This window comes from Elgaria multicarinata, chromosome 6, assembly GCF_023053635.1.
Source record: "Elgaria multicarinata webbii isolate HBS135686 ecotype San Diego chromosome 6, rElgMul1.1.pri, whole genome shotgun sequence".
NCBI classification, from domain to species: domain Eukaryota; kingdom Metazoa; phylum Chordata; class Lepidosauria; order Squamata; family Anguidae; genus Elgaria; species Elgaria multicarinata.
The window spans coordinates 85,844,483-85,966,378 of record NC_086176.1 but is presented as its reverse complement, the minus strand read 5'-3'; the positions used below and the strand labels follow the sequence as shown (position 1 = coordinate 85,966,378).

Below are 121,896 nucleotides of genomic sequence, written 5' to 3'. Positions count from 1 at the left end.
AGGGAGAGCAGGTGAGACGGCAGAGGAGGAGCAGCCTCCTCTAGCTCAGCTGCACGTTCACAGTAGACCCAGTGCTCACCAGTGACAGGACTAGTTGCAGCTGGTGCTTGAAACCATCACTCACTTCCCCGCTTTAGTGGGCCTGCAAGCAGCAGCTGTCCTGGGCCCTTTGGCTCTGAAGGAGGAGCTGTTGCTATGCTCAGCAAAGGACGGGCTGGGGGTGGCAGAGCAAGGCCGCCACCCCGCGCCCAAACCTCCCAGAGGCCGCTGCATGTTCGCAGCACTCGCGCCGAGACCCCACCACCTGGGTGCTATGCAGCCCACTCCAGTCCCTCAGAGCAGTGGTTTACTTCACGCGGGCTGGGTCGGCGGCCTTCTGGATCCTGCTTCCTTTCCCTTGCGGGTCGGAGCTGGAGGCGGCGCTCTTTGGCACTCCGGGGTGGGCGGCCCCTTCGCCTTTGGAGGCGGGGTTGCCCGGCTGCAGGGCGGTCCCTTCTCCTTCCTTCCCGGCAGGGCGGCCACTAGTTCCTGCCTGCGATAGACGTCTGGCGAGGGCAGCGATGCTCGAGCGCCCGGAGCTCGGGCAGTTGGCGGCGGCGCGGCTGCTGCTTCTACTGCTGTGTTGGCTGCGCGCGTGCCTGGGCGCTGTGCCTCCAGGGTCGCCGCACTTGGTGCTGGTGTTGGCCGACGACCTGGGCTGGAACGACGTGGGCTGGCATGGCTCGCAGATCCGCACCCCGAACCTGGACGCGCTGGGGGCGAGCGGCGTGCGCCTGGAGCGCTACTACACGCAGCCCTTGTGCACCCCGTCCCGTAGCCAGCTGCTCACCGGCCGGTACCAGGTAGGAGAGCGAGCGGATGCCTTGGCGAGCTGCGGAAGGGAGGCGCGTTGAACTTGTCGAAGGGAGGCGTATAGAGTATACTGGGGATGAAGCCCTTACCTCGGTCTGGGCTCGTCTTTCTCCCACTCCCTTCACTGCGGGCTGTGCCGTTGTGTCCGCCCGGAGGTTTTGCTTTTGAACAAACGGCAGCTAAGATTTGCGGAGTATCTGTTTTGATAAGGAGCTAAACTTGAGCGTGGGAGACGTTGAACTCCACCTCCTTGTGACCCATTTTAAACCTCAAAGCTGTTTTATGCCGGACGACTATCTTCTCACTTGCAAACTATGACAGTCTTTGCGTGGGTTCAATGATTCCCGTGTTTAGCCTGCATGACAACCTAAGATTCAAGCAATTTCTTAAACGAAGAATTGTTTTTCTTCTGAAGGGAGTTTTGGAACTGTATTTCTGGGCGAAGTATTTTCTAATTGTACGAACATCTCTGCCTATTGTTCTAAAAGTTATTCCTTCTTAACCCCTGGTCATCATATGCCCTGTCGATATGACCTGAGTGAATTAAAAATACCTTAAACCAAGTTATAAACATGTGTGAGGAATCGTACTCTCGTCCAATGTAAACTTGCAATCGGAATGGATAATTATCTGGTTTGGAGGGACCTCTAGCGGCCTTTAGAACTCTATTACAAAAGAATGGCAGGATTTTGTTATTTTTAAAACTTTTCTAATTTGCTGCTGAAAATAATGTGTTACTGGAAACACTGAGTATTGTTTATTTTTACAAGTTAGCAAGACCCTTAGTAAAGTTTAGTAATTCCACCTCTAGTCAAGATGGGGAAACAAAGCCATAAAACCCTTTACAGCTTGTATATCATGTTCTTGAATGAAATATTTTAACAGTAGAACCCAGGGAGGAATCAGCTAACAAGTGCTTTCAACTAATGTCTCTTATGTAACTGACTTTCTGTTGGTGGGTGCATATTCTGCACAAGATTGTGAACTAATTTTCCCAACTAATTTCCATTTCCCAGTGGAAATATAGCACTGGGCTAGGATTTGGGACAAGTGGTGGAGGAACCAAAATAAATCCTCCAGCTAGTGGTGTTTCTTTTAGCATTTAAGAAAGCTATTCTGGCAGGCCTATCCAGTGGGGTTTTAGGATGTTTTTAAGACGTTTTTAGGGTGTTTTAATAATGTATACTATGTTTTTAATTCAATTTTTATGTATTTTATACTTATTGTTGTTCCCCACCTCGATCCAAATGGAGAGTTGGGGAAGAATAATAATAATTATTATTATTATTATTATTATTATTATTATTATTATTATTATTTTGCAACAGGTGGTGTAGAGGAACCAAGGCTCACAGGGTCAAAGTGCTGGGACTTTTTGATTAGCAGGGGCAATGGTGTCATCTGCCAAACCACTCAGGCTTCCCTGTTCCCTCTGAGCTTAGTTGCAATTCTCACCGTAACTAAGGAGAGGGTGGGATGGATTTTCTCAGCAACAATATATTGTTGTGAGCTATCCCTATTGTAATACAAAGAATTCTGGGGTGGCTTGGGCTTGAACAGTAGCTGATTGGAAATAAGAGCTTTTCTCTTCTGAGTGCTGAGAAAGTTTTCAGTACACAGCACAGAAAAACTTTTATCAGCTGCTGATCACAGGTAAGGCCTTTACTCTGCCAGCAGTAGAGGCAGGGCCTGGGGAAGGTGCTGGTGGGCTGGATGAGGAGCGCACTCAGGCTGTACCTGGCCCCTGGGTCAGAGGTTCCCCATACCTCTTGTAGAGTAAGAAATTAATACGACATAAGCTTTTATGGACCCAATAGATTTCAATAGATGCATCTATGTACATTCATCAGATGAACATAGTTGCCACTATGTCATTTTTTTTTTACAGGGCCCATATTCATTCATTCATTTATTTATTTCATTTCTATACCGCCCAATAGCCAAAGCTGTTTGGGCGGTTCACAAAAATCAAGGTTTTTCAAGGTTATGTAAATGTTTTTTTGGCAGGGCCTATGCAGTTATTTTGCAATTGCAAAGCAGGTGTAGGTAGCAGGTACAGTAACAGGTAACCATTAATTTGGGAGGTGGTTAAAATAGTAGCCCTGCAACATGCATTGTTCATGGCTGCAGTTTCCACTGCAGATAACATTAATTACATGACACCAAACCATGGAATTAACTGTGGCCCACAGATAATGATATGTTTTTTAAATGTCATAGAATCATAGAATAGCAGAGTTGGAAGGGGCCTACAAGGCCATCGAGTCCAACCCCCTGCTCAATGCAGGAATCCACCCTAAAGCATCCCTGACAGATGATTGTCCAGCTGCCTCTTGAATGCCTCTAGTGTGGGAGAGCCCACAACCTCCCTAGGTAACTGACTCCATTGTCGTACTACTCTAACAGTCAGGAATTTTTTCCTGATGTCCAGCTGGAATCTGGCTTCCTTTAACTTGAGCCCGTTATTCTGTATCCTGCACTCTGGGAGGATCGAGAAGAGATCCTGGCCCTCCTCTGTGTGACAACCTTTTAAGTATTTGAAGAGTGCTCTCATGTCTCCCTTCAATCTTCTCTTCTCCAGGCTAAACATGCCCGGTTGTTTCAGTCTCTCTTCATAGGGCTTTGTTTCCAGACCCCTGATCATCCTCGTTGCCCTCCTCTGAACACGCTCCAGCTTGTCTGCGTCCTTCTTGAATTGTGGAGCCCAGAACTGGATGCAATACTCTAGCTGAGGCCTAACCAGGGCCGAATAGAGAGGAACCAGTACCTCATGTGATTTGGAAGCTATACTTCTATTAATGCAGCCAAAAATAGCATTTGCCTTTCTTGCAGCCATATCGCACTGCTGTTTCATATTCAGCTCGCGATCTACAACAATTCCAAGATCCTTCTCGTTTGTAGTATTGCTGAGCCAAGTATCACCCATCTTGTAACTGTGCATTTGGTTTCTATTTCCTAAATGTAGAACTTGGCATTTATCCCTATTAAATTTCATTCTGTTGTTTTCAGCCCAGCACTCCAGCCTATCAAGATCACTTTGAAGTTTGTTTCTGTCTTCCAGGGTATTAGCTATCCCACCCAATTTTGTGTCATTTGCAAATTTGATCAGCGTTCCCTGCACCTCCTCGTCCAAATCATTAATAAAAATGTTGAAGAGCACTGGGCCCAGGACTGAGCCCTGCGGTACCCCACTCGTTGCCTCTCCCCAGTTTGAGAAGGTTCCATTGATAAGTACTCTTTGAGTCCAATTCTGTAGCCAACTGTGAATCCACCTAATAGTTGTTCCATCTAGCCCACTTTTAGCTAGTTTGTTAATCAGAATATCATGGGGCACTTTGTCAAAAGCTTTTCTGAATTCAAGATATATGACGTCCACAGCATTCCCACAGTCCACAAGGGAGGTTACCCGATCAAAAAATGAGATCCAATTAGTCTGACAAGATTTGTTCCTGATAAATCCATGTTGGCTTCTAGTAATCACTGCATTGATTTCAAGGTGTTTACAGATTGATTTCTTTATAATCTGCTCCAGAATTTTCCCAGGGATGGATGTCAGACTGACTGGTCTGTAGTTCCCAGGTTCCTCCTTTTTGCCCTTTTTGAAGATAGGGACAACGTTAGGCGCCCTCCAGTCGTCCGGCACCTCACCCGTCTTCCATGATTTTGTAAAGATAATAGACAAAGGTTCTGAGAGTTCTTCCGCTAGCTCCTTCATTACTCTAGGATGCAGCTCATTGGGCCCTGGAGATTTGAACTCATTCAAGGAAATTAAGTGTTCTTTGACCATTTGTTTATCAATCTCAAACTGCAATCCTGCCCCCTCAACTTCTGCTTCACTTTTTCTAGGGGGGTCATAGACCCGCTTTTGGGAGAAGACTGAGGCAAAGTAGGAATTGAGCACTTCAGCCTTTTCTTTGTCATCTGTAATCAATTTGCCATCCTCATTAAGCAGATGAACCACCATTTCTTTCCTCTGTCTTTTACTACTCACATATCTGAAGAAAGCCTTTTTATTGCTTTTAGTATCCCTCGCTAATCTCAGTTCATTCACAGCTTTAGCCTTTCTGACGCCATTGTTGTCCTCCACAAGAACGCTTTCTTTCCAATTCTTAAATTTGGATTTTCCCATAAAGTCAATTTTGTGTGAGTGAATGGATCTAACTTTAATTGATGTGATACTATATGCCACAACTCTCTAGCAGCCAAAATTCTGAGAGGTTTTTTATTATTCTAATATGTCAAGAAATGAGTGCCATCCATTTGGGTAGAGGTTCTAACCATAAGGATTCCAGAACTGACCAGGGTGGCAAATCTAAGCAAACGGGGGGGGGGGGGAACAAAAGTTAATACAAGCCAATAGATCGGCCCGATGGTACAAAGCAAAGTCTGGAAAACCAAACCCACCTTCTTTAATTGGAAGTTTCATCCATTTCAAGGATATTCGAGGTGAGGAAGAACCCCAGACAAATTTACGAAACAAAACAATAAGTTGTTGAAACTATTTGCCAGGTATAAGCAAATGAATCCCATGCATAACTTAGAGAATTCGAGGTATAACATTAATCTTAAGTGTGTTGCCTTTACCCCACAAACTCTACTTTGTGGAGTATTGCAGACTTGTCTCAAAAAGCCCAACACCACTGTCCCATTTTAAATACACATGCCAGAGAGCCCCAGGGTAGTTTGTGCCTGCAGCATTTTTCTAACTTTTGGCAACCAAGCAGGAAGTCAGGTAATTATGGCCGCTTCCATTTTATTTCTTTTATTTTTCTGCTAAAGTAGGGGTATTGAATGTCTCATGCATGGGCCAAATCTGGCCCACTTGGGGTCCCAGTCCAGACCTCTGGGTTCCTTTCCCCCAAACGCCAATCATTTAGTGGTTTCTCAGTTTCCCACAGTTACTTTTACCATTCTAAAAGGTTGAAATGCCTCACATAAAGCTTAATTACTAGCAGTAAGAGCTTTAAGCTAAAATATGCTACTATTACAGGTATTTTTGGCCCCCTTTTTTATCCCCTTTTGCCTTCAGCCCGGCCCACTACAGGAATGAGGCATTTGTGAGCCTCTCTGAAATTGAATTCAACCCTTGGGTTGAAAAAGGTTCAACACCTCTGCCCCCCCCTTCTGCCCACCACCATTGTCATCATTACCTGTGCTTCCTTGATAGTATAGCCTTCCAGTCCCCTCCTCTGCCATTTTCATAGTATCACCTTTCCCTCCTTATTTGGCAAACACTAATTCCTCCGCTCTTCATCTCCTCTATTTTTGGTAGCTAGGCCTGTTAGAAGTAGTCTAGTTGTGCTAGGAGATGGATGTAATAATCAAGCCATTTTTCTCTTTTGTAATGAAAGTGCATGTGTGTGTTTTTGAGAACAGAAATCTGCAAAAATAAAGTCTGTGCTGTTGCTGTGCGTCTTCATTCACACAGACATGACTACTGGGTATACGTGTGTAACTACCAACGCAGGTCTTAGGAGAGGGCTTCAACCTGAGGTGTGGTGCACATACAGCAAACTTAAAATGCTATGATTTTATCAAATGGGGAAATTATATCAAGCACTAATTCTACGCCAAAAAATATTAACTTTATTTTTACAGCTTTTTATTCTCAAAAAAACCCTCATATGCCCTGAGGAAGATGAGAAGGGAGAGCAGGACTATTCTATCAGCCCTGCTGAAGATCTCCCTCATGAAGTCTCCTCCTCCCTCAACTGTGACTACGAGCAGCCATTCCAGCAGGCTTTGCTGAGGGAGTTGAGAGAGGAAAGCAGAGCTATTTCACCAGCTCCGTGGGGGAATGAATTGCCCAGTCTCTTTCCACCTCATTCCTTTTTCCTTGTGGGGCATAGGTCTTGATAGGTTGTAAGCCTGGTCGTGTTTTACTGATTTCATACAAGTCTCTTCAGAAGCCGTTTTGGCTGAGGCACAATATAAATAAATAATTTGTCCTGAATGAAAACTCTCCAGGCCCTTAGCAAAGTTGTGGGCGGTGGGAGGAAAGGGGAAGACTCAAAGGTACTGAGGTGTTGGCCTCCATCATAAGCCACCACAAAACGAGTGTGCTAATACTATTAAAATAAATGATGTATAATATACACAGAAAGCAAATTTGTTTTCCTTTGGTAGCATAAAGCTCTGTTGCTATTTGTAGCATCACTTCAAACTCCTGCTGATTCTCCGTTTTGTCTCCAGAGTGAGATCAACTCATATTGCCTCACGCTGGCAGAAAGGGCAATATATTTATCTCCTGTATTACAAGTCAGTGGGCTCATCTACATTTGCAACCCTGTGGGGAGGGATAATCATGGAGTTTTCCACTTCTAGGATCGTCCCTCAGGGGCCACACACCAGCGAGTTGTCCCTGAGACATTTGTGCAAGACACATTTGCCCAATTGCACGGGCACGATACTGCGTGGAGGTATGATTTTGTTTTTTTAAAAAAACAATCCCAACCAACTTGGTGCTGAAAGACACTGAGTGCCATCCCAAAGATGGTGAAAATGCTCTCCCCCTCCAACTCGATGCCTACAGACTCCCCCGTACAGCTCCTTGCTCGTTTCTTGAGCCCCACTACTCATGGGGAAGACGGAGGACCTTGGGAGGGAGAGCTACACTGCCCGCAGAGCTTGAGATGGTCCCGAGACGGCGGGAAAAAAGGGACAAAAGCAATCCCAGCTATCCTGGGAGAACTGAGTACTCATCTCTGGTTCACCCTGGGATAAGCTGTGCGTCATTTAGATGCACAGGGACAACCTTGTGACCACCCCGGGATAAATGGCAGGTGTAGAAAGCCCTATGGCTGTGCTTCAGCTTCTAGGATGCAGAAAGCTACTTTGAGCTGCTGCTTTTTAAGGCCATCAGTGGATCCCCATAAATTAAAAACTCAAAAGGATGAGCACAACCCATCACTCTGACCTTTACCTCTTCTTCACCCACTCTCCCCTTCTCTCCTTCCTCTTCCAGCATTTTAATTCTTCTTCAGTTCAACTCCGTTGTTTTTGGTTTTGTTAATTTGATGTGAATTCAAAATTCACATCAAATTAACAAAAGTATTTTATAATAAAAAAAGCCAAGAAGGTGGTATTAGCCATTTCCTTCTCTGTCTTTCTTAAATGTGTGTATCTATGTGAGCATGTGTGTACATGTGCGATCATTCCCACACACAGGGCTTTTTATTTCCTGAAATAAAACGCCTCCTATGTCAATTCAGCCTGGCCATCTGTTTTCCAATCAAAAATGGAAATTGATATTTTACTGCATTGGCTACTGATACTGACCACCCCTATCAGTTGTTCACAAAACCTTATGCCAGATGCTTGCACCCTCCCTCGCAAATGACACTCTATTTCAGTTGCTAGAAGGGGCTGGCTAGAGAATCTGAGGAAAACAATTGATGGTTTTGCAACATTTAAATATTTATTTTATATAAAAATAGCCCAATGGGATATCTCTTGTTTTCCTCTCCAATTTATAGCCAAATTCAAAAATCAGTGAGCAAATGAATACTCTAGCGATCCTTATTGATATCAATTCCCTGGTATTCCTGCCTTATGATTGATCATAAATCCAGTGTCAGAACACTATAAAGAGTTGTGTGTGACCGTTTTGAAGGTTTACCTGTTAACCTACTCAGAATTAAATTAAACCAGGAGACCAAAGCACCTCTATAGTAGCTTTTATACAAAGTAAATAGGTGCAATATATATCTGACAGTCATTCTTACTTGAATGAGACACACTAAGCAATGTAAATCAATGCTCTGTTTTCTTTAGAATTTTGAATAAGTTGGCTGTTCATAAAACACAGCTCGGCTATCACAAAATGCTTGGTGGATCATCTGTAAATGAAGGCAAATAATGTGCTCTGGCTTTTTGGCAATAACAGTGAATTCTCTCTTTTACTTTATATTTCCATTTTATGTTTATGTTTGGTTTCAGTAGCTCCCTTGTTTCTTTGCTTTCTGAAGCCAGCTAGAATCCACCATTCGCATAATCTTCAAGCTCCCTGGCGCTTCTGATTATTATGTTTGGCTGGCAAAACATCACTATTTTGCTAGATGATCTAATTTTGGCTAATTATGATACATTTGGTATTCCTCATTTGAAAGCTGCCTTCCAAAATAGGTTAATGGGACCATGACTGGAAAAATGAGATACAAGTATTTGTCACTTCTGTGGTTTGTTATCCGGAAGTTGGAAACAGCTTTGCATTTAATTAAAGCTTGCAGGTTTGGATAATGACTTTGAGAAATCCTTGCAACTACGTGAGGTTAGATGTAAATTGTTTGGGATGGGGGAAGCAAACTTGATCATAGGATTCCATTTTGGGTCTTTCAGCTTTTGGAAGGTTACAAAACTTCTTCACAGACTTCCTGAGGCTCGAATGCATAATAATGATGGCCCACAGTACTTAAGTGAATGGAGAGGAGCATTTGTTTGGGCCCCAAGCCATGCAGACACCCCTACGGTTTTGTGACACCTTGCTTTCCTAATTCCATTTTTTGAGGGGTAGATTTTGAAAAAAATTGCCACCTATAGGGCCTTACTTTAAATTGGGTTGCAGTTAAGCAGTGATTTTGTAATCACTTCTACATTAGCATCGTTAGGATTAATGGCACTTCACAACAGGTCACTTAGGGTTTGTTAATCAGAAGCAATTGGAGGTTGCCTAGGTCATTAGTAACAACATAAGAAGAGCTGTGCTGGACCAGACCAAAGACCTATTTAGTTCAGCATCCTGTTCCCACAGTGGCCAACCAGATGCCTGTGGGAAGCCCACAAACAGGACACCCTTCTCCTTGTGTTGCTTAGCAAGTGGTATTTGGAGACGTATTGCCTCAGATACTGGAGGTAATATATAACCAACATGACTAGTAGTCATTGATAGCCTTCTTCTGCATGAATTTTTCCAATCCCCTTTTAGAGGAGTCAAAGTTGGTGTAATCACTACATCTTGCGGTTGGAAATTCCACAGTTTGACCAAGTACTGTGTAAAGAAGTATTTCCAATTATCTATCCTGAACTTCTCACCATTCAGCTTCATGGGATGACCCCAGGTTTTTGTATTGAGAGAGAGGGATCAAAACTCTCTATCCACTTTCTCCACACCATGCATAATTTTGTATGCCTCTATCATGTCTTCCCTTGCTCGTGGTCTTTTTGAGCTAAGAAGCCCCAGACAATGTAACTTTTTCTCCCAGGGGAGTTGCTCCAGCCCCTTGAGCTGCCCTGAAGGTTGATCATTTTGTTTCCTGAGGGTTATTTTGGGTCCCATCTTCCATTTTCTTCTGAAATATCAGGAATGGCTGCACTAACGATGGGGACTGGTATGGAGTATGCAAAAAAATTATCTTGGGTGGTGCTATATAAATAAATAATTAAAAAAATAAATAATTTGCATTTCCTCCCCCCACCCACCCCGGCCAGATTGAATGGTGACTCAGATTTGAGATAGAAGCTTGGGGTGTGAAGAGCAGGGTTCACCTCAAATAATCTGAAAGACCTCTGCTTTGATACTCTTCCAGAGATCATCTTTCATACATGACAAACATCTCCAACATGTGCTAACTCTACCTCTTTCTGAGGCACAAGGAGGAATGAACAAGGTCCAACATGCCAGAAAAACAATATTTATATCTCAATCTTATATCCCACAACAGTTAAAGCTGCAGGAGCTATACTAGAGTAACCAGGTACAAAAGAGGGCAGGGCTCCTGCAGCTTTAACTGTGGTGATGAAGAGGGAATTTCACCAGGTGCTGTATGCATACAAATGACACCTGCTGAAATTCCCTTTTCAATACAACTGTTAAAGATACAGAAGCCCTGCCCTCCTTTCCATATGGTCACTCTATGGCACTGCCAAATAAGCGCTTATCTGTTCAGGATGTTTGGGGATGGAGAGTCTTGTCTCACTGGAATTGGTCTGGGCCCCTCCAGTTAATAACTCCTATCATCCTGGGCACTGGCTATGCTGGAAAGGACCATTGGGAGTTGTAATCCAAAACATCTGGAAGGACCCAGATCGGGAAAGGGTTTGGATGATGGTTGAGTAGAACTGCAATGTTTAGCCTATAATTTGGTTAGATTAATTAAAAAAAATTGTTTGGACAGATTTTTAAATAGTTTTAATTTATATTTTTAATAGAAAAACTTATTAAAAAAAAATTCAGAAGGCAGGCACCATCTTAGAAGAGGTGTGACTCTTTCTGTCTTCTAAGATGAGGCCTGCTGTGATATTGGCATGCATGCATCATCTTAAAAACAAAAGAATGATTTTAGTTATATGCAAATTTATACAGATATGAACGATTACTTCATCAGTTAACTAAGCCGTATATCACTGAACACAGCCTGCAATCCTATACACCCTTACCTGGGAGTAAACCACACTGAATGCTGTGGAACCTGCTTCTAAGTAAACATGAATAGGATTGCACTGTTTTCTTTGATTGAGTGACAGCCCTATTTTCAGGTCATTCCAGTAATCTCCCCACCCTGCCTCATTAATTCCTAGCCACCTGCCCCATTCCATGGATAGATATCTAGATCCAACCCAAAGTGACAGAAGCAGCAGTTCTGTGTTTGGCTTCCTTTGATTTGTATTCATAGCATGGATGCCCTGCAAATGTACACTAATTATTTTAAGTGATCTTCCCCTTCCCCCAGCACCACTCACTGCTGTTTATCTTCATATGTTTCTCAGATGCAATATATCTGAAAGTTGCATTGATTGATTTTTGAAATGTTCAGACTTGCTTTCTTCTAAAGATAAATATGTTGCTGTAGATTGTGCTGTTTAAGCATCACGGCATTATGCTGTAACCAATATGTGAGGTACACTTGTTTTCATTAGATCCATACAGGTTTACAGCATCAGATAATTTGGCCATGTCAACCCAGCTGTGTCCCACTGGATGAAAAACTCCTGCCTGAGCTACTTAAAGAAGCAGGATATGCTACCCACATGGTGGGGAAGTGGCATCTAGGAATCTATAGAAAAGAATGCCTGCCAACCCGCAGAGGTTTTGATACTTACTTTGGTAAGTGACACTTACTTTACTCCGTCTTCCTCTGTTTAGGATACTGCAGCCGCCTTCTAGAATTTCAACCCTTCAAGTAGGGTTGTCCAACCTTGAGCCCGTGGGCCAAATGTGGCCCACCTGGATTCTCAATCCGGCCCTCCAGGGTTCCCCAGATGGCCTTGTACCCTTCTCATGACCATGGATCGTTTGGTCCCCATTCTAAAAGTTTGAAATGGCTGTCCTAAGACATAATTGTTGGTCAAAATTGTTGCTCAAAATTAATGTATGCTGGTATTTTGGCCCCGCCCCCTTTGATTTTGGCCCTGCTCACCACTGGAATATGGCCCCTGAGAGCTTCTGCAAAATTGAATTTAGTCTCTGCTAAAAGAGGTGCATCACCTCTGCTCTAGAGTATGGGTGGGGAACCTGTGGCATTCCAGGTATTGTTGGACTCCAATTCCTGTCAACCCCCACCAGCACAGTCAATGATTAGGGAACAACAGCATCTGGAGGGCTGCAGGTTTCCTGTCCCCACATTAAAGGGTATGGGGAATGGTGGGAAATATTGATTGCAAATTGGTATTGGAGCTAGGTGTTGGAAATTACAAGAATTGGATTAGAATCTTGCAAAGGTAAGAGGATGGCACTGGAAGAAGTTGACTTGGGTATAACAGTCACGGTGGTCAACTTGGAGACTTCTTTCTCCATATATATTTTTGAATGGCTAAATGTTGCATTGGACATTTTTTGCTTCTCCTTAGAGATGTGTTGATGTTTTTAAAAGTGCACAAGTTCCTTCTGTATCTACAGTGCTGTTCCAACATTGGCAGAAAAACTAGTTTTGAGAAGCAAAGGAGTGGCAAAGACCATTCATAAAGGAGCAAGGATTTGATATATATAAAACAAGGATGGGGGACCTGCGGTCTACGGAAGTTTTCCATCTGGCATGTGGGGACTTGGGCTCCCTCTACAAGCAACAGAAGTGGTTGTAGGAGAACCACTGATCAGAGTCAACAGTGGGGATAACCCTTACTTAGCATAGCAATCAGCCTCTCAATCGGGAGGAGAAGTGGCATGCTAAGTGCCTTTCCTGCCCTCATCTTTCCAATGGGGGAAGGCGTGGGCCGGCAGAGTTACCCTGACAGAGGCACAGAGTGGAAGGACCACCTAGCATCTTGACCAGGGAGGCTGCAGTGCATGCACACTTGAAGCCAGGGAGGAGCAAAGCTGTGTCAGACCCTTTCACAAACCCGTTGGAAGGTGATGGTGGAGCAAAGGAGATTGAGCTTGCACGGCTTTGCTCTTTCCCCACATTCTACTATCTGGGGAAAGCCCGGGCAGAGCAAAGCAGGTTCCCTAGCTCCAGCTGGTGCTTCAGCTGGAGACCTAATGACTGTAAAGGAAGAGCGCCCAGCAACCTGCTGGCTCTTGACTGGATTTAGCATGGATCCCCAGGCTCAGACACTCATAGCTCACACAAGATGAGGTTTAAGACCATTTATTAGGAGAAGGGTAGGAATACATGGGATTAGCAGAATAAAACCATAAAAGCATGCATAAATGTATAAGAACCCAGAACAAGCAAGCTAAAAACTAAAACTACAAAGTCATACGTCACCCAGACTGCACTCAGCCGACACCCCCTGTTCTATTCACAGGGAAGTCTTTATACTATTCTTTTTGCTCCTTCCCACCTCCCTTCAGCTTTGATGCGTGGAATTTCTTCACACTTCCGCCCGGGATGGTTAATCACTCAAGGACACAAGATAGTTACAATCGGCTTGGCTTCAGTCTTCTCCACCTCATACAGCTGCCTGGTTCTTATCTCCCTTCCTATGGAACCATAAAATTCATAAATTAAAAGACATGCCAGTCCCAAGGTCCGGTTAACCCTCACCCTACCCTTACAATGACATCAGGGAGTGGGGCTTCACCGCCTGACATCATGGACCCCAAAGAGTTCCCTACGCCTGTCTCTTCCTAAAGGATGGATACCCTGGTTGAAATGCAGAGGAGTGCATAGGTTAGTGGGAAATAATTTGGGACTGTACCCTTTACCCCTTGGATGGTTTGAAGGTCACCTGTATGATGATTCAATTTACCTAAATCACAGTCAACTACTAGTAGAAGGGTTTTAGATGGAAAACCTTCTGCGTTTGAAAATAGTGATCCTTCATTCTGAAGAGACTGTTGCACTCACCAGGTGGTGTCAGCAGCAGATCAGAAATGTTCACATAGTTTGCATGAAAAATACTCTAGTCAGCATGATATCCTCTGAATATAAATAGCACAGCAGTTTTATCTTCATCTGTTGTTGCAAGCATTATTCAGTTTACCAAACAATGCTAATATTTTTTAATGAAACTTTATCTTGGCTGCTGCTGTTTTTGTTTCTGAAACTCTGTAATTTTAATTTTCAATATCTGTGATACATTTGCCAATATTGAAAACCTCTTTTAAATATTAACGAGTATACATATATTAATATTTTTTGGGTGTTGTTGTTGTTGTTTTTAGTGTTTGAGATTAAATATGTTGCCAAATTGGTATTTTTACTGGGTTTTATAAAAAAAATAATCCTGTCCAGGCAGGGTTTTTTCAACTGCAAACACCAGGCAATTTTCCACCTTACAAACGAATGTTGCTTTCATTTCTGCTTTTAAAGCTCTCCTTCTGAAATTGTAGAATGTTTGATCTCTTTCCCCTTTTTCTTGTTTTAGGCTACCTTCTTGGAAGTGAAGATTACTATTCTCATGTGCGCTGTGTGCCCATTGTGTCAAAGAACGTAACCCGATGTGCCCTTGATCTTCGAGATGGAGAAGAAATTGCAGATGGATTTAAATCCATGTACTCTACTAATATATTTACAGAAAGAGCTGTGGATCTTATAGCAAGCCATAAAACAGAAAAGGTACAAATTGTCTTTCTTTTTCTTATAAGATAAAGTTTTAATGCATTTCTGGTCAAGCAGGATCAAACACTGAGCTGCTGTCATGTGCTTGAGCTGAGAGGCCTGTGTATCCAGCCAATCCATAACTGTTCCTCTTCTTGTCTTGCCTGATGACACAAACCCCTTGCTTTTTCCTTCTCCATCCTCTTCCCAAGTTTGGAGCTCAGGATTTCAGATTTCCCACTCGGATTTCCCTCTCCAAACTTGTAGCTCTGTCTGTGGCAGGAGTGCTGGGTATCTTTCATCCCGAGAGCCAAACTCAATTTCAGAGAAGCTTTCAGGGCCCACATTTCAGTAATCGGCAGGGCTGAAGGCAAAAGAGGGTGTTGGGGCAAAAGTCCCAGCATATATTAGATTAGCGCTCTTACTGACAGTAACTAAGCTTTAGGAGAGGAATTTTGACCTTTCTGAATGGGAGAAAAATCTACACAAACACTGGGGAACCATAAAATGATTGGCGGTTGGAGGAACCTCAGGAGGGGCGGATTTGGCCTCCACGCCTAAGGTTCTGCATCCTTTGTCTATGGCCTCAGGATGCTGGGGGATCCCTCCCCACCCACCCCGCACAGACCCTCAAATGCCATCTAGGGGCCACAGGATTGCTCTCTTAAGAGTATTGTGCAGTTTTATAAAACCTTAAATGTCCAGGAGAAGTACAGGATGCCAGAAGAATCCTTTTTAATAAAGAGGATTTTTTTCTTACATGGTAAATACTTACTACTCTTCATGACGTCTTGTGTCCTTTGAGATCAGCTCACAAGGCCTTACTGTGGATTCTTATCATGATGTAGTGACTTGCTTACAGCTGGGCATTTGTTTGTTAACAGCATTTATATGCTGCCCAATAACTGGCGTTCTCTGGATGCGTAACGATAACATTTAAAACTAGTGAAAAATCAAAATGGAATAAAACAACCACACTATAATATAAAATAAATAAAACCACCAGCAGCAAAACAGTAATACAGCAAAACAAACGGCACTAAAAGTTGTTTTGAATGTCTTAGGGAATAAAAATTTCTTCACCTGTCACAGAAAAGTCTACAATGCAAGTGCCAAGTGAAACTCTCTGGGGTGCTATCACTGAACTGTGGTGCCACCACTGAAAGGCCACATCCCTAGTAGCCATCAGTTGCATTTGGTGGGAGTGCCTAGAAAAGAGTATCTGATAATGATCTTAAGGTCCATGAAAGTATATGGGATACTCTATTGCAGCCTTCCTGAACTGGGTTGATTAAGGGCTGAGTGTGGTTGTTGTTGAAATGTGAGTTATTGTGTTGTCTGAACCTAGCTGTGCTAATAAACCATGCTTTGTTAACCATGAACAACCCATGAAGAGAACCCATTGTTTGTTGTTGGGTTGTGAATTGTGGTTTGTTCATGATTGACAAATCATGGTTTGCTATCATTGCTGAGTTCGGACAACACTATGGTTCAATGACAATTGTGAGTGTGGGTTATCGTGTTGCATGAATCCAGTCTGTGTGATGTGGTGAATAGTGTCGAACTTGATTATGGGAGTATTGGTCTAACTCCTTGTTCTTCCATGGAGCTTTTTGGGAGACTATGCCCTGGTTTTCACATAACATCAGTTCCTAGGTTCTTTAAACTAGGAATTGTCAGGGCTGAGCAGCAGTGAGTGAGCATGTTGCCTCCCATGTTTCTGGTTTCAATAATCAAAACCCTAGGAATTTCCTGTTCCTGGGTGGTTGTTATTACATCCAAACACGGAACTCTGCATCATTTAGGGGTTAAACAACCCAAGTTTAACCCAGTAATTGCCCATTGTTTGCTGTTGGGTTAAGTCTAGGTTGTTTAACCCCTAAACAACCCAGCGTTTGGATGTCACAATAACAATGGGGCATTCCTGGGTTATTGATTGAAAGTAGAAGTGATGAGCAAGCTGGAGGCAGTGTGCTTGCTTGCTGCCACATGGCCACAACTAACTATAGGTTAAAAACAACCCATAGTTAGCCATTATGTTTGAACTGGATAAGTCTCAGCTTTTTCTCATACCAGGATGTTATGTGGATAAAATGGGAAGAACCTTAAGGAAGCATTGTAGTTCACTGGTAGAGCAGCTGTTTTGCATGCAAAAGCTCCCAAGTTCAATCCCCGGCATCCCCAGGTAGAACTGGAAAAACTCCTGTCTGAAATCCTGGAGAGCTCCATTTAGCCCAGTGTTGTCAGTACTTGGCTAAATGGACCAATGGTCTGATGCAGTACGAGGCACCTATATTCTTCATGTATGCTGCGGACTTCAGTTCCTTGGAAAATCATAAATATGTGCAACACCAATGTAGTATGTGTTAAGTTCTGCTTAGTCAACTGCTGGTGTGCCCCAGTTTTAAATATCTGCAGACTTTCCTAAGGTAAACAAAAATTGGATTCAAAGCTCTGTTTTAGGCTAGATCATGCTCATTATTAGAACCTCACAAAAATACCAATGGGGACGCCTTCTGTCAAATACTCTTTATCCTCGACAACTGAAGACAGAAGGAAAGCAGTAGTTGCAGATGAAAGTTTATCAGCCATCCTTTTGATTCTTGCATTTAATGTTGTGTTGTTGTTTTTTGGTCACGTATGTGTGTTATAGCCTCTCTTTCTCTACTTCGCACTGCAATCTGTCCATGAGCCTCTTCAAGTACCTGAGAAATACATAGAACGATATTCTTTTATCAAAGATGAAAAGAGGCGCAAATATGCAGGAATGGTATCCATTATGGATGAAGCTGTAGGAAATATAACTACTGCCCTGAAGAGATTTGGACTTTGGGACAACACTATTCTCATATTTTCTACAGGTAAGACTGAATGAATGTTAATGCTAGCATTTTTCTCTTCAATATTCAGCCAATTATCTGACTAGAATAATGGAAATTGGATATTGGGGAGAGGGAGGGGAGAGTGGGAAACATGCTTTGTATTTGTCCTTGGGAGGCTGATTAAGAAACAAAAAAGACTGGATTGTGAAATGGAACTGTTGCAGGGAAAGGGGAAAATATGAAGTGGATTTCTGTGGGGAGAAGGAAAAACGGTATCTCCTAGACTTTTCAACCCTGGTTTTGAAAACAGGTGCTTACTTTACTGTGGCTTGGTTAATATTTCGAAAGAGATCTGCAGGGGTCTTGGGCTGATAGGGAATAATGCCATCTACACTATTAGCCCTTCTCTTTAATTATGGGAGAGGGGCAAGTTGCCACTTACTGGGTGGAAAAGGAAAGGCATTCTGTATGTGTTCAAAGGTACTTTTACTTTGGCCATAGCTAGATGGGGCTTTATCCCGGGGCGATCCCTGGGATTGTCCCTGTGCATCCACATGACGCACATGGGATCAGGGAGGGATGATCCCTCCCTTGCCCTGGGATCTTGCCCTCCCCTTTAGTACCGTTTTTTCCATGGTCTCAGGCTAAGCACAAGACCACGGAACGTGTGGCCGGGCACTGCGGTTTGTACCGGCTCCTCGCGATTCCTCACGAAGAGCTGGGACCTGCGCACGGGGCGCAGCGCTCCTCAGGAGCACTGCGCTCATTGGGGGTGGGGGTGGGGGAGAGGGAAAAGTAATTATTTTTTAAAAAAATTACTTACCTTTTGTGCATGAGCGTTCATGCGCTGCTGTCCCCTTAAGAAAAAAGAAAGAAAATGGTGGGCGCGACACCTCTCCCTCTGAGGTCATCGCACGCCGCGTGTGTACTGATGGGGAGATCTCACGATAAAAATATTGCGGGATCTCCACCCCGCCAGACCTCTAGGTCTAGCTAAGGCCTATATTCTCTCCGGCTAGAAGAAATTGGTTTTGGCAGATGATGCCAGGTGTGCTATACTTTACAATGGCAGACGATGCCAGGTGTGCCCCACTCCATGTGGGGCTGCCTTTGAAGACAGTTCGGAAGCTGCAGCTTGTACAAAATGCAGCAGCCAGAGTGATAACAAGGACCAAAAGGTTCGAACATATAAGACCCACTCTGGCCCACTTGCATTGGCTGCCTATTTGTTTCTGAGCCCGATTCAAGGAGCTGGTTTTAACCTATAAAGCCCTACATGGCTTGGGACCACAATACTTGACAGAATGCCTCTCCTGACATGAACCTACCCGTACACTGCACTCAACATCCAAGGTCCTCCTCTGGGTGCCTACTCCAAGGGAAGCTCGGAGGATGGAAACAAGAGAGAGGGCCTTTTCTGTAGTGCCCCCGCAATTGTGGAACAATCACCCTGACGAGGACTGCCTGGCGCCGACATTGTTATCTTTTTGGCGCCAGGTCAAGACTTTTCTCTTCTCCCAGGCATTTAACAACATGTAATTAGCCTGGGTTGGTTTTTGTATGTTTTTGTGGTTTTAAATTTTATGATTTTGAGATTTAAAATTTTTGCATATTGTTTTTAAGTGTTTTTATCCTATGTAAACCGCCCAGAGAGCCCCAGCTATGGGATGGTATGCAAATGTAATAAATAAATAAATAATAACAATGTAACATAGCAGTTTAATAATTTAACCCTAATTTTTTGAATTGAATGAAGCAAACCTCATAAAATTAGGGATGAGCAGATTTCCTCCATTCTGTTCCATGGCATTGTTATTCAGTGTTCACCCTGCTCTGTGTTCTGTTCCTCTCGCCTTCTGGATTGACTTGGAACATTTCTAAAATTAACTTCAGAGTCGATGTGTATGATGGGACTTGGGGTCCAACAACATCTGATGACCACATAGTGTGCCCATCACATGGTTCATGCCAGGCACCATTTGCCTAATCACCCACCCGAGCATAGCTTGTCACATCATCTGAACCAGGGTGGCATGGCTTGTTGGAGAGGTAAACAACCCTCAAATAACCCATGGGCTGCTGTTGAGTTATTTGAGGGTTGTTTCCCCCCTCCAACAAGCGCATGCCACCCAGGTTTGCATGCCTGGGCCAGTGATTAAGCAAATGGCACTCAGCATGTACCACAGCTTAACCAAAGCACTGTGGCTTGTTTAACCCACGATGATCGTGTGAACCAAGTCAGTGCCTTGGATCTTTTCAGTATTTGAGAGAGTAAAGGATAGTAAAGAGTTAAGGCTATGCTATTGTGGCCCTGCAATCAAAGGACAAAAGTCTACCTTTTTCCCCAGCATGACATCTGCCAAAAGCAAACTTGTTTTGCTTTGATATAGTCCTGATATGATAGACCAATTTGCAGCATTCAATGTTCTTACATTGATAAATACTACTGCAATTAATTCTACTTTGTCGCTGAAATTGCTGTTTCTCAGGGCTGCTTCACACATGACATTTTATCTATATGAGTGTAATGAAACATATTTAAACTGTTTCCCCCAAACACTTGAAATGGTTAATATCATGTAGTAATGTACACAGTCATAGCACACAGACCGCAGTAGCCATTTCTGTTTGACTGCATGTATATGTGTTAAGAACCTGCTGTCTGTCCTGGCTTCTTAATGTGTGTACATGTGGTAAAATATGTCCACAATCTTCACATATAGTGTACGTTAATTTTTCCCTGTATCAGTGTATATCTGTGCAGCAAAAAAAAAATGTGTGTGTGATGAAATCTTGGAATACTTTCTTGGTATTCTCCTTTACAAATTGTCATAGTGAGGCTCTTTCTCAAATACAAGTTCTACCATCCAGTTCTCCATCACTGTATGGTTGAACAATAGGTTTTAAGTACCTGGAGTGACGGTGGATGCTATTATAATCATACTTGGTTTTTATTCCTTTGTTAATAATGGATCCTATTGTTATAGGAAAACTGGCCACTTGAGGTGGCAATCTTATTCCCACTTACCTGGAACCAAGCCCAATCGAACTCAGTAACGTGATTCTCATGTCATGACAGTTATTTAACCCAGGAATTGAAGGGATAACACAGGAACAACACCAAATTATGGGCAATTGTTGGGTTAACTCTGGTTTCTTTAACCTATAAACATTCCCAAGTTCTGAGTTTGCATATCACGAAACAACCCAGGAATTGAGTGTTCCAGGGTTATTAATTGAAAGTAGAAACGCCAAACAAGTGGTTTATGCACTCCACTCATCCGCACAATTGTTACCATGAAGTGTAAAATAGACCAGTGAGACTTACCCACTGAGTGGACATGTGTGAGATTGCATGGTCAGCTCACTTCCCAAGCTGGTAAAGAATAAATGGTGGCTTTCCTTTTCCACATAAGATGGTCTGGCCTAAATGTGTCCTGAGAATACACCATTTGGCAAGTAAATCTGGTGCACAGCTTTAAAGGTTTTTGTGAAATAGGCAGAGGGACACCAGGGCCTAATCTACACCAAGCAGGATATTGCACTATGAAAGCGGTATATAAAAGGCAGGAGCCCCACTACTGCTTTATAGCAGTATTGAAGTGCAGTGACAACTGTTGGGGGCCTATTGACACATACTATATATCACTTTCATACCGCTTTCATAGTCCTGCCTGTTATATACTGCTTTCGTACCACTTTCATAGTACAATATCCTGCTTGGTATAGATTAGGCCCAGACGCTCTTTAAAATACACTAGTAAAATCTCCAAGCAAGGTATTAATGTCTGACCATTAATATATTATTCCATCAGAAGATAAGATGTTTTTAAAAATGCACCATTCAGACAATTTTAAGAACCCCAATTTTATGTCATTTTTAACAATCTAATTATTATGCAAGCTCTGATCCAGCACCATTAGAAAAGCTGCAAGGGTGTGCCGTTTCAAGCATTACACCAATTTGTAACACTCTCTCTCTTTTGGGATTGTTTTCTTTACTTCCATTTTAGTGCTAAACCTAAGTTGGAATTAAGAGAATAAGTAAAATTATCACCTGACAAAAGCATTTGAGTTTTAAGCAGCTGCTTGATGGGCAGAAATCCAACTGATGTAGCTGTTCCAAGCACAAATATAAAATACAAAAGGGGAAGGTGGTCCCTGTTGTAACTGATAATTGCCAGAAGAGGGTGCCACAAGATATGAAGTAGGATTGCTCTTTTGAGAAATGAGTCCACTTCCAGGATGGATCATGTTACTTTGTTAATTTCCCTTTGATTTAAAGTGTAGCTGCTGCTTCTTTTCTTTTTCCTGGTTCTAGGAGTTCTCAGGCTTTGTCACCGTGTTCCAAGGGCAACAGAACAAAACAAACCTGTACATGTTCTAAACACGTGTTGGGCCTTTTTCTGGTGGTTGTAGTGCTGGAAAGTACTTGGTCCTGTTGACAACATGAAGGGCTGTTGTATAGTGGCTAGAAGGTCAGATTTGGACTGGAAGATCCAGATTCATATCTTCACTCAAGCTCAATGGATGACCTTGGGCAAGTCACTATCTCTTAACCTAGCCTACCTCACAAGCTTGTTGTGAGGATAAAACCAGTGGGGGGGCACGTACAAAACACTGAGCTCCTTGGAGGAAGGAAGGGATGTAATATGCATAATAGGCATTCCTGTGGGTTCTGCATGGATCTGAAGTCAATTTGTAGTCAACTTGGTGTAGAGCTTTCAGTGTATCAGCTCCTCCTCTATTGAACTCTCTGCCTGTTGATGTCAAGCAAGCAACTAATCATGTTTCATTTTGAAGACATTTTTTCTCTAAATAAGCTTTACCTAACCAGTTAACCACAGTTTATTAGCATAATTTGGTTTTAACATTTTAAACACCATATTCTGATTCTTTTTTCCTTATTATTTGCTGCTCAAGAATTTTATTGGCTGTAGAGCAGTATATAAATTTTGTAAATAAATAACATGTAGGGTTTCATTTATTTTTCCCCTTCATCGACATGTGACTTAATACTTGGCATTTATATTTATTTATTTATTTATTTATTACATTTTTATGTAATAAATAGCCGAATAGCCCAATAGCCGAAGCTCTCTGGGCGGTTCACAGAAATTAAAATCACAATAAAACAACCAACAGGTTAAAAGCACAATTACAAAATACAATATAAAAAGCACAACCAGCAAGTTTGTGCAAGTTTCAAGTGCTGAAAGAGTGTCACATACATTGGGCCCATTTGCACATAACTGTGGCAAATTTTGGGTAAATTGGCCCATGATTTGCCAGGTCACGTGCCACTGTTTCTTTAAATATGCAGACTTTTATCGGCTCCATCATAGGCTGCTCTGTAACATGTGAAGCTAGGCACTATGGGTTATTTGTAGGTTAAACAACCCAGAATTAATCTATGGTTAGTTCTTAGGTTAACTTTGTGTTTTTAACCCCTAAATAACCCATAGTGTCTGGATTCATACATCAGTCAGAGGCTGCATATTTAGAGAGAGCAGCACGTGAACCAGCAAATCGTCGATTAATTAACCCACGATCTGCCGCCATCACATGCAAACTGGGTTAATATCTCAGTTTTCACAATAACCTTCTACAGCAGGCCGGTATTATTGGGTTGTATCCAATTTTAATCTAACTTAAGTCCCATTCATTTCAATGGTTCTTCTCTAAGTAAAGACTAACATTGTCTATAACTCATTATACCCTATTACAGGTGGGGGGTGGGGTGGGACTGTGGCTGAGAGACTGTGCATATCCTGTGGTCACCTCATGGCTGTGTTAAGATACAAACTGGGTTCCACTTCCTCCAATGTGCTTCACTACAATAGCTGAGATCCACTGAGGGCACCTCTTAACAATACTAGCTGTGGGCCACTTTGCAGGTAATGGCAGCCCATGGCCTAAACAACCGATGGGCTGTTTGGGATGAATGGGAGAGAACAGGTGTGTTCCTTGCAGCACATCAGCTACTTCTGCTTTTAATCAATAACCTACGATCAGCCCGTTCATAGGTTGCTGAGTGTGACGTGTGAACCAGGAGCACTGGGTTGTTTAGTGACCAAACACCTCAGTGGTCAACCCAACAAAAAACTATGGAAGAAGAATTTTAATAAATTAATTAACTTTTCTTTTGTTCTACCAATCATTTTTGTTTTTGTTGCATGTTCCCAAACACTCAGGGTTAGGTGGGCTATTAGTGTAAATAAATAAATAAATAAATAAATATTTCAGATGAATAAAGCCAAGAGAAATGCTTGGTATAATTTTTAAAAAGGTATTTTAAAAACAACCAAAAAACCTATAACACAACATAGTTTCATTTACAAATTTCAATGGAGAACAGATACATTTATGAATTTCCTAAGTCTGTTATATAATTATTAATAAACAGAAGTTCCAAATTCTGTTTTGTTTGTTTGTTTTTGCTGTTTCAGTATAAAGGCACTAAAACGTTACAGTGCATTTTTTTATTTTTTTATTTTATTTATTACATTTCTATACCTTCCAATAGCCGAAGCTCTCTGGGCGGTTAACAAAAATTAAAATCATAGTAAGACAATCAACAGGTTAAAAGCACAAATACACAATACAATATAAAAAGCACAACCAGAATAAAAACCACGCAGCAAAATTGATATAAAATTAAAATACAGAGTTAAAACAGTAAAATTTAAATTTAAGTTAAAATTAAGTGTTAAAATACTGGGAGAATAAAAAGGTCTTCAGCTGGCGACGAAATGAGTACAGTGTAGGCGCCAGGCGGACCTCTCTGGGGAGCTCATTCCACAACCGGGGTGCCACAGCGGAGAAAGCCCTCCTCCTAGTAGCCACCTGCCTCACTTCCTTCGGCAGGGGCTCATGGAGAAGGGCCCCTGAAGATGATCTTACGGTCCGGGCAGGTACTTATGGGAGGAGGCATTCCTTCAGATAACATGGCCCCAAACCATTTAGGGCTTTAAATGTCAATACCAGCACTTTGAATCGGGCCCGGACCTGGACTGGCAGCCAATGAAGTTGTAAAAGGACTGGCGTAATATGATCTCGCCGGCCAATCCCCGTTAGTAAACGGGATGCCCTGTTTTGTACCAGTTGAAGCTTCCGGACCGTTTTCAAAGGCAGCCCCACGTATAACGCATTGCAGTAATCCAAACGAGAGGTTATCAGAGCATGGATAACTGTAGCTAGGCTATCTCTGTCCAGGTAAGGGCGTAGTTGGTATATCAACCTAAGCATAAATATAACAGGAGGACAGAATTGTTTTACAAAACACAGAAATGCAGCTGGGCTTCTACTCATTCATTGCTAGCCAGAAATTAGCTGATATATGCCTGGAACTGTACAAATAGCCATTTTTTGTCCCTAGAGAGGGCCATGTTGTTCTACAGATTCTATGCAACCAGATTAAGTTTTGACATGATAAAGTAAGTTTAAATAGATAATATAGGAAAGAGGGTTTGGAGTTCAAGTTGAGGGCAGAATTATTTGCAGATATATACCTTGAGTTGCTTTTACATAGTATAAATCTTTAATGCCTTTTTAAATGACCAATATCAGTGGGAGTGTAAAGAAGCCAACCTGCAATTATTCCATGTAAACCCTAGATTTGATTCTTTATAGACCGCAGTGGAAGTAAGTGTGTTGTGTGTATACACACACACACAACAAAGAGAGAGAGAGAGAGAGACTCAAATTCTCCAGTGTAGAAGTTCAAGAATCGAGTTCAGTGGGAATGCCAGAGGTCAGAAATTAACTGGCTTCATTGAGCTATGAATTGAAGCTTTCATAGAGGCTGCATAGCTGTAGTAAATACTGTTAATCCTTCCCTTTCATAAGCTCTGGAAGGATTCACCCACACAATTTAAAAACTAATAATGAAAAATAAATGACATGCTTTTATTGCTATCTTTGGCAGTTGGCTCTAAATGCTTCATCCAAAGTGGAAGAGCAGCTTGAATTGTTTGTAGGCTTGGCCCCTGCTTAAAATCAGTCCACAACCTCATGCCTTTTCTTAATAAGTAAACGTTTCAGACATTCCATATTGGCACCACCCTGTATAATTCTTGACATATTTAGTCTCCTTTTGATTGTTCCTAATATAGATAGCTAAACTTCAGACTTCTCAGAGGGTCTCAGCTCCTCTTGCCATAAAGGGATTCCAGATGCAGTATGCCTCTTGCTGCTGTTTATTGACTTATTGACATATTATGGTGGATTAAAAAATACATTTTCTTGTATTTTGGGACTAACTGAGGCTGAAGCGGAGTGGGAAGATGTGTTGGTTACAAGAGCAAGGCAACAGATGAATGTGCCAAGTGGGGACTGGTAACTAAAAAAAGGGGGCTTGCAATATAGAGAGGGAACATGCATAGGGAGCTTCCTTAGACTGAATCAGTCCATCTAGCTCAGTATTGTTGTCAACACTGACTGGCAGCAGTGCTCCAGAGTTTCAGGCAGGAGTCTTTCCTAGTCTTGACTGCAGCTGCCAGGACCTGAACATGGGACCTTTTGCATGCACAGCTCAATGACCAATGAGCTGCTGGCCTTCCTCAGTGTCAGCCTCTGCAGCCAGGAGAAGAGTAAGAAAACGCTTGAGTGGAGGCCACAAGCCACACACAGAACAGCCAGTATCATAATCTCTTCATATATAATCTATGATGTGGCCATGTGAGGGATATTGTGTACAATTCTGGGTGCCCCATGTCAAAAAGGATACTGTGGAGCTTGAAAAGGTGGGAAGAAAGGAATTTGGGGCTTTTTAGCTGAGAAAAAAGTGTTTGGGGTTTTTTAGTTGAGGGAAAAAAGGTGACTAAAGGGAAGATGATACAGGTTTTCTGTGAAGAAAACATAGAGAGAAATTTTTTCTTCCTCTCCCATAATACTAGAACTTGGGTCACCAATAAAATTGATTGGCAGTAGAGTCCTATTAAGCAAAACAAAAGTACCCCACACAACACATAATTCTTAATAAATTCAGTATCACAACATGTTTTCAGAAGGTTTTAAAATGAGCTAAACCAATTCATGGAGAATAGAGAGCCAATGCGGTGTAGTAGTTACAATGTTGGATTGGGACTTGGGAGATCCGGGTTCCAGTCCCTTCATGGCCATGACGTTCACTGGGTGATTTTGGGTCGTCAGTGACTCTCAGCTCAACTTACCTCACAGGATTGTTGTGAGGATAAAACGGAGAGGAGGATTGTACATGCCGTCTTGGGTTCCGTGGAGGAAAACGTAACAACAACAAAAAAGCTCTGCAAATGGCTATTTGCTGTGGTAGTCCATTAATCCTCCATGTTCAGAAGCAGTATAACTCTGCATACCAGATCCCAAGAGCGAGCAATGAGACAGGGTCATTGCTATAGTGTTCTGCTTATGGGCTTTTCAAAGGTATCTATCTGGGCTACCTTTGGAAACTGGATGCTAAGCTGCAGGACTGGCCCTGCCATTAGGTAAAGTGAAATGGCTGACTCAGGGGGCAGATGCAGCAGAGCAGGAGTGAGGTGTTGGAGGACAGAGCAGTGGGAGATGTGCAGCCTGCTTTGCATCCCCTAAGCTATCTTAGTGTCTTCAAGTGTGGTACTTCAAGCTGTACCATCGACACTGTTGAAACAAAATTCTGGCAAACTTCTGAATGTGGGATGGAGGGAACCCATTTTATCCTTTGCCTCGGTCAGCAAAATAATTTGGGCCAGTCCTGCTAAGCTAGATGGAACCTTGGTCTGATCTCTTGTTATCTTCTGAAAAGAATAAACATTGTTTTGTTACTAAAGCAAAGGTGCTCAGTCATTAATCTCGCCAGCAGCTCTTATCCATCTTCACTTGGAACAAATTTGTAGGTCTAATGTAACAGTAAATTGTATACTCACAAATGTTTTAAATTATTTAGTGGTAAACCTTCTTAAAATCAAGAACAATTAAGTACTCATCGTAAAATGACTCAATAGTATACTCTTCCCTTTTTAAGGTCCTAGCTACATGCAAACAAAAAGAAAAGAAGGCATCAGTTACAGATAAAAGCAATCAACAAATGCTAAAGAACACACAACTGCCATAATGAAACCACTGAATTCTAATATGCATGCAGCCGTCTTATATACATTTTATTTAAATTGGTCACACTGGGCAGCCCATTTGATCCCATTATGGGCAATTTAAATAAAATGTAAGACATTTGTTTCTAGTTGCATTTAAACACATGGAACCAACCCCCAATATATCCTTTCTGCTCCTTTAAGAAAAAGCCACAGGGCCAAATAGCAAGTGCCATTACATATGATGAGCCATCCTGAAGGGCAGGGTTTGTTTGTTTGTTTTTCTTTGATAAACAGCCAGACTGGTGGCCCCCTGAGCTAACCTCTTGGATTTAATCCAGAATTTGCCTCCCATGAACTGAAGTGCTCCTTCTATCACTGGAAGGTTTCTGATCCAGTAGAGGAATATCCCTGGCAGAAGGTGGGAGAAAGTGATTTTCATTGATTCTCCCTTCGCCTTGTATCCCTCTATGCCCCACCTACCTGCTAGATTTGCTACATGAGGTTAGGGGCCCTTTGAAACATTGTGGGGAGGTGGTTGCAGGGGGAGAAGTAAGTAAGTGAAAATTGCCTCCCCCTTATATTTCTGCCAGCGGGGGTATTCTGAGTGCAACTCTGTTCAGGAGGTGTTGCTGCTGATGAAAGCACAATCTTGAGACCAATACACTGTGTTTAGGATAAATGTTTAGTAAATATATTGTACGCTGTCTTCATATAGATTTCTGGCCATCATCTCTACAATTGTATTAATAAATATTAAATTTGGCATATCCTTCTACCAGGATGTATTTTTACCATGTTAATTTTTATGTGATTTAATAATTCCCTGAAAAGTTAGTTTGTTTTTCTCATTTATTAAGCACTTCAGCTTCAGGTGTTCTGTGTTATTTCTCAGATTTTGTAAATGGCGTGGAGTGAGACAGTGAAATGTTGGGACTTGCTACAAGCCTGCTGAGATTTTAAACGTGACAAATGATTTTCTAGTTAATTAATAGCCTGTCTTTTTCTTGACATGGAACAAGCCAGTCTGTCACCACTACTCAAAAGCTGATTGTGTTTTTGTTTGATTAATCAGGTCTCATGGCTTAAGCCAAACTTCATTGGTGTGTACTTCTCTGCACTTGATGTCACAAGCCACTTATGATAAACAAGCAAAAGGTTTGCTCCCTGCCCTGTTCTCCCCAATCCGTCTCTTGCTTTGCTTTTTTTCTTTTTCTTTAATCAAGACAATTTATCCTTGCAAACTAGGAGGGCATTTAGAATAACATTAGGATGTGCTTCTCCCATTATACTTTTTCCAAGGTGGATTTAAAGAAAAACATTGGTAGGATGGCCAATTATCAATCATTGAAAAAGAGGGTGCAACAGTTTGCATTGAATTTGCATACGCTAATTTATACCTGTAGGTGCACATTTAGGAATTATTATTATAGTGTAAATAGAAATACAGTACATCTCACCATTATATGGAAGACTGTGACCAGGTGATCTGTGAACCTGCCTTTTCAGTCTGCTGTCCAGATGCTAACTGTTGAGAGGCAACAGTCGTTAAGGCTCTTTATCTTTTACACTGGAATTGGACAGAACAGCCCTTCAGATAGAGGACACATATGAGTAAGTTGCATAAGTGTTGATGTTAGCACATGTTTATGTATTTGGAAGCAGAAATGCATGATGTATAAGCTGGCCGCCACAGTGTGGTACTAGTACTAACCTGCACATTGATAGCCAACAGGAACAATGGATAGACATAGAGTTTCTAAGGCTCCTAGGCAGCTCCTTGCTGGTAGACTCATAAACCTACCTGCCAGCAAGACTATCAAGTGTATCGGAAGACTAAAGAATTGGGGTGCTGAGATATCTGGATTTTTTCCTATGTCCAAAACCTGCATGTTCACTGTTGTAAATAAGTATTCTGTAGAGGCAGCAGGCTTAAGATGGATTGTCATTAGATCCATGAAAAACAAAAGCCACAATTACGTGGAAGCTGTTACACAGTTTAGCCAGTTGCACATCTCATGAGTATTAGTGGCTGCGTTTGGACGTGGCTCTGAGCCGTGCTGGGTTAAGCTACTCACAGTTTAATTTCTTAGTAAGCTACTGTTAACTATCTTCCCTACACAGCTCTAACAACCTGCAAAGATTTGGCAGGCTACAAAGGTTACTTAAAATCCTTTTAAAGGTATGCCTTCCTTAATCCACTTGAGAATTGAACAATACTAATCCAGTCTATCCCCTGCTGTGCAAGGTATCTGCCAGTGCTTCAAGCATGTTCTAGTGTTTGGTATGAACTTAAATGTTCCCAAGGTTAGCTTTCATTTGAGATTCAGAAGGATTATTTCCCCTAATTTCTGCATATTCATGAGCTCTGCTTATACTACCCTGGCAAAGCTCTCAGTAATTCTCCCTTTCCTAAAAATAGCTGCAAACTGTTCGCACATTTGAAAAGACTATAACGAGTTGACTAAATAAGGAAGGAACGTTATCTCCCAAGCCTATACTTTACTTTCATGGATGATTCATATAAGCTACACACTGTTCTGTGGTGGACCAGCCAGAATAGACATCTGTTAAAAAAAATATTGATATGATCCGTAGAAATGCAAAACAGAACACCTTTATGAATATTTATTTGTTGCATAGGAAGCTAACTATAAATGCCTAGATAACAAGTTTGATTCATTAATTTATGTATTGGTTGCTGTTATTTATCACTTTTCTACCAAGATGCTCAAGGAAATTTATGATTTTATAATGCCTTGTAATCTAAGCTACATGTTACAAAAGGGGGGGGGAGAGTATGAAGGGAAGAGGAAAATAAGCAAATTTAGGTATCAACACTTTCATCCTTTAGTGTAATGGTTACAATATGATCAGATGGAACAGTTACTGATGAAGGCATTTCTAGGAGGATAGAGGAACAAAATAGCATTTGGTCCCAGCCAAGCCCAAAGGAAAGGTCTCACCTCCCAAAGCAGCCCCTTTTAATGCAATAGCTTGATTTACAGGAATGAATGGCAAGAAATGCCTCTGCAGAAGCACTTTAACATTTCTCACTAATATTCAAGAAAATCATTGATCTGTATTGAATAAAAATATGGAATACTTAGAAGCATTGTCCCCGGTATCTCACTGCCATACTTATTGTTGACTAATTCCATTGCTGTTCACAATGCGACAGGGAGAGCCTTCATTGTGAACCGATCCCTTATGAGAACAAATGCGTAGCCCATGCTCATGTATTATATCAGACTTCCCTGATCTGGTGCCCTCTAGCTGTATTGGTCTACAACTTATATTACACCCAACCAGTAGGGCAAATGGCCACAGTGCCTGGGGATGATGGGATTTTTAGTCCAACACATCAGGAGGGTGCTTGCTAGGGTGACATAGAATGTTGTGCAGCAGTTCTCCATTTTGGGATAGGCTGTATTATGCCCTCCCCTCTTTTTGCAGTGTTTTTTGTGTTGGTGAGCAAATTCCTTTTATGGTGTGAGGCACAAGCTCATTCTATGACCCACTGGATGTAAAGCCTATGTAGCAGGCAGAAACAAATCCATTCCTTTATGTATGACTTAACAACGAAAACTGGGATAATTCCTGAAATGCTGGAAGTTCTGCAGTTTCCATTGTATTCAAAGTTTAGCAATAAGACTTTTCAAAACTCTTAACTTCATGTTCTTCCATAAAGGAGAGTCAATTTCAGAGAACACATTTTTGCTCAAGGGAGAACCCCATTTATGCTGACCTGTGCTGTTTGGATATGATAAATAATATTCTAAACAATAAATTTAGCGTGTTCAAATCTTTTTACCCACTGAATCTTTCAATCTTGGAGCACTCAGTCTATCTAAAGCCCTGCAGGCAAGAGCCAGACAGGGCAGGAGGAACAACAGAGCTGTTTTCATCTCCTGTCCCTTCAATAGAGTACTTTGAGCTAGACAGGCCTCTGAATCCATCTCACTCACCTATTTGGCAGGCGGGTGGGGGTCTTCTCTCCCATCCCTTGCCTAGGGAAGTTTCTCTTTCCCCCTCCGTATTGGCCTTCTGCTGTAGCATTAAAACCTTCTTTTTGGCTTTTACAGATGGATTGTTTTGCTTGGCCTTACCATAATTGGTATAAAAGCCTTTTAGGGCACAATCTTATGCATGGTTAGACGGAAAAAAGCCCTACAACTCTCAGCATGACTATTCAGAAATTGCATTGAGTTCATGGGACCTTCTCCGAGGCAAGTGTGTATAAGCTTAGGGAAATGAACGAGAAGCTTGAACACTACAGTGTTCCATATTACAACACGCTGATAGTTTGCTTACTTCCCCCACCCCAGCAAAAATCTTCTCTCTTAAAGTGTGGTCTTATGCATGTTTAGACAACTCCCAGCATTCCTCAGCCAGCCATGATGGTAGGGGAACGCTGGGAATCGTAAGGCCTTTTTCTGTCTAAATGTGCATAGGATTGTACCCTAAAATTGTTTTCATTTATTAATTTTCTGTTTTGTGTGTGTGTGTGGTGGGGGTATTATATTGTGTGATTTTGGTTGTTGGCTGCCTTGAACTGCACAATTATTTATTTATTTATTTATTTATTTATATAGCACCATCAATGTACATGGTGCTGTACAGAGTAAAACAGTAAATAGCAAGACCCTGCCGCATAGGCTTACATTCTAATAAAATCATAATAAAACAATAAGGAGGGGAAGAGAATGCAAACAGTCACAGGGTAGGGTAAAACTAACAGTATAAAGTCAGAACAAAATCAAGTTTTAAAAGCTTTAGGAAAAAGAAAAGTTTTTAGCTGAGCTTTAAAAACTGCGATTGAACTTGTAGTTCTCAAATGTTCTGGAAGAGCGTTCCAGGCATAAGGGGCAACGGAAGAAAATGGACGAAGCCAAGCAAGGGAAGTAGAGACCCTTGGGCAGGTGAGAAACATGGCATCAGAGGAGCGAAGAGCACGAGTGGGGCAATAGTGTGAGATGAGAGATAGGAAGGAGCTAGACAGTGAAAAGCTTTGTAGATCAACAGGAGAAGTTTATATTGGATTCTGAAGTGAATTGGAAGCCAATGAAGAGATTTCAGAAGTGGAGTTACATGGTCAGAGCGGCGAGCCAAGAAGATGATCTTAGCAGCAGAGTGGTGAACAGAAACCAACGGACTGATGTGAGAAGAAGGAAGGCCAGTGAGAAGAAGGTTGCAGTAGTCCAGCCGAGAAATAACCAATGCATGAACAAGAGTCTTGGCAGAAGAGACAGACAATTGGCAGAAGAGACAATCAAAGGCAGGATCTAAGTATTTTAAATAAATGAAATAAATGTTTAAGGATTGCCTTTATGAAAGCAGATCTATAACCCATTGCAAATTACCTAAGTGTCCTTTTTGACACTTAAATGTCCCACCTGATCCTCCTGTGAAATCCCCTCCTTCCCCCTCCGCTACCTCCCTCTTTTCTTTAATCCTTCGCTGTAGTCCATCCCTGGATTTAGTGTGTATAAATAGAGAAGGCAGTAGTTGATACAAACAGGATACAGCCAAAGTAGTGCACAAGGCACACAACTACTATAGTATAAATATTAAAGTCAAAGACAGGGTGAACAGTTATAACAAACTGAAGCTTTTATAGCAAGAACAAAAATTCAACATTATGGTAACAAAAACAATATTTAGCAGATAACATAAAAGTTATAGACAATTTCAATGTTGTACAAATGTCGTAATAGTGTTGTACAATTGTAATAATAATCAGTAGTGAGACACGGATATGTCTCTTCAATATTTCAAAACCTAATGAACAATACAATATAATGTAGTTATAATAGGAATCTACAGTGTAAAGTCACAAATTAGTCTCTTCAGTGTTTATGGACCTTTTTAACAGGCTACCGGTTTAAAAACCCTGTTTTTGCGAGTTGCTTTGTCAGAGACACACCATCCCGAAACTGCAGGAAGAATCGGGTTTTCCCAGGGATTATTTATCCCTAGGAAAACTCATGCTCATCCCCCACTGCCCCCGGGAGTCCCTGTGCGTCATTTGGACGCACAGGGACTCACCCAGATTTTCAGGCTGGTGTAGAAACAGCCCAAGAGGGCATGCTGATACTGGCAACTTTATTTTTAAAGAAAAACAGCCATGTTTGCCCTGTGTTGGCAGTCAGCATGGACAGGCAGCTGCAAGGGCCCAGAGTCTCAGAAAGGTCCATCTGCCCCTGAGCTTTCCACAGCTGCCTCCATCCTCATCGCTCTCACCCCCCAGACCAGCTCTGTGGCACCCCATTTTAAAATATATTTTTACTTACATGTTGATAGTAAGCAACAATCTGAATCAATCAAATTCTATCTTTGGGAGGGGGGATGGCCACTGAGGGTAGAGGCTGGTCTTTATGTTACTGCTGTGCCCTCATTGGCCGAGTCCTCCCCAAAGGCATCTTCTGTTTGTTTCAGATTGCTGCTACTGAAAATGTAAGGTTTTTTTTTTTAATTGCACATGGGGTCTGCAGGCTCAGCTGCTTGCCTCACCAGTCAGATGAGGAAAAGGAAGATGACCAACTGGGTGAGGTGCTGCTGCCACCCACCCCAGTCACCTCACCAGGTTAAAAACAATCACTGGAAGGAGGGTGGCTTCATTGTCCGAAAACTGGCTTTAGCAGCTGGTGGGGGAGGTTTGGCTGCTAGTGGAGGGATTCAGCACCAGCAGGAACCCTTTGGCAGCACTATGCTGAGGGCCCACTAGACTCTGGCATCAACCCACTATCCAATCCAGATTATGCTTCTGATCTAGGTTGAACCTCTCTGCTGATTTCCTGACAAAATCTGCCCCGTGGCTGCCATACCTGCTCCCAAGTTCTTTTTACTTCAAACAATGCCATTTGTGGCAAATAGCAGCTGGGGAAGATTTTCGGCAGCCAACCAATGTGGGGCCTCAGTTTGGATTGCTTTTTCCTTCAAGCTTATTAAATATATGCTGTTGTGCACTCAGGTTGGGTTACATGAAAGCTTTCTATACTCAGTGTTGGTCTTTGATCTTGTAACAGAAAGGTGTTTTATCACACCAAGACATACTTTTTGGTGTTTGTAGTAAAAGGGACATGAATATTGTTATAACTAATCCTGGTATTAAAATCCATTTTCTACATGGCATAAATGTAAAAACAAATTAAGACCAAGATTTACTCCCTTGACTACAATTTTATTGTATGGGAGACCTTGAGAATAGGAAGTTACTGAGAGACAGACAATCCTGGGAAGAAAATAGTCCGTTAAAGTATGAAGATTTTTAAATGGGTGAGAAATGAAAGCGTATACAGAGTTGCCTGATCCAATAGGCCTGTTTTGATTCTCATGTTCCAATATATACACCAGCCTTCCCCAATCTAATGCCCTCCAGATGGTGTCATCAATGGCCATTCTGGCTGGGTACTTGGAGATGAGGGTGGAAGTATATGCCCCTGATAACTATTTGTATGAATTTTAAAGAGAGTTTCGATCAGACTTTATTGAGGTGATATCTGAGCCAACTTAGCCAAGTCATATTCAAACAGGTGTTAATAATGGCTGTTAGGGGTGTGATAATGCCAGGGCAGATATATATCATAATTGTTGGATACATTCTAAGATTATACAATTTTCCAATTCAGTTCTTTATGAAATCAAAAATATGACAGGTTAAACGTTACACTGGATCCATTGACTGTATTGTTCTGTGAGATCTGTAGTTCTTCCTGAAGATATGGAAATGATTATCCATTGGTTAACAGCAACACGGATGGCCATAAACTACAAATGGAAAAATTAAGCCCAGCCTTCATCACAGACTGGTTGTTAAGAGGCTGCGATGTGACATATTTTACGAAGTTAACCAATATAATTAGAGTAAAAGAAGACAGGCGGATAATTGTTTTATTGAGAAATGGTGCTGTTCCATAATGTTTTGGAACAATAAAGTACAATATGCTACCTAACCTGATACTTAACTTGAAGTCATATAAGAAAATAATTAATGTAAAACAATAATAATTCACTTTTTCCTTTTCTGATCTGTTGTAAAAAATTGGATAAGTGAATTTTGTTTATTTGTTTTGTTTCATATTGCTGTTGTTTTATTTGTTTGTTTTAAATGGTTGAAATGTTTGTCAATCTAGGCATCCGAGAAGAGGAACTGATTTGGAAAACAGATGTAAATAGGTCTGAATGCCTGACTCAAGTTATAGTGCACACAAAACAAAGCCAGTTCATTGGGCTTGGCCTATATTTTGCAGATATGAGACTTTAATTACAGCTGCTTTTTATTTGTGAATCATTGTGGGGTGGGCGGCAGTGGGGGTGGCAGGGAAAGCCACGTGCAGTTAAAATATCCCTGACACTGAATTACCAGCGTGACACTCATGCCACTAATGCTGAAACGTTTAATCCTTTGTTTTTATTGTTGGTGTTCCTGGGTTGGTTTGGGAGCTTAGATGCTGGCCAGTTTTCATTGGCTGCAGGAATTGTTATTGGAATGGCTGACAGCTGTCTGCCAGGCTGTCTGCAGAGCCTTCCTGTGCTCGCTGCTGTTCAGCTTCACAGAGCCATTGTTCACATTGAGCCTTCCCCTCCCCTCTCCCTCCCCATCCCCCTTAAAGTCTTTCCCAGCCATATCCTGATATGGTAAACCGCTTAAATTAGCTCCAGATTGTTCTGTTTATTTTGTGTAAGATAAGCGACAAAGTACAGCCACAAGCCTTCCACCTCAAGTAAACTGAGGAGAAAAGAGAGGAGAGCGAGGTAATCTGTAGAACCAAAGGCAACTGTTCCCAAAAACAAAAAAATACGACGAAGCATTAATATGCATAGATTATCTCTTCTTTCTCCCTCGTAGTGAAGCTTGGCCAGACTGTATACTTGGAAGCAAGTACAAACTAAGGCAATGTTTTATTTATTTATTTTCAACAAACCTGCTTTTGTATGGTTGGCAGCCTTGCTAGGAATCCCTGCTTATTTCCTGAAGCACTTGTTTTTTTCTGAAATTGGGGGAAACCTTCTGTTGTACATAATAATACTTAAATATAGCCGTTGGTCATATGTGTTAGCCTTAGTTGTAATCTTCTTTACCTCTCCAGTAGAACTTGGATTTGTGTTTGTAAATAGAGCCCCCATGTAATCAGGAGTGTAGGATTGTGAGATTTGGCTCTTTGAAGTTCCTACGCAACATCTGTGAAAGTGCAGTAATAGTGGCCTCATTTTCTCCATGGCCCTTTTGAAGACATTATAAATATACATCATTATTGGGTCCCAAATTTAAAAAAAAGTCAGATGAGCAGATTCTGTTCTAAAAGAACACACCGTTTTAAAAGCATTAGAGGATTATCCAAACAGGGCATTCTAAACAAACTTCCTTCAGATATATATATATATATATACACACACACACACACACACACACACACACACACACACACAAGTTCCAACCACATTTTAGCAGGATTTGACCCTTGGAATTAAGTATCCCATTCAGGTGACACAAGGTTTTGGTTACATTCCTAAGTAAACTTACATGGAAGTAGGTTCCATTAACATCAGTGGGCCTTCCTTCTAAGAAGCTGGTTGCTTCATATACAGATGTGTAGTTGCTTCACTCCAGCAACTCGCACAAGAAAATTTAAGCTGTATTCAGAAAATATCTCTTGCCCACCTGAAGAAGCCTGTTTTCACAGAACTAGCTGTGCATAACTTATGTGAAGGTTTGTGTATTTTCATGTGGGATTGCATAAGCAGCATTTTTTAAATTTTTTTTATTGCTTTTCCACATAATTAAACATACACCATTACAATAAAGAAACAACAACAACAACATACTACATACTTGTTGAGTAAATGTTGAATAGATATATATTGATTAGATATTAACTATAACATAACATATCATAACATAATCATAATCATTCTTAACATATAAGTGCACCCACCACCCCGGGATCTATTCCTGCTTGCAAAATCTCATACTGTCTTCTAAGCAGCATTTTTGAGTGTGCCTGCTGGATCGTAGCCAGTGTATTTAAGACTGAGGCAGATGTATCATTTGTTAATTCTGAGGATCCCTCACGTTCAAACTCATTACTTTAAATCACAGGAGAACATTAAGGATTTATTTTATTTTAAGGAAGAGACTTTCTGCTCAAAGTTTATAAATGATTTTCCAGTTTCAATTTTTGAAAGGGTAGTATTCTTACCGCAGCCTTTTATCGTATCTGAGAAAGTCAGCTCTCTGAGTTAGCATGATTATTATTCACCATATTTTCCCCTGAACATTGTGTGCACATCGTTCGTACTGAATTACACTCGGCTGACAGAACTAATGCGTCAGCAACTCTTATTCTTGAAATAGCCAAACAGAAGGATTTTTTATAACTTCTGTTATTGTATTTATTAATATAAAAATACTTCTTAGTTTCATATTAAAACAGAAACTCTTGAAATCACTAAGAAAACACCTTGGCATGCTCATTCAATACAACACTGTAGAGGTGCATGGATTTGAAAGCCATTCTTCAGAACATGTGAGGGCTCAAATTGGGGACAGGCCACGCATTCCACCCCTTCATTCCCCAATCGTGCTGATCCACAGGTGAGGGCGGGGAATGAGAAGGCAGGGCCCAGTGCCTAGGGATGTTGGCAGTAGGGCCAGCATATCCAGCCCTTTCTGTCCAGACTTTGAGTACTCACATTTTCCAAAGAACCCTTGAATAGGCTGTTGTCGGGAGCTGCCCCTTTTCAGCATGTAACTCCTTTGCTGAGGGAACTGCACCGGGCCATTTGCTACCAGGCCAGGTTTAAGGTTCTAGTATACAAAGCCCTAAATAACTTGGGACCAGGATACCTGAGAGTGCCTTCTTCATTATCAACCTGTCCAGTCACTGAGGTCATCTGAGGGCATTTTCCTGGAGGTTCCACATGGACCTAAGGTCCGATTGGAGTCCACCAGGAGAAGATCTTTCAATGTGGTGCCCCCTTCCTATGGAATTCCCTGCCTTTGGAGGTTAGGCAGGTGCCAAAGTTGTATTGCTTCCAGCACTTCCTGAAAACATTGCTGTTTCAGGAAGCTTTCCGTGAATGACCGGCTGTGTTTTTACCTGTAATGGGGTTTTATCAGAACTTTGTTCTTTTAAAAATTGTATGTTTAATATGGTGTTTTTTATTCTTTTATTCAATTTGTTGTTCACTGCTTTTTTTGAATGGCGAGAGGTACATAAATATTGACTCGCGTAGAGCATCAGTGCACTAGTACTTTATCGCTCAGTATCATATTTTTCCAGCTTTTCTGCAGGTGTCCGGAAAAGCCAAGTGTGAAGCTTACTGGGAATCCATTGGACTCCCTCCACTTCCCACTCAGCCCCTCCCAGCCACACTGACCCACAGGACTTACCCGAGGCCTCTGCGCATGCCACCAAGCCTCCTGGTCTCCTCTTGGGCTCCTCCCCCAACCACTCCCTCCCGCTCGTCTGCTTGCCGACCCGTGAGATTTACCTGAGGCCTCAACACATGCCGGTGAGCCACACAGCCTCCTCTCTGGGCTCCCCTGCTCCCAGCCCCTTCCCCCTGCTTCCCTGTGCTGCTCCCCCAGCCCCTCCCCCTCTGTATTTATATATCCTGTTGCTTAGCAACACAGAGTTCTTAGCTAGAAACCTCCAGCATGCCATGCATTTATATATATAGATAAGTAAAAATAATAAATAAATAGGGTTCTACTTACACTTGAAAGGCAGCTTCAATCCAAAGTAAAACCAACAGAAATGCAGTAAATTTATGGGTTTCATTACCTAGGGTGACCATATGAAAAGGAGGACAGGGCTCCTGTATCTTTAACAGTTGTATTGAAAAGGGTATTTCAGCAGGTGTCATTTGTATATATGGAGAACCTGGTGAAATTCCCTCTTCATCACAACAGTTAAAGCTGCAGGTGCCCTGTCCTCTTTTATATCTGGTCACTCTAGCATAGCACCTGCACTTTAATGGTTGTGATGAAGAGGGAATTTCACCAGGTTCTCGATATATACAAATGACACCTGCTGAAATTCCCTTTTCTATGCAACTGTTAAAGATACAGGAGCCCTGTCCTACTTTTCATATGGTCACCCTACATTACCACAGAAGGTGATGATGGCCAGTTGGTTAGATGTCTAGACAGACCCAGGGAGAATCTGCCATTGACTATTAGCCCTGATAGTCGGAGCTGATGTGTTCGGTGACAGCACAGATCCTGTTTTACCACATGCTGGGGCAAACTGCAATAGTACTATCATGCCAATCTTGTTGTAAGCTTGGAGATCTATCTCTTTTTGACCACTTGAGGGGTGTGCGTGCGGCAATAAGATTGACTTGGGTCTGATCCAGCAACGCAATTCTTACATTTAGAATAGCAATGGGCAGAATCAATTAAATAAGCAGTTAAGCGAATTGGTTTCAATTCCATAATTCAGGCACCCAAATTCAATGATCTTGGCACAGAATTTGGATTTACTTGATAGGTTAATTAACTTTTTTATTTATATATATAAGCACAGTGTATACATCTCTGCTTACGTTCCACTGCTGCTGTGAAGGGAAGCTTAGAATTGTAAGCTGTTTGTATTTCAAATAACAGGGCATAGGATCAAATTACTTCAGAGGCCCACGATGAGGAATTCATGGGGATTATGTCAATACACACAACAGTGACATAGCTAACCATGGCTTGCTTTCCTAATGAAAGAAGACATACTTCAAGTTCTATAGAGAGACTTTGAAGAGTTCTTACCTGCTATCATTGACATTTTATTATGGCCTGTCATTTTGAATCTAGTGTAGAATATCAAGGCTATTATGCCGTGAATGGTATCTTGACCACCAGCCGTTCTTTGTGTAAAACTTTTCTTCAGGTATATTGTTTTATGTTGTGGTGAGAAAGAAAGAAGAAGAATCTACAATCCAGTTTAGAAACCCATTTAAAATGTCAGTTTGTGGTTTTTAAGGTATCTAGTTTTAAATATTTTTGTGAACTGCCCAGGGAGCTTTGGCTATTGGGTGGTATAAAAATTCAATAAATAAATAAATAAATATGCACATCTGGGCATTCTTATTTAGGTTAATGTCTATATTTATCTATATATGTGTGTGACATTAGCTCATTTGCTTGTCAAATTCTTGTTGAGTTAGCCAGTTGATTTATTCCAGGTCAAAAGCATTAATGATTTTACCACCTTGTGTTTCTTAATAGACATCTACAGTGATAAAGTTGTTTCATTGTTTCCCCTGATTTTTTAAAAATTTGTTATATTAAACCCAACTTTGCCTCCAAGGCAGCGTACGTGATCGTCTTCCTCTCCATTTTACCCTCACAACAATCCTATGAGTAAGGTTAAGCTGAGAGACTAGTCCAAAGCCACCCCAGTGAGCCTCATGGCTGAGTGGGGGCGAGAGACTGCGTCTCCAAAGTCCCAGTCCAACACTCTATCCATTGCACCGCACTGTCTCTCAATTCTATGCACTCTGCCCTCCCCATCCTTTTTCTCCTTGTGTTGTGTCTTTTTAAGATTGTAAGCCTGTGGGGCAGGGACCAACTTGTTTGCTGATTGATTGTAAGCTGCTTCAGAAGCCTTTGGTGGTGGGGGGGGCTATGGAGTGGGATAGCATATTTTAAATAAATACATACATAAATAAATAAAATGCACTCACTGTACCAGGAGGACTTTGGGTACTTGGCAAATCTTCAGAATGGAGCCAAACAGAAACAGGCCTGCCTGTCTTCTTTATTGATTCATATAAGAGCTTTGGCAAGACATCATGACCTAGTTACAAATTATGGGTTAGATCCAGGATCTGCCTTCCTTAAGAGGAAGCAGCATAGAGGAGGTTAATTCAGCAGGGTTCCCTGATCTTCTATCCGGTATTTTCAGTGGCCCAGAGGAGCTGCTATGAGAAGGAGGAGTTGGGAAAATCCACTTCCACAAGACCAGGTGATCCAGTTTTAATCTGGATCCAACCCTATATATATATATATATATATATATATATATATATATATATACTTTGATTAGAGCCAATCACTGATGAAATGAAACATATGAAAGAGCGTTAAAGGTACAAATGTTATCCTGGGATTGTGGGAAGAGATATGGCAGTACTTAATGGGGCAGTCAATAATAATAATAATAATAATAATAATAATAATAATAATAATAATAATAAATTTATTTGTTACCTGCCTCTCCTTTTGGATCGAAGCGGGGTACAACACAATTAAAAACAACATAAAATACATAAAACTAATTCAAACATTTTAAACCAGTGCATCATTAAAAGCAGCACACCATTAAAAAAGGTATCTTAAAATTCAGCTGTGTAGGCCTGCCGGAAGAGATCAGTCTTTATGGCTTTCTTAAATTCTGGAAGACTGTTAAGTTGATGAATCTCTCCTGGCAAGCCATTCCACAAACTGGGAGCGGCAGAAGGAAAGGTCCTCTGGGTAATAGTTGTCAGCTTTGTTTTTGTTGGCTGGAGTAAATTCTTCCCAGAGGACCTGAGTGTGCGGAGCGGATTGCACGGGAGAAGGCGATCCCGCAGGTAGCCTGGACCCAAACCATGTAGGGCTTTAAAGGTGATAACCAACACTTTATACTTTGCCCAGAAACTAATTGGCAGCCAGTGAAGAGATTTTAAGACTGGTGTGATGTGGTCACCCCTAGGTGTACCGGTGACCAAAGTTCATGGGCCTACAAATAAATAACATTATAATCGGCACTAAAATTCAACATGATGTACTAATCAAGCAATCCTGAAGCAGTTCTATGAGCATGAGGCGCACCCATCTAAAGAAAATGATTGATGGTTTTCAGCCAGAATTCCAAGCAAACTTGTCTGATTTCCCACCTCCAGTGCCTTTTTGTAGAGGAAATGAAACGAAAGGGATTGCTCTAAGGTGAACGTTGGAGGGAATTAAGGGTGTTCCCACTAGCAAGGCAGATAATTTAATAATGTGGAATGGACCGTTTCCCTAGATTTGGAGGAAACCAAAGGAATGAGAAAAAGGGACTGAAGTGGGAGAAAGTTGATTGCTTTATTATTTTAGTAATTCAGCCTCTGGTTGTATTTTCAGCATGCAGACTCATGTATTTTTCTTCTAAGCTTCAAAAAAGCCTATTGACTAAATATTAATTCTACTTCAGAAGAGTGGAACTTCATTGCGGAAATGTTCACTCTGCCTTTATTTACTCATGTGTGCATTTAGTAATTGCATGCAAAGAAACCGCTTGACACTTAGGATTTCTTTCCTTAAAAAGATGGAAATGTGAAAATCTGTCTGTCTTAGCACTGTGGACTTGCATTTTTATACCTTTAGCAGGATATACTTTCCTTGCAAGTATCAAACTTGTGAATTGGTTTGAAAATATCCAGGAGGAGGGGATTGGCGCAAATGCTTGAAGCACAAATTGGTTAATCTCCCATAGATATAAAGAGCCAGATCAAAAGGAATTATGTCAGTCTGGTTGACAATGCGAAATGGAATTATTTATATTTATCTGCCCTGTTAATGTACTTAGCTCTTGAGCTACACTTGCACTTCCAGCAAGCCCTGAGATACACTTGCACTGCTAACGTTAAGCATGATAAGCACTGGGGCCATAATACTGAACTGTTTTCAATGAAACGGAAATGCTCCATGTGCTCATTGACATTTCCAAAGGCATAAAGCCATAGGAAGCTGCCTTATACCAAATCAGACCATTAATCCATCTATCTTAGTGTTGTCCATACTGTCTAAGAGCTGGTCTCCAAGGTTTCAGATATGCTTCCTCTTCCTCAGAGTGAGGGCATGTCTAGACCTCCCGGCGTTCCGGGAGGGAGGCGGTAGGTTCTCGCAGTATTTTGCTTGTGAGATCCTCCACCACAGTCCACACGCGTCCCAGGAGGAAGGAGGACATTGCACCTGCCATTTTAGATTTTTTTTTTATTGAAGATGAGCGCACAAGTGCTCCATCGAAAAGGTAATTAAAAAAAAAAGATCCCGCTCCCCCCTCCCACCCCTGATGGGCACGGGCTCCTGAAGAGCTCTGTGCCCCATGCCCAGTTCCCGACTCCTCACGTATACTTGCGAGGAGCCAGGACGAAGCTGGGACGGCTGCCCACACGTCAGGATTAAAGCTGTCCCAGTTATCCTGGGAAAAGGGAGGGATCGTCTCTCCTTGCCCCTGGGATCCCCTGTGTGTCATGTGGACACACAGGGATAATCCTGGGGCGATCCCCGGGATAAACACTGGTGTAGACATGTCCTGAGTGAAGCATGCAGCAGGCACTCTGGAGAGCTCCATGGTAGTCCCACTGCCACTTTTTTGGTAATGGCATATGTTGCAGTAGCGAAAGCAGCAGTGGTAAGAACATAAAAAGAGACATATTGGATCAGGCCAAAGGCCTATCTAATCTACCATTCTGCTTGCAGAGTGACCAACCTGATGCTTATGGGAAGTCCACAGTAGGATATGAATACAAAAGCACCTTCCTGCTCATATCCCCCTGCATATGGTATACAGAGGCATACTGCCTCTGATAGTGGAGATAACATAACATATGAGTGAGAAGGTGCTTTTGCATTCATGTCCTACTGTGGGCCTCCCATAAGCATCAGGTTGGTCACTCTGGGAAAGAGGCTTTTTTCTCAGAGCATTGTGGGTGATGTGGCCCTGGGAAGACTTGCACCACTATTGGCCTTAGAAATCCTGAGGTAGCAACAAAAACAATCACAAAAGCCAAGCCAGGGTGGGTAGAGGTGGAGGAGGCAGTGAGTTCTGCCTGCCTCAGGAAGCTCAGTGTCTCTAATAACTCTGCTCTGGATCCCTTTCAATCTGGCTTCCGTCCTTTGCATTCCACTGAAACAGCCCTTACCAAGATCACCAATGATCTTCTTACTGCCAAGTCTAAAGGCCATTATTCCGTTCTTATTCTCCTTGATCTAACCGCAGCCTTTGACACGGTTGATCACGATCTTCTCTTAGATTCCCTCCATGACCTTGGACTCTGTGGCTCTGTCTATAACTGGTTCGCCTCCTATCTAGAGGGTCGCTCTTTCAGCGTGTCGGCTAACGGCAGCTCGTCCTCCTCTTTTCCCCTTTCAGTTGGGGTTCCTCAAGGCTCGGTGCTTGGCCCGTTGTTGTTCTCTCTATACATGCTGCCCTTGGGTAAGCTTATCCAATCTCACGGCCTCCAATATCACCTGTATGCCGACGATACACAATTATATCTCTCATCTCCGGAACTTTCTCCTGATGTTCACGATCGTATCTCAGCATGTCTCTCAGATATCTCAGCCTGGCTGCTTCATCGTCGTTTGAAACTTAACATGGCAAAGACTGAATTGCTTGTTTTTCCTCCTAAACCTTCTCCTCACCTCTCATTCTCTCTTACTGTCAACGATGTCACGCTTACTCCGGTCACGGAAGCTCGTAGTCTTGGCTTTATATTTGACTCCTCGCTCTCCTTTACTCCTCACATCGAGGCAGTAGCTAAATCCTGTCATTTCTTCCTGTATAATATTGCCAGGATTTGACCATTTTTGTCTGTCTCTTCTGCCAAGACTCTCGTTCACGCACTGGTTATCTCTCGGTTGGACTACTGCAACCTTCTTCTCTCTGGCCTTCCTTCGTCTCACATCAGTCCGCTGGTCTCTGTCCACCACTCTGCCGCTAAGATCATCTTCTTGGCCCGCCGCTCTGACCATGTCACTCCACTTCTGAAATCTCTTCATTGGCTTCCAACTCACTCCAGAATCCAATATAAACTTCTCCTGCTGACCTTCAAAGCTCTTCACGGTCTAGCTCCTGCCTATCTCTCCTCTCTCATCTCACACTATCGCCCCGCTCGTGCTCGCCGCTCCTCTGATGCCATGCTTCTCGCCTGCCCAAGGACCTCCACTTCCCTTACTCGGCTTCGTCCTTTTTCTTCTGCTGCCCCTTACGCCTGGAACGCTCTTCCAGAACACTTGAGAACTACCAACTCAATCACTGCTTTTAAAACTCAGCTAAAAACTTTTCTTTTCCCTATAGCCTTCAAATATTGAGTTTGTTCTGACTCTATACTGTTAGCTTCACCCTACCCGGTGCCTGTTTACACTTCCCTGTGCCTGTTCGCATTCTCCTTCCCTCTTTATTGTTTACTACAACTTATTAGATTGTAAGCCTACGCGGCAGGGTCCTGCTATTTATTGTGTTATCTGTACAGCACCATGTACATTGATGGTGCTATATAAATAAATAATAATAATAATAATAATAATAATAATAATAATAATAATAGTATAAAAGCATTAATTGGAAGCATCTTTTTAGTCAATTAAAATTATAATTATAATCAATTAAAATTATAATTTTAGCCAATTAAAATTATAACTGTTGTTTTTATACTGTTTTTATGTTTTTAAAATTTTGTATACTTTTAAGGTTTACTATTTTTAATTGTTGTAAACTGCCCAGAGAGCTTCAGCTGTGGGGCGGTATATAAATGTAATTAAATAAATAAATAAATCACTATTTTAATGATTACTATTGTACCCCTACCAGCACCTCACCCACATCAGGGCAAAATAATATTAGTATTACTTTATTTAATGGACATTAAATTGTAGGTGGGAAACAGTAATTACAGTATGGGATTTTTTTAGTTAACAAAAGGAAACAGCATTTACTGCTGCTGCTATAACTTGAAAACAAAGCAGCAGAGGGTGATGCATAGGTAGAATACTTTCCCAGAAGGAGGCTAGTCACAAGTAAAGGCAAAATGCTCTTAATAGGATATCTTACGTAAAGATGGGAACTTGTATCTTGGTGTGAGAAATTAATTGTCCATTGCTTTGCTTTAAGATTTAAAGACATGTTCATGTTTGTTCTTATTTTTTCTTATTCATCCTCACAGTGAATTAGGATGTTGGTGGGGCCATGTTAGGAAGAATGATATATTGTTGTATTTTATGAATCTAAATTATTGGAATTAATTTATCTTGCATAATACACATGAAGCTGCCTTTTACTGAGTCAGACTATTGGTCCATCTAACCCAATATTGGACCAGTTCACACTATATCCCATTGAGGGTTGATCACAACAGCCCATCGAGGCAGCTCGATTCACACCTTTAATCTTGCATAAATGGGGCCTTTGTGGCCGCCATTTATGCAACATAGGAAATACGCAATTTCTGGAGATTCCATTCTGTGCAACAATGGAGGGCTTCTGACAAGGGTGGACGACCTCGCAGCTTCATTGAGTGCTCGCTGAGCTGCAAAGAAGCTTCCGCGGCACTATGAGCAGGGGCAGGCAGCAGCTTAGCAGGCGTCCACAGGAGCTGGATACAAGCAAGTCTGTCCATCCCTGCTCAAGGGTAGATTAACCCTTAATGAGTTGTCATGCATGTGAAGCAGGTCAGCATCTATTCCAAATGGCATCATTTTCTGAGGTCTTGGGCAGGGATTTTTCCCATTGCCTGATTCTTTAACTGGAGGTGCTGGACATTGAACCTCAGATCTTCTCCATGAAAGGATATACTCAAACCCTGGCCTGATCCATACATAACATTAATCCATGGTGTTGTTTGTTGAAATCTGGTTTGTCATTTTTCCTGAACCCATCCCAGCAAACAATCAGCTACAAACCCAAAATAGACGCCATCGTTTGTGGTTGACTGTGAAGTCTGGCTTGTTTAAAACATGGTTTGTTGTGTTGTCTGAAGCCAAAACTGTGGCTTTCCTGATTTGTTTGTGCTGCTATCCACCCTAAAACAGTGGTTTCCAGTAAGAGCATGCTAAAAACAAAAGCGTGCTGAAGGCTCGCAAAATGGATGTAAGAGAAACAGACCAGAAATAGGTTTGTTTGCAAGACAATCCATGGCTCAGACAGCAAAACATGGTTAACATAAACCATGGCTTAGCACTTATTTGAATGCAGTTACTGAGTTATGGGCTCTCCCTATTAAGAGGCAATCCTCTACTCCCTGCTTGCAAGGGCTTCTCTGATATATGTATATATAAAAATATATCTAAAGAATGACATATGTATATACCCTGAATATATTACTAGCGTCTCTTTGTATTTATTAAATATGTTTCAGATAACGGAGGCCAAACTATGGGAGGTGGAAATAACTGGCCATTAAGAGGAAGAAAGTGGACGTTGTGGGAAGGCGGAGTGAGAGGCGTTGGATTTGTCACAAGCCCATTACTGAAACAGAAGGGAGTGGAAAGTCATGCCCTTATCCACATTTCCGACTGGCTGCCGACTCTGGTGAAGCTTGCTGGAGGAAGTACAAATAGTACCAAGCCTTTAGATGGCTTTGATGTATGGGAAACTCTCAGGTAATTTCTGCAATAAAACATTTGAAACAGAATTCTGCTTTAATAAGGCATTATCCTCTGTAATGAATTTTGTGAAGCCAAAACCCATATTTATCAGATTTTTTTTCAGTGTATGTCTTAAATATGTTTTAAAATGTGATGATAGATAGATAGATAAAATGAATGTATTAAAAGCAGGCAAAATAGTCTTTGTTTGACACTTGAAATTTAGCATGACATTAAAGCAAAAGCAGTGGTTTGTGAAAAGATGGCAAATAGCAGAAAGTTGGATGGGAAACATGAAGCAAAGCAGAGGCAGTAAGCCCATGTACACCAGTTGCTGGGGAACCTGAGTGGGAAGGTGCTATTGTACTCGAGTCCTGCTTGTGGGTTCGTGGTCAACAGCTGGTTGGCCACTCTGTGAACAGAATGCTGGACTAGATGGACCCTTGGTCTGAACCAGCATGGCTTCTCTTACTTTTAAACAGAGAAAGCTGTGGGAAATGGTTTGTGTCTTAAAAAATAAATGTGTGAAAGCCAAAAATTATATTTGCCCAATTACAATTATATATATGAAAACACTCTTTGTAAAATATCTGAATGGGGTGAGAACATCATTGGCAACTATAACTAAACTATCATATACCTGACATTTAATTGCCTCGGTTTCAGTGGGTAGTATTTAACATTAGCTATCCAACAGTGCAGCCCCCCCCCCCGGCATACACCCCAAATCTGCTGCAGAGGATTGGTGATCCTCTGGTGCAGATTTGGGGGGCACATAGCGAGCTGTGTAAATGGGAAAGTCCAGGTGTGCAAGTGGCAGTCTGTTCACGCGACATAGGATTTAACCAAATGTAAGGAATTTACAAACTACACAGACACTCTAGTTTAGAGACCTAAGACCTCGATCCAGAGGGAGAGGAGGGTAACAAATAAATATATTATTATTATTATTATTATTATTATTATTATTATTATTATTATTAGCAAAGTAGCACTTTCAGAGCCTTCCGAATGGACGAGCGGTAGGCAAGGGAAGAGGGTGATAGAGCAGAGTTAGGAACATAGGAAGATGCCATAATCCAGGTCACACTACTTCTCCATCTGGCCCCATGTTGTCTTCAATGCTTTTGGCAAAGAAATATTTCCCCAAATCTGCTACCTAAGATCCTTTCAGTGGAGGTGTCTGGGATTGAACCTGGGACCTTTTGCATGCCAGACAGGTTCTCTGATGGTGAGTTGCAGTCCCTGAGGACTCTACCCAAGAAGAGAGGGAGAAAGGTTCAAGAGTTATGGCAGGTTTTTCAGGGGTACCTGAAAATGAGATAGGCAGCCGAGCTAGAGAATGGGCCTTGCTAGACCATGCCAGATAAGCCGGCAGGGAGGCGGGGCGACGGCGCGCTAACTTTAGCGTGCGCTGCCCCGCCTCCTAGACGCATGACGCGCAGGGACTACGGAAGCCCTGCAGCGTCGGCCATTTTTGTTTGTTTGTTTGTTTGTTAAAGGGGCCACGTGCGCCCCAAAGCCGCCGGACAAGGTAAGTGCCTTTTTTAAAAAATTAAGCCCCCTCTGCTCCTGACCCCCCTGCCATCCCCGATGCCTCCCTGGCCACTCTTTCCCCGCCCGCCCTCTCCCCGATACCATGCCCGTGCCCGTTCTCCCTCTCCCCAATACCATGCCCGTGCCGCTTTCCCCGATACAGTGCCCTCCCTCCCTCTCCCCGATACCATGCCCGTGCCGCTCTCCCCGATGCCATGCCCGTGCCGCCCTCCCTCTCCCTGATACCATGCCCGTGCCGCTCTCCCTGTCCCCAATGCCATGCCCGTGCCGCCCTCCCTCTCCCCGATACCATGCCCGTGCCGCTCTCCCCGATGGCATTCCTGTGCCCGCCCTCCCTCTCCCCGATACCATGCCCGTGCCGCTCTCCCTGTCCCCGATACCATGCCCATGCCGCCCTCCCTCTCCCCGATACCATGCCCGTACCGCTCTCCCCGATGCCATTCCCGTGCCCGCCCGCCCTCTCCCCGATACCATGCCCATGCTGCTCTCCCTGTCCCCGATGCCATGCCCATGCCGCTCTCCCCGATGCCATGCCCATGCCGCTCTCCCCGATGCCATGCCCTTACCTGCTCTCCCTGTCCCCGATGCCATCCCGGTGCCCGGCCTTCTACCCCCCCTCTTCTGCCGGGTCCGGCCTTCCCCCCTCCCCGGCCTGATGGGCACAGCGCTCGTATGAGCACTGTGCCCAGTCCGTGGCTTTTCCTGGCTATTCGCGAGTAAGCGAGTAGCTGCAAAAAGCCACGGACCTTGCTAGACGTTCTGCAGCCCCGGCCTCAGGCCGGGGCTGCGGAAAAGGCATGCCATAAGCGACTTCGCTTATGGCGCATTAGGGGAGGCTTCAGCGCAGCCTGACCCCGGATTCCCCTGTGTGTCATCTGGACACACAGCAGGGAAACCGGGCCTCAAAGCGCGCTAAGGCCTCATCTAGCAAGGCCCTAAGTTTAATCAAGCAGCAAATGTTGTGTATGGTACCTTGTTTATTTTCTTATATTCAAAAATCCATATACATCATGGAAAGGTCTTGAGAAATAATGTACCACTTTGATGTTTGCTGCTCTGAGTGGTTTTGCTTAGCAGAGTGATAAGCCAACTACTAAAAATGGATGTATTCATACAACCGCAATGCATGTCCATTGTGTTATCCTTCAAAACCATTCCTTCAATAGTCTGATTAATTCTAATCATGTATGACAAAGGTTTTGCCTTCTAAATTTCCCTTATTGCACTTCCTATTTCTTTGCCATGTCACCTGAATTCCCCAGACTGCTGGTTATTTTGTTTGAACAATGTAACCAGATACATTCTGACCTGGTTGAAAATTAGCTGGTTTTCAATATCACAAAGTAAACAAGCTCAAGAGAGGTGATAATTGCATAATTAAGCTTATCAGCAACACCAAAAATGATATGCAGCCTTAGTTTCAATTGGGGTATTTAATTGAAATGATAATAGCTAGGTTTTTAATAGATTGGATTAAGCAGCCTGGCTTTTAAAAGTGTGATATATTTATTGTGCATATAGAATTATTGGTAGACCCCCGAGGAAGGGAAACATCTGCAACTATTATAGTTTTGCAACAAACAGAGCACACGAAATTGACCACAGTCTCTTCCTATCTTGATTCTGTCATGCATCAGTTACTTACAACAGCTTTCTATTAGAGCTATTTAAACTATTTTTGCCTGCCTGGGGTGATGTTTTTATTATTTTATCTGGTTGGACAGGCATCTCTAGAGATGCTCTTGGTATTGAATATCTTCCTAGGTTAGAACAAAGGATTGTACTTCATGAACCATTGGTATTGTCCAGCAAACTGATCCTGTGAACTTTCCTAAGTCCTGCAGACCAACCAGAGTTCTGATAAAATTGCAGCCACAGCACTCTTGTTTCCTCAAAACTGAATAAAATTAAAATCACACAGATACTTGACCAAAATCTTACAGAGCTGCGCTTCTCTGCTCTCACTGTGTCTGCACAATGTCGTCTGGCGGAACTTTTTGAGGTGGTGAAGAGCTTTCTTGGCGTAGGCTCTGGTGTGCAATAGCTAGAAGGCCTGAAGACTTGCTGTGATGAAATTGCTGTCCGTTTTGCAAATAAAGTCTCTCACATCTGTGCTGACTTAGATGCCATAGCTTGGGCAGAATCAGATATGGATAGTGTTGTTTTTTTAATCATGATTTTATTGCGTTTTGTGGTTTAAAATTTTAAATCCTTTGGAGGATTTTCCATAAAAGGCAGCTTATAAATCTTTTAAACAATCAAGCAAATAAATATAATGTTCAGAAGCTTCAACTAATGTAAAATGCTGCTGTTCACCTCTTAATGGAGGAAGATCCTGCAGGAATTTAAGACTTGTCTTCTATTAATTGTACTGCCTGCCTGTTAGCTTATGTGCGCTAAGTCAAGATACAAATGATAAACTTATACAAGCCCTAAATATCTAAGGTGCCAGATACTTTTTGGAGTATTTTCCACTTCAGTCCCTCTATTTAAGTAAGATATATAAGAGAGGTCCTGATTCATTCCTCCTAAGCTCCTCTCTTCAGTCATTCAGAAAACAAGTGAAAATATTTTTAGTTAGGCAGGATTTTAAGATTAACTTGATTGGGGGGTTTAATGTTGGTTTGACTTGTAGTATTGTTGTATTTTTAAATAACTTCTAAATATCTTGTAGTGAATTGCTCTATTTTATAGATATTGGTGTAAATCCCTTTGAGGGTTTACTTTGTGTAAGGGGGGAGGGAAGTACACATCCTAAAATAAAGAAATATAAAAAAGGAGGGATTCATTTCCCAAGTGCAAATTAAGGGCACCCAATATTCTGCACCCAGTTTGAGTGGCATGTTAACAAACTTCCATCATTTCCTGAAAGGATCACAATAGTAAGCTTTGAAAAAGTAGGCACAGGGTTCTTTTCAACTGTAGAAGGAAATTTAATTTTTTCCTCCCCTGCTAATCTTTGTTCTAGTGAAGGAAAACCATCACCCAGAAACGAGCTGCTTCATAACATAGACCCAATTTTCGTTGATCCATCACCATGTGAGTATATCATTCATTGCTGGAACTTTTAAAGATTTAAGTAATCCCCTTTGAGGCCAAGGGAAAAGTTCTCCCAGCCAGGTAAGTTTTATTTAGCTGTAGGTGGAGAATTGAAATCAGGCTGGACACCTGCCATTCTGCCACTTTGCCATAAGGTGTTCCAGTGATCTCATCTACAACGCACAGTTAACTATGCTGTAAATCACTCCCAGCGTCTGTTGCATTCTCTTGTGCTCCAAAGTTACTCATATATAATCTATAATGTAGTCCAGAGCTGGAGCTGTTGACAGATAACCACATGCCTCAGGTACATAGTGAGGCATCATGCCAGAGACAGAACTGCCTCCAGCACTGGGAAGTGGTGGTGATCTTCTAATAGCTGTGTGTATACACCCATATCTTGATTCATGTATAATAAAGCTCCATTGTTGACCTTGCAGATGGAGGGGTATAGATGTATGGGAAGAATTAGTTCATACATGGCTACGAAGTTCCAACTCCCATGGTTGCTTTTGAGCTGTAATCACACGAGATGGGAGGTTTAGCCAATTCTGCTTCTCCACTAAATGCTGTCTGTTCTACAACTTTCCGCAGCTATTTTTTGTTTTTGTTTTATATATTGCCAGAGACTAAGCTTTTCAATATGGGGATTGTTTTAAGAAAATTTTCATTGGAACATGCCCCTTTTTACACTCTCTCTAAGTTCCTTAATGAAATTACTATGTAATAACAAAGAGGTGTCCAAAACCACTGATGGCAGCCGTCCTCGCAGGGTTCCCAGGCTTTGTGATTTTGCTGCCTTGCACAGTTCCTTTCACCCTTCCCCTCCTACCATACTGGACGTGCAGGAAGCAAAGGGGAGAGAGGAAGGAGGGAGTAGCTGAATTTGGGAATTGCACTATGTGGGAGCTAAAACTCCTGATTTTTTAATGTCCTCTTCCCTGAAACAGTGGCAGGCAAGAGGCTCAGGGTACAAGCAGGTGTGTGTGTATGAGAGAGAGAGGGGGGGGGAGGGAGGGGGGGAAAACTTGGAAAGAAAATATATTGTGGCTCTTGTCCAGGACAAAAGCATTACACCTCCCAAGTCATACATTGTGTTCTAGGCATATGTTTTGGTCTTCCTGGTGCTGCAAAATGTTTTACAAAGCACCAGGTGGACTAGCTGGCATTCCATAGAAGCCATGTGCTGTATAGGCCTACTCTTGACTAAACAGGGACCTCTCTGCGTTCATTTTGTGCCATATGGGGCAGGGACTCCCTAGATTGGCTTGCTATGTGTGAAAACACTTGCTCCTAAGAAAATGGAGGCAGACGTGAAATGAGTTGTGTATGATGGAATGCCTCTCTAGGTATGAACCCACAAATAACATTTGAGGCCTCCTCCAAGAGCCTCCTCCAAGGGAGGTTTGAAAGATGGCAACAAGGGAGAAGGCCTTTTTCAGTGGTGGTCCCCTGATTGTGGAATGCTCTCCCCACTGAGGTCTATCTGGCATCAACTTCATCATCATTTAGCACTGATTTAAGAGTTTCCTCTACTCCAGAGCATTTGGTGGCAAATAATGGCATATGATTGGCTTTTTAATTTTAGATTTTTATTTGGTCCTGGTAATTTTATTGTTAAGTGTTCAAACATTTTAGTCTGTTTAAAACTTTTGTATGTTAAAGGTTTTAAATTATGTTTTACCATGTTGTGAATCATCCAGAGAGTTTTGGATATTAGGCTGTATAGAAATGTAATGAATGAATAACTTGCTCCAAACTTTTCCATATTTTATTTCTCATATTTATTTCTCATCTTTCTTCATTAGAACTCAAGGTGGCATATATAGGATTTCCACCAGTGAGTTCTCCATCCAGATCTACTTGTTTCAGCAAGGTTGCTTCATCAAGTTCCTTCAAATCATAGCTCTAGCCTATTGTAGATGTGATAATTCTTGCAGACTCATATTAATATTGAAGGATCTTTCAATACGTAGCTCAAATAAGCAAGGTATTTGCCCATCCATCTAGTAAATCTCTAGTAAACTAAAACGGTTTAGACAGGTGATCTGCTACATACCTAATTCACTACTCAGAAGTCATTGTGGTAGGTCAATTAGATTCTTTATGCAGATTCTAATTTGATGGAGACTTCATCAGGGCTCAACCCCTGAACCAGTTTTCAGTGCCAGGGCTACCAAAGGTACATGAGAACATGCCTATAGGCATGTGCAAAGTGCATTTCTTTCGCTATTGAACTGCCTCTGGGATGAAAGAGGGAAGGTTCTTAAATCTTCAGGAAGTGTTTAGCCCTACTACCTAGCTTTTTAAAAATTAAACTGAATGTTTTGGCGTTAAAGCTGCACAGAACAGCTGGGTGCAAGTGGCTTTTTCTCTGTGTAGAAGCAGCGTGAGTACATATTCTACTGTTGGCTGACTCAGTACTTCTTGCGGGGGACATGAGAGCTGCCTGATTCGAAGCCTAGCTGTGCCAACTTTTCTCAAAAGAATGTTATACTGACTGATGCAGTCATACTGCCTCCCCTTACGATCGTCACTCTCCATAGCAGTGACTCTTCCGGAATTCATTTTCTGTAGTGCTAGTTGAGCCCAGATGAGGTGGCCGTGATAATATGCCACTGCATAATTCAGTGTCTCTGAAGTGCTCAATGGAACCTCTTAATATCAGATGTTTGCTCATGACATCGATTCAATAATGCCCAAGGGATCTTCTACACCAAGCAGTATATTCCACTATAAAAGCGGTAGATAAAAGGCAGGAGCCACACTACTGCTTTATAGTGGTACTGAAGTGCACTGACAACTGTTGGGGCCCATGACACATCTACACCAAGCAGGATATAACACTATGAAAGCAGTATATGGTATGTGTTAATGGGCCCCAACAGTTGTCAGTGCACTTTAATACTGCTATAAAGCAGTAGTGTGGCTCCTGCCTTTTATATACCGCTTTCATGCCGCTTTTATAGTGGAATATCCTGCTTGGTGTAGATGAGCCCCAAGTTTGTTTATTTTTTCCAGTGCATATATTGCAAATTATACACATTTCTTAAGACTTTCAAGTAGGGATAACTGGAGAGGAGCGTCCCTCCACCCCTCCTGTTTGGAGAGGAGCGTCCCTCCTGTTTGGGCAATATAACATATCTCAAGGCAACATAAGCTGTTGTATGGATGACATACATATGTTTCCAGAGCCATTGTCACTTGGTGGCGGGGGAGGGGATCTACTACATCTTTACAAAAATGCTTCATCTTTTATCTGTGCATCCTGCTAACATCCTTTTCCTCCAGAGTCTCTTGCATCTGCTATCCAGACCAGCTTTTGACATTTTTCTTCTTGCAGAAGTATATAAGAGCAGCCAAGCTTGAAATTTGTATTAACTGAGCAGCTTCTAAAATTATATCCAAAAATATTTAAGAAGTTATCTGCATTATTTGTTCTTCTCTGAGTAAATTTTCACGTGCACTGCAGACCCCAAACTACCAGAGGCAATTACTTTACCAGCTATTCATCCACAATCTTGGGGGAAGAAAACCATAGTGGAGATAGATGCAATGCATGCATTTCCCCGGGCTAAAAATGCTAATCGAGGACAGATAGTGTCCAACACCACTGATCATCTGTTTGACCAAAGGGGAGTGCAGGCTTTGATTCAGTCCTTTGACCAAACAGATATTTGAGAGTGTTGACCAAAATCTGTTCTGGATCAGCCTTTTTGGTACTGGGAAACATGTGTACAGTTCAGTCTGTTCATGTTATTTCTCCTATTGGCTTGGAGCAAAGGTATGTGAAGCAACACTACTTTAAAATTTCATCAAACCCTGTTAGTTTGCACCCTGTGCATTAAAATATTTGTTTTTCTAAGTATATGTGCATTTTTTTTCTTAGGAATCAAAATTCATAGTAGCTGCGAAGTTCTCCAAGAATAACTGTAACCTTTGGAGCCTGATGCAGCCCACCAGCCAGCCATGCATTGGGGTCTGCCTGGGGGTTGACAATCTCCATTTTTGTAGTCCCAGACGGAAAACAAGTTTATCAGGCTCCCACTGGGCCATCATACATGGCTAGTGGGCTGCATTCCATGTGGTGGATCAAAAGCTTTGAGTGGTTACTCCAGCTCAGAGATATTCAACCACAGTTTTGGAGAAGTTCTTAGGGACTGCACACCAGTACAAAAGGGATGGGGACAGAAATAAAGTTCTTACTGCCAGTAACTAAGGGCCTTGCTAGACCAGGCCGGCTGAGCTGGCCTGGAGGCGGGGCAACGGCGCGCTGATGTTAGTGCGCGCCGCCCCGGCTTCCAGACGCGGGATGCGCAGGGACGTTGAGATCCCTGCAGCGTCCGCCATTTTTTTTTTTTAAGTTTAAAGGGGCCACATGCGGCCCGAAGACTGCGGACCAGGTAAGTCCGTTTGTTTTAAAAACGAAGGGGGCCCCCCATGCCAGGCCTTGCCCTGGCAGCGCCGCTTGTCCGGGCGACGGCGCACCCCCCCATGCCAGGCATTGTCCGGGCGGCGGCGCCCACCGCTCTCTCTCTCACCCGCCCTCCCCCCTTGCCATCCCCAATGCCTGCTCTCACCCCCTCCTGCCGGGTCCGGCCTTTCCCCCCCCCCGCCCCGATGGGCACAGCGCTGCTGTGCCCAGTCCGTGGCTTTTCCAGGCTACTCGTGAGTAAGCGAGTAGCCGCAAAAAGCCACGGACCTTGCTAGACGTTCTGCAGCCCCGGCCTCAGGCCGGGGCTGCGGGAAAGGCGCGCCATAAGCGACTTCGCTTATGGTGTGTTAAGGGAGGATTCGGTGCGGCCTGGGCCCGGATCCCCCTGTGCGTCATGTGGACGCACAGCAGGGAAACCGGGCCTCAAAGCGCGCTAAGGCCTCGTCTAGCAAGGCCCTGTGTGAGGCAGTTCAGCCTTTAAACTGGGGGAAACTGCACAGAAGCCACTCAGCCCTTGGCTAGACCTAAGGTTTATCCCAGGGTCATCCAGGGGTTGTCCCTGCCTGCTCCCGGGATATCCTGTGTGTCATTTACATGAACAGGGATGACCCCGGGATGATCCCGGCATAAACGTTAGGTCTAGCTAAGGCCACAGTGACTGGTGGTAGGAGGAAAGGGGATTGGTGCCAAGGAAATGGCTATGGCCATCCGAAGGGCTGGACTGGGACCCCAGGAGGGTCAGGTTTGGCCTCTGGGCCCTTGCTTTCGCTGAACATTGAAGGGGCCAGTTGCATTTTGTATTTCATTGTTCTAATTTCAGTCATGAAAATTTGGCAGGTTAAAAAAATTCTGTGGAAAATAAAATAGGAGCAGCTATTAAATTGAAGGCTACACAGGAACAGACTTGGTCCCATAACGTTCAAAATAGTCAACCTATTTTCAGATTATAAACATCACAACTATTAAATAGTTTGTTTTTCCAGACACCCAAAATATCTGCCTCAGTACAGACATGTCCTCCATAGCTGCAATGGCAGATTTCTCAGAGAAAGATGATTGGAATCAAAAAGTATTTAATGACATGTAAATTCTAGCTAACCACAGAAAATGCTAGATCTGGGGCAAATTTTAGTGATAAGGAGTGCTAACCTCGCTTGGAATAGCTTGCACTCTTTCCTCAGCTGTTTCGGAGAAGTAGGGTGAAGATTACATAATGGAAAAATGCTAATCAGCACACAATTTAGCAGTTGTGTGCTGATTAGCATTTTTCCAATGTGTTAATTCCAACTGCTACCTTTTGCATTGCTGTATTGGGTGGAGATTACATTACATAAAAAATTAACAATGAGTCAAAGATGTTGGTATTGGCCTCTGGGTACTAGGGCCCCACCAGTGAGAGCCAAACTAGATGACACAATGGTAGCCATATTTGTTCTTCATGTATTTGCCTTATTTATTCATAATGTATGCCACTCCACTCCTCCTGCTCCCGCTTTCTCCACCCGTTCTTCCTTTCCCTCACTCTGTTTCTGTTTGCTCTCAGGAAAGAGCCCTCAGAGTAAGGCAGTTGGGCTGTGTGGTCTCTGTGTGGCCAGGAAACTGTTAGCATGGCTCCCCAGAGAGCCTATTTGCCCAATGCCTCACCCTAAGGGGTCCTCAGAGTAAGGCATCTAGTGGACAGCATTCCAGGGAGCTATGCCATATGCTGCCTTGCTGCAGCCTTTCGGGCTTTCCAGATTACCTGCCTTTCTCAAAGTGAGGCATTGAGGAGGAAGCATCAACAGGAAAGTGGTCAAAGCAGCCACTTACCCTATGCTTCATTGAGAGTCATAGGGCAACAGCTTCATCTTCCCAATGATGGGAGTTGTAGTCCAACACATTTGGAGGGCAAGAGGTTGGGGTCAGCTGGTGCATAGGATTGCAGCCTTAATATACTATTCAGAGTATGAATTTTGCTCTTCTATTCATTTTTAAAAAAATATAACTTCAATAAATGTGAAAATTTTGCGACAAATTTATCTCCGATTCATGATAGACCTGCAAAGACTGCATGGATTCTAATAATGTCACCAAAGGTTTTTTTTTATTACACTGCTCATAATATCCATTTTACAATGCTTAGTTTATGTACTCTTAAAATTCTTCTCTGGTTCATTATAATTAAAACTGGTGCACTTTTTTCAGTTCCTTCTTAGTGAGATTATTGTTTTGCAGTGTTTCTAGGTGGGATCTGTTTCTTGTAACGAAGCATTGAGATATTCTTAGACTACGTAGTTTCCAAAAATTCTGATAAGCTGGTGTATTTATGTTATGATCTTAGAACTGATACTGTTTGTTTACAATTTACATAATAAACTGAACAGTACGTATTAGTATAATTACGAGCATCATACAGTACAAAAATACATCAGTGTGAGCTGGATTTTTATTAGTTTATTTATTAAAAGATTTATGCTTTCTTTTCCAGCAATCATTTCTAAAGTAGCTTACAATAATAACAATAATAATAATGCTGCTTTAAAAAGTAACAATACATATCAATTAAAAATGCAGCAACAAAATCACTAAATAGAAAGGAGATGAGACAATCCAGCAAAACTGGGCAAAGTAAGCTGAAATAAATGGGTTTTTACTTAGCATCTAAATACTGCTGAGCAATGCAGTTCTCCTGAGGCAGCCTTCCCCAATCTGTTGCCTTTCAGATAATTTGGGCTACAATTCCTGGCTTTCCTGACCATTGGCTATACTGGCTGGGGCAGATGAAGTCCAAACATCTTGAGGACACCAGGTTGGGAAGGCTATCCTGGTGAAAATAATTCCAGGGGTGTGGTACTACAACAGAGAAGACTTTTTCTCTGGTCACTATGCTGCTCACTCCAGAAGGAGAGGGGATTCAAATAATGGGCAGATTTGTAGAGGGGGAACCAGTTCTTTAGATAGATTAGGTCCTAATTTATTAAATCCATTAGATCAGAGGTGGGCAGAAAGTAACTTGGGATCTTCTGATAGATGTCCAGATGAGCAAGAATTTCCGGCTCCCAATAGTTTAACAATCAGGCCAACAAAATCCTTATTCCCCCACCTCCACCCCGGAGATTCAACATCAAGACAGCTTGTGGGGGAAATCAAGGTAGCTTGAGGGAAAACAGGAGTAGATTTATGTGTGGAAGATTTGTATGCAAGCTCCAGTTCTAGTACTGAAAACAAATTCCTTGGCTGAGCATTGGCACCTTGTTCTGCAATTTTATGTCTGCCAGACATTTTGCACCTGGCTCTGGTTGGTGGACCTCAGGGTTCTAGAGAAACACAAAGTAGATCCTGCAGGGCTAAAGTCCACATACCCGTGCATTAGATATGCTGGACTAATTGTTACCAAGTGAGATTTAAAGAGTTGCTGTTGCTGATGTTCCCAGAGGTTTCTGTACTAGCTTTTCAACATGCATTACATTTTTAACAGAAGTTGTACGCAAACATGTATGTATAAACATTTGTAAAATATATGAGATAGATATATCTACCCATGTACATATGCAGCTAAAATGCATCTTGCTAACATTTCACATGCCCACGTTGTAGTATCCCTCAGGCATAGGGACCATACGGGTGAGCTTACCTGCTCAGCCTGCCACTTGCCCCTAGACTACCAGGCAATAACATCAGAGTCTTTTCATTGCTGGATTCCTTTATTACTAAAACCTCTTAGAACAGTGACACCAAACTCCCTCAGCAAGGCCCACAACACCAACTGACAGAAACAGAGGCTCCGCCCAGGCCTTCGATGAGGACCTGGAGACTAGCAGCTACAGGCCTCTTAAAGGTATATACATCCACATATCACATCCCCCCTTCTCCATAAAAACAATAACTTTTGTTCAATTAAATCTTAACTTGTCAATCTCAGCTCTTCACCACTATCCCATAACATAGTCCTTAAACTTTGCTGGTAGTCTCACTTCTCGCCCACTCCGTGTCCGTTTGATTCCATCTGCTGTTATCTGGTTGTACACCATCCTTAGAGAAGATGTGGCCCATATACTTGACAGTATCCACCAATAATTGAATTTTGTCCTTATTAAACTTGACACCCTTTTTCCGCGCTCTGTCAAGTACCTGTTTAAGTATCTTATCATGCTCCTCCTTGCTGGATGCTGCAATAATCATGTCATCGGCAATGATATGGATGCCAGGAATGTCCCCAAAGCACTCATAATTTTTCTGCTGGAAGACTTCACTTGCTGACTTAATGCCGAAGGGCAGTCTATTAAAATGATACCTCCCCCACGGGGTGTTAAACGTACATAGTTCCGATGACTCCTTGTCTAGGGCCACTTGCCAGTAGCCATCCTTCTCATCTAAAATGGTAAACAACTTTTTGCCAGCAAGTTCTCTCTGCACATCCTCAACTGTAGGGATTGAAAAATGTTGTCGCTTCACTGCCTTGTTGAGATCCCTGGGATCAAGGCACAGCCTGAGTGAACCATTCTTTTTTTGTGTTATCACCATGCTGTTGACCCATGCTGTTGGATTAGTCACCTTTGTAATGACTCCCTTTGACTCTAGGTCTTCCAATGTTGTTTTCAAAGGGGCTATGATTGCATATGGAATCTTTCTGCATCCATGCACCACAGGTGATACTGTGGGATCCACATGAATATGATGCACACCTGGGAAACGACCCAGGCCTTCAAAAACATCAGAATAGTGTTTGAGGAGACCCTCCATCTTGGTTGGAGAATGTACTGCTAATACATGCACACGTCTGATCAAGTCAAGGGCTACACAGGCTGACCGACCCAGAAGTGGTGGATCTCCAGTTTCTGTGACATAGAAGGTTAGATTTCGATTCTTAAGACCATTTTTGCAAGGAGCTATAATGGTACCTCTTGGTTTGACCTTTGCTCCTCCAAAGGCAATTAGTGTCACATTTGTCATTGCTGTATGCACTTTATCCTGCAAGCACTCTGCAATATCTTTTGGAATTGTGTTAGCATCAGATCCAGAATCTAACTTGAAAACAACTGGAAGTCCTGCCACAACTACTGTGCTATACCAGGCTTCTGGGCTTCCCATGAGCCTAGCTTGATGGGATGTAGTTATTACTCCCATGAATAAGGCATTTACATCTTTGGTGAGACTGGAAGGCTCAGATTGTGTCCTACACATTTTAGCAAAGTGATTCCTTCCTGCACACCTATTGCAGGTCTCTCCAAAAGCTGGACACTGCCTGGGCCTGTGAACATAACCGCATCTACTGCAGGAATTGCCCCTTGCCGCTGTAGGTTTAACTGTTGCAAAGGTCTGCTTTGGGGCCCTTTTACTTTCTTGGTAGCTTATGGTCCTTCCGCTTTTATGTTGGATGGCTAAGATGTTTGTTTCTGAGGTCATTGCTGTTGCCTGAGCCCTGATAAGAGCCTTTGCTCTACAGATGGTAATAGCTTGCTCTAGAGTCAACTTAGGGTCTTCTAGAAGCTTTTCTTTAAGCTTGCTGTCTGAGATGCTGAAAACAATTTTGTCTCTAAGCATCAGGTCTGTGGAGGCCCCAAATTCACAATGCTGAGATTTTTCTCTAAGGGCTGTAACAAAACAGTCTATGCCTGCTTCCTCATTATAAGGAAGCTGCCAGAACTGGTACTGTTCAAAAACAGGGTTTCTCCTGGGCTCACAATAAGTTTTGAATGCAGCAAGGGCTTCTTCTAGTGTCTGACTTTCAGGATCTGCATAGATATTAGGAATGGTGTTGTAAATTTCTAAAGCCTTTTCTCCTATGCAGTGCAGCATTACAGCAATTTTGTAGTCTTCTGACTCTTTCTCCGCTTTTGTAACTGTAAGGTATAGTTGTAGTCTCTGTTCCCATTTCCTCCAATTTTCTCCTAAGTTCCCAATAAAGCTTAGCTCAGAAGGAGGTTTAAAATGCTCCATGTTTTATTCCAATATGGCGGCGGGCACTAAAACCCCTCTTCAAGTGGATTTCTGAAGGGGAGAGTCCACTTCTGACACCATGTAGTATCCCTCAGGCATAGGGACCATACGGGTGAGCTTACCTGCTCAGCCTGCCACTTGCCCCTAGACTACCAGGCAATAACATCAGAGTCTTTTCATTGCTGGATTCCTTTATTACTAAAACCTCTTAGAACAGTGACACCAAACTCCCTCAGCAAGGCCCACAACACCAACTGACAGAAACAGAGGCTCCGCCCAGGCCTTCGATGAGGACCTGGAGACTAGCAGCTACAGGCCTCTTAAAGGTATATACATCCACATATCACACACGTTATGTAATTTCACAGTTTATGAAGCAGATAGAAAATAGTTCATAATGTTTAATTATTCATTTTACAACTGTATAAAATATGGATGGGACATAACGTAGGTCAGGGGTACAAAAAGTGGGCCACATGCGTCCTGCCAGACCTGCCAAGGCGGCATCACTGTCTGGTGTTTCTCTTGCCAGTACTACCCGAGACAAGCCCTTCCGTATCTCTGCGTTTGAACATCTCTGTTCATGTATCTGTGTTGGGGTGGGGTGGGGGGGCTGGTACTTCCAAGTGTGGCCCTCCAGGCCAAAACATTTGACTACCTCTGACATAAAGCCCCATCACATGGCTCCTGTCGCTTCCTCTGTTTACAGGAAGTAATTAGCCCCATTCAGTCCGTTAGGAGAGAGCAGCAACTGGATTTAATGAGGGGTGGTGGTGGTTGCGGCACAATAATGGCCAGAAGGGGTGGAAGACACGTAAGAGGCAGGCGACGTCATGTGAGTAATTCGCAAGTGCCCAGTAATGAGTGTGCAGTAAAACGATCGTTGGATGGAGCTTATAGATGACTAATTTACATTTGGATGACACTTTATTTGAACTGGCATCCCAGTAACATTTTGGAAACAAAAGAAGTCCACAGTCCACTTGGAAATTCTCCTGTGTAAGACCCATTGAAATGAACAGGAAGTGTGCAGAAGCGTCATACAATGTGGTTGAACAGATTCACGCACACTGGGTTTTAATGGGACTTATTTTTCTCTTTCTCCAACAGCTTGTGCCAAACCACGTTTTAAAGTTTAAAAATGTCTTAGTGGGGTCCACTATGACAGAGATCTGGAGGAAATAAGAGCTGGTAAACACATGCTATCATTTTTGCATACGTTAGCCCACCAGGGACTCAACACAGTGTCGCACTGAATAAAAACCAATGTCTAGACACAGAACTGATTTTTTTTAATCGATCATCTACCTTTGCAGATTCTATTGCCTTTCTGTTCAATCTTTTTATACAAAATTTCAATCAGAACACTGAATTAAAGAAAAAGCTTACTATTCCCCAATGAATATGTTAATTGAATTGACCCTATAAAGTTATAAAATCGCATAATAGGTATATGTTTCAAATTAAATGCACTTACGTGCACTGGAAAAAAATTGCAAAATGTACACATCACACACATTTGTTATAACTTTGCATCGTTCCTTTAAAAAAACAACTCTCCCAAGTTATTGATGGCTTGGCAGCTGTGAGGGTGACGTCAGCTCTTCCATTGTGAAGGATCTGCTTTCTTTTAGATAGTCTTATGGCATTTCATCAAGTTTCGGTGATTCAGCTGAATTAAAAACCAACTGGCTCTGAGTCAAAATTCCCTTAACTGCTAAACCAAACATATTCCTGACCACGCAGTCATTGCTAGATGGCCTGTCGCATAGCAGTGCTGAAACTCTGTATTCTATTATAGGCAGTTTTATTTTTCATAATCTGAATTGAATGATGTCATGAAAGTAACTGAATCCAAGTTGGAACTGAGGGTTGTTAATCGGAATCTGTCAATATACTTTTTTATCTGGCATTATAATTCATGAATGAAACAGGCATTAAAAACCTTTGCAAGAAAATGTTATTCTTATCCATATGAAGAGGGGGGGAAATTGGTAGGTTTGCTATCAGTGCTTCCAAACATTGATCTCCAAACTCAAAAGAGATGTGCTGATACATGGATATTTCTGTCATTCACAATTCTATACGACCTGCACATAAAAATTATGAATATAGTATGTCTATTGATGGACATATTTGCTCTTAAAGGCATAGATCCAAGACACAGAAATTAAGAAGCGTGATAAAACGAGTCTATTACTTAATCTGAGTCAATTTAATCAAAAATTGTGTTACTACCCTTGCTATCTGTAAGGCTGTTATTTCATGCATTGTACTAAAAACTGCCAAAATAAATAGCTGCATGCAGATAACCCTATTATAGTATGCATAGTTGTGTACAGTGTGTGGCAAGATGCATCTTGGCTACAATTTTGTGCCCAATTATTTGTATGTCGTTCCACTGATTTCATTAGGATTTGCACATCCATGACTGAATGTGGGATTGCTGCCACTGACCACCTTACAGCACTGTCATTATCTCAAAATAACTCCTCCTGTACATCGAAACAGATGGATGCATGTGCAGTGTTAAAGGCCCCCATGGAAAATACAAATAGAAATGAGCCAACAATCCATAGCTACACTAACTCAACGCACAGCTTGGCTTCCAGTTCGACTGAGCAGGCAATGGCAGGATGTGTGAGCTGGCTTATTTGATCCATTAGGGATTTGGGACATCTGTGCAGTGAAGCTTACTACCAAATGCATGGATTTCTCTCATGATAACAATGGGATTTTATGGCTGTTAACTGTACTGTATAACAGAGTATTATATTCCAGTACTGGTGGTGCGCATTAATTTCAGCAACCTCCACTACCATAAGTGTTTGCATTTTTATAGTCACTGCCTCAACATAAGAACATAAGAAGAGCCTTGCTGGATCAGACCAAGGGTATATCTAGTGCAGCATTCCGTTCACACAGTTGCCAACCAGCTGTCAACCAGGAACCCACATACAAGACCCAAGTACAACAGCACACTCCCACACATGTTCCCCAGCAACTAGTGTACATAGGTTTACTGCCTCTGATACTGGAGGTAGCACAGCTATTAAGTCATTGACAGCTTTCTCCTCCAGGAATTTATCTAACCCCCACTTTTAAAGCCATCCAAATTGGTGGCCATCACTACATCTTGTGGTAGCGAATTCCATTGTTTAACTAAGTATTGTGTGAAAAAGTACTTTCTTTTATCTGTCCCAAATTTCCAATCAATCAGCTTCATGGAATGACCCCAAATTCTAGTACTTTGAAAGAGGGAGAAAAATGTCTCCCTATCCACATTCTCCACACCATGCAGAACTGTGTTCACCGCTATCATTTCCCTCCTTATCTTCTTTTTTTCCCACGCTAAGCAATCCTAGGTATTATTTATTTATTTTATTTATTTACAATATTTGTATGCCGCTTCCCATTGAAAAATTCAGAATGGTGCACAAGATAAAATAAAAACAGAATAAAACTTTAAAGTAGGTTTTAAAAGATGCAAAATGTACAGTAAACCGTGGCTTGATATTGTAACCTTCCCTCATAGGGGAGATGCTCCAGCCCCTTGATCTTTTTTAGTTGCCCTTTTTGGAGAGATCCCTTTGGAGCTCCTCACAATCCCTTTTTGTTTTAATCACCCTAAATAATTAGGTGTCATTGGCAAACTTTGCCACTTCACTGCTCACTCCTAATTCCAAATCATTTATGAACATATTGAAAATTATTGGGTCCCAATACAGTTTCCTGTGTGATCCCATTATTAACTTCTCTCCATTGGGAGAATTTACCATTTATTCCTATTCTGCTTTCTGTTCTTTAACAGTTACTGATCCATAAGAGGACCTCTCCTCATATTCCATGACTGCTAAATTTGCTCAGGAGTCTTTGCTGACCGAATTTGTCAAAAAAACCTTTCAGAAGTCCAAGTAAACAATGTCTACTGAATCACCCCTGTCTACATGTTTATTGACACTATAAAAGAACTCTAAAATGTTAGTGAGACAGGACTTGCCTTTGCAGAGGCCGTGCTGATTCTTTTTCAGCAGAGCTTGTCCTTGCCCAAGAGAGTAACCCCCACCCACCCCGGATCTCTTTTTAAAAATTGGTTTTACACTGGCTGTCTTCCAGTCTTCTGGTATAGAGGCTGATCTTAGGAACATGTTACATATTTCATATTTGAGCTCTTTAAGAACTCTAGGGTGGATACCATTTAGGCCCAGTGATGCATTTGCTTTCAATTTATCAATAAGGTTGAGAACATCTTTTGTCACCACTATTTGCCTCAGTTCCTCAGACTCCTTTCCTGAAAACATCCTATGTCTTTTGCAGTGAAGACCGACAAGAAGAATTCATTGCAGAGAAGCTGAATCTCCTTGTGTTCTTTCAGTACTCCTTTAACTCCATTGTCATCCAACAGTCCAACTGCCTCCCCACCTGGTTTTCTTCTTCTGATATATTGAAAGAATTCTTTATTCTTTGTCTTGATATTGTTAGCAATATGCTCTTCAAAATGCTTCATTGCATCTCTTACTGTATGATTTCATTACCTTTGTGCAAGCTTGTGCTCCCTTTTATTTTCCTCTCTTGGGCAAGATGTAATGTTGGCCACTAATCTGAGAAGGGAGATTAACAAATTCACAGAGGATAAGACTATAAATGGGTACTGGTCCTAAAGGCTATATGCTACCTAGAGTATCAGGAGCGGTATGTTTATGTGTACCAGTTGCAAGAGAACATGAATGTGAGGGTGCTATTGCACACATATCCTACTTTAGAGTTTCCCACAGGCCGTTGACTGGCTCTGTGTGAACAGAATGATGGAATAAATGGATCCTTGGTCTGATCCACCATAGTTCTTCTCATGTTCTGATTTGATTCACACTCCTTTATAGTAGTGTGTGATCACTGTAATCTAATAAACTTTCTACATTGTTCCACAAAATTGCACATACTGCCTGTGATTTCATTTTCATGTATACCTGCACAACATCTGTGCTCAGCTGAATTGGTGCCATAATGTATTATGGAATTGCCCATTTCATTTTTCAGTAATATTTTATAATGTGTGGATATTTAGTTTATAATAAATCACCTTTGAATTCCAGTGACATTATATATTGCATCTGCAAGAATACCAGAAGAATTTGTCTTGATTACGGGACAGTTAGCTCCTTTGGGCTCCATTTTTCACATGCTGCATGAGGGCTAAAAAAGATACTGTGAGTTATTATATAGCGAAATTGATTTGTGCCATTCATATTTCTTTTCATTGTTGTTGGTAAAACAAAATTCATCTAAAAAGAACACAGTGGAAGTAAATAGCATGTACTGCTTTTGTGGGTACAAAAATGGTGTGTGTGTGTCTTGAACAAAGGAAGCACATTTTCTTCGCTCTTTATGTTCATGCACAGCTAACACCTGACCATATTTGAAACCCAAACGAATGAATATGTTAAACCTTATAATTTCCATGTGATCTCCTGCTGCTGACCTGGTGAACTTGAAACTTTAGAATTGCAGGACTGCAAAGTACATACAGGTCATTTAGTCCAAAATTCCAAATAAGATACCATATCCATATGTTAGGTTATAAATAATGTCCTACTAGAAGGGAGCAGCATTCAGTAAAATGCAATATGGTAGAGTTCCCTGTACAAGAAAAATAATTTGAGATATTCCTACATGGCTGCAATGAGCTATGTGATATGCTGCACAGAATTGTAAATACCTCTGAAGTCTGTTTGGAAGAGTGATCATAGCTTTGTAGACTAACCTGTGCTTTGAAAGTAGAACGTTCCAGGTTCAATCCATGGCATCTCTTGTCAGAGGGATCATGTAGCACGGATTATGAAAGACCTCAATCTGAAATCAGTGCTAATGCTGGAAGCAGACCACCTCCTGCACTGTCCTCCTATCTGCTCTACTCCTCGCCCTTTTAAATAGTTTTTCAGGGTGGCTGCACCATGAAATCTCCAGGGCTATCTCAGACTTAAGTGCCATGCTCTAAGGAAGGCTTCCTTATTCAGAGTGAAGCATTGTGGGAGGGGTGGCCCTAGAGAGATGGTGGTGCACCAGCAGTTGCTTTCCTGCAGTGAAATGGACAAGTTTGCCAATGACACCAAATTATTTAGGGTGGTTAAAACAAAAAGGGATTGTGAGGAGCTCCAAAAGGATCACCCCAAAATAGGAGAGTGGACATCCAAATGGCAAATGTGGTTCAATGTAAGCAAGTGTAAAGTAATGCACGTTAGGGGGAAAAAATCCCAACTTCAAGTATAACCTGATGGGATATGAGCTAGAAGGTGAACGACAAAGAAAGAGATCCTGGGGTTGTGGTGGACAGCTTGATGAAAATGTCAACCCAGTGTGTGGCTGCTGTTAAAAAGGCAAACTCCATGTTAGGCATTATTAGAAAAGGAATTGAGAATAAAACTGCCAATATCGTACTGCCTTTTTGCAAATCTATGGTGTGACCAAACTTGGAATACTGTGTACAGTCCTGGCCACCACACTTAAAAAAAAAACATTGTGGGGCTGGAAAAAGTTCAAAAAAGGGCATCTAAAATGATCAAGGGGCTGGAGCACCTCCCTTATGAGGGAAGGTTACAAGACCTGGGATTGTGTAGCTTGGAAAGAAGGAGGGTAAGGGGAGGCCAGATAGAGGTGTGCAAAAATTTGCATGGTGCAGAGAAAGTGAATAGGGAGACATTTTTCTCCCTCTCTCAAAATACTAGAACTTGAGGTCATCCCTTGAAGCTGATTGATGGGAGATTCAGGACAGTCAAAAAAAGTACTTCTTCACATAGTGCATCTAGATTTTCCACCTTGGTTTTTAATTATTTCCTTTCTTTTAACATTTCTTTAAGTCTTGATATAAAACCTACCTATTGGTAGTTTTCCAGTTTCTTTATTTTCTTTTGTTTAAGCATTGGTTAAAAGCTTACGTTGTAGAAAATAGCATATTGTGATTTTCCCAAACCGGGATTGTTATACATTTTTTAAAAGATGATTTTACTGGTCTTAAGATAAAAATAATATTTGATAAATGAAATCATGGGAATTTGAACTCATGGCAAAACCTGGTTATTTTATACCTCACATGTCTTAGAAGATAAGGTCTGGAGCTTATCTTGTCCAACCTGCTACTGTTACTTTACTTAGGGTACAATCCTGTGCATATTTAGAGAGAAAATAAGTCCTACAACTTCCAACTGGGAGTTGTAGGACCTTTTTCTATGTAAACAGGCACAGGATTATGCCCTTACTTGCAAAGTCTTTCATCTTGAACCAAAACATCTTTGTATAAAAACTGATACTATCAGCATGAAAAAGATGAGTTAGAGGACTTGTATCTAAATACCAAGAGTTAATAGTTCAACTGATGAGTTAAGGTGGCTGAAGAACATTGTTTAGTTTTTTAAAAAATATTTATCATATGTACATCTGGGCATTATCGGCATGGCAGTAATAAATAAGAGTCTAGATAATAACCAGATTTTCATCAGTTTCTTCAAAATCAGTATTCCATTAATTTTTCAAAGGTCAGGGTCACAGCTATTCCTCAAGCATTCTTATTTTAATAGAGTAACTGAAAGTGTCTGAGTTCTGCAGAAAATTCATTATCGCCATAAAGCTGCAAAAGGTCACAAAATGTCTTTCTTCACTGAAGTAGCAAAAAAAATTATTTCTCCAATAATTCATTATCACAGTGGAGCCTGAAGGGGCCCTTGACATTTCAGCATCCTCCTCCTTCAGGGGAAATAATTGTTTTCATATATCATGATTTAGAAAACGACAGAAAAATTAGTGAAAAACAAACACAAACCTTTCTGGTCTGGGAACCATCTGTATTACTCTTTCTTTTTAAAGCTCCCCCACAACCCACCCACCCCCAGTTTTGTCATTGATGCTCTCTGTATCTGCACTGGTGCAAAATTGGAAGCTGGATTTTTGGAATCTCTTGCATGCATTTCCCCTCTCCTGCCATCTCCACTATACTTGGTGTAACCCTCAATGGTCCCACATAGGAATTGCCTTTTTGAGCAAAGATGCAGCAGCTCCAGCATTTTCTCTCCAGCTAACCAGGCATTCCTGGGAACTCATAAGCTGGTATGATGGAGACGACCATCGTCACTTGTTTGTCCACAGCACCGTGTAATCAGAGGAATATTGGGGAAGGGACCATGGCTCAATGGTGGAGCAGCTACCTATTTATTTGATTTATACACCACCCTTCCACCAACAAAATGGTGCTCATGGCAGCTAACACTAATAAAAAACAGAATTTAAAATTAAAATGTAGTTAAAAACACAACAAAAAATAATAGAAACCGCACCCGACCCAACAGAATAGCTTACCTGCCAGAAGCTTGCTTGAATAAAAATGTCTTTGTCTATCAGCAGAATCACAGAATTATAGAATCATAGAATAGTAGAGTTGGAAGGGGCCTATAAGGCCATCGAGTTCAACTCCCCGCTCAGTGCAGGAATCCACCCTAAAGTATACCTGATGGATGGTTGTCCAGCTGCCTCTTGAATGCCTCTAGTGTGGGAGAGCCCACAACCTCCCTAGGTAACTGGTTCCATTGTCGTACTGTTCTAACAGTGAGGAAGTTTTTCCTGATGTCCAACCGAAATCTGGCTTCCTGTAACTTGAGCCCATTATGCCGTGTCCTGCACTCTGGGATGATCGAGAAGAGATCCTGGCCCTCCTGTGTGTGACAACCTTTCAAGTATTTGAAGGGCAGCAGAGAGGGAGCCAACCTAACCTCCTTCAGCAGGGAGTTCCACAGTTTGGGAGCAGCCATCGAGGTGTATGTGAAAGGTTCATGTTCAATCCCTACCCTTTCCAGTTGAAAGGATCAGGTAGCAGGTCATATAAAGGATCTCTGCTTGATACTCCAGTCAGAATAGACAATCCTATGATAGGTGGACTCATGATCTAACCTGATATAAGGTTGCATATCTCTGGGCATGGAAACTTATCATCACTAAGAGTTATTGATAACCTTAACTTCCATGTATGTGTCTAAGCCTTATAACATAATGTCTCTGCCACACAATAACAGTTTTGGGGGATTTCACTATTGTGTTACCATCATACGGACTGGTAACCCCACCCTCGACATAGTGTGCATTACATAACCCCACCTCCATCCATCCCTAGGCATCCTCATGTAAAGCGTGGTTATCTGTAGAAAGGACACCCATCCCACATGTTCGTATAGTTGAATGGCCAAAGAGGGGTTATGTGGCAATGAACTCCATAACCTAATTATGTGGCATATGAAGAGATGCTTTCTTTTGTTTACCCTTCAAACCCTAAACTGCCAATCAATTTCACTAGGTCACCCTGTGATCTAATATTTTGATGCGGTATATTTTCTCTCTGCTCATAATTTTATAAACCTCTGAATTTAAAAATCCCCAAAAGTCTTTTGTGTTTCTTTATGAGGAAAATGTACAAGTTCTCTGATCATTTTAGTTGCGCCTTTTTCTGTACCTATTCCAGCTTTGAGATGGGGCAGTCAGAACTGCACACAATATTCTCAGTGTCGTCTGCCACATATTTATAATAATGGCATTACACCGTCTGCCATATATTTATAATAATGGCATTACACGGGATCAAGACTAAAATATTTGCACTTAGTTCCCATTGAAATCAGTGGAATTTGGGTCATGTCTAACTTTCCACATTGATTTCAGTTTGTCTAAAGAGCAACTAAGGGTGCAATCCTATGCATGCTGGAAATTGTAGGATTTTTTTTTCTAATTGCTTTTATTTGTTGGCTGGAAATTTTGGTTGCTTCTTTCTTTGGTTGCTTCTTTGTTTTATAAATTTCTATGGTATATTAATATTTCTGTTATTAGCTTCTTTAAACTGTCCAAGGAGAAGTGGGTCATAAGTACTTTAAATAAACAATAAATAAATAACCCCCCTTTGAATTGAGCAGTATTGATTTTTCCTCAGCAATGTTTGTCCCTCTGTACATTTATTTCTAAGATTAATAGTGCTTTCTCTTCTTTCTTTTTTCTTTCTTTTTTGTGGGACAGAAATTAGGCTGACAAATCTGTAATTTCTCATGCTCGGGCTTATGTGGCTCTCTCTGCTTGGAAAATCTGCACTGCAGAAAGGTGGTATCACAGAACCAGCATGTGGACACAAAATGCCAGGGGTGTAGTGGTAAAATTTGAAGTGCAGGTAGTCATCAATCCCCTTAGCCACGCCCCTAAAGAGAGGCCAAAAATTCAAGCTGCTGTGTTGACCCATAGCAACAAACTGATTCAGAAGTGTTCATCTATGCCAGGAGCAGGTCTTTCAAAGCTATTGGATCTTAATAACCCAGTCAAGGCCAGGTCCCCCCCCCCCAAAAAAAAACTTTGCATTACAACAGCTCCAAACTAAATATTATTGCTGAGAAAATTCTTTTTCCCCATGCCCCCAGCTACTGTGAGGATTGCAGCTAAATTCAGAGGGAATAGATGATGTAATCAGTTGCAGATGATGTCATCCTATGTTTTGCCAAAATATCACCTTGCCTAAAACACCAAAAGATGATGTGGAGATGGAGAGGGCTGATAACAAGAAGAGACTATTTCCGATATATGTGAGACTGAGGCCATGAAGTTGTGCTTTAGGCATACTCATACGAGTAATCTAAAGTGTTACAACTTGTGGCACATAATATCAGCATCCCTGCTAATCAAAAAGTGTTGGCACTGTTTCTGCATGAGCTTTGGCTTCGCTGCACCATAGCAGAATGCATGCTTGATAGGATCAATGTCAGCATTGTGACTAGAATGAGCCTGTACTGGTGGCTATCTGCTCCTGTGGATTGGACTCATTATATTTTTCTGAGCAGAGTCCATATGCTGGCAGAAATGATAGCAGCATGGGCTTTCCCAGGCTGCAGGATTTCTGTTCAAAATGGTCTTCTTTCTCCCAATTCCAGAGACTAAATCCCAAAGTTTCTGGAAAGAAAAGACATCAATAGGCAAATGCTGTTGCAATCTCAAAGCCAATTCAAAAATGCAACTGAGTAGGTGATACAGTCCTAGCCATAAGGGCTATACCACCTCTGAATGCACGCAAGCAGCCACATGTTAAAATCTTCCTGCACTCAGAAACCTAATATCTTAGGGCAAAGGCAAGGATAGAAGTTTGCTGGTAAATTTTGATATGACACTTCTTTTAGATAAGTGATCCCCCAAGTCATCCACCTGTGGGACTGCAATCTCTGAAGTGGTACAGTCCCACAAGAGAACTGTATTACATCAGAAATAACATGTTTGAATAGATTCTTGGTCTACTCAAGTTTTTAAAACTTCTTTTAAGAAGTGCATTAGACATATGAGAAGGGGGAATAAAGGATGAATATTCCATCCTTTTGTACAGATGTAACTGGAACAGAAAAACCATTGTTGGCAGAGCACTGCTGAAATCTTGAACTAATGAGTGGAAACATTCTGGAAGCAATTATTTTACAAGCACAGCTTTTTTTAAAAAAAAACCTTTCCTTTTAGTTTTTAAATGTTTCAGCAGAACTGTGTTTCTGTTGAGGATAACTGTGACAGCAAACACATCTTAGAGCCCAGATGGTCATGGGACCATGAGTTTTAAAGCATTCTTTTTGGGAAATACACCTTGAGTCACCAATATTTGGGAAGAGTGTATGATACAATGGAGATTATATGATGCTGTTTGGACTGCTTAAATTTGCATTTATTTATTTTTTAAAAAAATCTGTTATAGTCTTTTGGCTACTTTAAAGACAGACATAAAACTATGATGCAAGCAGTGGAAGGCTAGTTTTCCCAAGAGGAAAAGCAAGAGAGTTGATTTATTCAGTAGATTCCAGAGGGAGCACCATTTTCTTGCCCTTCCTCCAACCTCTGACTCTGTGTAATTTAAAATGTAAGCAGGGAAGTGGTATCACTAGACATTTAGTATGAATATGCCTAAGACAGAACCTCATGGCCTGAGTCCCACATATATGAGAAATCAGCTCTCTTTATATCAGCCCTCCCACCAGCTTCAGTTGCCTAAACAGGTTCTGCTTTAGGTTCTTTCAGCAAGGTCAGCATAAGTTGTTTTGCCACCTGAGGTGGAATAGCAAATGGCACTCACACCCCTTCCAAAATCAAGGTGCCTAGTTAGTACCCAAGGGCCTTGCTAGACCTACCTTGCAATCCGGCGGTGAGGAGGGGCCAGGCCACGCTAGAAGTAGTGCAGCCTGTTGGCCCCGTCTACACGTGAGATGCGACGGGGCCTAGGAAAGCCCCATCACGTCCGCCATTTTGTTTAAACTTAAAGGGGCCGTGTGCGCAGGAGCGCACCACTGGGACAGGTAAGGGGTTTATTTTTTTACAAAAATAGCCCCCCCATCCCCTTCTGATGATCTCGCACCACAATGACCTACCCTGGCCTCCGATCCCCCCCTCTCCTCCCCATGTCCCCACCTGCCGTTTCCTGCTGTCGCCGCAGCCATCGTCGATGTCCCCAGCTGCAGTTTCCCGCTGCCGCTGATGTCCCCAGCCACTGTTTGCCGATGATGATGTCCCCAGCCGGCATTTCCTGCTGTCGTCATATAGGCCGGGGGACATGATGACAGCAGGAAATGCCAGCTGGGGACATCGTTGTTGGCAGCGGGAAACAGCGGCTGGGGACATCGGTAGCGGCAGAAACAGCAGCTGGGGACATCGGCGGTGGCGGCGACAGCGGGAAACGGCAGGTGGAGACATGTGGGAGGGGGGATCGGAGGCCAGGGGAGGTTGTGGGGGGGGGAGATCGGTGGAAGGGGATGGGGCGGGAGCGCTGCGGCCCGCCCGCCGCTTTTCCCTGCTACTGGCATGTAAGTGTGGTAGCTGGGAAAAGCGGCGGGACGGTCCACACGCCCGCGGTCTCGGCCTCAGCCCGACCAGAGGCCAAGACCGTGGAAAGAACTGTGCTAGTAGAGGTTTTGGTTAGCACGGTGCCAGGGCGGCATGAGCCCTGGCTGAGGCCAGGATCCCCTGTATGTCGTTTGGACGCACAGGGCCTCGCACGGGCCTCGCACCGTGCTAACCTCTGGTCTAGCAAGGCCCCAAGGCTCACCAAGTTATTTTTCCACCTTAGACAGAACATTCCACATGCATTTCTTCCTGGGAGTAAAAAAAATAAATACAACAGCAAATAAATCTTCAAATAACTAACAATTTGCTGTCCTTTTATGTTATCCAAAATTGCTTTACATAATGACAGGGCTGTCCCTAAAGTGAGAACTGTTGCAGCCAGAAGTGGAACCTTTATATGAATTGCCACAAAGCTATGTAATGATTTCCCCCAGAGACAAATAGTGAATTTGTGAAGTGCTAAGTCAAAGTCGATGCTAAAGCTTGTCTTAAGAATAGCAACTGTGTCATGTTTCAAACTTTGGACTTGCTTAGCTGCTAGATTGTAGTGCAACTGTATTACTCAAGTAATACACAAAGGTAAAGTTTAAAACTTTACTGAATAAAGGAATAAAAGGAGAAAATAGCGGTTGGGTAGCAAAAGGTACTGGAAAACTGAGATGCTACAAATCATAGAAGAGAATAAAATTTAAACATGGAATACATCTCTGACGTAGCTAAAAAAAAGAGCAATAACAGAAAGGAGAAAATATTTGCATTTATTAAGAGTGCCAGCAGACTCGATAAGAGAAGCAAATGGACATAGCATGAGAGTCATAGTGAATTGTGTCAAAGCGAATGGTGAGATGCAGTTAAAGACTCAAAAGGATTAGCTTGCCAGTTCTAATTCTCATTTTGCTGCTTTTTTTTTTTTAAGGTTCATAGTCATGGCAAATATAAAAAGCACTGAGCTGCATAGACAGAGGGCATGTCTAGACCAGGGTAGGGAGGGAGAGGATCTCACGATATTCTGCTTGTGAGATCCTCCCCTTTGTCCACATGCGAGCGCAACATCCTGGGAGGAAGGTGGGATGTCGCGCCCGCCATTTTCTTTTCCTTTTTTTTTAACAGAAGATGAGCAAAAAAGATTGCTCTCACTCCCCCGCCAGCCCCGATGGGCACGGAGCGCCTGAAGAGCTCCGTGCCCTGCACCTGTTTCCCGCCTCGTGTTTGCGAAATGAAGCCGGGACAGGCACCCACACACCTCCCGCAGTCTCAGGATGATCCCGAGACCATGGGAAGAATCAAGCTAAAAGTGGTCCCACTTATCCCAGGGAAATGGAGGGATCATCCCTCCTTGCTCCCGTGATCCCCTGTGCATCATGTTGACGCACAGGGATGATCCCAGGATGAGCCCCGGGATAAATACTGATCTAGACATGTTGTCAGTGTCCTCCTTAAACCACAACATAGGTCTCTTTCTACATAATCCCAATCCCAGTGTTCCTTCTCTATCTATATGAAGTATACAGCTCAAATTATCAAGGTTTTGGTGACCCAACCCCAAAAGCTGAGCCATGCAATAAAGATTACATAGAGAATAAGTTTCCTTCTAGCAAATTGCATTTATTTATTTATCAAGGCCTATAGCTCAGCAGTAGAGCAACTGCTTTGCATGCAGAAGTTCCCAGGTACAATCCCAGGCATCACCAGGTAGGGTTGGGAAAGATTCTTGTCTGAAACCCTGGAATGCTGCTGCCAGTCAGTGTAGGTCTGCCTTAGAATAAGGCAGTTGCAAATGTTTAAATGAAGTGTGTTCCTGTGATGGCTGATAATGCAGTCCCATTAGTGTTGAAACAAGCACTTGGTATGGTGCATCATGGAAGGGAAAGGCTGAATACTTCTAATGGATGGTTTCCCTTGCATGGAAGTTATAGCATTGGGGGAAAGGTGCAATGAGAGAGATCCTCTGTAAAACATTTATCTTTTTATATGTTAATGAGCTGCCTTTCAGAAAAAATATTCCACTCCAAGCTGGTTGTTCCTCTCCTTTCCTCTATGTACGTGCAAGGCTTTTTGTTTACATTATCTGGGCCTTAAATGAGTACCATATTTGAATGTTTCTAATTATCCAATGAAACAATGTATTTAATTTTTTCTTTACCCTGTACATACCACCTGGTATTGGTTATATTTCCATATGCAAAGGAACAAAATGTATACTTCTAAGCTTTAAAAAGAAATCTGGGGTGGTAAGGAAATAACATAGTCCATATCCGAAAGTGTGTTTTAGGCATGTCCTCCATAAAGGTCTGTAGCACTGTTCAAAGTAATATATCTTCTTATTCTTCAGGCCCAAAGTGCCTTTTCTTTCATATAGATTATAACAAATGTAAACGGTTGTATCTTATTCACTATGCTCAAAATCTGCATAAGGAATTTGGGGCTTCCCAACCTCAGGCATCTAAAGCAGCAAAATGCCTTTGCATATTTCATGGATAGACCCATGTCTATATTTATTTATTTATGGAGCCCTTTGTGGTGTCTTAGGAGCTTCTTATGAACTCCTGCCAATTTGCTTTAGCCCTGCTTCCAGTACAAGAGGACAGGTCCCTGCCTCAAAAAGCATACAATCGAAAGCTTGGCTGAGGGTAAACAACAGCGGAAGGGAGGGAAAGGAAGGCAGAGGGAAACAGGAAGGCAGTATGTGGTTTTTTCAGATCCACATACATAAGCTTAGTTACAGGCTGGGTCAATTGCTACTTCTTTGTCACACACACACACACCATACACTCTGGCCCCAAGCTTTCTCTTTCTTCTCTTCCTAGATCCCTATACATGTATAATTCATGGTCTGGCTCTCCTGCTGCAAACTCTCTTGTATTTCTAAATATATAGATAGACTACTTGAATTCATTTTAAAAACCTCTCTTAAAAAGAAAGCACTGATACACTGATAATTTTTAGTATTACTGATGTATCTGAGTGGGAGCATCACTCTGTCTCATCATGCTCGGTCTCTCTCTCTCTGTCTGCATGAAGAAAAGGAGGAGGAAGAGGACTGTAAGTTGGTCCTCCTACTGGTACAACTTTGTGTGTGTGAAGAGAGAAGAACCTCCCAAAGCCCAGCATTGGGACCAACCCACTATGGAGTAAGCACCGTTTTTTGCTTTGTTGGTCCCTGGTCAACCGATGGTTGGCCACTGTGTGAACAGAGTGCTGGACTAGATGAGCCCTCGATCTGGTCCAGCATCAGGGCTCTTCTTATGTTCTTATGTTAAGGTGGAAGAAGGAGCAGTGGTAGCTTGGGGAGTGGCAAGGCATCCTCATCTCCCTTGGGGTCCTGCTAGTCTTCAGGCAGCTCCCCAAGTTGAGAGTAGCTGCTTCTACTGCCTCCAGAAAAAGCTCGGACCTGCCATGGCAAATTCAGCAGCAGCAGTAGAGGATGCAGAAAAGAAAAGGAAAAGGCCATGGGGGCCTCATGATTTCCACAGGTGACATGTAGCCAGCCCTGGTTTAAAGCTAGTTAATCAACCTAACAGGTTTTGTAGTCTGGGTTGATGTGTAAACAAGGGATGGTCTATTAACATATTTCTTTTCAAAATAATCTCATACAACCTTTGCCAGCATGGGATAGCTCACCAGTTTCTTAAATATGGAGGCAAGCAGAAGGAACAAAGTTGTACGCATGTAACTGTGTCCAGGCACAAATCCCCCAAACATTCCCACTGTAAGCAACCAAAGGTGGTTCTAAGAAATGCCTCTGTGATGAGTGACTCAGATGTTGTGCAGGTGGCTCAGGTGTTGTGTCTTGTCTGGGCCAATTCCACAGGCATGGCTGCTGAGCAGACCACAAGAAGAACAGATGTTGCTGGTGAATAACCCTGTTTTGTCAGTCAGAATATATTGCCAGTCACAATCATGTAATAATCTTCCGCACTACTGTTAGCAAAGATTTTCATTTTTGCTTGTGGTCAGTGAAGGGTGGCAAGCAAAAAAGGTTGCCTGTGGAAACTAAGCTCATGTGACAAGCCTTTTGGAATAAGTGATTGGACATGGCTCGGCTTCCAAATGAAGTATTTCATTTGCATGGTTTCGGTCTCCTCCGCAGTTTCTTTCCAGGCCCCAAATTGTACTGCCTGCGTCTTGGCACAGAAGACCACAAGTACACTGGAATAGAGAATGCCTCAACTTTTGTGGCTGGGTTTTCACTAAATACTGTATTACACCAAAGCTATGTACTCTCTGATCACTTGCCATAAAGGGGGAAAAAACCTTCTCGGCACAGTTCTCTCTCATCATCTTAATCACAGACTAAAGAATGAATGTATTTGGTTCATTTTCCTGGGCTTTTTTTAATACATATACTGCCTATTTATATCTCATCTCTTTATGGTTCTGCCAATGATGCTTATTACTGCAGCTTTAATTGAAGGAGTGAGTGAATAAGCATAAGAAATATAAATAACAGGCCCTCGATTAAAATGTTGCTCCTGTGTTACCCATCCAGTTGCAATCACTGTTACATTTTTAAACCTCTTCTGAAAACTATTCTTTCATCTGCAATGTACAGTGCAGTCTCATACATGTCTACTCAGAAATAAGTCCCAGTGACTTTTAATGGGACTTACTCCCAGGTATATGTGCATAGGATTGTAGCCCCAATCTTTTAATTATTTAAGATTGGTATGCACAATTGAAAAACTAGTTAGTTAGTTAGTTATACATACAGTGGGTTGTATAAATTTAAACACACAGTCAGGGCTGGCCTGATTGGAACCTGTTGAGGGCCCACACTCCAGCAGTGACAAAAGCCTGCTAGAGTTACTTCTCCTCTTCATTTATTTTATTTATTATTGCATTTATATTCTGCCTTTTATCCTCCAAGGAACCCAGGCAGTGTGTACAAAATCCTTCTCTCCATTTTATCCTCACAACAGCAACCCTGTGAGGTGGGTTGGGCTGAGAGTGTGTGACTGGCCCAAAGTAACACAGTGGGTTTTCATGGCTGAGTGGGGACTAGATCCCAGATCTCCCAGTCCAACACTTTAGCCACTACACCACATTGGCTCTTCATTGCAACCTCCTTGTTCACCTGTCTCTCACTCTGGACCAGACCATGGTGGTGAGGAGGAGCAGTAGATGCCACTGCCTACATGCTCCTTGTCTCTCTGCCAGTCAAGCAAACAAGTGCTAGTGATGATAAAGAGGATGACAAGCAGTAGCATCTGGTGACTCACTGTGAGGAGGGCCCATGGAGGGTGTTTTGCTGAGCAACCTTCCAAAACCTAGCGTTGGCACTGCATACAATGGATCGGCCTGAAGTTCTGGCCGCCTGCGAAGTGTAAGCAGAGTAACCTGATAAAGGCAAAACCCTGTGCCACATAATCCTAATGATATAAATTTCAAGTGCCAGGGAGTCAGCAGAGGAAGTGAAGGATGGGGATGGGAGTTTGGTGGGGGACATAATAGAGGTTTATTCAATTAAGCATGATGGGAGGGGGGGTGGAGAGAAAGAACTGTTTCTTTCTCTCTTCCCCATAATATTCAAGCTTGGCAGTAGGTTCAGAACAGACAAAGGGAAGTAGTTCTAACACAGCCCAGCATTGGAACTCACTGTTACACTGAGAATGTGGTGATGATCATGGGCTTAAATGACTTTAAAAGGGGGGTTAAACAAATTCATTGATAATTTGCCATAACAAGTGGCAACTGCAACACAGTGCTACAGTATATCCCCACCCTGTAAGAGGAATCTTTCTGAGGGAACTGTTCTTAAGCTCTTATGGGAGAAGAAAGGTTAAGAAATATAGTTACCTATATTTAGATTTTGTTACAATTAGGGGTGAATGGGTAGGCCAGAGGGTTTATAATTTTAATTCAGTTGTTTCTCGATAACCTAGCTTGAAACTCTCATTTTTATTTCTTTTTTTCTCTGCCCTGTACCTCCACACAAAAACATATTGGCTGTCATGAAACTTCTTAAAAATAAATTATGGCTATAGTATATTGTCTGTGAGGTTTGCTTTTGTAAATTGAAAATCAAAAAAGTTTGAATCAATTTGGAACAAGTCATATGGAATGTACACAAAATGATGAAAGATTTGGATTTTCCGGCCCAGATAATAAATACCATGTGCAGTACTTTACCTCCCGATTTTCTAAGTCAGCTTGTGTCTGGCAATCTTTTCCTTTCATTCTTGTCCCATGTTGAAAGAGGAGCAGCAAAACTGGTAAAAGTATAATGAAATTTACAGAGATCAAGGAAAAACGTAAACCAGCATAATTTACCCTGGAAGTTTAAAGTGGGCTGGACTGGCTTATTTTACAGTTATAAACAGTGTGGGAAAGTGCCTGTTCTAAGAGAGCATATCAAATCTCATGGAAATGTTTAATCACCACCAGTACTTCTCAAAAAGGAGCTTTTCTTCATAAATGACTTCACTCACCACCTAATAAAACACTGCATGTATAGTTAAGGGTACAGATGAATTACCTATTGTCAGAAAGTAGGAGGGAACTTCAACCCATCCTGTGTTAGCCTTAGGCAAAGCATCATCTTATTTATTTATTTATTGCATTTTTATACCGCCCAATAGCCGAAGCTCCCTGTCTTCAACTCTGTTATTCCAATATGGAGTGATAGTGATAATGATGACCTACCTTACATAGCTGTTGTAAGGGCTACTGAGATAATATACATGAAGTGTTTTGAGCAACCTGAAGTGCTAAATAATTGCTAGGGTTAAGTTATATCATTTAATGCAGCCTTGTATTTAAGCATTTGCCTGGTCGTCATAGGTTACAAAGAATTACAAGCAGGCAAATAAGCAGGCTGATGGAGGAGGGACCAAGCATTCTGTCTCTCTTCCGCATCCAGCATGGAAACTAAGTGGGCTGCAAGAGGAAGGAAGAAATGCTCTGGACTGTTGCAGGAGAAATGGAGTGTTCTGTCCCTCCTCTCCAGCGCACAATAGGCTGGTAAAGTTTTTGTCTGTTTTGTTTGCAAGCTAGTAACGACACAGCCCTTTCCTTGATGTAATATCATTTTCTGCGGAGTCATTTTTATTTAATTTGGATATTTATTTTCTACTGGTTTCTCTCTTATAGTTTGGCTTGTTTGTTGGGATTTTATTTACTACTGCTTTTGCATATTTTAGTATTTAGTTAGTTTTACATTTCTTGTGTAAGCTGCCTTAGTACTAGAAAAGTGGGATAGAAATATTCCTATTATTGTTGTTGTTGTTGTTATTATTTTCTTTGTGAGACTGGAAAGGATAGGGTTACTAAGAATTTTATAAACTGTGGCTTGTGTGTGCAGTTTTCTAGGAGATTCATAGGATTGTGGTTAGCCCAGGTTGCATCCATTTTATTAATCTGGAGGCTTTGAAACACATGTTCATTATAATATTTACATTATTGGCAGGGCCAGATTAAAGGCTGAACCATGTTCTCAGACCTCACACATCGCTGATGATCGGACTTGTTTTCTCTTCTGCCAGAGTGCAGGCAAAGAAGCATAAACCTGTGTACACAAGCCTTCCTAACACCTTCTACCCCAGTCTAAGGAAGGGTCATTGCCTGCAGTTCTTCATCGTGGTCTCTATGCATCACACATATGGGCTTTGCGCCTGCGCAGAGACCAGACCGGAATCTCCAATAGCTTAGGGAAACGCTTTTGGGCGGGAACCCCTCCCCCACGCTACCGCGCATGTCCACGGGGTTCCCGCCCTTCCCTCAGTTCTTCGTCGTCCGCCATCGTGCTTAGACGTAGAAACCGTGTTCTCTCCAGCTTGTTGCTACTTACCGTTTTTACTTCGCTTTTGACTTCTCTTCTACACTTTTTCTCTTTCTTGTCTTACCTAAAATATATATATATATATATATATATATATATATATATATATTGTTGTTATTCCTACTCTTTTTCCAGCGATCACTGATCGCCTTCGGCGCCTGAGGCGCATGGCCGTAAGGGCCCCCTTCAGAAAGTGCGTGAAATGTGGCGCTAAATTGCCACCTAAGGACGGTCACTCGCTGTGTGTGTTGTGTTTGGGCGAGGCGCATAAAGTCCAACAGTGCCACCATTGTATGGCGTTTACCAAACAAACACGGAAAAACAGATCAGATAGACTGCGGTCTATACTGTGGGAAAAGGCTCTGCGGGCAACTGAACCTACGCCTCATAAGCGTAAGGAACAACACTCCTCGAGGGCAATGGAAAAATCCCTTAGCCCAGAAATTCAATCGGTTGTGGTTGGTGAGGAGTTGATGGCGGATAACAGGGCCATACCCCTGACGCCAGGCCGATCCCTAGCGGTTTCCGCAGCCAAGAAGATTTCGAAAAAGGCTCGGACCCCTAAATCGGCGGAACAGCTTAAGAAAAAGAAGAAAAAGAGGAAGGACGCTGAAAAATGCTCCACCTCGAGGGTCGAGACCCTATCTTCGATACCCGCTGAGCCTACCAGGTCGGCGCCGACCTCGGTATCGACGCAATTGCCGCTACCAGCACCCTTACCGACTGCGAGGAGTTCCATGTCGGAGGGTGAAATTCGGGACTCCACATCGGTTGTGTCCATACCACCGGCTCACATACCGCGTACGATTGAATTGGAAGAGTCGACTGGACTTGCTCCACATCGACGGCACCGTTCTCCTGGCCCGGATTTTGATCGACGGCACCGATCTCCTGGTCCGGATTTTGATCGACGGCACCGATCTCCTGGTCCGGATTTTGATCGAGTATCTCAATACTCTGAACACCAACGTGACTACCCTTATGATTGGGAGTATTATCGGCCCCAGGACTATTACCCATCTAACCACAGACGATATGAACATTTTGCAGTTCTGATTGCAACAGACAACACCACTGTTGTCTGTTACATAAACAGGCAGGGGGGAACGAGGTCATACCCCTTAACCCGCTCTGCACTCAGGATTTGGAATTGGTGCATAAAGAGACAGACTTACCTGACTGCGATCCACGTAGCAGGGAAGGAGAACATCGTAGCGGACTCCCTAAGCAGGTCCTTCCATGTCGACCACGAATGGGAACTCGATACCAAAGTAAGAAACGACCTCTTTCGGTATTGGGGCGATCCGGTTGTCGATGTCTTTGCCACTGCAGAAAACGCAGTTTGTACCAACTTCTGCAGCAGAGCAGGAAGCGGAAGGAACTCGCTAGGAGACGCTTTCGCGAGAACGTGGACAGGGGGACTGCTATACATTTTCCCACCGTTCCCACTACTGACAAAAGTCGTGGCCAAGATAAGAACAGACGGCACAAACTGTATTCTGATCGCGCCGTGGTGGCCTCGACAACCATGGTTCCCTCATGCTCTTCGACTGTCGAGAAGGGATTACATCGAGCTACCATCGATACCGAACCTTCTGTCTCGACACCAAGGCAGAGTTCAACACCCAGACCTCTCGACACTCAAGATGACGGCATGGAGAATACTACCATAACCTCCGGTATCGAACAATTGACGGTACAGAGTATTTTGACTGCATCGAGAAAACCCTCGACAAGGAAATCATATGCGGCTAAGTGGCAGAGGTTTTCTAAATTTGCAGTGCAAATGAATCACATCGCTGAGGCTTGTCCCATGTCTGTGATTCTAGAATACCTACTCTCACTGTTCCAAGGAGGCTTAGGACTTTCGTCCATCAGAGTCCATTTGGCTGCCATCACTGCTTTTCATGAAGGTGTAGAAGGGTTCTCGCCTTTCACCCATCCTACATCCAAGGAATTTTTAAAGGGTTTGAAAAACACCATACCGACTACTAGAAACATCGTACCATCGTGGAGCTTGTCGGTGGTGCTCCATGCTTTGATAAGGAAACCTTTTGAGCCCATGGCTACAACGGACTTAAGATTCTTGACTCTCAAGACTGTGTTTCTGGTAGCCATAACTTCAGCAAGGCGTGCAAGTGAGCTTAGAGCTCTAAGAATTGATGCGCCGTATACAATTTTCCATAATGACAAGGTTGTGTTGCGAACAGACCCATCTTTTTTACCCAAGGTCGTGACACCCTTTCACTTGGCTCAGGACATTATTTTGCCAGCCTTCTTTCCAAACCCTACAACGTCTGCAGACACTGCTCTCCACATGCTGGACGTTAGAAGAGCTCTTTCTTTCTATAGAGCTAGAACTGAAGGATTTAGAAAATCCAAACAACTATTCGTATGCTATGGTGAGCCTTATAAGGGACTCCCAGTGTCATGCCAGCGATTGTCACGCTGGATAGTAGAGACAATTAAGCTTGCCTACTCTATCTCTAAACTAGAGATACATCGACCTGTGACAGCTCATTCAACCAGAGCAATGTCAACGTCGGTGGCTTTCAGCAGGGGTGTTCCACTTCAGGACGTTTGCAGGGCTGCGACTTGGTCCACCCCTTCTACATTTGTCAAGCATTACAGCTTAGACACTCGATCCAGGCATGACTGTTCATTTGGAAGGGCGGTGCTCTCGGAAGTGTTGAAATAATACACCAACCCACCTCCAAGGTATGTGAGCTTGATACTCGCCCATATGTGTGATGCATAGAGACCACGATGAAGAAATGCAGGTTGCTTACCTGTAACTGTAGTTCTTCGAGTGGTCATCTATGCATTCACACAACCCACCCACCATCCCCTCTTGGTGGTGTGATATTCAATAATGACATGATGACTGTAGATTTATTTTATCTTATTTATTGATTTACACTCATGTTTATGGGGGCACGATGTCGGACTCCTGTAAACTGAGGGAAGGGCGGGAACCCCGTGGACATGCGCGGTAGCGTGGGGGAGGGGTTCCCGCCCAAAAGCGTTTCCCTAAGCTATTGGAGATTCCGGTCTGGTCTCTGCGCAGGCGCAAAGCCCATATGTGTGAATGCATAGATGACCACTCGAAGAACTACAGTTACAGGTAAGCAACCTGCATTTCTCATGTATGCACACACCTCTCACCTTATGCAAACAGCCATTTTCTAAATGAGGTTTTAGGCCTCCAGCATAGCAGTAGTTCCTCCTTTGTCAACCTGGTGCCCCCAGATGTTTTGGACTACAGCTCCCATCAGCCCTAGCCAGCATGGTCAATGGTTAAGGATGATGGGAGTTGCACTCCAAAACATTATGGAGGGCATCAGATTGAGGAAGTCTGAACAAGTTGTTTAAACTTTTTAAATGCAGGTAATTTCCATTTCCAGGTCAGATTTGCCTGCTCTCCCCATGTGGGGCTCCCCACTGCATGGTTGGTTCCCCTCCCTGTGACCTGGACAGGGCTGGGTGAGTGTAGCAGCACCGAAAAAATCCAGTCTAATTGGCAAGTCCTGCTGTTGACACCTGCCCTAGAGGCATTGTGGATCAATTAAATTGTGGGTGCCAGCCAAGGCCACCTGGCCTCCAGCATGAGGCTAAGATATGCAAAGAGGACTGCCATTGGGTCTGAGTGGCTGCAGCCACCATTTTGTGTCAGAAGCAGGGTCAAAGGCTCAGGCCATCAGCATCTGCCCAATAGTGGTGATGACTGACACCAGGCCTGACAGTGGCCTTGGGCAAGTGATGTGATGATACGAGGTCAGTCAAAAGGCAGATCAGGGAAAAGGAATTCAACCTATGCCAGATGGGGTTACACTTCCCTGAAGAGTCAGACTCACAGTTTAGCTGTGGTCTTGGAGTCGGCCCTGAACCTAGATGTGGTGGCCAGGAGTGCATTTGCACAGTTACATTTGTTCCTAGAGATGACTGACCTGGCCACGGTCACACACACCTTACTTAACATCCCGTTTAGACTAATGTAATGCGCTGTATGTGGGGCTGCCTTCAAAAACTGTTCTGAAAATTCAACTAGACCAGAATGCTACGGTCAGACTGTTGAATGGGGCCAGTTATTGTATAGTTCATATGTTTCTGGGCATAATTCAAAATCCTGGTTATGACCTAAAAGGCTTTTGGGATCAGGCTACCTGAAAGACCTCTTTCTCCCATATGAGCCTGCCCAGGTCTTATCTGGTAGATAGACCCTTCTTTTGCGACTGCTACCTTTAGAGGCATGTTTGGTGGTGACCCAAGAGAGGGCTTTTTGGTGGCTGCTCCCAGGCTGTGAAGGCCTAAGGGAGGCTAAGCTTATTCACTCCCTGTTGGCCTTCAACCAACAGGCAAAGACCACTTTATTCATGAAGGCCTTTGGCTTGTAAGTGGGTCTGTTGAATTGGGTGGGTTTTATATTGTTTTTCTTTTGGGGGGGTAATTATTATGTTTTTAATTGTGCCTATAAGCTGCCTTGAGCACCATTTTTAATATAAAGTCAGGGTACAAATCAAATAAAGAAACAATATCCAGGCCCCATTCAGAAGACACCTTAAACCATGGCTTTAACCACGGTGGATAAAGTAAAAGGCCTTATTCACTGTGGTTAAAACCGTGGTTTAAGGTGTCTTCTGAACATGGCCTAGCTTTCTGGCTTAACCACCATGGTTAAAGCCATGGTTTAAGGTGTTTTCTAAACGGGCCCACAATCAAATAAAGAAATAATAGATAGTCACACAATATCAGAGGTCTCAATTTGGCAGGATCCTATTTCTACAGCATCCTGAGCATAAGGGTTAGTTATGACCCAGTCCATATCATTGGTTTTCATTCTTTCATCATTTTGTTTAAAAGCTCTAATATGTGATGCGCCATGCTACAACTTTGCCTGAACACGAAGCTACCCATGTCTTTTGTTACACACCAGTTAAGACCATCTGGAATGAACTTCTCCACACTTCTACCCACTTATTCTGATTCACACATGAAGCAAGTCTGATGAATGGATTGTGACACAAAATCCTACCTAAACTGGATCTGGATTTGGAATCAATTGTTAGCATATTGGAAGCATCCAAAATCTTCATGTTTGTGTAATAATATGGTAGAATTGGCCTCTGTATTAATAAGGAATCAGAGCCCAAGCATACACACAAATGGCCCCTAAAGAATAAACTCACTCCTCCCTGCTTTGCAAGTGGCAGTCATATATCCTATCAAGTCAAATGCTGGTTCGACCATTATTCTCACCAAACCCCAGTGTTTCAGGCAATGCTGCCCAGGACCCAACTTTTTATTTTATTATTTTAAGCTTCTCACATCCATTTAAATATTCATAACTTGCTTCTTCTTTTTAAAGCTGAAATGTTTTAAAAACAGTAGCAACACTGCTCTGGAAAGTATGGGGAAAGGTATATTTGTTATTTCCTAGGATGGGGCCTGCAAACATACAGAACTGCTCCCCAACCCCCAGAGCTTGGAGAAATGAGTGTGTTTGTATGGGATGTGGTCTTCCAAATTGGCCCCAGAACTTTGCAAATGTTTTTTTCTGCCTTTCTCCTGGTGGTTTTATAACCATAGTCTAGGTATTTGTTACAATATGCATAACAGATTCCCAATACTAGATATTGGCTGCCAGCTAGTTGTATTCTAAATAGAAACAGTATGACTGCACAATGGATATAACTCTGGTCTTCCATTCCAATTTAGGTGCATATAGCAACCACAGGGCTTCACTGCAGAGTAATTATTTTTCATGGGCAGATTCCATTTTCAATACCTCCATACATGCTGCAATTCGACATGGGAGATGGAAACTACTCACGGGCAATCCAGGTAATTTTATTTGCTTGTTTCCTCCCTGTGGGTGGGGCAGAATTTTGTTTGGTTCACATTTTGATAAGAACATACCAAATTCGTACTTCCTGAATCAGCTTTCCTGTAATAAGTTACACAACATACTGGGAAAGATGTTACCATCCACTTAATTTCTGATGGTGGCAGCACTCTAAGAAGGACCTCAGTGGAAGAGCTGACCTCTTGTGATGGTTGATGCAGGAGAAGGTGGACTTTGAGGTACTAAACTAAGGATGAACAAACCTATTTCGCTTTCTGTAACATTCACATTCTTCTCAACCACAAGTTTGTTCTGCCTTGTTTCTTCATAAGTGTGTGTGTGTGTGTGTGTGTGTGTTTTAAAGTCCACAAAAAATCTTATGCATTTTGGTATGCAATTTCCCTGATTATGTGCATTTTGCAAGTATTGTTCCCTAATATTTGCCTTTTTGTACACAATTTCCGCTACTGCATGCATTTTGTATGCATTTTTTTTATTGGAGAAATGCATTGTAATATGCAGAGTAGTGTGGGAAATGAAAGAGAATTGCATTTCCATTTCATGAATTTGTTTGGGAAATGCTAATTACTTTGGTTCATATTAAACTGTGAATTACACGCATTTCACCCCCTTCCTTTTCTTCCATCTTTAATGGTACAGTTTGTCCCTGTCTTGTCACTTACAGTTCCTCTGCTGATCTTTATGTGTGTGTTCTGAAAAATGTGTAAAAAGCAATTCAGGAATAAATGAGACGCAGTAAGAGAGTGGAAAAAGCAAAGCAAAAACCAATGAACTGAAGCCAAGCATTTCTGTTGCAGACAAACCTTCATACATTTTATATCAGGAATTCTTCTTATTCATATTAATGTCTAATTTTTCTTCAAATTGCCTAGTATTATCTTGTTCAGTTGGCAGGTCTCAATAGAAAACCAAATTCCAGGTGGCAAGTTCAATTCCAATTCTCTAAAATTAAACAAGCCAGATCTGTGAACATGCTGGAAACAAATCATGAGGCTAATGCCGCCCCAACTAACCTTTGATCCGCTCTGTTCCTGTTTAAAGGCTGCAGTCACTGGTTTCCACCACCATCTTTATTCAACGAATCGAAGGCTCTGTCATCTGACCCACCCACAAAGAAACTTTGGCTCTATGACATTGAGGCTGATGCTGAGGAAAGAAATGACTTGTCAGAACAGTATCCTGGCATTGTGGAAAAGCTTCTCAGACGTCTCCAGCGCTACTACAAGAACTCTGTCCCCGTGTTCTATCCTGATGATGATCCACGATGTGACCCAGCAGGGACTGGAGCTTGGGGGCCTTGGATGTAGAAAACCACACAGCAGCCTGAGGAATATATCCAAAGTGCAGCTGCATAGCCAATTGCCATGTTACATTTTTGTATGTTGAATGTATATGTCCTCATAGACAAGTATACTAAAATGTTCCATGGGAATTAGCCTGTCGACTAGCCTTCTCCAACCTGGCACTCTCCAGATGTGTTGAGCTACAGCTCCCACAATCCCAGTAATGTGCGTTGTAGTCCAACACATCTGGGAAAGTTTGGAGAAGGATGCTGTAGACTCAGGGATACAGACAGCTACTTCTGACCTCATCCATTTTACCTCCCTAGCTTCTCCTTCAGTACTGTGGATTCAGCTTTGACTTAAAAGTTGTTGGGGGTGTGGGGAATCCAGTTTTACTTTTAATTGTGCTTGAAGTTCTGTTCAAATCATAAATATGCCATTTGGATGTTAATTTTTGTCTATGACATGTCTTCGAAGCAGAGGTTAAAATGATGCTGCCTTCCCAAAATTGCTGCCCAGCTGGGAAACATTATTTCAGTTGGAGAGCTCTGAGTCATGGGGCTGGGGGTGGGGCAGAGCCTTCTAAATTCTTTCACATTTGAAGTCAGATGCTTGATTTTATACTTGCCAGCAGCCGGCTTTTGTTGAATGCTGACTAGTTGTAAAGAACAGGAGAAAGAAGTGAATTGTTTGATTCTCTTGGCACTCTCATTTCTCACATTCACCTTGTCAGTCTCTCTATTAGAAGCATTCCAAAATGTATATGAGTGCAAACTCTACCTGCTACCCAATATGTACCACATGAGGCCTACTTCAAAATTGTCTCAATTCTGTAACATGAACCGTGCAATCCTAGGCTTGGATTCAGCAGCACTCCACTTGCACAACAAGACTTCTGCTTACACAGTGGAACTTCCCAGCCCTCTACTCTGTGTTGTAGCCCCTTGTGTGCTCCCCAAAACTGCTTCAGATGGTTCCTCAAACCTGCAGAGCAGATTTGGGGGCATGAGGAGGATGCAGGAGAGAGATGAAATCCATTTCATCAGCGGTTTCCCTTGTGCTGGCTGAAAGACACCATTGGATCAAAGTCATACACATGTTTACTCAAGTCTTTATATTTTCAGAAGGCTTTCAATGAAGTCCCTCACCAAAGGTTCCTGAGCAAACTTAGGGCATGGCTAGACCTACCAGCAGAGTGGGGAGGATCTTGCGATATGATGATCGGAGATCCACCCCCTCAGTCTACACACGGCGTGCGATGTCCTGGGAGGAAGAGGACGCCTGTCATTTTTTTTTTTAAATCGAAAATGAGCGCTTGAGAGCTCCAGCAAAAAGATATATATATATATATATATATATATATATATATATATATATATATTCCCGTTACCCCCACCCCCAATGGGTTACTTGCAAGGAGCTGGGACGAAACCAGGATGCTGGCCCACACCTCCTGCTGTGTTGGGATCCTCCCGAGACTGTGGGAAAAGCAGCTGGACAACCATCTGTCAAGTATGCTGTAGGGTGGATTCCTACATTGATCAGGGGGTTGGATTCGATAGGCCCCTTCCAACTCTACTATTCTATGATTATATATCGCCCCATCTAGACGTGCCCTTAGACTTGGGATATCAGAGGAAAGGTCCACTTATGGATCACAGGAAGCAGAGAGTAGAAATAAATGTCAGTTCTCCTAATGGAAGGGTGTAAACAATGGGGGTCTCCCAAGGATTTGTATTGGGGGCTGGTATTTTTTGACTTATTCATAAATAACCAAAAGGATATCTCCAAAATGAATGAATAGGCAATAATGGGTGGTATCTAAAACTGACAGACCTAGACTCAGACAAAACAGTTCCCCCTCTCCTTACAGCCCCCCGGCTACCGGCAAATTTGCTCCAGAAAGTTGAGAGGCCATTCGGAGTAGATTTGGAAGGTGCTGGGAGAATACAGCAGGGAGGCGAGCAAGGGGAAGTCCCACCACCCATTCATACGACACTGTATTTTACCCAATATATCAAATGTTTTTCTGTATAGGTAAGTACAAAATGATGCACATTGGACAAGATCTCCTAACTTCAAGCATACAGTGATGGGTTCTCAGCCAGTAGTGACTGTCCAGGTAAGGGTCAGTGGATAGCTCAATGAAAACAATCAAGTGTGCAGCAGCTTTGAAAAAGGTAAATTGCATGCTAGGGACCATTAAAAAGGGATTATGTGGGAGGGGGGAACCTCCCTATATCAAAATACCTTTATACAAATCTATAATGTGACCACACTGGGAATATTGTGTACATTTCTGGTTGCTGCATTTCAAAACGGATATTGTAGAGCTGGAAAAGGTGCAAAAAGGGATACCCAAAATAATCAGGGAAATGGAGAAAGTCCCCTATGAGGACAGGTTACAAAGGTTGCAATCTTTAGCATTTTTTATATATAAAAAAGAAGTCAATTAAGGGGAACATGATAGAAGTTTATATAATTATGCCCAGAGCAGATACAGTGGAGAGAGAACTTTCTCCCTCTCTCGCTTAAAATAGAAGAACCCAAGGGCTTGAAATGAAGCTGAATGGTGGGAGATTCAGGACAGATAAAACGAAATACTCCTTCACAGTGCATAGTTAAACTATGGAATTTGCTATCACAAAATGTGGTGAGGGGCAACAACATAAAGGGGATTTAAAGGCTCTAAAAGGGGATTAGATTCATGGAGGATACAGCTTTCAATAGCTACTGGATATGATGATTGTATATTACCTCCAGGATCAGAGCACTATGCCTCAGTATCAGGCACTGGGAAACAATAGCCAGAGATGGCTACTGTGCTCATGTCCTGCTTCCCATAGGCATCTGGTTGGTTACTGTAGTAAACAAGATGCTATACTAGATAAGCCTTTGTTCTTAAGTGCCACTAGTCAGTGGGATTTATGCTCAGGTAAATGAGTATAGAACTATAGCCTACATCCAAGATGTTGCAAGTAGCAAACCAGACTTTGCAGCCTGAATGTATAATTGAAATTTGCCACTTTCCCCCAATGCTGTCAGATCATTGTTAACTCTTAAAACCTGCTTCGGGCTTCCAATCTGGCCATTCAGGTTTCTGCCTTTTATAATGGGGTAAAACTGCACTAAAGCAGGGAAACCACTAAACAACAGTAGTCAGGGAAAGGAACAAGGCCATTTTGAGAACTCCAGAGGGTCAGATTGGGCCCTCATGTGGGCTGGATTTGACCCCCGAGCCGAAGGTTCTATACTCCTGCCTTAGCCTATGTGTATTATAGAGTCATCCAATCTTTATCACACTGGTTACTTCTAGTGTGGCTGCAAAAAAGGGAGAAGCTATGTTGGGCTGCATTAATAGAAGTATAACTTCCAAATTACGAGGGGTACTGGTTCCCCTCTATTCTGCACTGGTTAGGCCGCATCTTGAGTATTGCATCCAGTTCTGAGCACCACACTTCAAGAAGGATACAGTCAAGCTGGAGGGAGTTCAGCGGAGGGCAACGAGGATGATTAGGGGCCTGGAAAACAACCCCCTATGAGGAGAGACTGAACGAATTTAGCATGTTTAGCCTTGAGAAGACTGAGGGGAGATATGACAGCACTGTTCAAGTACTTGAAAGGTTGTCACACAGAGGAGGGCCAAGATCTCTTCTCGATCATCCCAGAGTTCAAGACACAAAATAGTAGGCTCAATCTACAGGAAGCCAGATTCCAGCTGGACATCAGGAAAAATGTCCTGTTAGGGGGACAATGGAACCAACGACCTAGGGAGGTCGTGGGCTCTCTCATACTAGAGGCCTTTAAGATGCAGCTGGATAGCCATCTGTCAGGGATGCTTTAAGGTGGATTCCTGCACTGAGCAGGGGGTTGGACCCGATGGCCTTATAGGCCCCTTCCAACTCTACTGTTCTATGATTCTATGGATGTTACGTGTGGATGCAGAAATAGCATTGGGGTAATATTTGACAGTCTAAGCCTCCTGGCGGTGTTGTAAAAACTGACCATCTGCTGCAGTCATTAAAAAAAAAAGGAGAAAAAAGGAAGTCCCAGCTGCTGTTACCCTTTCTTCTGTCTAGTAGAGAAAGCTGCTGTGTTTTGTCTGCAGAGCTATAGTTAGAATAAGTACAGTCAAAGAGAAATTCTAGATTTAGCTGTACAGAACATACTCTTCAAAAAACCACAACAAGCTATACTAGCAAAGCCACCATGCACTGTGGACAAATGTTGGCATCCAAAGCAATGATGAAAACATGGCCCTGCCTTTTGCATAGTGCCTTTCATTCTTAAAATATCTGAAGGCTCTTTATAAGGTTAAGAGTTATACTACAATCCCCTGTACAATACTAAATCAGCATGTTGGAGCTGGGCACATAGTTTGCCTTTGGCATGCATTATTTTGCTTCCTGCATTCAGTTTTAGCAACCAGTTCTGCAGATCAGCATAACAGCAAAAAAAAGGTGCCTTTTAAAAACACACAACTGTTTTTAAAACTTAACAGATCTGCCAATCAAAGTGAATATATAAACATAGTCCACCTGAGAACCATCCTATGTATAAGTTCTGTGATGGAGGAAATAAGGTTAAATATATAATTGTACTAAATAAAAATACATAACACAAGAAGAGCCATGCTGGATCAGTCCAAGGGTCCAACTAGTCTAGTACTCTGTTCACACAGTAGCCAAACAGCTATTGACTAGGAACCCACAAGCAGGACACTGGTGGAACATGTTCTCCAGCAACTTGTGTATATTGGATTACTGCCTCGGATATTGGAAATAGCACATAGCCATCAGTGATAGCCACTACTATGGATGGCTTTAAAAGGGGGCTGGATAAATTCCTGGAGGAGAAGGCTATGAATTGCTACTAGGCATCAGGACTAGTAGCTATTCATAGCCTTCTCCTCCAGGAATTTATCCAACCCCCTTTTAAAACCATCCAAAGTGATGGTCATCGCTACATCTTGTGGTTGTGAATTCCTTAGTTTAATTACGTGCTGTGTGAAGAAGTACTTTCTTTTATCTGTCCTCAGTCTCCCACCAATCAGCTTCATGGGATGACCACGGGTTCTAGTAGTATGAGAGAGGGAGAAAAATGTCTCCCTATCCACATTCTCCACACCATGCATGATTTTGTACACCTCTATCATGTCTCCCTTACCCTCCTTTTTTCCCTAGCTAAACAGTCCTAGCTGCTGTAATCTTCCTTCATAGAGGAGATGCTCCAGCCCCTAGATCATTTCAGTTTCCAGCTCTTCAATGTCTTTTTTTAGGTGTGGTGACTAGAACTGTATTCTAAGTGTGGTCTAACCATAGATTTGTATAAAGGCAGTATGATACTGGCAGTTTTAGTCTTAATTCCTTTTGTAATTATGCCTAACATGGAGTTTGCTTTTTTCACAGTGATTGCATATTGGCATTTTTATTTAGTTCAAAGGATGACAATTTAGTCCTAAAGATGACAACATTATTATTTATTATTTATACTTCAGGAGTGGGGTGTGTGAAGTACTTTACAAAGGTGATGAAAGAGAAAGAGAAAACGGACTTTATCAAAGGCTCAAAATCTAAAAGAGATAGAAATAGTAGAATGGATGATGGTTGCAATCTATCAGATACCTGCAAAGAGGAATATATTTCTGTTTGGGTTTTACACCTCAAAAGTAACACTCCTGGAAACTGGCTCTTCTTACCAAATGTCCCTAGGCAGAAATCATACAAAATCATTTTGGGCCCATAGGTTTCTATGGAGTAAAATCAGCCCAATTGTAAGCTTGGGATACAACAACTGACAGTCCATTTGGCATAATTACTTACAGTGCCAACTAATACAAATCAAATGGAATCTTGACATAATGGGATGCTGAAAGTGGTTTGTAACCCTTGAATGATGCCATTTGATATACCTGAACTACAGGCAAATTCTGCTGCCAAGTCTATACCTTTCTCCAACTTTGGTGAGAAATTCCCAGGGGGCCACAGTTTGGATGTTTAGTTGATGATGTTGTCAAGATGCCCTCTGAGCAAGAAGAATCTGACTTCTTAGGCCTTACCTAGACCTACCTTATAGTCCGCGACAGAGGAGGGGAGATCTTGCATTGTGATTGAGATCCCTCTTCCGTTTACACGTGAGGTGCAATGACCTCAGGAAGGGAGGCGTCGCGCCCACCATTTTTTAATTTTTAAAGAGGAAGGAGGGCACGAACAGTTGTGCGCTAAAGGTAAGTTTTAAAATTTTTAACTACTTTTCCCGCTCCCCCCACCCTAACCCCAATGGGCACAGCACTCCTGAGGACCACTGCGCCCAGTGCGCGGCTCCCAGCTCCATGTGAGTAATTGCGCGGAGCTGGGTCAAACCCCGGCAATGGGCCACACGTTCCGCAGTCTTGGGCTCAGCCCAGGACCGCGGAAAAAGTGGGCCCAAAGGGGAGGGCTCTATCCTAGGGCAAGGGAGGGATCATCCCTCCCTGATCCTGGGATCCCCTGTGTGACATGTGGACGCACAGGGATGATCCCGGGGTTCGCCCCGTGATAAAGCCCGGTCTAGCTAAGGCCTTACACAAAGGCCTCCTTAAGCCGCTATACACTGTGGCTAAGCTATGTATAGCTAAGAAGTGGAAATCTCCCAATCAGCCTTCCAAACAATGGTGGCTAGAGAAGATATTAGAGGTAATGGTTATGTACAAACTCACCCAACCAGTTCCCATTGGCTAGGGATCCTAGTCAAAACCAGAAGGGAAATGCCATGGTTTCATGGTTTTCCTTCATTTCATATGTTGACTCCTTTCCAGCTAGCAAGTGCATTCTGTGTTGATTTAACCTGGTAAAATATGCATACTTTTCCCTATCCCTACCCCCCCCCCCCCATCCTCCAACTTGGCTTTTAAACATCTTATGCACACTCACTTGGGAGTAGTGTTAACCTCGCAGAACATACTGAGATTTACTTGAGTGACCACCATGCATAGAACACTATAATTCCTGTTGTACTCTTCACTTCACTTCATCATTTTTCTTCTTTATTATACTGGTTACTTTGCATATCTTGTTTTAACTGATTATTAAAATATCTGCTCATTTACTTTTGCTTTATTTTAACCCATATTTGAGTTAAATTATAATTTGAGACATAATTGTTAAAACTGTTTAAATACACTTCAAGATATCCATGTTAAAACAAACTATCTTGGACAAACTTCAGATTTGCTAGAGAAATTATGTCTGATCCTCTCCATGTGTCTCTCCCACCCCTGGTTGCATTCAATGCAATCTCCTGGGCATCTTTTAATCTATGCCTCTTAACATGTGACTACTGAATTCCTCTAGTGCCATCTTCCCCAAGCTGGTGTCCTCAGTGGACTTGGACTACAACTCCCAGCTTTCCTGACCATTGGCCATGCTGACTAGTGTTGATGGGAGTTGAAAGCCAAAACATCTGGGATGAACCAGGTTGGGGAAGTCTGCTCTAGTGACTTATTTATTTATGTATATAGCACCATCAATGTACATGGTGCTGTACATAGTAAAAGAATAAAACAGCCATTCCAGTCATGCTCAGAGATACAGCTCCTCTACAAATAGTGTGTTAGACAGAGATGGAAATTTGTATCCATCTATATAACAGTTGAACCATTCCCATTTATAAAGGTATGCAACACATATTTGGAATTATTCATTAAATTAGCATTGCACTTATAGCATGAGAGTTTTGGGGTTGGGTAACCTCCCTTGTGGACTGTGGGAATACTGTGGACATAATATTTCTTGACTTCAGCAAAGCGTTTGACAAAGTGCCCCATGACATTCTGATTAGCAAACTATTTAAAAGTGGGATAGATGGAACAACTATTAAGTATTACCTATACTAGAGCAATCAGATACAAAAGAGGGCAGGGCTCCTGCAGCTTTAACAGTTGTGATGAAGAGGGAATTTCACCAGGTGCTGCATGCATTATTTGTGGATGTGTATCCCGTATTGAGCTATAATTACATGAATTTCTATCATCAATACAGTTTGGCAGTTAATGTACAAGGTCCTTGTTTGTTTGTTCGTTGAATGCATACAAACTATACTTGCTGAAATTTCCTTTTCTATACAACTTTTAAAGATACAGGAGCCCTGTCCTCTTTTCCATATGGTCACCCTAGAGGAAACTACAGGAGACGTCCTGTTTGTTTACAGCATCATGTAATCCACTCAGAAATAGCTCATTTAGAGAAGCCACAGTAGAGGGGTGTTGAACCTCTTTCAGCCGAAGGAGAAGGTCTCAGTGGCTGCCTTCCAGTGTTGGGCAGGGCTGAAGGCAAAAGAGGCAGAGGCAGAATCCCAACCATATTTTAGCTTAAAGCATTAGGAGAGTCATGTCAACCATTTGTAATGGGGGAAAATTGTACAAAAGTCAGGAAACCACAAAATGTTCAGCAGATGGGGGAAAGGTGGTGGAGCCAGGGGATGGGGAAGGAACTTCTGGGGAATGCCATTGCCCCTTCCCTTTGCCAAATTGGGGTCCTAGGTGGGCTGGATTTGACCCATGGGCCCAGAGATTCAACATCTCTTATCTAGTCATTAGCTTTGACCCTCCAGATATTTTGGACTACAGATCCCATAATCCCTGCCCATTGACCATGTTGGCTGGGCTTGTTGGGAGTTATAGTCATAAACATCTGGAAGCACCAGATTGGGGAAGGCTGCCTATACACTCATAAAATAGTACTAATGCTTACTATCTGTATTTAAACTTTTATCCAATATGAATAATTCAAGATTACTTTTCTCTCACACAGTAGGGCATTATCTGTTTTGCCTTTATAACATCCCCCAAGCATCAAAGCAATCAAGATCTCAGCAATACTGAATTATGTATGACTGATTGATCCTGAGCGTGCAGTACATAGCTGTAACACAAATAATGTCTTCTGTCAAAACAGTTGAAGTGATGCTATTGATCTGGTTCAGATACAGAACATTCCCACAGTTCTGATGGATAGGAATGGTTGCCACTTGCTCAGTGAAGCACACGGTACAGGCAGGCATTCAGATATTACTGCATTACTCAGAAGGAATTCATATCAGATTGACTTTAAAAATGTAATAGGAAATCAATGTTATTTGGAGTAAAATTAGTTTGTGTGCTGCAGTTTCATATCAATGGTAATTCTGGGGAGGAAGTTTGGATATGGAGGTAACACTGGTTTAATTTGGGCAGTTACTCTTACAATGCATAAAGCTTGAGAAATTGAATATTTGGGAAACGGAAACACTGAGCGCAAGACAATGTACATTTAGAGAAACTGCTAAAGAAAGAACCACCTACTGATCAAAACTTTCTCCAACGTGATAGATGACTTATCATTATGGCCTTACTTGCAAATGCAAGAAAGGGGGTGACACCAAATGCAACAAGCAAATCCAATTAGGTTAGGGTGACCATATGAAAAGGCAGACTGGGCTCTTGTGTCTTCCACAGTTGTATAGAAAAGGGCATAACAAAGAGCCAATGTGGTGTAGTGGCTAAGGTGTTGGACTGGGAGTCAGGAGATGTTGTTGTTGTGAGGAGGAGAATTATGTTTGCTGCCTTGGGTTCTTTGGAGGAAAAAAGATGGGATATAAATGTAATGAATGAATGAATGAATGAATGAATGAATGAATAACAAAGGGAGACATGATTTGTACATCTCCCACCATGGTAATCTCCACAATCAGTTTTCTTTGGCTATTGTTTTAGTTACACTCGCATGCACACAAACACCTGCAGTCTTCCTCCTTAGTTTACATCTATATCTTCATGCACATAAGAAGACACATCCTTGCAGTTCAATGGGACCTGGGTGAACGTTAGAATGGAGATGCACACCCACATTGCAATAAACTGTGCATGTAGAAGCCTCCTTCTCCATATAAAATGCTTGCTGGATTGCGGTGGTTATTTTTAAGACTGAGAACTGAGTTGAAGGCCGTTATGAGAAACTGTTTGTGGCAAGAGTACGTTCCATTTATATTAATGAGACATGTTTCCAAGTTAACACTTTTATACTTGCCTTGGGGTAAAAACTGGTTTAACAAGCCTTTGGAATACTGCTTGGTAGAAATAAAGATTGACACTGTCCAAAATCGCAAATTGTCCAGAATGGCTCACGCATGCTAGATGAAGAACAAAATGAAAGCTGCTATTGTACCAAAAAGTAGCATGGGGTTTTGTGAATTGTCCCAAATTACATCATGGGCCATCTATGTGCACAAAAGTTCATTGCTTGAAGGCCAGAGGTTGTGTATTAGCAGTTGTTATAGCTCCCATTTTCCCAGTGTATAAACCGCTCAAAGCAGCTGGGTGGAAGTGTGTCACCCGCCCCTCAACTCCTTTGCATCCTAAATGGCTGGCAAAGTCAATGACAGATTCAGTGCTTGTTGCTGGAATCTTAGCTTCACTTAGGCTAAGCCTAAAGCTATTCCGTCAATTGCTCCCATTGCATGGATCCGTGGTGTAGTGGAGCCAGGGGGTCCCAGGGTTGAAGCACCAGGACTATCAGGGACGTTGACATTGGACTGGTTCACAGGACACGAGGGTGGTTTGTTTGTTTGTTTGTTTGTTTAATTTACAATATTTATATACTGCTCCCCATTCAAAATTTCAGAGCAGTGTACAAGATAAAATAAAATGAAAAAAGCATAAAAACACATTAGAATAGACTTTAAAAAAAATGCAAAATGCAAAGTAAACTCTGCATGGTCATCAGGGGAAGGCTTCCTGGAACAATGATGTTTTCAGGAGGTGCCGAAAGGAATGCAAAGTTGGCGCCTGCCTGACCTCTAGAGGCAGGGAATTCCACAGGAGGGGAGCCACCACGCTGAAGGCTCTTCCCCTGGTGGACTCCAATCAGAGGGTAGGACTACGTGGAACCACCAGGAGCATGCCCTTGGATGACCTTGTGACTGGACAGGTTGATAGGGGAGAAGGCGCTATCTCAGGTAACCTGGTCCCAAGTTGTTTAGGGCTTTGTACACTAGTACAAGAACCTTAAATCTGGCCTGGTAGCAAATAGGAAGGCAGTGCAGTTCCTTCAGCAATGGAGTTATATGCTGGAAAGGGGCAGCTCCAGTCAATAGCTGAGCTGCAGCATTCTGCACTAGCTCCAGCTTCCAGAGCAGCTTTAAGGGCAGACCCACATAGAGCACATTGCAGTAATCCAGTCTTGATTACCAATGCCTGTACCACTGTGGCCAAGCTATCCTTGGTAATAACAGTGGAGGCTGGTGACTCCTCTGTCAGTGGGCTGGTGAATCTGGTCTGGGTTTCAGTCAGAACCCTAAGGGAGCCACCAACCTTCACTGGTTAATAAGCCACAGTGGTGTATTAACCACCCTGTACATGCCAATTATATTCTACCCTTGGAGTATTAACCATCCTCGTGTCATTTGCACCCAAACAATGACGGGGTTTGGATGATTGGCAGGGGAAACAACACAGCATTGGTTGTTTCCCCTGCCCTTGTGCATGCAGGTCACACAACTGGGATTACCCTAATTATCTGCTGTTGCAGGTTGCTGTGTCATCTGGACCTGAAGCGCAGCGTGGGTGTAGTAACTTTTCACCCACCCTACAACCCACGGCTTGCAGTAGCTGTGGTACGATGGGTGAAAAGTTACTGTGCCTGCACTGTATGATGGTTTTGGATGACCTGGTAACCTGAGGCATGTACAGGTGTATTTAGGGTAATCCTGGTCATGTAACTGGCAGGTGCTGGGGCAGGGGGATCAACTGATGCTGCATTGTTTCCCCCTCTGATTATCTGAATACCCCCAATATCTGACAACCCCTCAGATTTCCCTGTTCCTTCTGAGCCTAGCTGCAATCCTCACAGAAGCTGAGGGCTCATGTATTTTCCCAGCAAAACTGTATTGTTGTGAGCTATCCACCTCATAATGCAGATTATACTGGGGGGGGGGGCTTGGTCTTGAATGGGCAATTAAGACCCCTCAGCTCCTGGTGGAGATGAAAACTGCTAGAACTACTTATTTGATATGGATCAACGCAGCTGTCTGGGTTTTTGGACTGTTCTTGGGGGCATAGCTACGGGGACTGTCATGATGAGTGCCTGCACTTCAAAATTGACCACTACATCAATGGGATGGATTGAACAGGCTCATGAATCACCTCCTGCAAATACAGTTTCAGGCCAGAATACTGCTTCCCCTATCAGCAGAATGCTGGGTGTTAATGAAACATCCTTACCCCAAGCCCAGTCACCTCCTTGTTCAGCACACTGCTTCTGTACCTGTCATGCTGCAAGGTGGCCAAGACATTGGCATCTATCTGAGGGCCTTCCAGAGTCCCACACGCCATCTTCCAACAACCCACCCAAGCACAGGCCAATGACACACAATTGACTTAACCTGGACTGGACTTGGATTGCAATTTGGGTCCCATCCTTCTGTCCATGTGGTGAGTGTATTGGTTAATATTATATTCAGAAGTTGTACATGTTATGATTAACTATGGTCTCCTTTAGCTTAGAATGTTTTAGTTGTGTTTAATGCTGGACAATGTTCAAAAGCTTAAAAGGAATTGCAGTGCTTCTGAGGACTAAACAGTATATTAATGCAAGCTGAAACTTTCTATTTATACAACAAACAGGTGCAAAATGAGACAGAAGCAGGATATTAAAACTGAGTTTTCTCCTTGAACTTCACTAGATTTCCTCTCTCCTTCCCTCAGATGAATTCCAAAAGGACCAGTAATTTCCAGTTATGTGCCATACAGTTTTCTGTCATATATTCTTCCAGGTGAAGGAATGGGCAGTCAAAGAGCAAACCATACTGGGCTATCATCCAGAAACTCCTGTATACACAGCTGTACACTCCATTACTTGTACACTTCATTCATGGGAGGATTCCTCTAGCAATATATTAATGCTCATATATTTCGTAAGGCAATGGAGGACCAGGACAGGATGGGGCTCAGGCATTTCATCTTCTCCTCCTGGATTTGGGCCTGAAAGATCAATGAAATGTGTGGGTGCATAGAGGATATGTTGTATGAAAACATGATTTGGGACATTAATTGCACAACATCATTTTTTATCACAGGGCACTTCTGTTAAGACATCAGCATTTGCTTCTAGTTTCCTGGCTTTGCGGAGCTTGAACCAACATGAGATAGCCAGATAGACAGGCGCCTTTTTAAAACTATTGTTACATTTTCTTATTCATCAAAAGAGTCTTAGTTCCTGAGGCAAAAGCTCCACCTTTTATATTCAAAACCTGGATTTCTACTTTCATAACCAGGATTTGTTGTTGTTTATTGCGTCTGTTCACTTGGAATGCTGGGATTTGTAAAATCGGAAAGAGGGGAGGCCCTGGCCTCCTTGACCTGTTGTTAAACCCACACAGCTGCTTGACTCACTAGTCTGCTTAATTATCAATCATATACCCCAACACTTTGTTACTGGGGCTGAGACGATTCCTCAGCTGGTGGTCTCCTCATGCTTGTAGAACTGGGCTCCCTTGCAAGCTTGCTGGGCTTTTTTTCTCCCTTTGGGCTTAGTTGAAATTGCTTTTCATCATAGATGAAAAACCCTATGAACATATGCAACTACCTTAAGTCAGGCTAGTATTTTCCACTCTGGTAGCATCTCTTCAAGTTCTCAAGCAAGTATTTTCTCAGTCTTACTCGCCTAGGAGAAGAGCAATGGATCAATGGCAGAGCACATGGCAGTGGAGACTAGTGGCTCTTATTTAAGAGGGGCAGTGCATCTGCTCTGGGTATCAGTCAGAACCAGTCTAAAGGAGCTATCCAAAGTGCTGAACTCTATCCCCAAACTTAGTTCAGCACTTTGGATAGCTCCATTAGAGTTCTGGCTGAAACCTAGAGCGGGTTCTCTCTGCCACACTGAAATTTGGAACCACCAGGCTCTACTGGCACATGCTTTGCACTTAGAAAGTCCCAGGTTCAGTCCCTGGCATCTCCAGGGATGGTTGGGAAAGACCCCTGTCTGTAACCCAGGAGACATACTACTAGTCAGGCTAGTAGACAATACTGAGCTGCAGGGCCATCTCTGGGGGAGGGGGCGACTAGGATGGCTGCTTTGGGTACCAAGTTCTTGGAGGTTGGGCAAATGACCCCCTGAAGGTTGTGATACTGATTGAGGCCCAGTGGTGGTGGTGGTGGCAATGGCAGCAGGAGCACCGTGGGTCCTCCTAGCCAATGGCAGGAGCTCCAACTGCACCCTCCTGTGCTACCAGGAGGACTATGCCTAATGCAGCAATCCCTAGCTTTGAGGGGCTTTTGGAGCAAGACATTAGCCTGCTGTGCACTCCAGAGAGCCACACCAAGTGAGACCCCCTCAGTGTTAGGCATGGGGTGGAGTAGGTTCACTGGGAAGCCCTACAAGCTGTTACCCTGTTACAGCAAATTCTGTAGCAGAAAAGTGACCAGTGAAGTTCTCCAGATATCCTGCCTGGCAACAACCCAAATGCCTCACTGTGAGGGGTCCTTGGAAGGTGGGTTGGCCTTGGAGATTGCCTGTGCCTTCCACTGGTGGAATGAAGATGCTGGATCCAAGCCATTAAAAACAAATAAATAACATACTAAAAGCAGGTTTGGAAAGGTTGTTCTAGAGTCTTAGTCACCACCACTGAGGAGACCCTGTCTTGAATCCTACCAATCACACACCTCAGGCAATGGCGAGATGTGAAGCAGAGCCTCCCCATATTATTATTATTATTTATTTATTTATATAGCACCATCAATGTACATGGTGCTGTACAGAGTAAAACAGTAAATAGCAAGACCCTGCCGCATAGGCTTACAAAACCATGCGAGAACAGGTTTCTTTCAGGTAGCCCTGGACCTAACTCAAAAAGGAAACAATAACCAGCACTTTCAATTAGGTTCCAAAGCATGCTAGGAGCTGGTGCAGATTAAATATGCTCCAAAATAATGGGGCTCTCCCAACAGCCTGGCACTGGCAGCATCATTCTGAACAAGCTGTAGTTTCCAAACAGTCCTTGAAGGCATCCCCAAATAGAAGGCGTTGCAAAAGTCCAATCTGGAGGTAACCAAAGAAGGTATGTAGGTCAACTATGAGCTGTAGCAGTGACCATCACCACTTCCAGTTCCTGGATCCGCTTTTAACCCCAACGTTAAATGGAGAAAAGAGTATGCACTTGTAAAGAACCATTCTCCTATTTTAGAAATACTTTCTATATGCCATTGACTGTCTGTACAATTTATTCATGTGAAATTATTAATCTGATCCTGCTCAGCGGGGGGGGGGGGGACTCCATTAAGTTGCAATGTATGCTATGAATATCTTGCCATGTTTAAACTTTCAGCAGACTTATTTAGAATCTGAATCATACTGAAATAAAATGCATGGTCCATTATTACACTGGAGAGTGCTACGGATAGATAAGGGTTAGTCTTGCAGCTATCTTCAAGTAGAAAGCAATTGCTTTGGCAAGAATATGCCATGGCATAAGCCATGCTTTTGAATCCTGATATAAAAGTCATGCATCCTGATTCCAGCTCTCCTACATCGCAATTCAACTGAATTTAAATCAGTGGGCTTACGTTAGTCTATGTGCTGTATTGGGCCCTGGGTTATAGCTTGACCAAGTGTTTATGCAGCCAATTCCATGATGTGAGTCCTGCTGCTATTCCCAAAAACCACTGAAAAGCTCTCAGTGATAAGACCAGATATACATCTGATAGGCTCAGCACTCCAAGCTGTAAGCAAACTCTTCTAAAGCCGTCATCAGCTTTGCCATTAACCTCTCAGGACCCACAGCAGTGCCTGTCCTGGACTTGTCTAAAGACTACAGTAATTCTTTCCCACACAAAGTACATCATTTCTCTTGTATGAAATGATACTAACATGGGAAGGAGCCATGTCACTCATCCAACCCATTCAGTTCCCCCTAACGCCGAAATGGCGTGAGATCCAGCCACATGGAATTAGCTCCCATGCTGTTCAAGGAATAGATGAAGCAGCTCTCAAACTATGTAAACAGCATAACAGCATAATGTGAACGTAATGTGAATATCCATCATGACATTCAGAGAAATGAGGCTGAGCACTGAAACATTTCAGTTTGATATACTGACAAAAGCAACGCTGAGGCTCATACACACAGTTGTAAACTGATGTTTCTATCACTGTATATTGAAAATATCTATGCGTCAGAGAGAAAACGTAACTGTCTAAACAATGTCATGACCTACTTGGGCAAAGTAATACACACTCAAAGTATGCTATCATCTCATGTGCACAGTCCAAAATTCAACCCAAATATGTTCTCCTGCTATTAGCTTATTTTTTCATGAATGAGTCATTTCCTAGGAATAAGTCCAAATTGTCTTCTATCTTATTGGCTGTGTTACCAAATGTGTAAAAGGAAATAGTCTAGTACTATTTCTAGGAATTGTTTACCTTAGAATTATTCCACTTTATTCATCCATCAATGTTGACATTGTTGAAGATGTGAACACTTCTAAAGCTTTCAAGTTTTAAAGTATTATAGAGGCTTGTCCTTTTCATTTATCTTTTGTGGAAAACTGAAATCTGGCGTACATAATGTTATTATGAACATTTCACAAGAGTGGTAAATAAAATGTGACACTGTCCTTGTTATACCATTGCTTTCTCTTGAGTGAAAGGGTGACTTATAACAACACAGAGAGACATAATTCTGAGGGTGTTGGCTAGATAGATTTCACACAGTCAAGATTATCCAGTGTCCTCTCGTGTGGCTACTTTCAAAACTGCCTAGAGTGCATGATGAACAAAAATGATAAGCCAGTTCATTTTTGACAATTCTATATTTCAACTGATATGATTACTCTCACCAGAACAATTAATTTTCACAAAGTGGGTTTTTTCAGTCGGTTCACCACTATGCTGAACCAGTTCTCAGTGAATTATATACTACTTTATAGTCCTCTCTCAGTAATATAAACTGTGTTGAAGTAAAGAGCATTACCACAAGACCACTGAATTAAGCAGTAATTGTTGTAATTGGAAATCATTGCAATTAAGTTTTAAAAACCAGCAGATTTTTTTAAGTCAAGAGAAGCAGGCTGCAATCATGAGGGTAGGGGAGTAAGGAAGATAAATTCTACTGAGAAGGGGGGGGGAATCAAAGGGTGTACTTGTGGAAGCTACATTAAGCAAAATTAAACCCAAATTTGTTGAATTAAAATGGCAGATCTCCATTTACAAAGGGCTTTCCCCCTTGTAATGCTCTTTCACCCATGTTTAATTTTCTTCTGAGTTTTGTTTTATTCATCACAACAATTCCTAACCACAGTAGCAATTTACAATTCAGTGTCCTTGTACTAATGCTCCGTATTTAATTTGGCAGAAATATTTATTTCTTTGTGTACCACCATTCTTCCAAAGAGCTTGTTCAACTTTTTTAAGTAGTAGGTTAAACTGAAAGATATGCCTCAGGCCTCCAAGAGAACCATATAGCCAAGCAGGAATAGCCTTGGTTTTCAAACCAATCACTTTGGGCTCATCTACGCCATGCAGATATTCCACTATGAAAGTGGTATGAAAGTAGTATATAAAAGGCAGGAGCCACACTACTGCTTTATAATGGTATTGAAGTGCACTGACAACTGTTGGGACCCATGACACATACCATATACCGCTTTCATACCACTTTCAGTGTTGTATCCTGCTTGGTGTAGATGTGTAATGGACCCCAACAGTTGTCAGTACAGTTCATTACCACTATGAAGCAGTAATGTAGATCCTGCAGTGCACTTCAATATCACTATAAAGCGGTAGTGTGGCTCCTGCTTTTTATAGACTGCTTTCATAGTGGAATATTTATTCTTTGGGAGTGCATGGATTGAATTGAAGCTTTAATCTCAGGAATTACGTAAAGTCATTAACAGCTTTTGGAAGTAGCAACAGCAGTAATAGTATTTTGCAATACTTTAAAAAAGTTTATTGTTTGACTCTGGAAGCCTTCCTTAAGTAGGTGGCTTCATATTCTTATACATCCCATATAGTGCCTGGAGTTGGGATTCTTCATATCTTCTTAATAAATTGAGGAATGGGGAATGATCTCACTGAGACTATTTCCAAGTAATATTTTTAGAACTGGTGTGCAAACCTTTTGAAGGCATTTATGGTCTTTGTACAGACACTGTACCTTCTCCAAGAAGTCTAAAATAGTTTCCAATCATTGTTCTTTTTCCAATTCAGTCCTTTATTTTCAGCCAAATAATGTGGATAAGCCTGGTAAATTATACATTGTTTTATTATTTGGATCCGAGAGGATTTTTTGTAGCACTTTATGATATCCTTTATTGTCTGCCTATACATGGTTAGTAGTATATTCATAGGCCCTGCTCAGTATTTTTTTTCCTGATTAATCTATGGAAAGTTTTAGAAGTGAAAACAACGTAATCAGCAAACAATACGTAAAAATAACGTTAATATCTCCAATTATTAGAGTTGGAAAATCAACTCAAATTCAGCCAAAGCTGAAACAATACTAACTTGCTAAACTATAATGATGCAAATCTCCTTAGACTTGTTATTTAAAAGTTGCCCCAAACTTCATTTTGCTTGACATTTTGACCTTTGCATGAGCTAATTCTGCCTGAATTTCCTCATTGTAAATGTATTTCAGTAGTTTAGATTGTGTGAAGGATACCAGTAAATTATTTATTTTGGCAGTGAACTTTGTTCACGTACTATCATAACAAAACATCCATATGCAGTCATAGAAGTAAAGTAAGAAAGTTGGGCTGACATCCTATGCAAATATAGCTGGGAGTAAGCTCCATTGAACCCTTCAGGGCTTATGTCTGAGTAAATAGACATAGGATCGGGCTGGATGATAGTGTAAGATTTCATTTGGGGTGAAAAGTTTGTAGCCCTTATATTTGTAGAGCAAAACCTGAAAACCAGTGTCAGTTCCATGTTTTTGAGGTGTATGTGTGAAGGGGGGAAAGCTTAGACAAGATGCTCTCAATGGGCTCCCCTGTTGGCTTGCTGTCACCCACCCTTTCAGCCACTGGCCCATTTCCATAGTTGCCTAGAGCAGTGGTGGTGGGCAACAGGCTGCCCCAGAGCGGCACCTTTTGTGTGTGTGGCCCCTGCTGCCTCCAAATTGCCACTGCTGTGCCTCTGAATTGCTGACAGTTTTTGACAGCATGTGGTTACATCAAGAAAAAAAGGTGCACCTCTGCTTTGAAACAAGGCAAGCACAGAATGTTTTAATGCAGAATAGTGCTCCCGTGGGATTTCCAGCAGCTAAATTGTGCATTGTGCATTAAGCAAAGTGTGTGCTCTCTGTGCATCTTGTTTTAAAGCAGAAATTCAGGGTTTGTTTGTTTTTGTCACCACCAAATTTGGTGGGGTGGGGGATAGGGTTGCAGCTCCCAGTGGGTTCTGGGTGGGTTCCTTCTCCTTGTCCCTGTAACTCACTTGTCCTTTCTCTCTAGCCTAGAGGGAGAAAACAGAAAAGGAGACAAACAAGCGCCAATGATAAAAGGAGCACAGCAGCAGGAGGAGAAGGCTTTGATGGCCAGGTAAGGGCCCATTCCTGACACTGGCCCTGCTAAAACTAGTTTACCAGAAAACTTAGGTTCCTCCTTGGTATGGCAAAAATAGCAATATATCTTCTTGTTGTTTGAGTTGTGTTTTTTGTTTTAACCTCGCTACTTCCTTTCCCTACCTTTATTGGTAAAGTGGCATACGGGTGGTATTCCTTCTTCAAGTGGGGAATGGGGAGCTATCCTGGCAGTGTGTGTGTGTGTGTGTACATGATCTGCCACCCTTGCAGATCTGCCACCTGAGATGGGGAATTCTCCCACTTCATGGGAGGGGTGGCCCTGCTCCTAAGTATCTTCTTCTACTTTTAAACCCTGTTCAGCCCTCTCGTTTACTGGGAAATTAAGGGCAGGGGCAATAAAACAGGCTGGAACACAAATGTTTGAAGACTCCTAAGGTTTGAGGCCTACTAAGGCAAGGTAATAAAGTCAAGCCTTAGAGGCTTGGGATTTTTCTGTTGGGAGGGGGTATCCCTGGGAGGGGCTGCTTAATTTCTCCAGTTAAGTTTAATCTCCTGGTCATTTATTCAAAGTGGAAACAGGACTTTCTGTTTTGGGGGAGGAGAGTACAAAAGAGTGAGAGAGCTAGGGGATATCAGAGCCAGGGAAGACCAGAGCATAAAGAAATAGCAGAAAGAAGCAGCTTGAAGAAGTCTAGGTGCAGCTTAGGATAAAAGAACTTGCACTTCTGCAACTTTTATTTTCTTTTAATGCCTTTTATATCACTCATACCTTTATTGTAATAAATACCTTTATTGTAATTTGGTTGTTTTAATATAGTAGCAAACTATTGTGTTAAGTCACAAGTGTCTGGAGTGCCACTCATCCCATGCCTACAGCCTAAACCCCACATTACTGGAAAGGGAAAGGCAAAAGAAGGAAGATGGGATTCTTAAGGAGGCAGAGATGCTTAAGGAGTTGCTCAGGGGATGTAGATCATAGGAAGGAATTCTGACAGCTATTTTCATCCATAACACTAAGTTAAGAATCTTGGTTTAATAAACCAGAATATCAAAGATTAGTGTGCTATTGCATAAAACCCATTTGCTTCTGCTTTGCTCCTCTCTTTGCATAAGTGGGGAAACAAACCAGGTAGAGGTTAGCTTTATGTTACATCTGAATCGAAGATTATGGTTTATTGAGCCCAAACAAGCCCAGCTCATAAGCCAGGTTTTAATCAGGTTTTCTTCTTAGCTTATAAATCTGGCTAATTTGGGCACAATAAACCATAATATTGGGTTCAGGTGGAACATTATCCCCTTCCTGGTTTGTTTACTCACTCATGGAAAGAAGGAGAAACTGGGCTGCATGCATAATTATGCTGCTTGTTCACATTGTACATTACTGAAATTCAAATGGTGAACTACCTAGGCCAGTACATTTAAAGGGCAGTCAAAATTTATCACCATTTACACTCAGTTGGTTTATACATGTATGGCTTTATAACAAGACAGTTAACAGGATTAATTTTGGATTTTTTTTCATGTACTAACAAGTTAACATAATAGTAGTAGTTTATTACAGTCACAAGACCAGCAAAGAATAGCACTGTGAATACAATGATATAAAAGAAGTTACAGTTGATTAAAAGTAAAAAAGTAAAATTGAATAAGCAGATTTTTAAAAATGCACATGTCAGACTCATAAAAATACCAGATTTAGCAAGTAAAAACATTGTCTGATATTTATTATCCCACGCCGACAAGCAATTGCAGCAGCACAAAATTTAGCCACTTTGTTATTATATCTCCTATTTGGGGATTGACTTGCTCATATCTACTGTTTGTGTCCAAAGTGAAGTTTTCAGCAATTTTCTATAAAACAATGATTTCAATGAAACAAGGCAATATTCATATAAAACCCAGAGAACAGGTTAACATGAATATCAAGCTATACTTTGAGAAACAATAAAAAGTCTTATGGTGCCTTAAAGACTAACACATTTAGTATGGCATACTCTTTCATGAACTCCATTGTTCATTTTTAAAATACCACAAGATACTTTGTTGGTTTTGCTATAGCAGATTAACATAGCTACCCATCTGGAAATTATGCAAGTTAATTATAGAAGTCACATTCATGCAGGTAGAATATGTAGCTCTAAGCAGCATTATCTGTGTAATTTCTCAGTTCAGTTGTTGTTAATAGTTCAATTTGTATCTTACTCTGGGTAAGAATAAGTTGTGGGTGATGGTGTGGGAGGTCTATGGGGGGTACTCACAGGCTGCCTGTTGAAAGTAATGTCTGGCATGCTGCAGTTTGTGAAGTACCAAATGCCAGCCAGGGAGGAGTGTCAATCCAGTCTGGTGATGATCCCTTCCATTGCATGCCTCTGTATCTGTACAGATAAGGATTGTGTTCCTATTTGCTGTAGGTCTTATGCAGAAAAACAACATAAGAGCACATAGTAGTCAAAGTTAAATGCTCTTGCTTGGATTATCATGACACCAAGTCAACTGATAAACTGTGGACACTGTTACTATGGGGTATTTAAAAACTCCTTGCTGTTTTGACTATTTCACATGATATAGCTAAAGTGGGTAAGAATTTAATTTTCTGCTCACAGATCCTTTCTGCAAAATATATATGGATTTTTTAAATCTAATGTAGCATTTGCCCCTCCCCCTCTCTCTCATACACACACACACACACACACACACACATGTTCCTTCATGGGTATTTCACTTTCAGAGAAAGACAATCTATCAGAAATGGCCTTGAGAGGAGCCAGGATATTTAGTTTCCATTTTGCAACTTCATAATACTCTGTAGATAAGTGATGCAGTTAAATTAAATCATATTGGGAAGCATTTGGCAAATGTTATAGCACATCCCATTGCACCAAAGTATGCAACAGAAAAAACTGAAGCTAAAATGTTCAACATGATATCTTTGTAATGTAATTTCCAAGGCTTTCTTTAATTCCTATTGGTCCAGTTCTAATTAATAACTTACAGCACAATCCTTATGCGTGTCTACTCAGAAATAAGTCCTATGGGTTTTCCATGGGGTTTACTCCCAGGAAAGTGTGTATAGGATTGCAGCCACAGTATATAATTATTGAGAACACAAATTATCTTGCTTTAGCATATATAGATGGATAGCTTTCATAACTTTCTCAGATTCTGTTTCCCAACAAATATTTTCAACTGCTTTACATTAATATTGCTGTTAGTGCTGATAGGCAATGCTCTCTGAGGCCTCATCTACACCAAGCAGGATATTGCAGTATGAAAGTGGTATGAAAGCGGTATATAAAAGGCAGGAGCCACACTACTGCTTTATAGTGGTATTGAAGTGCACTGACAACTGTTGGGGCCCATTGGCACATAGCATATACCACTTCCATAGTGCAATATCCTGCTTGGTGTGACTCCTGCCTTTTATATACTGCTTTCATACTGCAATATCCTGCTTGGTGTAGATGAGGCCTGAGTTAAACAAAGGCAAAAATAAGGATGGGGGAAGATGACTTGCAAACTTATTGTTGGGAGGGGGAGGAATAGTTTTACCCATGCTTTGAAGGGTGGTATTTGCGAAGAGCTTTTATTTATTTAAAGTTTACAGGAAACAATGCAGCTCATGCACAAACATTAAGCACACTGCTGCAGCCTCTAGGTGGTCTTCAGGGGCAGTGCCATTGATATCTTCTAGAATTGTCTGCAAGTTCAGGAGTGAGGCAGTACTTTTGTGTCTGGTTTTCTTCCCTCTTCAGTTATCAAGTTTGTTGACATCCAAATGCAACAGAGAAAGTAGAAATAGGGGGAGTAGCATTGTATGTAGCTGTTGTACCATTCACTCTAGCACTGCTGTCTATTAGGAAAGGTGAGATGCCTTCTCTTCCTCTCTGTTATGGAGACCCTAACTGTAACTCTTTGATCTTTCCTATTGCAGCTGGGAAGAGACTGAAGTACAAACACCTTTCCCAATTTTCCCCCAAGTCTAGGGGTGCTTTCAGATGGGTTTTTTTTATTGGGCAAACACCCTGCCTTATTCATGGAATTTTACAGTTTGGTCCAGCACTCAGCAGTGCTCCTGTGTTTTCCCACTGCTTCTTCCAACATTTTTCTTATCAGAAAAAAATATCTGTTAAGGTAATTGAAAGGGAATAGCTGCAGAATACCTTTTGACTATTAGTGCTAGGAGCTCTCCATTTGGAAGCACCACAGTTCTTTATTGGATAAATGTACTGGTGGAAACTCAAAATATGAGTTCAAATAGTTCAAAGGATCATAATGCTAGAAATAAGAGGCCCAAGGAGATGGCCAAGTGATGCCCACTACACATGTGGGATTAATTTAAAAAACCTGAAATGTATTATTAAAAATATTTCTATCCCTCCCTTCCACTGCATTTGCAGTGTGTAGAGTGGCTTACAACAGTTTAAAAACCGGTAAACCTAACGGTAATTAAACAATAAACCATAATAAATAAACAGTGGTAAAAACAGAGACAGTGCAGCAGGTTAAAACCAATCTAAATACCTAGGGCAGCCACAAAGAATCCTCATCTTGGCTGGTCTAATGCCTGTCAGAATAAAATAACACTTGGGCAGGTGGCAAAAAGCAATGAGAGAAAGAGCCAAATGAACCTCCTGAGGTAATGGCTTCCACAATGTAGGCATGCAGTGGTGCCAAGGTTCGTAGGGTGCAGTGTCAGCACGTTTTTTATTAGCAGGAAGCTTTCTGGGCGGTTCACAAAAGTTAAAACCATAAGTACAGCATAAAATATAATATGAAAGCTTAAAACCACAATATAAAATCACAATACAAAGTATGGCCTGAATGAAACCAAGCAGCAGTGCAGAGATTTAAAATACAGATTTAAAATGTGGAGTTAAAATAGAAGAGTTAAAAGACCAGGATAGTAAATTGCTAAAATACTGGAAAAATAAAAAAGTGCCAGAAAGTTCCAGAAAGAGTAAATGTAGGTGCTAGGTAAACCTCTTTAGGGAACACATTCCACAGCCGGGGTGCCACAGCAGAAAAGTCCCTCTTCCTGGAATGCTGACGTCATCTGCCACACTATCCAGAATTCCCTATTCCCTCTGAGTTTAGCTGTCTTCCTGACAGTATCTGGGGGGAAATTAATTTTCCCAACAGCAATGTATTGTTCTCTGCTGTAATGTAATGCAAAATATTTTAGGGTGTCTTGGTCTTGAATGGGCAATTAAAGCCCATTAGCTTTACAAAAGACCTGGTGGAGATGAAAACTGATAGAACTGGTTTGATGAGATGGATATGGAGAGTGGCTATGATGAAGACCCTTATGATGAGTGCCTACACTTCAAAATTTATCACTACATCACTGGACACCAGAGAAGGCCCTCTCTCCATCCCAACAAGCCATGTCCTGGTCACCATTGGGACACAAAAGAGCATCCACATTAAATCACATGGACTAAATAGGCTGCTATAGGAGGCCATGGTATGGCCAAGCCATTTAGGGCTTTAAAGGAAATTAATTGTGCACAGAAAATACTGAAAGATAGATATAAGATTTCACTGGGTGAACACCCAATGGCATCCTGACTGTCATATTCTGAATCAGCTCAAGTATCTGGAGACACTTCTCCTAAACCCATGTAAAACACATTGCAAAGATTCATTCCTAAATTAATTTTGGTATGTGTGTCATTATGGCCAGGGTACATCTCCCCAATAATGGATGCAGTTGACACACCAACTAAAGCTGGGCAAAAGCACCTTTGGCCCCAGCCACTACCTGAACATCCAAAGCTGGTTTGTCCTGGGACACTTTGAAGAAACTTTCCCTGCAAAGGGAATGTAATTCAAATTATAATTATAATTATAATTATAATTATTATTATTTCTTACCCGCCTCTCCATCCTGATCGAGGTGGGGAACAACAATAACATATAAAATACATAAAACTGAATATAGATCTTGCTTTGCTCCTGATCTCCAAAACATAGCAAGTGTGTTGCATATAAATTACTAACGAATCCATTCTGTAAATTGAAATAAGCACAGGACGCAGAGGTGGCAGAAATAGCTATGTTACTATGTCATGTACAATTTATTGTATTGTAGTAGCAAATATTACTCTGCCTATTTCTAATTTTAGTGAGTTTCAGTCTGCAGCCAACACAACCCTATGGCCGAGATCTACTGGTTGAGTGACATTAGGATCCAGCAGGAAGGTAGGGTGACCAGGTCTCTTCTTTTACCAATGTAGATAGAATTATGCTAGCAAGATTACAGTTCTGTCAGAAAACTCCTCAAATACACCATTGGAAAAATTCAGCTGGAGCAGGCAAAACCAGGACATGTTGTGGGTGTGGCATATGGTGGAGTACTGAGCAGCTACTGGTGCACTTCAAATTAAAGTCAATGACAGCAGCTGCCCAGTCAGCAGCTGGAGCACCAGACCAGACAGCAGCTGCTCTTAAACCAAGGCCAGACCATGAGGGGTGAGGCTTTATATAAGCCACAAAGTCTTGCACATCACCACAAGCTTGGTGACATTTCATGAGACTTTGGAAAAGATTTTGGGTGGCTATTGCTACATCGGGTGTTTCAGCTACTGTCCAGACCAGTTCAGTGCCTGCCACTTGGCATTTGGCTGGGCAGTGGTTGTAGCATCTGGCTAGGTAGTGGACTGGCTGTCAGTGGTGCAGGGTGTTGGGAGCAGTGGCAGTAAGGCATCCCTTACTGCTCTGCCTTAGATGGCAAAATCAGTTGGGCTGGTCCTGATCCCATAAATTAAGACTGGTTATAGACACACCTACACATATGCATAATTGATTTATGTTTTTCTTTGTGAGACTTCTTCCCTACCTTTCTACTCCAACAGGGTGGACTCCAGGTGACTTATAATGTTTAAGTACGGTGCACAAGAAAATGCACTAAATATCATTGAGGGAACTGCACTGAATAGCTTATTCACTACTGGGGCATGTTTAAGATTTTAGTACTAGTGCCCTAAATAACTTGGGACCAGGACACCTGAGAGAGCACCTTCTCCTTTACCAACCTGCAATGGTCACTGAGCTCATCACAGGGCATGCTCCTGGTGGTTCCATATGGCCCTATTGGAGTCTACTGGAGAAGAGCCTTCAGTGTGGTTGGCCCCCTTTCTATGGCAGGAGCCAACATTATTATTTCAGGAAACATTGTTATTTCAGGAAGCATTCCTTGAGTGACTGGCCATGGTTTATCAAAACTCGTTTTTATCAGAACTGTGTTTCTTTAAAAACACACACTATTATTTTAACATGGCATTTTTATTCTACTGTTCACTGAAATCTTTGGATGTAGAGTGGTATACAAATATCATAAATAAACAAATAATTACAATCTGATAGAAGAAATTAAGCAACAGGAAATCACACACACAGACGAAATGAACAGGAGTTGAGTTATCGTTTTTTCTTCTTTAAATGACAACCATTCTCTTTGAGCTACAGAAACTCCTCGTGCCTGGTTGTTGATGAGACAGGCAGCTGCCTACCTGGACTGGAATCCTTCTCTATGCCAAGGATGCTTTTCAGCTTTGCATTCAGTTCCAGGAAATTCTCTTCGTTCGGTACTTAACAGTGTTTTTGGCAAGGAGGCATTTAAGCAGTACCATTAACCTCTCTCTCTCTCTCTCTCTCTCTCTCTCTCTCTCTCTCTCTCTCACACACACACACACACACACACACACACACACACACACACACACACAGCCAAAAAGTAGCTAGGGCTGCCGGGAACTCCCTAGCTACCGGAGCAGTCTTTTTCCTTGCCCAGTCCTGGGTTTCCCCCACAGGCCAGCTCTGTCGTGACTCTTCCGTTGCTTCGGCTGGTCTGCCCACGTTCCTTCCTCTCATCATCACGCTCATAATGAGTAGCAGAAAGACCGACTCTGAGAGTCCCGTAACCCCTGCGGCATGCGGGGCTTCCTCCTCCTCCTCCTCCTCCTCCTCCTCTCCGCCCTCCCGGCAGCGCTTTGCTCTACGCATGAACCCTTTATTGTGTCTGCCACGCTCACTCCTCCCTGCCCGCTGCTGGAGCCGTGGGGCCTCCCTCCCATCGACACACAGCGGCTGACCTCGTCCTGCGCCTCTTGGGACGCTCTGCCTTGGCCGGCTGCAGCGCGGGGCAGCCTGATTTGAGGCGAGCCTCCGCTGCAGCGCTCCGAGGCAGGAGCCTGGCGGCTGCTCCTTCACATGACTGTTTCCTTGGATAAAAGTATTTTCCTTCTACGTGGAGAGGCAGCAGGAGCGCCTCTCTCCCACAGCCTTACAGGAGGAATCCCCGTGCCCGGTTTCTTCTGCCCTCCAACAACAATCCTCTCCTCCTCATTTTTTCCGTTCTTCCGCCCACAACTCTCTTATAGTCTCAAGAAATCTCTCTCCCGGGGAAAAAATTCCTCTTCATTACCTCATCACTCGTCCATCCTTTACCCTCTTGCCCTCCATTTTTATATTTTAAAAATTCTCCTTAAAGAATTGTTTCCATTTCTGCTCTTCTCCCTCACCTTTCCTCATGCCTTGATAAACACATAAAAAGTGAGCACCCTCCGTCTCCCGGGGTGGGGTTGGGACCCTTATATCTATACAACCCTCAAAATCTTCCTAGCCTCTTCTCAAACGGCTGCCCACGCTTTTACTTCAGGAAGCCGACCGTTTCCTTTAGGAACCCCGCGGCGCTTCTCCACCTCCCCGCGCCACTCCTTCACCAGGCAACTCTGTCCCTCACTATCCCTGGGGCTGTTTGTTCGTTTTACTTCAGGACACTGTCGTGAAGTGAATGTGTGCGTGTAGACGGACAGAAATTAGAACCAGTGGAGGCTGGTGGCTCTGATGTCAGTAGGGCTGAGAATTCACTCGGGGTTGCAGCCAGAACTCCAAAGGAGCTATCCGACGTGCTGAACCCAATCTCAAATCCCGGGGTTCAGCACCTTGGATAGCTCTTTTAGAGTTCTGACTGGTTCTAACTGGACTCCAGAGCGGATTCATAGCCCTACTGACATCGGAGCCACCAGCCTCCACTGATTACACTAGTCCTCTCCAATCTTGAAAACTCCCAGGCGCCCCATCCCTTGGCACTTGCTCCCCATTCCTCTTTCTTTGCCCTCCGTCTCAATGCGCCCTCGTTTTACGCTGCCGTGGGACTTGGGCACCGCCTCCCGCCTCTCCTTTCCCCCCTCATAGACGTCCTATTCCTTCAGTGGGTGAAATTCCCCATCTCGCTCCGTAGCGCACCCCTATCGCCTTCTATCCTTTGCCGCCGCCGCCGCCGCCGCTCCCTATCCCCTTTAATCTGGCGGGTTTGGGAGGGAAGAAGGGGAAGGCTGCAGGCGGGGGGACGTCAGTGCTGAGTGGGCTGGTCCAGGGCAAGGCAGGGCAAGGCAGAGCGGAGCAAGGCAGCCTCGCTTCACACACCGCTCCTTCCCTCCCGCGGGAAGTCGTAGCAAGGCAGGGAAGGTCCTTCTCTGCTCCTTCAGGACTGGCTACGGTGAGGCTTGGGGGAGGGGACGCCGGAGCCGAGGTGGCAAAAGAAGGCCGAGGTGGGGAGGGCTCCCAAGCACGCGCGCTTCCTTCCTGGCACGGGGGGGGGGGTTGTACTAGTCGGGGGAAATCTCCAAAGTAGCAGCCACAGCACCCGGGGACCGCGGGTAAGTCGTGGGGGTGGGAAGAAAAACAGTTGTGGGATTGCTTTCCATTCATTGCTTGGAGAGAGGCTGGCGAGGAGGGAGGCGGTGGGAATGCTGGCGGGTTTTCAAACTTCCCTCCATGTGCTTATCAACTTTGGATGTGATAAAATAGAAAGTAAGTTTTTTGAGGGGGGGGCGAGGCGGGATACTCATTACTCTGTCTGGTCTGGAGGGAAGCTCAGCTGTTGCTGTGTGGTCTGCCTGATATCTAGAATATGAAAAAGTGTCCTCTGTGTGTCTGTGTCTTGTTTTAAGACACACACACACACACACACACACACACACACACACACACACACACACACACACACCTCGGGAGCCAATTTTAGGGTTGATTTCAGAGGGATTTATTTCCAAGGACCTACACTCGAGGCTCGCAGCCTTAAAAAGTTTTAGCTTGATCGTCCCGAATTCTAGCCTTCCGGGTATTTGTTTGACCGTGTGGGTGTGGGAGAGAAAATACAACGAGGATAATATGCAGCAGTTCTTGGGCTCATTACGTGCTGCAGCGTCCTGGAAACAGCTGCAGAGAAAAGCTGAGATCTCACAAACAGGTTTGGCAGCGGGGGATCAAAGGAGTTTCTGCCTAACAACCCAAGGGAAACGTGCGTCTTTAAAAACAACACTCCCCAAAACAACAACAACAACAACCCCCAAACAACCCTAGTCTTTCTTTAACCCTTCCCTCTCCAAGCTGGAAAGGTCATGCCTAAGGAAAACAAATCCAAGGCACAAAACTTGGCAGATGGTACATATATGTCTTTGCAGTTGAGCTACAGAGACCTGTGCAAGCCTGGTTCCTGCTCAGGACTCCTGGGTTTGCTGCTGCTGGAGTTGTTTCCATCCCATCTGTCTCTAACGACGAAGCAGGCAGATAAATCTGCCAGTCGTTTTATTGCTTTGCCGCCTGCTGTGGCTTTCCAGTGCGGAAAATGAAAGCCGGAGCGAGTGCATTGTTCGGTTTGGAGACCCGTTAATGGTTGGGTCGCTGGGAAAGAGCCGTTAGCTTTCTCCATATGCACTCGTTCTTGGGAGTGAAGGTTTTTGTTGTTGTTGCAGTGTTGGTGATAACCTCTCCTCCCCCTTGTGTTGTGTGTGTGCGCGCGCGCGCAAGAGCGGCATTCATTCCTCTTGCTCGCATAAGTTATAATACCGGGGGGGGGGGGGTTACAAGGAGCTTTGCCTCCACATTGGCTACCAGAAAACCTTTCTAAACTGCTTTCCTTGTTCCTGTTGCATTTTTGTGGGAAATGCTGTGATGACATGAAGAGGAAAAACCGCAGGTCAGATGGTTGTTCCACTCATCTAGCTTGCATGAGGGTGCCCAGCCTCCTATACTGCATTGTTAAGGTTTGAATTTACTTCCTTGAATGCCTCCCCGCTTTGCTTTCTGTTTTGTGGTGTAGTTTTTATTAGTTTGAGGAAAGTTAAAGAGTCTTTTTCATGGCAGCATAATCAACAGTATAATTATTTCAGGAAGAGTATTGGTTTATAGACCAGGTTTTAGGAAAGCGATGTTGCACATGAGGCAAATGGTACATATGGAACTGCAGAACAAGAAGTTATCTGAAAACTTCTAACATTCGTTGTTGTTGCAGTCCGATCCAATGCATGCATTAGACTGCAGCCTTTGATGGATAGCTATTTTAGGCTGTTCACCTGCTCATTAGCCCTTCATACAAGTCTTTTTCTTTGCCAAAACAACATGTTAGAAACACTTGACAAAACAGACTAGGCCTGATTGATATTGGGTTTTATTGAAGCGGTTGTAGCAGACAATCTAAAGAAAATCTACCAGTGTTGTTTGGATTTTCTGTTACTTTTTCATGTCATGATTGTGGCTGTTTTTGCTTTCTAGGCTTTGTTCTTTTTTTTTTTTTTTTTTTTTAAAAAAAGGTACCAGCAGTGTTAGGAAGGAAGAGGGTAGAATAATTAACAA

General features: G+C 42.5%; 2 protein-coding genes across 2 annotated transcripts in view; both read left to right on the top strand.

The window, feature by feature from the left end:
• The first annotated feature begins 560 nt into the window (after positions 1 to 560).
• Positions 561 to 91,171, top strand: ARSB (arylsulfatase B). The gene is made up of 8 exons (XM_063128777.1): positions 561 to 842; positions 11,707 to 11,893; positions 14,596 to 14,786; positions 17,422 to 17,629; positions 47,737 to 47,980; positions 52,491 to 52,561; positions 89,290 to 89,415; positions 90,479 to 91,171. Exons 1-8 carry the CDS (start codon positions 561 to 563, stop codon positions 90,742 to 90,744), a joined length of 1,575 nt encoding a protein of 524 aa, XP_062984847.1. The 3' UTR covers positions 90,745 to 91,171.
• A 25,965-nt stretch (positions 91,172 to 117,136) lies between these two features.
• Positions 117,137 to 121,896, top strand: part of AP3B1 (adaptor related protein complex 3 subunit beta 1) — a 354,279-nt gene continuing 349,519 nt past the window's right edge. The window contains exon 1 of the mRNA XM_063127965.1: positions 117,137 to 117,147. The gene's annotated coding sequence lies outside the window, so the exon portion shown is untranslated. The remainder of the gene's footprint in view (positions 117,148 to 121,896) is intronic.

What these genes read in the sequence shown, in the direction of transcription:
- ARSB (XM_063128777.1), top strand. Translation starts at nt 561, where the DNA reads ATGCTCGAGCGCCCGGAGCTCGGGCAGTTGGCGGCGGCGCGGCTGCTG. An exon ending in TATTCTCATATTTTCTACAG is followed by an intron (nt 17,630 to 47,736) that starts GTAAGACTGAAT and finishes AATATGTTTCAG; the next exon opens with ATAACGGAGGCCAAACTATG. An exon ending in GATGTATGGGAAACTCTCAG is followed by an intron (nt 47,981 to 52,490) that starts GTAATTTCTGCA and finishes TCTTTGTTCTAG; the next exon opens with TGAAGGAAAACCATCACCCA.